The sequence below is a fragment of the Marmota monax genome, unplaced genomic scaffold (genome assembly GCF_021218885.2).
Source record: "Marmota monax isolate L192 unplaced genomic scaffold, Marmota_monax_Labrador192_F-V1.1 WCK01_AAM20220418_F8-fsc00035, whole genome shotgun sequence".
NCBI classification, from domain to species: Eukaryota; Metazoa; Chordata; class Mammalia; order Rodentia; family Sciuridae; genus Marmota; species Marmota monax.
In genome coordinates, this window is record NW_026691961.1 from 7,403,522 (window position 1) to 7,540,708 (window position 137,187).

A 137,187-nucleotide genomic window follows, 5' to 3' on the forward strand; every position below is an offset into this window, starting at 1 on the left:
CGTGGGAGGCTGCAGCAGCTGAAGACACAAGCCAGAGGAAGCAAGTCTAAGGCTACCCGGCTTTCAGCGCAAAGGTGTCTGAGAGAGAAGAATGGGAACCACGACAGTCCATCAAAGCAAGAGAATGGCTGGAAGTCGTTTCCCTGGGCTCTTGCTGAGTGGACAGATGCTATTGCTGATCTGAGGAGTCACGCCCTTGAGGCTGAGCTGGGCACGGAAACCAGCCCCAAACAAGGGGGGCAGAGAATGACAGCTGCAGGCAGGAGGATCTGCACTGTCAGCAAGACCCACTCAGCAGAACCTGCAATGTTCTACTAGCATGCACAAGGCCCTGGATTCAATCCCTGGTATGGCAAAAAAGGAAAACTAAAAAAAAGGTTTATAAACCTGGAAATCACCTGTTACCATCTCCATTGTACAGATGAGGAAGTACAATCCACCAAGCTAACTTCAAAGTGCATGATCTATACAACTGATCCTTATCACCTCCCAACAACAACCTTAAACACAAGAACTTGAGCCTAAGGAAATAACACTAACGGCACAGGCAGAAGACACTAAGGATATCTGCCAGGCACAGCAGCATGCATCTGCATCTGTAGTCCCAGCTATTCAGAAGGCCAAGGTGGAGACTGGCTGGAGCCCAGGAATTCTACCCCAGACAACATGGTGAGAACTAGTCTCAAAAAATAAACAAAGTCAAGTAGCACACACCTGTAATCTAGCAACTTGGGAGGCTGAGGCAGGAAGATGGCAATTTTGAGGCCAGCCTCAGCAACTTGGTGAGACCTTGTCTTAAAAATAAAAATAAAAAGTCTGTGTATATGGCTCAGTGGGAGAGCACCCCTGGTTCAATCCCCCCAGTACTAAAAAACAAAACAAAACAATTAGGTATAATGGGCTCAGGACCTGGTCAATGTGTTATTTTATTTTTTTAAAGAGAGAGAGAGAATTTTAATATTTATTTTTTAGTTCTCAGCGGATACAACATCTTTGTTTTGCATGTGGTGCTGAGGATCGAACCCGGGCCGCAGGCATGCCAGGCAAACGAGCTACTGCTTGAGCCACATCCCCAGCCCAATGTGTTATAATAATAGAAAATAATCACAGTTCCATGTAAAGATGACATCATTTCTGGAAAAGATACCAGTCTCAAAAAAGTATCAAAGGCAGAAATTTGAGTTTCATGATTTCATAAGAATTCGCTATTAAGAGATTTGGTTATATCCCATCTGATTCAAATGTATGATATGTCAAGGTCATTGTACTGTCATGTGTAATTAAAACAAATAATAAAAAAAAGAGATTTGGTAAGGGGTGAAGATTTAGAAATAATTTAAAGATAGGGCCCTGCGGGGATAGGAAGGGCAGCAGAATAAAATAGACATTATTATTGCTGTATGTATATAGGTGACTGTATGACCAATGTGATTCTGCAACCTGTACAATCAGAAAAATGAGAAATTATACCCCATTTGATTCAAATGTATGAATTGTCAAGATCATTGTACTGTCATGTGTAACTAATAAAATAAATAAATAAATAAATAAAAATAAAGACAGGGCCCTGAGCAAGACTCAATCTATCAACTAGACCTTGTTTCCAGCTAGTCTGAGGTGTCCTTTTTCTTTGAATAGAAAGATTAACATAGAAACTATAAAAGCGTGCTAACACATTTATTTATTTATTTATTGCAACCCCAGGAAGCTATTCAAGGAAAGTTTAAAAAATGAAATAAGAAGTCCAGTGTAGGGCTGGGGACATAGCTCAGTTGGTAGAGTGCTTGCCTCGCATGCACAAGGCCCTGGGTTCAATCCCAGCACCACAAAAAAAAAAAAAAAAAAAGGAAGCAGTAGCAACTAAGAAGACTGAGGCAGGAGGGCTGATGTGGAGAGATCAATGTGCTTTGGGGTTTGGTGTTTCTTAAAATATTTAAAACACTGAGAAAATAGTATTAAACTTCATTTTTATGAGACATTCAAAACAAGTTTTGGTTACAGTTAAATATTTAGGAAAATGTAAAGTACTAAGTTGTGCAAACAGTGGAGTATTCATTGGTGGTGAGAAAATGTCATCTGCCTAGTGTAAAAGGCGAATGAGCAGGACTTTAAACCCAGCACACTTCTCTATGGGTCTCCTCCCCACACACAGCAACTCCCTGACTGGCAGGCGGGCTCCATTTCCTGACACCCTGGTCTTCCATCCCAAGGGGCGAACTTTCCATTACACCAGCGAAGACCCTCAGAACACATGATTCGTATCCCGCTGGGCGTCCACTGTGTAACTGGGCCTAGTCCCTCCAGCGGTGTCCGCACTGAGCATTGCAGCACTTGTAGAAAGTGGTCATGGGCTCATCTGCAGAGCGGGTCTGGAGTTGCATGAAGTAAGCTCGAGGATGTTCGCATTTGGGACATGGCTCTGGCAAGGAGAAGAATCAAGCAACCCCGTTATACAAAAATGATGCTGGTGAAGAACATACCTCTTAAGAGGAAAAATTTACGTTAAAGGTGTGAAGCCTCCCTGCTCATCGGGCCTCCCTTCCAATAATATGTCTATAGACATCATTTCCACAACGTACTAAGAGTGAGGAGTCAGAGAGACCTTGAAAACACTCCTCCCAAAGGCACACACCTGCAACCCGAGTGACTTGAGAGGCTGAGGCCAGAGGATTGCAAGTTTGAAGCCAGCCTTGGTAACTCAGCAAAACCCTCAGCAACTTAGTGGGACCCTGTCCCCAAAGTAAAAAATAAAAAGGGCTGGAATTGTGGCTTATTGATAAAGGACCCCTGGGTTCAATCCCCAGTACCAAGAAAAAAACCTCCTTCCCACTCTCTGGATCCTACTTTTCTTCTCAATCTGGCTGAAGACTGGTTGGAGACTTAACTTGCACCATGACTATTTTGTGCTACTGTAACAACATACCTGAGACTGAGCAATGAATAGACGATGGAATGTGTTATGGTTTAGACTTGAGGTATCCCCCAAAAGCTCATGTGTGAGATCATGTAAGAAAGTTTAGAGGTTAAATAATTCAGCTATTAGAGTCTTAACTAATCAGTGCATTAATCCCCTGAAGGGATTAACCAGGTGGTAACTGTAGACAGGTAGGGTGTGACAGGAGGTGGGTCATTGGGTGTGTGCCTTTAGGGTTTATATTTTGTTGGCTCTGCTCTCACTCTCTCTGCTTCTGGTGGCCTGTCCTGACCTCTTTCCTCCACCACATTCTTCTGCCATCATTCCCTGCCTCACCTTGAGCCCAAAACAATAGCTGACCACCTATGGACTGAGAACTCTGAAATGATGACCTCCAAATAAACTTTTCCCACTCTAAAACTGTCATCAGTCTTTTGGTTGCAGCAGCAAAAAAGCTTACTAAAACAGAATAGTTTTATTTTTATTTTATTTATTTATTCATTTACAGCACAGGTCTCACTATGTTGCCCAGGTTGGCTTTGAACGCCTAGACTCAAGTGATCATCCTGTCTCAGCCTCCCAAGTAGCTGGAACTGGCTTGGTCTGGAGGCACATGCCTGTAATCTCAGTAACTGGGGAAGCTGAGGTAGGAGGATCTCAAGTTCAAAGCCAGCCTCGTTAACTGAGTGAGAGGCCCAAAATAACTCAATGAGATCTTGTCACAAAAAAAAAAAAAAAAGGGCTGGGGACATGAGATCAACCCCCAGTACCAAAGGAAAAAAAAAAAAGAAGACAAAACCAAGCACCAAGTAGCTGGCACTACAGGTGCAAGCCACCACACCCAGCTAAAGCTGGAAGTTTTTAAGTAAATGCTAGAAAAAGCCTGTGGGGCCTTGAATGGAGCATTAAGGGGATTCTATTAACCCTTCTATTAAGGGTTCAGGAGAAAACAAGAGCTGTAGGGAGGGGGCTTCTTCCTGGAGACTGCATACTTGTTGTGAACAGAATACTGGTTGTGGGCCAGGTGCAATGGCACACACCTTTGATCCCAGCAGCTCGGGAGGCTGAGACAGGAGGACTGCAAGTTCAAAGCCAGCCTCAGCAATAGGAAGGTGCTTAAGCAACTAAGTTAGACCCTAAGCTTGAGATGTGACTCAGTGGTCAAGTGCCCCTGAGTTCAATCCCTGGTACCAAAAAAAAAAAAAAGAATATTGGTTGTATAGTGGTACCACCTACGCCACAGAAAATGTTAATTAAGCTTCTCCAGAAATCTTCCCCATAACTGATCTTAGGAATATCAGCAAAAGAATCTCTAGAAAAGAGTTCAATATAGTTAAGTTTACTATTTCCTGTTGCTCCATTTTACCTGGCCCCACAAGATCAGAACTCCAGCTGCTAATCACCCCTTTACTAGTTTTTCACAAACCTTTATGACCTATCCAGTATAGTAAAAATATTCACAACAGTTTGTAGAAGTGTGTTTGCAAATGCAAAGTGTGATAAAAAAGACAGATCTTTTAACCAGGATGGTGCTTCACAGAGATGTTTACATTTCAAAGAGAAGAGAAGAGGTTACTAATTGGCCTCCTTGGTAACAGCTGGCAGGGGGAGGGAAGAAAGGGGAGAAGCTCTCCCCTCCTCAGGCACTGTCCTTAAAGGGTTAACCTGCCTAGCTAGAACAGTGAAAGAAAAAGCTGCTTTTGTGTGAACTTCTGCAGATTGTGAACTTCTGAGCCCCTTCCCTTACACACTGGGTATAAAGTTCTGAAACTGCCTGAATTTGGGGTTCAGGGGATTGATGATTGATCACTGCAAAAGCTTTGCCCTCTGAACCTGGCTGTAGCCAAATAAATCTATTTCCTGCTGTCTTCAGTGTCTTGCCTAGTCTGTCCCAACAACAGTTGAAATAGACTATTCTGACTGGATCTTACAAGGAATGAGCAGCATCTTGTTGGAACAGGGGTACATGTGGGTTGGGGTGGGGGGCATCTGTGTTACAAAGTAGCAAAGAACTTGGCAGAATTATATCCAAGCCCTAGGACTTCATGGAAAACAGAATTTAAGAGCTATGAGGCCCATAGTAAGGGGTTCACTGCCCAGGGCTGCCTTGGGTCTCTGCTTCCTGCATTCTTACTGCCAGACCTCCAGAGGACGCTGTACCTGCCAGCACCTTGATCTTGGACTTTCCAGCCTCCAGAATGGTAAGAGACAAATTTCTGTTTTCTATAAATTACCCAGTCTGTGGTATTCTTCTACAGCAACACCAAGGAACTAAGATAGTGGCTTAAGGCTGCTGTGCACTTTGGGGCTCATGCCACACAGATTCTCCTTGTTAAAAGAATTGCTTCCCCAGGACAGTGGAAAATGCTTTATCTTCCCATTGATGGCTATGTCCAGGGGACATTTTGGCAGGAGCTGTTCTTAGCCATATCTTACTACATCCCACACCTTTTCAAAATGCCCAGGGGCACAGATACCTTGGAATTGATTTAATTTGGAGAAAATGATCCTATTCTCTTGTTTATGTTTTCCAGTGCTGGGATGTGGACCCAGGGCCACACACATGCTAGCCAAGTGCTTATCACGGAGCCTCACCCCAACCACACGATCCTGCTCTCAGGAAAACACCCTTATACACTCTCTAAAATCAGGTCCAGGTCCATAATCCACCTTTTAATGATAAATTCTACCAATGCTAACATTTTTTTTTTTTTTTTTTTTTGCTATTGGGAATTGAATTCAGGGGCACTTGACCACTAAGCCACATCCCCAACCGTATTTTGTATTTTATTTAGAGACAGGGTCTCACTTAGTTGCTTAGTGCCTTGCCTCACCATTGCTAAGGCTGGCTTTCAACTCATGATTCTCCTATTTCAGCCTCCTGAGCCGCTAGGATTACAGGCGTGCACCACCGCGACTGGCCAATGCTAACTTTTTTTTTTTTTTAAATATTTATTTTTTAGTTGTAGTCAGACACAAATACCATTATTTTATTTATTTATTTTTATGTGGTACTGAGGATTGAACCCAGGGTCTCGCACATGCAAGGCGAGCACTCTACCGCTGAGCCACAACCCCAGCCCCCCAAGGCTAACTTTTACCATAACATACTTGTATGTTCTACGGGTGAAAAGACAGTACTGACCTTGAGTTAGCTGTTACCCCTCAAAACAGGCTTTATTGAGGGTCCTTCTCTCTGCTTCCCCAATCACATCTATGTCTACCCAACATGAATCAAGTCTTAAACTTCTAATTCTGTCCAATCTGCACTTGAATGCTCCCTGACATCACCTTCCTAAAAATCCCTATTAGAATAAGAAGACAATTTTTTGTAGACTCTTATTGCCATCATTTCTGCTGCCATCAGAGCCATCCCCTGAGCGCCTCCTATTTCCCAAGCACTGGACAACTCACTTCTTGCTCACAACCTACAAATATGAGTTGGCCACAGAGAGGTCAGGAGAAGCCTACGAGGTTCACCAATAACAAGAGGTTGCCCCAAGAATCCAACCCAGGCTTGTATCATGTCAAGGATTGTATCAATATTTTTGGTGGGGTGACAAAATTTTAATAATAACAAATTAATAAAGAAAGATACCTTTCCTATTATTTTTTTCAATTGTCAATGGACATTTATTTTATTTATTGATACATGGTACTGAGAATCCAACCCAGTGCCTCACACATGCTAGGCAAGCCCTCTGCCACTGAGCTACAACCCCAGCCCTATCTTTCCCGTTCTTAGACATGGACGTCATAGACTCAATATGGAGTGGAACAGTCCGCAACCTCACATCTATCCACAGCTCAGCAATGGAAAAGGTCTCTCACCTGCCGTAGAGTCAACATTCTCCCAGGCAGCTGCTCCCCCAAGCACATCATCTACTTCTTTCAGCTTTGGATACTTCCTGTTTGTTACCTAGAAAACAAACAAAAACAGCCTTCACACTCCCAGTAAGTGAACAATATAAACAAGGACCATCAAACCACAGCAGTCCTCAAGTGCCTCCGACTTCCTTCCCTGCACTCTGTGGATGCCAGATGAAACACAATTCTTGCCTGCACAGAGCAATACACTCCAGTGGAACAGGAGTTCCCATGGCTGGGTTGTCCTCCAGGCTGGGCTGTCAGAGACCTCTGCAAAGACTGCAGCTGAGGATGTGGAAGTAGGGACAACAACTTAAATGGAAGTCAACCAGTAGCATTTAGCTGGGTGACCCAGTCACTCCCCCAGGCAGCCAGCTTTTAAAGCAAGCTACACTTTGTTTCTTTGAATTGTATTACACATTACTGAAATGTCAGGATTAAGTTGAGGGATAAGAAAAATAAGTCCAAGGACATTTTCCCTAAGCTTTTGTGATTTGAAATCCCAGGCCTCAGCCAGTGCAAGGCCTCAGCCAGTGCAAGGAACACAAAAGGACATCACAAGTGACTGACACCCCAGGATAATGTTCATTTGATCCCAATAAGCCACAGAAAATTCCCTATTCACATTCCTGTCCCACCCTAAGGGATCAGCAGGACTCCTATATAATGAACCCCAGGAATTACCCTCCTGTCCCACCCTAAACTTAGTCTATATAATCCAGGCTGAAGCCCGCCCCAGAAGTGAGCCACTCCAGGTTTCCACCAGTTGACCCCGTCGCTAAATACTTTTTAAGCCTGTAGATCCGAAGTTTGCTTCCGGTCTCCCCCCTTCGTCCAGTGTGAGTCATTTGTTTTAAATAAGTAGACTCTGAACTCAACGAGCCCTACCCCCTAAAATTACTTTTTAGCTGGATTATCAAGGGAAAATAACAAGTCTTAAGACAGTATACACCATTCACTTGCGGAATGCTCAATTGTGCAGTAGTCTCCACTCCGGGCATTCGGATTAAAACATACACGGAACAAAGAAAAACCCCTGCCCTGCTGAGAGTGTGTCCCAGGATTAACAAATACAGCACATGAGCAAGCTACAAAATATATTTGACGGTTAATAAGTCTCATGGGGAAAATAAAGCAAGGCAACTGGAAGAGCCTCAGGCCTCTCCCTCAGGGACGCCAGGTAGCGGGCAGCCCGTGAGAGCGGGGAGGGGGGTGACTGCGCGGGCTCCCGGAACACCGGGACCTGCTCAGGCCGTTCTGGACACGGCTGTGAGCATCGCGCACGGAGCAAGTGGCAGGGAGGTCCCCGCGAGGATCCAGGCCGCAGCCCGGCCAGGGCGATACCACCGGGAAGCAATGGCTGGGCTATGGGAGCGACCAAGGGAGAGCCGGCCTCCAGGGCCCACCTTGCGGGTGACGTTGTGCACGTAGGGGCAAGTGTTGCAGGCGAAGCGGTGGCAGCGCTGGCCCTCCTCCACAATCAACCCGTTTCCGCATCCCGGACAGAAGAGCAGCATTGCTCCGACTCCGCCACCTGGGCTCCGCGACTGCGCGTTCCCGGAAGCAGGAGGCCTCGCATTTCCCATTGGTCACCGCAGCCGCCCCGCCCCTCAGCCCAACACTAGTCACGTGTCTGCGCGCTCCCGGTCCGCCCCGCAGCAGACGGCCTCGCACCCCTCATTGGTCACCGCAGCTGCCCGCCCCTCCGGCTTACCAATGGCTGAGTTGCCTTGCTTGCGCATGCGCGCTCCGCCTCTCCAGAGGTAACTGACGGGACCCTCTGAGCCCAGCGCGCTTGTGGCAACCCTGGAGGAAGCCGAGGCCCCGCGTCAGCCGGAGGAGCAGGAAGACGATGAGGACGAAGAGGAGCTGCTACCGCACTCCGAGGCCGTGGACGTGTTTCAGGAGGGTCTTGCCATGGTAGTGCAAGACCCGCTGCTCTGCGATCTCCCGATCCAGGTGCGCGCGGACAGCGCCCGGGGCGCGGGTGGGCGGCCGCGGGCGGCCGCGGGTGGGCGGCCGCGGGCGGCCCAGGACAGCACCTCTGGGTGTAAGTGAGCTTTGCCTGGCCAGGCCGAGGCAAAAGAACACTTCCTCACAAGGTAAAAGGTATTTTAACACAATATGTTTAAAAAGTCAAAGTTGAGGGCGGGGGATATAGCTCAGTTTGTAGAGTGCTTGCCTTGCAGGCACAGGGCCCTGGGTTCAGTATCACAGGAAAAAAAAAAAAAGTCAAAGTCCATGCAGGAACCTCTGTGGGAAACAAAGTAACGTGAAGACTAGGTCGGTGTTAGTTGATTTTTCCATTTGCCTCAAGCGTCAATATGCTTTAGCACAGACAGTAGTCTACCTAATTTAAAAAAAAAAAAATTGCCCATCATGGATCTTTAAAATTAACTTCTATCTCTATACACACACACACCCCACACCCCACGGTGCTGGAGACTGAATCACAGGCCATGTGCCTGCAGGGCACATACTGTGCCACCCAGCAGCATCCCCAACCCAGCTTGTACTTTCTTAAGTATTCTGTCAAAACACTTGTTATCATTATCATTTTTTGGTGCCTGCTAAGTTTTGCACACCTGTCTCACCCTAGTCCTGAGGCCCTAGCCTGGAACTTAATGCTCAGGGTTTCTGAGGGAGAAATATTGGGCCCAGTATTCTTCTGCCTACCAGGCCCCATCCCCATATGGATTCATTCTCCCTGCCTGTTTCTTCACTCCTCTAAAGATGTGAGTGAAACATGAGGTTGGTGTGCTGAACAACTAAGTAAATCCTAAAATATAGGCAAGAGCCCCTTCTTACCCTTCATAAAATGGGACACCACTTTCTGGCCACTATCAGCTTGTTTTTCTTTGTTGTTTTTTGGGGTGGTAGAGAGCCAGGATTCCCATGTTCACTTTTGGTCTCCTCTAGGTTACGTTGGAAGAGGTCAATTCCCAGATAGCACTAGAATATGGCCAAGCAATGACAGTTCGAGTGTGCAAGATGGATGGGGAAGTAATGCGTAAGTGCCGTCCTCCTCCCATTAGGCCTATACATGTGGACAAGATGTTAGCAAGACTGGTCAGTGAGAACCTTGGGGGCCATGCCCAAGGGCATTAGGGCAGCCACAAACCCAATCTGCAGAGTAGAGCCTGACAGTTCTGGGATCTCCTGTCATCTGAGGCTCTGTCCCTCATGGATCTTTTCACACTGTGTCCATGGCTACAGCTGTGGTTGTAGTGCAGAACGCTACTGTCCTGGACCTGAAGAAGGCCATCCAGAGGCATGTGCAGCTCAGGCAGGAGCGTGAAGGGGGCATTCAGCACATCAGCTGGTAAGTGGAACAGCAGCTTCTTCCTTGGGCTTCTGGGGGCTGGTATGGGCTCCACAAAGAAAGTAGTTCTCAGCCGCACATGTGCACACTCCCACCTCTTTGCTGCAAAGCTATTGCAAGCACATTCAGACAGGGAGCAATTCTGTGTCTCGGACTCTTGCCTCATCTGCTTCTTGACTCTCATCAATATCACCCCACCTAGATATCTTCACTTGTGGATACTTCTGGACCTCAGTGTTGGAAAGTGGTCTCCCTCGTTGAATGCTTCACTTTTCAGTGTCTCCTACCAGTCCTCACCTAGGTCCCGTCAGCCCTCATGCTCCTATGGATCAAGTGCCCTATAGATGTGTCTAGCACTGTCCCCAGTTTCATTAGTGAAGTGTTTGGCCAGTGCTCACACGTCACCTCCTCACATGTGCACTGCACAGGAAAAAGGCCTAGAGGGAGTGCAGCTGCCCTAGGTGCCCTAGAGCTGAGTGCTGGAGCCTGTCATATCTGCAGCTCACCTCATCCTGCTCAAGGCAGCAAACGGTTTACCTGAGTCCCCTCTTGTAGGTCTTATGTGTGGAGGACATACCATCTGACCTCTGCAGGAGAGAAGCTAACAGAGGACAGGAAGAAGCTCCGAGAGTAAGTTCAGACCACATCTTCAGCTGTGGGGCATCTTGCCTGGTGCCCTCTAGTACCCTATGTTCTGCCAGAGGGCTGTATCAGCAGGGTTCCTGGCTTCCTTGGGGCACTCCCCATTAGGAGAGTAGCTGGCAGAGGAGCAGTTCCAGGCAGCTCCACCCCTGCAGTGCAATGGGAGTGTCCGGGAAGGTGGCCACACAGCCTCTTGGGCTAAGTACCACATTTATCCTCTTCCTTTCTTGGTCCCTCACAGGCCTGGGGGGCAGAGTGGGGGGAATTACAAGTGAACCTTCTATAGGTCAGACACTGTCTGTTTCCTTGTCTTTCAGTTATGGTATCCGGAATCGGGATGAGGTTTCCTTCATCAAAAAGCTGAGGCAAAAGTGACCCTAGGACAGGGACAGCTCTGCTCACTGATGGTCAGTCCTTTCCCAACAGGATGGAGCCCTCCTTCCATCCTCTCATCAGAAAAGATTTGGGCTGGCTGCACTGTCAGCATGAGCCCTGGGGTTCTCAGGACCAGGACAGGGTAAACCTTTGTTCCTTGCTTTCCCATGAACTTGGCCTGGGCTCAAAGACCTTAAAACATGGCAGTTCTCACAGGGCTGTGGGCCTGGCCTTATGTGCAGAATAAATCTGTCTGTTTGCCTCATTTTTTGAATAGTCAAAAAGGCATAATAGAAAGATCTGTCCCATCACAGAGGGGTGTTTAGGGCAGAGAGTAACTGTAACTCCTGGCATCCAAGATGCCACACCTAAGCCCTGTGGCCACATCACATGCCTGTAACCATGGTCTTCATAGCTTTGTTTGCTTGTGGGGAAGCAAGAGCCCACATCCCAGAGCCTGCAGTAGCAGTCTGGCACAGATGTGGATGGGGCCTCTACCCACAGGGTCCCCTACAGCAATGCCTTCCCCATCCCATTGTGGGGAAATGTGGCAGCACATCCCTAGGGTCCTCCAAGGAAGTGCACCCTCCTGGCTGAGAGGCTTCCCTGGGAACTGGAACAGCCTATGGGTGTACTCAAAACTTAGTTCCCTGTGTGGCAGAACTGTGCTGTCAGAGGCCAGGTACCTGCAGGGTCTTACTCCACAGCACTTAGCCAGAAGCCAAGAAGAAGGACACAGCCCTGGTCAACTTAGTGGCAGCTAAAACGCTCCCGGTCCATTTATTGGCCACATGAGGTGGTCGTCAAGGGTCTAGTTAGAAGGTTATCGTGGGAGAGTGTGATAAATGCCCAACAAGATAAAGTCAACAGGAGTGAGCAAGGCACAGGAGGTCTGTCAGGGAAGGCAAGTCCCTGAAGAGCAGGCAGAGTCCACAGGCCCCCGAGTCTCAGGGTGGTTGTGGCCATCAGCACCCACAACTGGCTCAGTGGAGCTGAGCATCCAGTTCGTACTTCTCACAGAACTTGTCAGTGAAGGGGATACAGGTGAGGAACTCGCACCACTCACAGCGGACAGGATAGAAGTAGAAGAGGACCACCAGGCCGGCCAGCAGGCCTAGGAAGACCACCTGGAAGATGATGATCTGGCAGCGCTTGCGGTACAGGTCAAACTTGCCGAAGCTTATGTAGGGCAGGAAGGCAAAGGAGAGGAAGAGGCCGCTGATGAAGCCTGAGATGTGGGCGAAATTGTCGATCCAGGGCAGCAGCCCAAAGGCAAAGAGGAAGAGCACCACAGCCAGCAGCTTGAAGAAGGCACGCCAGGGCCGTGCCAGGATCTGCCAGCTCTGGAAGAGCTCCACAAAGAGGCAGGCCAGGATGCCAAACTGAGAGCCAGCAGGGCCTACCTGTGGGTAGTGGGGTGGCTGTAAGCTGCAGGAATAAGCAGCTCGGCCTCATCTTCCTGCCCCACTCCCAAAGGCAGGACACATCCAGTGCTCAACACAGGGCAAACCCACAGGCACACAGGGAGGGTCCCTACCCTGGAAGGCAGCTTTACCTCTGCCCTATATGGCAGGAAGATGGCACTGGCCAGGTTGCCAGTGACGCCACTCAGCAGGTAGATGATGGCTATGCGGTGCCAGCCAGCCAGCTTCTCCAGGTCTCGCAGCACAGTCATCTGGAAGCAGATGGACACTAGGCAGTGCAAGATCCTGTGGGTAGTAGGGAACACTCAGAGAAGGTGGCTTCTTGCCACCTTCAGCCAGCCATTCTGAAATCCCTGAGACTTCCCACCCAGCCCACAGATTCACTTGCCCAGCGTGCAGGAACAGGGACAGCCACAGGCGGTAGAACTGGTCAGGCACCTCAGGGTTGAGGAAAGGCAGGAGGCCACACACATCGTCCATGCAGTGCACCTGTGCAGAGTGGCCAGTCAGCACTCACAGTGGCTAGGGAGTAGGGGAGGGACATGCCCTGAGGCCTACCTGAGAGCAGAGTGTGGCCTCTTCGTGGAAATAACCCCTCATGAATTCACAATACTCCCGGGAGGTGATCTCGCACCTGGAAGGTCAGGGCCCAGATTTGGAGGGAGACTGCTAGGGTCCAGGGACAGAGGCACCACCACCCTCTCATTGGCCCTTTCTCCTTGTTGGAGCCTTGAGTTTTGGAACTTGGCGGGGGAGAAGGCACAGCCCTGGGCCCAAACTTGTGGCAACTGCATGCTCACCTGCCCTTGGTGCCGACGCAGCAGGGTCGGCCTGTTATGACACAGTCCATGTGAGGGTGGTTGGTGTGGTTCCCGGCACTGTTTTTAGTGCAGATCTGGGTCATAAACAGGGGAGAGCCAAGTCAGCTCCCACACCAACTCTTGCCCTACACCTCACAAGGTAGAAGACGGGACTCCCTTGACTTCAAACAGATCCTCACATCTGAGCCTCAGCAGGACCATCTGTCAAACTGGAATGTCATCAGGCCTTCCAAGTCTATCCAGCCCTGTTGCTCTGACTAGATGCTCAGAGAGGCAGCCTTAGGTGATGGACAGAGTGGGCAAAGGCCAGGGGCATGGTGTCTGAAAATGGGATGGTCCCACCCAGAGGGGCCTCTGGCATCACTGATGGGTGAGGTGTGACAAGCTGACTTCCCAGCAATTCCCCACCCCAGCTTACCGGCCACTTAGTGATGTCTTCTGGCCACTCATGGGGGTCCTCAGAGGAGGGCTCATCACACACCCTGCATGAGCCCAGTATGTGGTCAGAGCCTGCTTTGAGCCCCTGGCATTGGCACCCTCCCATCTGAGTCAATAAGGGGACACCTTCACCCTTCTGGAAAAAGCAAGGGCAGAAGAGGGGGCAGCCAGGAAGACTGACCTGGGGTCCTGGTGGCAGACAGAGCCAAACTGCCTCTTGTGGCCAGCAAGGTCTGGGGCGCTGGGATGGACAGGCCACTTCACCCACACTGCTAGGGTGGACTGTAAGAACACAGGGTCAGCCCTGGTCAGAGCCCATTCCTTGCCAAGTTTAGTCAGCAGTGAGGGCTCTAAGCCAGAGTCTCAGGCAAAGTCCCCACCACTCCACCCCTAATCATTCAGATGCCTGATTTAGTCATCGAGAGATTCTGGCACTAAGAGCATAATTGCCAGTTGCTTTTTATATATTTGTTTGTTTGTGAGGTAATGGGGATCGAATACAGAGGTGCTTTACCACTGAGCCACATCCTCAGCCCTTCTTGTTATTTTGAGACGGGTCTCACTAAATGGCCCAAGCTAGCCCTGAACTTGCCATGCTCCTGCATCCATTTTCTGCCTAGCTGGGGTTACAGGCATACACTATAGCACCTTGCTCCTATTAGCTTTTCAAAAACAGCCTCTGCATCCTTAATCAGGGGACTGGTATAAACTATGGTACGGCCACAAAAGATGCGGAAAAAAAAAAAAAAACATGAATGCCTTTTTTTTAAAAAACAATATCACTTAGTGGAGAAAATTACAGCACTGCCATTAAGGTCAACTTTAAGATACCTGCACACAGACTAGACAGGTGCTGAAAGAGTACAACCAAACCAAGGTCGAGTCAAAAGTCAAATGAACCTCCTGGTTGAGGAACCAGGGATGGAGGAGTGCAAGGTGAACAGACATCAAAGTGGCAGGAAGGGCCTCGTATGGGCAATGCTACATGCCAAGAGTGGGGGTCAAAGGGAACTCAGTGGGGCCTGAGTCTAAAGGTAACTGCGGACACAGCATAGACAAGGAGCTGTGCGGGACGCACCGAGCACTCCTCCTCTGAGGTCTGCACACAGCCAGATCGGTCATTTCGCACGCAACAGGCCGAGTGCTTCTCACGCTCACGAGCAGCACTGATGAAGCTGTGCACCTGTGGGTCCTGGCGCATGCAGGGCGAGAACTTGGCACCCAGGTGAATAAGGGCCTCCTACAGTAAGGGAGATGTGCAGTTGCAGCCCCAGGCCCCCTGCCCACCTCAGGAACTCCAGGCTTCGCCCCCAGCCACGTCCTCACCGAGCTGGGACCGATCCAGAAGTTTTCTTGCTGCACATACTTGACATTTTCGTAGACACCACGGTTCCGCAGCACCTGGAAAGTCAGGAAGTGGGATTAGACCAAGTCCATAGGGCTCTTTCTTCCTGGAGAGGAGCACAGGGGGTCCAGACCCTAGCCCCCAACCATCTGGATCCCGGGAGAGTGCCAGGGGCTCACCGAGTCCACTGTTTCATGCTGCGAGAAGCCCACGGGCGCGATGCCATAGATACACACTGCTAGAATGGTGACCAGCGAGTGCACGAAGGTAAGCCAGTAGGTGAAGAAGGGCCTGCAGGGCGGAGCATCAGCGGGCGCATCCCCAAGGCAGAGCCCAGGAATCTGTATCCCAACCCCAAGACTTGCTCACAGGGCTGCAATCCCCCGACCTACCTGTGGTCGTCCATGTCCTCGATCTGGCGCTTCACATAGCTGTCAATTCGCTTGCGGTAGGTGCGGTTAGTAAGCCGGCCCACCATGCCCAGCCCATATGGCCGCTTCTCCCTGGCAAAGAGCTTGCGCACTGGCACTGCAATGCGCTGGCCCCTCCTGGGCCCCACAGCGCTCACCACCTCCTGTCGAAGCCGTACCTTGGGCTGCGGAGCTGTGCCACCTTCCTTCTGCTTCCGCCAGCCTCGCTCCAGGGGCCTGCAGGGAGCCAGCTCACTCACCTCCTGGGCTAGACCACCACCCGCTGCCATCCCTCCTGACGCAACCAGAGTTAGTCTTTATCCTGCCCTGCACAGGCCTTGGCTTTGATGAAGGGGGTGGGTGTCAAGTCCCAGTTTTAGCCTCTTTCTTTCCAATAAAGGAGCAACCTCAGGCCCCTCCCAGTATGACAGGAAGGGACCCCAGATTCAGCAAAGGTTCTGTACCTCAGCCATAGGTCACACTCCTCCATGCTGGAATCACCCAGCCACCGGGTCTTGGGACTCCCCAAGTGGGCAGAAAATACTGGGGACATGTCTAGCCTTGGGACCCCCACCATAGTTGCCAAGCTAGGTTCCCACTGCACTAGGCAACTCACTCTAGGCAGTGAATGCTGGTGCACCATGCCCTAGGGTCCAGCTGCTCCTGATAGACAGAGGTCCCCCCCACCATGTACCCCACCCACCAGCTGCACTCACAGCATCAAGTGGCTGCGCTCAAGCTCACTGCGGTCCAGGGCCCCACCCGTGAGGTCGGCCTGCTCTGGGGCTTTCTCCCAGTCTTTGAGTGCTGCCTCCGATGGGGACTCAAACACCTCATCCGGGTATGTGGACAGCTCCTCATGGAGGACACCTTCCTGAGCAAATACTCAAGGTCAGGTTGGATACAGAGACAGAGGCCATGAGTGAGGCCCCGCGCTTTTCTTACCCGAGCAAAGAAGGATGTATCTAACTCCTCAGGGAAATCTGCTGTGTCCTCCTCCAGGAAACTGGCAGGAGTGAAGCTTCGTCGGTGTGCCCGGCGTAAGGTGCCATCCTTAGCAGAGCGGCCCTGAGGGCAAGGAGGTGACCTTGGGACCTAATGGCCACTCAGCTATCCCACCTCCACCCATGGCCCTGTGCCTACCTTCACCAGTGCTGCAGCCGCCCTGAAGCTCATCTTGGCCACAGATTCACGCTTGCGCCGCCGAGGAAGCCGGTTAAAACCTGAGCGGGAGCTGGAGAAGGAGCAGAGGGAGGCAGCACCTGGTGTGACCGGAGTGTGCGGGGCGCTCAGGCCATCAGCAGTGTCATCTGCCATGCGGAAGGCCCGGCCGCGGGCCAGAGGGTCTATGATCTGGCAGAGGCAAAGACACAGTGGAGTCAGGCTAGGTTGGTGCCAGGAGCTCTCAACACACCAGAGCCACGCAAGACCCACAGAGAGGGCGCCACTGCTACTGCTGTCACTCCTGCAGGCCCAGGGCAGCTGTATGGGTGTCACCTAGTGGGGCCTCCTTCTCTCCCCTTGCACTGCTGGTCCCCTGGTATGCTCGCCTATCCAGAGGCTGCCCCTGGTATAATGCCAGGGCCCTTCACCTCACCCAGGTGGCCCTTCCCAGAGCATCTTACCTGCTTCCATGGGATCACCTGACTGTTCTCCCAACCATGAGCTCAGGTAGACTGTGCCCCGGCCCCCACCAGGGAATCAGAATGAGGGGACAGGGGACAATAGCCATAGGCGTACCTTCTGCATGCCCAGCTGGCATGGCCCCACATACAGTGGGGGTGGCGTCTCCGTGCTGGTCAGCGACACATTGTCCTGGCTAGGCAGATCCAGCTCCCGAATGACCTGGGGTTTCAGCTTCCCATAGCGCTGGCTGCAGTGACGGATGCTTTTGCGCTGCCACTTCTGGGTGCTGTCACTGTCCTTGCTCACTCCAAACCAGTCAGCTGTCCCCCTAGCATGGAAGGGACTCAGCAAGGGGCAGCTACATCTCCCCCTCCTAGGCAAGGAGCCTCAGAGGCCATCCTCCTGGACAGCAAGCTCTGCCCCAGCCTTCAGGCCCTCCGGGGGCTAGATGGAAATAGTCGAATTAGGAGGACAAGTGGGTTCCATCCCCTGAGTCTAGAGAAGGAGGCTGGCCCCAGGCAGCAGCACGGGAGACCCCAGCAGGCTGTCCACAGCCCTCGAACATGCAAACAACGCATAGCTGGCACTGCCCTCAAGGGCCAGGAAATGCCAACACTGGCAGCTCTTAAGAAGCCACACTTAACATGCACACACCAGAAAACAGCAACACACCCATGACCTGCCTGAAGTACCTGAGCAGGGACCAAGAGAGGGACTGGCGCTGTGGGGGCGGCCTGCAGGCAGCCCGGGGACCTGAGAGGGGCAGAGTATGGACTCGCCCAAAGCGCACCTGTCGGCTGTGAGGGACCAGAGCATTAGGGTGCGGAGACAGAGAAAGCAGAGAAGGGTAGTGGGGTGACAGCAGTTCAGTCCCCAGGACAGGAGGACCACAGCAGAAGAGAAAGCTGAGACAAGACAGACCCTTGCTCCTTCCCAGCCTCAGTACCCAAAGGGGACCCTGTGTGCCTCCCTCTGGGGAGTGGCCAGGGCAGTACCTGCGGATGGTCTGTGTGATAGATGTCTGGCGCTGGAGCACAGGCCGCCGGGGCTCATGGTGGGGCGAAGGGACGTGGGCCGTCTCAGCTGGCATACTCACACTCCGCAGGAAAGTCTGGCACCTCAGGGGCTGAGCAACAGGGTCAGTGAGGAGTCTGGATGGGGCATAACCATAGCCCCGGACACTCAGCACCTACCTGCAGGAAGCTGGGCTCCTCTGCTGGTGGCGGCATCACAGCCGGTATGTCCAGCTTCAGCCAGGGTGGCTTCTTGCGCTGCAGACTGCTTGTGCTGTCCCTGCGGCCCTCACTCATGGTTCCAGGTGGAGTGTGGCAGGCCTGGAGAGGGGAAGGTACTCAGTAGTGAGGCTGGCAAGTCCCTGAAGATCCACTGGGCCCAGACCCGGAGAAGGCAGAAGCAGCGATATGCCAAATGGTGGTGCTCACAGCTCCGCTGCTGGAGCCCAGCTAGTGCTGAGCACTGGTATGTCCACACCTTCCTGGTTCCCCTCACAGTCCTCGGACAACCAGGTCCATAGGCAGCACTTCCAGCACCTCCAATGAGTGAGGCACTTGGAGGTGCTTGGCACATGCTGGGGGGGACACAAGACAAGACCTTCCCTCTCAGAGTTTACACTCTGGAAATTATCACCCTAAAGAAGTAAGTGTCAAAGGGATGCTATGTGTGATGGGCAGAAAACAGCAATGACAGCTGCTTGGAAGGGACAGTGAGGTTCCCTGTGGCTCAGAGCTTGAAGGGGATGAGGACTGAGCATGGCAGGGACAACCAGGTTCCCTGTGACCTGGAGCTAAGGCTTGAAAGGGGGTCAGTGTGCCCCTAGCCTGTCTTATCTACCCCTTGCCGCCTTTTAACAACTATGGCTTCCACTACAGAGTCAGAGGCACACTACACACAGAACAGAGAGTGAATCCCATCCATTGCACAGAGGCATCTCCACATTCAGAGAAAGTCACGGTTTCCCAGGTGGCAGAGCAGCAGCTGGGGCACTGGGTGTTTTGTACAAACCATATTCACGCATTAACCATGATGACCACCAGGTGGCGCCATGTGCCCCAAAACAACAGTGAGGCAGCCAGAGCAGGGACTTGTTGGGGGACTGCATGCCTGACAACCCTGAGTATCTGAGGCCCCTAACCCACCAACATAGGGAAAGACCCAGAGCATAGAGACCAGGGTTCAACTATAGGCAAGTCCTGGCCTCCTTGGGACTCTATTACCCACATCATTTGTACAAAGGACAATTGCTGCAGATCTGCACCCAGGAGGGTCTGGAAAGCAGGCCCTCCGTTATTAATACCTCCTTTATTAATCCCAAGTTCCTTAGCCTCTTCAAAGTGTGCAAACCTCAACAAGCTGCAAGTGGCTGGGTGTGTGAACCGCCCACTGCTGCCTCCAGGAATGGATTCCACTTGGGAGTCTCCCTCTCAACTGTTTGCAGGAGATCCAGGGCTTCCACAGGGCTATGTCCACCACATGACACTGCATATGGCCCTGGTGGGCCCTATACTGCCCAGTAAAAAAAAAAAAAGGCCTAGGGTGCCAGTTGCAGCTCCTGCTGGCCCTACACAGACCAGGAACAGAACAGATAGCAGAAGGGAGTCCTCCTGGCTCCATCCCTCACATTCCAACCCCTTCTCCAAGCTGATCATGCACTGCTGGGCCCAGGTGGTGGCTGGGGGGGGGGGGGCAAAGGTAGGGGGGCCCCCCTACCATCTACCCAGGGGTCCCTCCCTGTCTGACCTAAGCACCTCAAGCCAGGCAGCATTTGTCTCTGCATCCCTGGGCCTGCCCATGCTGAGCCCCTGTTGGTGGATGGAGGCCATGTGTGACACAGGCCATTCTGACCAAGAAATGGGTGTGGCAAGGTCCTTCTAGGAGCTAAAGCAAACCAGCCCTCAGCATCTGACCTGTACCACATGTCCAGCCCAGATCTGGGTGCCAGGCATCAACTGGTGCCAGGTCAGCATCCCGGGGGTGGATGTCTTCCTCTTCATCCCACAGCCATCTTTCATAGACAGCCTAGTAGGATCACCTGCTGGCTAAGGAGTGACTTAGGGACCACCTCTGAGTCTTGGGTACACTACTCGCAGAATCTGAGACACTTTCTGATGTGCTGGGAAAGCAAGCAGAGCACAGGGAGGGGCTCCTGAGCCTACAGAGGGGCCTCAGCACCCTCCCAGTCTGTCAGCCTGCTCCCAAGGCTGTGCTATGCCCATGGGGCCTAGGAGGTAAGGAGCCAGACACCAGACAGGACGGAGACACCTTTGGCATTCCTGCTTAGTTCACCCAAAGGACCACTCCAGCCCTGCCACACAAAGCAACATGCCTTCAATCTTCTTACTTGAACACTGATGCTGCTGGTGAGACTGTTATAGGGTCCAGAGAGGAGCAGGGCCAAGAGTACAAACAGAGCTACTGCTGCTGCTGGGAATCCATGGGTGAGCACCAGGGACTGGTCTCTCCAAGAACCTGCCCAGGTTTGCCCAGCACCTCAGGTGGCATCCAGCTGGCACCTACTCAGTAGTGCAGGCCCCCTTTGCCACTAGATGATCCACAGGCACAGTCCCCAGCAAAGTCTGTCATTGAGCTCAGTGCCTCCCATCTCAGGCGTGCACACATTCCAGGACCTGCATCCTCAGTCAGACTGCCATCCCCCAACAGGAGCCCCCTGGCCTGGTTCTCCCAGAGCTCATGCACATGAGAGCAGTCCTCTGTCCTGTCACTGCCCAGGACTGACTGTTCTAGAGCAACCACAGGGTATACACATTGACAACTGCAGAGCAAGGCTAGCATGAAGGGGCCAGTCACTGAGACCCAAAGAGCAGGGGGTTCCTGAAGGAGACGACCCTCAGCAGCCCTGGGAGGAGGAGCTGACTGTTGGGAGCAATTATGAGTGAGAAGGGCACAAGCTGTGAGGGGAGAAGAACTGGGACCACGCACAGGCAACTGGACCCACCAGCCCTTGCTCCAGATGGGCTCACATTTGGCCCCAGGAAGCACCAAAGACCTCAGCTCACAATGGAGGCTCCAGCCCCTATCTGAATATCCAGGACAACCCCTCTTGCGCTGAGGGGAGGCAGGAAGATGCAGGAGAATGCATATGGTCCAGCAGGCAGGGAGAGGACACCCACCCTGCCCCACAAATGCCGGGTACCCCATCTCGGCCTCAAGTGTGTGGGATTCACAAGGCTTGGGGGAGAAACAGGCCCAGACCAAACTGGCCAAGGAGCAACACACTGCCCTCCCACAGTGATCCACTATCCAGGCCTCCTCCAGGCACACAGTGGGCTCTTGTTCCCAGACAGCCTCAGGGGACTCTGCTCGGCTGGCCCCTCAGTGCAGGGGGGAACCCCAGCCAGAAGGGCATAACTTCCAGAAGTCACAGCATGAATCATTCAGCAACATCAGGAACTGGACACATGCACATGGGGGATGAAGTGGAAAGTGCCGGGGAGCAGCACCAGTGGTGAAAGAGAGCCAGGAAGGGTGGGGTGGGTGCCCCTTGGGCACACCAAGCAGCTTAAGACTAGAGATGAGCCTGAGAGACGAGGAAGGTCAGGTTCCACAGAGACTGGTGTGGAGGGATGAAGTGTGGCTGCAGCTGCCAGGGCAGAGGAGATAGGCAGGGGACATCAGAGTCCTGCTGACTGAGGTGCAAGAGTCAGGAGCCAGGTACAGTGGCACACGGGCACACGCCTATAATCCCAGCAACTTGGGAGGCTGAGGCAGAAGATTGAGAGTTCAAAGCCAGCTTCAGCAACTCAACGAGGTCCTAAGCAACTTAAAGAGATCCTATCTCAAAATAAAATATAAAAAGGGCTGGGGATGTGGCTCAGTGGTTAAGTGCCCCTGGATTTAATCTCTGATACCAAAAAAAGAAGAGACAGGAGGCAGGAAGGAAGTAGAAGGGCCGGAGCCAAGCTGCTGACCCATGCATCTGTCTCCATCACCAATATCCTTGAACAAATCCATTTTGCCATTTGAGAATATGGCCATGGCAGTACCCAGCACACAGTAGGTGCTCAATAAACAGCAGCTAGATCAGCAGCAGAAAGGCTGGTGCCGAGGGCTCTGAGGTGGAACAGGACAGCCAGGCAGCTGGCAGTTTGAGAGGCCCAGAGCATGTGCAATGGAGGAAGCCACTGGAGGACCAGACCCTTCAGAGGTGCTGCATTTAGCAAGGTATGGCTGAGAGGCACAAGGACACTGGGGCAGGTTTGCCAGAGCCAGCATGAAGCTCTAGCCTAAGGTGTAAGCTGCAGCCTTCTGTGCACTCAGGCCTGCCCTGGACACTCACAGGGCAACAGGAAGCAGAAAGCACAGCCAGCCCAAGAGATGGCCCACTACCAAGATCAGCTACAACAATAGGCCCCACCTAAGACACCCAACCAGTCATGTCCTTAGCTCACCCAAGCCTGGACCCAAAAGAAGTTGGCTCCTCCAAGATCCCCCTCAACCTCTCTCTGACCCCTAAACTGAGGCCCCTGATCCCCCTTTGAGAGAAGGGTCTCCAGCTATCTGCAGCCTAGATCCCACTCCTCCTCCACTGTCACTGTGTAGCAAAGGGAAAGTCACCTGGCCTCTCTGCCTCCTCTGTAAATGGCACCATGTGGAGAACACTTGCTAGGCTCTTTGCAAACCACAAAGTGCTCTTCAATCCTTCCAGTGATCCCTCCCTTTTCTGTGGAAGAAACAAGTTTCCATTTGGAGCAGGGCAGGCCTGAGATGGAGCCAGCAGCTTCCACCATACCCTTTTCCTGTCCCTAGGAAGACACACGAGCTCCCTGCCTACCCACATCACCTATCAGCCACCATCACCCCAGACAAGCAGCCAGACAGACAGTAACAGAACAAGGGGCTTCCTTCTATAAGCCATCTGTAGGGGCAGCCTGGTGGCACATAGGAGAAGAAGAGGACACCCAGGGAAGGGCACTGCACCAAGGCTAACCCAGCATATGTGGCCCAGGGGTCACAGTCCTGATCCACTGGAGCTGACAGGACAGACACACCTGGAGGTTAGGGTACCCGTCCACACCAACCAGTCAGAAAGTGGGGACAAGGACTTGGTTGTACCAGATTCCAAGTATGAACCGCCCCCTAAACTGGACATATCTAGTCCCCAATATGGGATTTGGCCAGATCCCAGGAGTTAAGTGAAAGCATAGCACACACTCCTGGCTGTTGGGGAAGGGGTCCAACACGCCTGGCTGGAAGGCAGATGAGCAGCCGGTCACCAGTCAGAGTTTCCCAGAAGTGCCCCTAACTGACCCTACACATGTGTTCCCTCATGCCCAGGAACCCTCAGGTCAGCAAACCCCTGCTGGACCCACTGGATGCAGGCTAAGCCTGGAGTGCTCCTGGAGGAAACAGGAGCCTGGCACACCTGCCTCAAGCATGATCTTAGCTGACCCCACCAACCTGTCACAGCAAGTCCATTTTACAGAAAAGAAAACTGAGCCTCAGAAGAGCCAGTCACTGCCTAAGGTCACAGAGCACCCAAAGAGAGTCCAGCACCTTGGCCAGGTCTACCCAGGAGCTAGGGTGGGGGTCCCTATCTGCTTGCCCAGCTACAGACAGCTGTGGTTTTCAGCCCTGAGATTTTGAGGGCTATCGGGCCCTGTATGCAACCTCCTACCACCCAGAGGCACCTGGGTGGAGGGAGGAGAGAGCCACCACTAAACACAGCCAATCCAGGAACCAAGAAATGGGATCCTAGGGCAGAAAGTCTATCCTGTCAGACACTGGGGAGAACAGGGATGGGCTGAGGCCCCCCACACACTGGAAGTGCCTGAGCAGCAGCTGGAGTCAGAAGGATGCTGAGGGAGATCCCTGGTGGTCCACAGAGGGTAGGAAGACGTACGGATCCTGGTGGCTAAGAGGTCCTGGAAAAGGTCAGCTCCCTAGGGTGAGGACTGGCTGGTTCCCTGATGCTGGCCTCAGTGGGCCAGTGCAATGGGAGTGTGTATGGCCAGCCTGGAGCCCAAGGGCCAGTGCCTTCAATCTAGGACCACAGATTCCCTTGCCCTTGCCCCATGCTCAGAATTACCCTGATGGCAAGGGGCTCAGCTTGGAAACCTAGTCTTCTCCCACCTCCCGGTAGGGGCAGGGGGCTGGGGCTGGCTCCATGGGGGTTGGGAGATCCGGGCCAGGGACAGCCCAGGCTTCTAAATGGGCTAAACCTGAAAAGCCAGTTTCATCCTTGAATCTCCCGGCTCCAACAGGAAGTGGGGGGGGGGGCTTTCCCTGAACCGAGTTAGGGCTTCCAAGCCCAGGCCCCGCCCACCCAGGCAGACACACAACCCAAGCTGCACACTAAGGAACGCCGGTCAGGACCATTCGGGCCCAGGACAGATCTGGGTGGGGAATCCCCTGCCCATTCTCCACCCAGACCCACAAACATGCCCCCAGCGGGGCATAGCCAGGCCCCCGCGCAGCGCCCAGAGCACCCGTCCGGCTATCACCCGGACGGGAGAAGGCCCACTTCCAGGAACTCGGCAGCGGTCTCGGCTCAGCCCCAGCCCGCCCCTCCTGGCCACCACGAGGGGGGTGGGGGGCTGTCTTTGGAAGTAGCTCCCCGCCGGCCCTAAAGCTCGCGTGTTTACAGACGGGAGACGGCGCTGGGAAGTAGCCCGGAGGGGTCGGGCCCTACCCCGAGCGCCGCAGTCCACAGCTGCTGCTGTTACTCCCTGCCCCGGGAGCGCGCCGGGACAGGGACGATCCCGAGACGTCCCGCCCTCCGAGCTGGAGTTTCGGACACCACCCGCCGGAGGTGGCGAGGAAGGGAGGCGCAGGCGGAGGCCCAGGGACTGAGTCCCCGGTCCGAACCCTTGGTACCGGAGGGGCTGGGGCCGAGTCATTTCAGCCACGGGCCATTTTTGCGGTGCGCCGGCGCAGGCGGCCGGCGGAAAACTCCGCGGAGAAAGTCGGCGGCCCAGGCGGGCACGCGTCCGAAAAAGTCCAGGCCCGGCTCGGGTCCCGCCGCCTGCCACTCACCGCCGCCGCTGGGCCGGGGTCCTCCGAGGGCGTCCGGAGGCGCCGGGAGGGCGCCCGCGCCGAGACCCCGCTGCGCCCGCCCGCGCGCCGCTCCGGCCGCCCGCCCGGGAATGCCAGGGAGCGAGGGGCGTGCGCGCCGGGGGCGGGCCGGGCCGGAGGGGCGGCCGCGCTGACTCAGGGCTCAGGAATGCGCGCCGCCCGCGGCCCGCCGGATACGCCTCCTCCGGGAAGGCCACTGGGCTGCGCTCTCCACAGAGTCCGCTTGCCGAGAGACACCTGTGGCCTGGGTTTGGCATCGCCTCCGCCAGTGTGGAAGAGTCTGAAGGATCCGGTGGTCAGCATCAGTCCTGGGCTCCGCGACCTCTCCCAGATTCCATTGAATCCTGAGTTTGTTCTGCCTCCACCCGTGCAGGGCGCGTGGGGGATGGAAGGGGTCCTAGGATCTCTTGAAAACGAACTGCAAACTCCCTCTAAGGCGGCACTGACAAGCCACTTATCCCAAGGTCAGAGTCCCATGTGAGCATTCACTCCCCTTGCACACATTCACTATGAAAAAACATTCCTGGCCCAGCGCGGTGGCACACGCCCATAATCCCAGCTACTCAGGCCGCTGAGGCAGGAGGATGGTGAGTTCCAAACCAGCTTTGGCAATTTACAGACACCCTGTCTCAAAAAACTAAGAGAGGGCTAGGGCTGTGACTCAGTGGTAGAGCGCTTGCCTCCCATGTGTGGGGCACTGGGTTCGATCCTCAACAGCACATAAATAAATAAAATAAAGGTCTTGTGTCCATCTGCAACTAAATTTTTTTTTAAAAAAAAGAAAAAAATAATAAGAGGACTGGGAATGTAGCTCAGTGGTAGAGTGCCCCTGAGTTAAATCTCTAGCATGGGAGGCAGGCTTCCTCGGATCACTGCCAGTCATAGGAGTGCTCTTTGCATTCATTTGCTTACAGACACACATATTCACACACACTGTTTACGCGCACAGACTCGGGCATACACCAACTCAGACACACACACACTTTCATAAGTACATACTCATACCACTCACACATTTGTACTTGTACATGCTCATGTTAACATGTTTACACACTGATGCACATGCAGTCCATCACAACCACACCAGGTCAGAGCAGTTAAACCTTCCCTTGGCCCTGGGATCCAAATCCTATTACCCCAGCAGGTGCTGAGCCTGGGCTGCAACCATCACCACTGAGATCATGCCTGCACTGTGAGACACAAAATGGCCCATCTACTTTTCTTGGAGGCCGCTGGTGGGGGTTTCCCAGCAAGCTCTCTCCTGACGCTGCAGACAGCTTGTGCCAACAGCAAGAATGGGAAGCATATTCCAGGGGTTTGGTCCAAGCTTCCCATGGGTAGTGGTTTGGAGGTCTCCCTTCTTCCCACAAGTTACTCAGACCCACAAATGTGTCTTCAGACCCTGTGATGATCACAAGGCTATTGCTGCCCCAGCCACATCCTTGGGGACCAGGTGGTATCAGGCCTCTGGGAACTGAGTTGCTGCCACCAAAAGTCAGCAAGCTGCATCTAGTGCCCAACTGCATGGATTGGTCTTGAACTTGTGATCCTCCTTCAGCTTCCAGAGTAAAGTTGACCACTTGAGAGCTGGGGATATAGCTCCTTTGGTAGAGTGCTTGCCTTGCATGCACAAGGCCCTGGGTTCTGTCCCCAGCATGAAAACACACACACACACAGAGTTGACCACTTGGACTAAAGGTGCTGGTGCACTTACTGGTGGACCCCAGAGCCAGAACCAGGAGCAGAATCCTGTCTGTATTCCCATTCATCAAAGGGCATAGTGGTATCCACTTAGTGAGCCCTCTACAAACACAGGTGGTGTCAAACAATTCTTGCACAGAGGGAGACAGTGGAAGTTTCAGGGTGTGGGAGATGGAGGAAGCTCCTTCACTGGGGAGAGACTGCTGGTGCATCACGGATAAGCAGTGCCTGCGCGTGCCACTCTTCCTCCTATGCCAGGCTCAGAGACAGGACAGTCTCCATTCCTAGCATTCTTGACCCCTGCCAGGGATAAGCAGGTCCTGCAAAGCCTGGATGCCCAGACTGGGCTGGCTGGGCCAGCAATGATATCTCTCTGGAAAGCCAGGGACTGGGCTTGCCTCCAACACATGCCACAGCTGAGCATCTGGTGTCTGTGGGTCCCCTCCTGTAGTGGGCACTGTAGGCACCATCCAGACCCATCTTGGAGACCCAAAGACTCCCTAGCTGCCAGGAGCACCAGTCACAACTGAGACACACCCCTAGCCAGAGTCACTTTAATGGAAGAGAGCACCAAAAGGCAATGTACATTCAGCAACAGGTAAAGAGCTTTCCTCTGTGTTCATTCCCAGGAGATGTCTCTGTTCCCAAGCTCCAGTGGATCTTTACCATTGAGCTACATCCTCAGCACTTTTTATTTTGAGACAGAGTGGTCTCTCATTAAGTTGCCTAGCCTGGTCTTGAACTTGTGGTCCTCCTTCAGCTTCCAGAGCCACTGGGATTACAGGTGTATACCAACACCCCTCATCTTCCCAACCCCAGCTGCAGCAGCCACTCTTGCAAACCTGTTCTCTTCTCACTCCATATCAGGAGCAGGCCCTGCAGGCATATCCCTATTTCAGCATCCATGTCCAGGAATCCCCTGGCTGACTGACCAACCTTGGCATCCTGAGTGAGGGCACCTGAAGGACAGCATGAGCAAAGTAAGGTGGACATATGTGTTCAAGCCACCTAGACATGTGTCTGAACACACATATGCTCTGCCTCATGTCAGCTCTACTGACCTATACTCTGGTGGAGAGGCTCCTTAAATGGAATCCCAGTCCTTGGCCCCTCTCTTTCCCCTTGATCCACCCTGGAGAAATGGAAATCAGCTGCAATTGCCTAACATACCCAAGGCTGTGGGACAGCCTTCTGGTGATGGGCCAGCCTTGTTGTCTACCCAGGTCTTATGGAGCTCACTCCAGGACATGAGCGAGCGGGTGGGGACACTGACCAGTAAGAGTAGTCCTGGCAGCCACACAGGAATCCTCAGTTCAGCCTCCAGGCCACAAGTAATCGCCCCAGGGGGCCAGCCCTTGGGCTTTGGAGGGCCCTTGAATAGATCAAAAGAAACTGCCCCTCCCTGGGAAGCAGAGATGCAGGAATGGGCTTAGGACCAGGGCCTGGCTATTTGGGGAGGAGGCGGAAGTGGGCCAGGCTAGCAGGAGGCCTGAAGTCATAAGCTATTTCTGAGGCAGTTGCCCCTTCCCCTTGACCCCTGGGCTTGGCAAGGGGGTCCTATAAGCTCAGGGCTCAGGGCTTTGCATCATTGGCAGTACTCCCTTCCTAGGAAGGGAGGATGCAGCCCACACAAACCCCATTTGACCTGCCCAGTGGCTGCCCTCTCTACCCAAGGAACTGCCCCTATCCCCAAGCCCACCAGACATAAGGCCACTTAAGGCAGTCACGGTGGCAGCCACTGTGCTGAAAAGGAACTCACTGGCTAGTCTCAGTTACAGAAGACTAAGCCAGTGTCCTGGGCTCCTGGAACTGTGAGGCTGGAACCCTCTTCTCTACAGCCTTTAGTGCCAACAGGAACTGACAGCCACATCCCCCACAGCTGGAGGCAGCTCCAACCCTTCCACAATCTTTGGGGGGAGGGGCAAGGGGGCAGAGCAGCTCATGCCAACACTGACCCCAGCCTTAACCCTTTCAGAGCATCAACACCCATGCATCCTCACTGATATCCTTGCCTTCCCCAACAAAGCAGCAGGGCACAGTGGGGACAGGAGGCCCCAAGCTCCTTTCTCTCTCTTGGTTCTCCCTCCTGGCCAGTTTGCCAGCCAGCCCGGCAAACCACAGTGGGAAAGCCCAGCCCACCACTTCCAGCCTTCAGAGGGAGCCTTACACCACAACCAGGAAGTAGGGGGCAGGGAGGGAGAGACTGCATACCCGCCCCCCCACTCAGGCCAGAACATCTGGAGAAGTGGGATGCTGGTGCAGGCCCCACCTCTTTCTGGGGCAGAGTCCAGGCTACCCACCAAATGGAATGAGCCTCTCTTTCATCCCAGATGAAAGGAGAATCCTCCAGAATGCCCATGATTTCTACAACACCCACATCCCCATGCTTTCATCAGGGAGAGAGGGGTCTAGCTGGGGCCTCAGTTTCCCTCATACATTGAAAGGGAAAGGGCTGTGGGTGTTGTTCTCACAGGAAGGGGGAGTCTTGGGCGGAATGGCTGCAGGGGATAAGGAGGAAAGGGGGTGGGAGTCACATCCAGGCTTGCCTCAATAGCAGGGATTTATAACACATTGCCCCCACCCCCACCCCCGGAAGCAGCTAGCAGTGCCACAAACAGCTGGGTGGCTTCCAGCAGGCAGCAGGCTGAGGCTGCCCCTCCTTCCACAGGAAGTCCCGGTTGGGGCCCTTGGGGGTGGGATGGGATGGCTGAGCCTTAGCCTGGGTCAGAGTTCAGCCCCTGAGCTGGTCAACAGAGAAGCAGCTGGATATCAAGTGCCTTGTTCACCTGAGGGTCACAAGAGACATGGTCTATCCCTTTGTCCTATCCAGTACCTTTCATACTGCACACAACTGCTCTGAGGCCTCTATGGTACCAAGGTCAGAGTCACAGAAATCAGAGCTCAGAACAGGCCCCTCAAGGATTTTTACAGGACAGAGGTGGGTTGTCGGGGCGGGGTGGTGTTGGTGGTGATATTGTCTGCATAAGGGCCCAGCAGACCCTGAGGATCCCTACAGGGGCAGAGTGGGCAGTGGTGGCTATGCTGGTGTAGGAGCTGCCCCTGAGGGTTCCCTCTCTGGGTCCAGCACTGCCCTTCCCAGAGGCAGGGTGGGGAGCAGGCGCTGGGTTATGCGGAGGGGAGAAGTGTATAGGGCAGCTGCCGCCCAGAAGGGCGGGTGTTCACGGGTCTCCACAGCCGTGGCCCTGGCCTCAGCCCCTTGAGGAGGCTGGCCACTCTCCAACCGGCCCGCCCAGGACGTGGGCGAGCTACTGTCCACATGCCTGGGCGCTAGGAGGGGTGAGAGCTCCGCTGCAGAGACAAAGATCCCGCTGCTCCCCCTTTTCTTCCTCTGACCGGCTGTAACGACCCCGGCCCTGGCGTCCATTTCCTGCCCACTACACTCAAATGCCCCGAGGTAGGGGTAGGCAAGTTCGGGTCGAGAACTGGGCCGCCGCCTCCCGGCGCGCTCTCCATAGTGCCGACCTAGCCCCAAAGCAGGGGCTCCGACCCGGTCCTCAAGGGCCCAGTCCAGCTGCCCGGCGTAATGACTATTGGTAGGGGCGGGCTCTTTGGAGGTAGGCGACCAGGGGCAGCCGAGATGCAGGGAGGTCCCAGCCGCCTCCGGGGACTGCGGGAAGCGAAGTCTTCACTGGGCCGGGCTCTGCCCCTCCGCAGGCGCCCCGCCAGGTTCCTACTGCGCAGGCGCGGCCCCGCCCAGCTGCTGGCGCTTCCGGGCGGCGGGAGGCGGGCAAGCTGCGGGTCCCAGGGATGTAGGCTCCCGGCCGCGGCGAGGCCGAACCCCATGGGAACTCCTGAGAGTGCGGCCGCGCTCGCGGGCCCTGATGAAGCCTCCAATTCCCGAACGAGCCCGCCGCCCATGAGCCCCCAAGTGACCGGATGCCGCGGGGCCCGCCTCGGGCCAAAGCGGGTGAGAGCAGGACCGCAGCGAAGCGGAGGCTGAGCCCACGGCGAGCTGGCACAGTGGGCCGGGCTGCAGAGACGGTCACGTCAGCGTCCATTCACGGCCGACTGGCGGCCTCGGCCCGACGTGGACGTCAGCACTGATGTTAAAAATAATGGATGTCTTGCGGGGCAGGGCGCCAAGGGTACCGCCGGAGACCAGCGGCCCAGGAAGGCGCGTCCAGGCCCCACGCTCACTTGCTGTCTTCCTCTCCAGCTTCCCGAGGCCCCAGACCCGCTGAGGATGCGTCTTCAGGTTTCCCGGCCATGTGATGGCGGAAGGGACCTCTCGCCCCACTTGCTCCTTATTTTGACACCCTGGGCAGTAACGCAGAGTGCAGTTAGGGACTGGCTGGGGTCATGCGCTGAGCATTTGAGGTGGGGTTAGGCAGATGATCAGCCCCATTTTCACCCAGCTGTGTGTTTCGGGCCTCCTGGGCCAGACAAGTCTGGGACAGTGTGAGTCTTGCCTCCATCAGCAGCCAGTGGGGAAAGAAGCTCTGTCTGAGTCTAGGCTGGTTTTTTGGTTTTGTTTTTTGGTCCCTAGGGTGCTCTACCCATGAGCTACATACATCCCCAGCCCTTTTTATTTTGAGACAAAGTCTCAGTTGCACAGGCTGACCCACAAATTGGAATCTTCCTGCCATACCTCCCTAATAGCTGAGATTGCATGCATAAATTCCTGCACATGCATATATACACTGTAAATTCCTGGTTAGGGTTGGGTACAAAGAGCAGGGTTCCAGAAGCAAACTCAGAAGGTTCCCTGGGGTCAACATGATAAATGGGATCAAGAGGGTCCTAGCTCCTTCTCTGCAGCCTCAGACATCCCCCCCCAGGCCTGCAGCCCTTGTCACCAGGCTGTGCATCTCCCATGTGTGAAGGGCCCAAAGGGCAGTGTCCACCTACCACCCAGCAGCCTGTCATCACTTGAGGTTGAATATGTCAGCCTTGGCATTGTTTGTGCCTCAGAGAAACCCATAAGGTCGGTACCACAGTTTGCAGACGAAAAAAACTGAGGCAGACAGAGCCCTTGAACTCCCAGGGCCTGTTTCACCACATAGTTTTCTGTTGCCTCCTACTCAGATACTTTTGTTTTCCCATTACAGCTTTCCCGAAGGATGGGGCAAAAAAAGCGAATGGCAGAGAAAGAGTTGCAGCAGAGCCCACTGGACACAGCCCAGTCGCCTTCCCCAAAGGAGCCCCACTTGAGACAAGCCTCTTCCCTGGGCCCCCAGCGCAGCATCTATTTCTCCAGCCCAAAGGGCCACCCTGCCCGGCTAGGAACAGAGTTTTTTGACCAGCCAGCCATCCCTCTGGCCCGCGCCTTTCTGGGACAGGTAATATCAACAGTGATATCGTCTCTAATGAGGTTGCCATCATGAGGCCCTCACCACTGTTCACAGCCTGACCTGGCCCTCATGGACCATCCTTGTGCTGGTGCAGTTAGCTGCTTTCCCACCCTGGTCCCTGAAGAGCCTTATCTTAGTTGTCTGGGGTCACTGGGAGAAGGAGGGCTGTTTGCCTCAGATGGAGGAGGGCTGTCACCATCAGTCTTCCTTTACTTGCAAGGAGAGTAGCAGTTCACTGCCAGCTTTCCCACCTGGGACATGGACGCTTAGTCCCTGTCTACTTGGGACCCCTTCAGGGTAGGTCACTTGGAGGTACTATAACACTGTTGGCCCTGTATCTTTGAGGGGCTGGCCACCTTGCCTGCCTTGTCTCCTGACAATCAACACTCGTCAGGATGACATTTCTGATAATTTTAGACTCACGGGAACTGTGCAGCCACTGTCAGATTACCAGCATCAAAATTGCCTTGGGACAGCTACCTTCCTACCACATGGCTCACAGGGGCAGCCCTGGCAGCCCAGTGGCCCCTATAGCTCAATGTAGATTCAGGATCTGGGCTCTGGTGGACATATTGGAGTGGGAGCAGGGACCATCCTGGGGTGGCCTGCCATGCACCCTGTCACCACACATGCACAGCCATGGAGTCTTGGCTAGGTCTGTCTTGAGTACCATCTGGGTATTCTTCCTGGGTATCAAAGTCCCAGAACTGGCTTACTGGCTCTCCCAGAGATTCCTTGGCCTACCCTTTGTCCTTTAACTTTTAGGTTGAAATGGCCAAGAGAGCCAGTTTCTGTGACTAATAGAAAAACCAGTGTGTTGAGGCTGGGGTTAGCTCAGCAGTACAGTTCTTGCCTCACACATGTGAGGCACTGGGTTTGATCCTCAGCACCACATAAAAATAAATACAATAAATAAAGATTTAAAAAAAATCTTGTAAAAAAAAAAGAAGAAAAACCAGAGTGCTCAAGGCCCTGGCTCAGTCTCCAGCACTGAAACAAAAGCTACTGAAATAAGTCACCCTCTGAGCTGAGAAGGGTGCTGCCTCCCCCAGGAACATGTACCAAGAGTCTGGTGCTAACTCAGGTGTGGTGGTACACACCTGTGATCCCAGACTCATGGACCATCCTTGTGCTGAGGCAGGAGGATCACAAGATTGAGGCCAGCCTCAGCAACTTACCAAGGCCCTAAGTAACTTAGCAAGATCCTGTCTCAAAAAATAAAGGGCTGGGGATGTGGCTTAGTGGTTAAGTACCCCAGGGTTCAATCCATGGTACCAAAAAACAAAACAAAAACAAACAAAACCCGGATGCTTAAAAAAAAAAAACCTAGCTTACTGGAGAAGGGATGAGATTCTGTTCCCATGAAGATGCTTTCAGCTGCAAGGGCCAGAGGATCTTTCTGAAAGTAACTTAGATATTGAACATTTATGACATGACAAACAATATGTGGGGCAGGTGCACCCCAGGATTGATGGTCAAGCATCAGAGTGCATCCACCTCTAGCCAGTGTCCTTGGCATGTCGTTTACTTTTAGGCCTGTATCATACCTACTGGAGTCTGTTGGTGGACAGGATGATGTCTAGCAGAGAAGAGGGTGCTCACTCTCTGTCCCTTTGGTTGGGGAGGACAGCCTTTTCGATAACCTCCCAGTGGGTGCCCTTGCAGACCCCTCAGCAAGGTCACACTCTTATCAAAAGGTTCATTTCAGGGCTGGAGATGTAGCTCAGGGGTAGAGTGCTTAAGAGTGCTCAAGGCCCTGGCTCAGTCTCTAGCACTGAAACAAAAGCTAATGAAATAAGTCACCCTCTGAGCTGAGAAGGGTGCTGCCTCCCCCAGGAACATGTACCAGAGAACTAAGGTGTGCTCCCTGCAGAAGGGTAGCTGGGCCCCAGGGTGCCAGGAGGCACGGGGGCAGGCCTCCTCAGAGTCCTGGAAAGCTCTCCTCTGGAGATGATCAGGCCAAACCCAAGGTACTCACTCCTGTCCCCAGTGCTTTGGATGCCTGTGGGCATTTCTAGGTTTCAGGACAGTCATCAATCCATCCTGTCCTGTGATACTGACCCTCAGGCACCACAGCTGACCCTAACCTGAGTTCAAGGTGGCTGGCCTTCCAACTGGTCCCTCTGACCTAAGGATGAGGCAGTTGCTGTAGATGTGGCTAGTCCCTGCAGTTCTGCTGTGAACCCTGGTTGAGTCCGGCCTAGGTCTGGGTCTTCAAGCACAGGGGCAGAACGGCTGGCCATTCCCAAGACAGTGGTCCAGGCTAGGGAACTGCAGGCAGCTGGTCCTGCTGTTCAGAAAAGCTTTACAGCTGGTTGGTGGGAGCTGAGTGTGAGGGTCTTTTGTGATTGCTTTGGAAGGTCACTCCACAGGCTCTGGAATACCCCAGGAGGCCATGTATGGATACCCTTGGGAACCTGTGCCTTCCACACTGGCCAGCCTCGTGCTGATATAGTCCTCTGAAGGGAAATGGGAGAGGAAGTAGGGAGGACTTGAAGGTCAGCCTACATGGTGGTCATCTAATAGGGCTTGTGGTCTCAATGGTGGCTTTTGGGATCTAATTAGGAGACACGGTGCAGGTGCCAGGTGAGAGGGCCTGGCTGAATCTGGCACATTCTGAGCTAGTGAGAGGTTGCACAGGCTGGAGACTGTCAGGGTGGGTATACCCCTATTCCTTCTGGCCCTGAGCAGACTACCCACACACAGGTCCTTGTCCGGCGACTTGCTGATGGCACAGAGCTCCGTGGCCGCATTGTGGAGACCGAGGCATACTTGGGACCAGAGGATGAAGCTGCCCACTCAAGGGGTGGCCGGCAGACCACCCGCAACCGCGGCATGTTCATGAAACCCGGGACCCTGTATGTGTACATTATCTATGGGATGTACTTCTGCATGAATGTCTCCAGCCAAGGTTAGTAATGTTGGCAATGAGGGAGCAGGACTGGCACAGCCCCCTTAGCTAGTAATTGGGGGACTCCCAGGAGGACTGGGTTGTCAGGCATTTGAGGAAGGTAGTGCCATTGCCAGGGCCAAGTCCAGGATTCAGGAGCTCTGGCTGCATTGATAGGGCATGGTTGGCTAATGGGACTGGGCCCCTGTGGGATAGAGGCTATGGGACACACCTGAATGCAGAGCAGACAGATTCCATGAGGTTACCACTGATCCCAGAGCTTGAAGCTGATGGCAAAGAGCACTGGGGTAGATGTGGAAAGAGCAAGTTGTAGGGAAGCAAAGGAGAGATCAATCTGGGCTGAGCTGAGCAATTGCAGGAGCCTATCAAGTGGCCTGTTGTGGGGTCTGATCAGTTGTTCTCAGCCAGGAGCAATTATGCCCCTTAGGGGACATTAGGCAATATCTGGAGACATTTTTGGTCATTTTATAGCTGGGGATGGTACTGCATCTACTGGTTGAAAACAGGAGTGCTGCCGAACCCCTATAAGGCACAGGACAGCCCTCACCACACAGGAGCCTCTGTCACAGTGGAGTTGTCACAGTGGAGTTGCTGGCTTGGTGCTCTGAGAGAAGCCCTCACTTGTGAGTATGGCTCTGGTGTAGACTCTGCCCTTGGTGAACTCAGAGCACCATCCTGTCAAAGCCACTGCTCACCAGACAACCAGACTGTTTGGGGAAAACAGTAGGGGGTCACAGTATGCCATGCTGCAGGCCATGTATGTTGGACAGTGCAATGACGTGGGGATTTTGGCTGCCCAGAGCCTACAGCTAAGGATGTCAAGTGCAAGAGCCTTGGAGACTGGGGGACACAAGGACTTCAGGACCAGCCCCATGTCTGACCCAGAGCAGACATGGAGGAAAGCTCTCAGTGATTAGTTATCCAGGAGGGTGGGAGCCCTTCCTGGAGAGCCATGATTACTCCTGAGAGCTGGTTGCAGAGCTCCTTGTTAGCAATAACTAAGCTCAGGAGGGGAGGGCCAGCCCCAGGAGAAAGGCTGAGCCTAGAAGTGCTTGGTGCTATGGCCAGTGGAATGGTGGCAGGGATGTGATATTCCTTTCTGAACATGTGATCAAGATGCCCCAGGAACGTGCAGGTTGTGGGGGCAGGACCCCACATGGGTGAAGACAGGGTTAGGATCATCCAGATAAGAGTGGTGGCTGAGGATATGGTTGTCACCTGTGTAGGTGGAGGCAGCACATGGAAGTTCAGAGGGGCCAGGTTCAGGAGGAGAATAGCCAGACTGCCAAGGCTGGAGCCACTGTGCAGCAGAGCAGGGTGAGGTGGTAGAGGCTGGGCAAGAAGAGAGTAAAGGTGTTTCTGTCATTATGTGAGACTCAAGTGCATTCTGTGTAAGAACCAGGAAAGAGGTGTGCCAGAGTGGAGGCTGAGATGCTTTTCCTTTATAGGTGGCTCTGGCTCAGCAAGGGGTCTGCCTACTTCCTGCAAAAGTGACTCAGGGTAGGGCTGGGAATATAGCTCGGTTAGAGTGCTTACCTTGCATGCACAAAGCTCTGGGTTCAATCTCTAGCGCTGCCAAAAAAATTAAAAAGTGAGGGTGGGCACAGAGGGTGAGCAAATAGCAAACTGGAAGTAGCATAAGACTCAGAGGGACTGGAACCTCCAGGCTTTGTTTTGAATCTCTTTGAAAACTGGCTGGTTATGGGGCTCACAAGAACCCAGCACTTGCTGGTTGCAGGCTTTGCTGCAGGGCATGGCTCCATTCACTTGGACTGGCCCTGAGTGCTGACGCAGAGCAGAGGCTGGGAGCAGACCCACCTGGCCAAGGCCCAAAAGTGGGTACTAGCTTGGCCACACTTGGGCCAAGCCTGACTCCCAGGAGACTGGGAGTCCAAGGTCCATAGGTGAGCAGCTTTACTGGAGGGTCAGAGCTGTCCTGGCCTGGATCCAGGTCATCATTGTCCAAGACCAGTAATAACAGGGGCCCTCCCAGACATTCAGGTCTAGAGGAATTTGGATATCTGTGCCTTCTTAGTGGGTCCCTGAAGTAGCCTGGACTGATAGGGCAGGGCTGGGCTGGAGAAGACCTCCAAGGGAGGTCTTGTGGACATCTCCCGACATGCGTACCGAGAGCTGGAGGACAGTCCCTCTACTGAATCATGAGCCACGGCCGTTCTAGCATCCTGTGCCCAGGCCAATTTCCAGGCTTGGCCAACAGGTTGCTGAGTGGCAGACAGATGGGGAGCCATAGTGCCTGACTAGGAATCTAGGCTTGTCCTGGGACTGCCCACTTCCTAGCAAGGTTATGCCAGTCCAGGAGCACCAGCTGCTGGGGCCTCACAGTTGCCACCAAATACAAGATGAAGGGAAAGGGGCTGTGGTTGTAGCTCAGTAATAGAGGGCTTGCCTAGCCTGCGTGAGGAACCGAGTTTGGTTCTCAGTACCACATAAGAAAATAAAGTTATTAAGAAGATGAAGGCAAAGCATGTGCTTTTGTGGTGGCAGCCAAGGGGTCCCTACAGAAGGAACAGCTGCCTTGTGGATGCAGGTATGCAGAGGAGTCTAGACACAGGGAGGGGCAGACCCAGAAGGCAGTGAGCAACCATGTCAGCACTGTGACACTGGAGGTGCACTGGAGCAGGAAGACAAGGGCCAGGGAGGCTCTGCTTCCAAACTGTCTATCTGTCCAACAGGGGATGGCGCTTGTGTCCTACTGCGAGCACTTGAGCCCCTTGGGGGTCTGGAAACTATGCGCCAGCTTCGCAACAACCTCCGGAAAGGCACGCTTAGCCGGACCCTCAAGGACCGTGAGCTTTGTAACGGTCCCTCTAAGCTGTGCCAGGCCTTGGCTATTGACAAGAGCTTTGATCAGCGGGACCTGGCCCAGGACGAGGCCATGTGGCTAGAGTATGGTCTGCTGGGCCCCAGTAGACCAGCCGTGGTGGCAGCAGCCCGTGTGGGCATTGGCAACGCAGGGGAGTGGACCCAAAAGCCCCTGCGCTTCTACTTCCAGGGCAGCCCATGGGTGAGTGTGGTGGACAAAGCAGCTGAGCAGAAGAACACACAGACCTGAGCAAAGAGCCCACTCAGGCTTTTTTTAATTGTTTAAAAACTAAATAAATGTTTTGCTTCTAGGGAACTGTTTTGTCTTTACAGAGCCCCTGGTTGATCATCACATGCCTAAAGTCAGTCCTTCCTCCAGGGTTAGGGTCAACAGGAGAGCCACACAGTACATGCACATTCTGGGGCAGGGTCCTGGCAGGAAGTTGAGCTGCCACCCACCACAACGGTGACCTATGTGGTGCTGTGGAGAGGCTGGGCCAGGAGAGGATCCTAGCAATCTGGGAGGGATGCAGTGCATGGTGAGCAGAGGTGGTGCTGGGTGAGGTGGCCACACATGCTGACGCCATCAGAAGGCAGGAAGGAATATATATCCCTCAGGATAGCACAAAAAGTGAGGCAAGGTCACCACAAATGTGGCCAGGGCTAGGATGAGGGTCAAAACAGCCTATGTGCACGTGTAAGGACACAGTCCTCACCAGATGTGAGTCTAGAAGGCACCCTTCAGCTTTTGGTGATGGTAAGGCTGTTGCGAGGACTAAGTGAGAGTTAAAAGAGCACAGAGGATGATGGCCTCACAGCTGCTGCTGAACCAAGGTGCCTGTGGTAAGGATAAGGACAAGGGCTCTGCAAGCCTTCAGTCAGGCCAGGGCTGGCCACCCATGCAGTGCCCACCCTCACACCCCATTCTCTGCCTGGCTCATGTGAGCAGTGCCTGGAAGACGGCAATGACAGGGTCCTCATGGGTGGTCACCACCAGCACACTGCGGAACTTGTCGAAGAGCATGAGCAGCTGGGAGCGCCGAGTGTTCTCGTTGTACATGATCTCCTCCAGGTGATGGTGGCCGCGGAAGTAGTGAAGGAGCCTGGAGGAGGGGTGGCATTAGCCAAGACAAGGCCTGCACCCTGAAATGCCTCTGACAAACACTGGTGGGGGTTAGCTCAGCATCCTGGACCCAATGCCCACTGGAGTCCCTGGTGACCAGCAGTGGGCATGAAGTGGTCCTAACAAGAAGCACAGCTGTCTACATCTAGAGCCACTGAAGACTGCACCCCAGAGCAGGAAAGAGGCTGCCAGAGGCTCCAGATGGTCCTTTCCAGGGTCTAGAGTGTGGTTCACACTTAATGCTGGCAGCCTTACCTCTCCCAGGAAACCACACACCTCCAGTCAGGGTTGGGGAACAGGCTGTCAGGCCTATAAGGTGCAGGGGTCCTGGGCAAATCCCTGCCAAGTCCTACTCGGGTAAGAACTTGCAGGGGATACTTCCAAAGACAGGCATATAGGCCCCAGACCTCAGTGACAGTGCTGAGATGCCATCTCACCCTGGCACATGTCATGTCAGGTATGCCCCTTCCAGTTTCTGTACAGCTCCACCCAGCCACCAGCCCCCACCTGGCAAACATGCGCAGATCCTCAGGGTTCTGGGCAGCGGGTACACTGAGGATGGCTGCCCGCTCATGCTCTGACAGGCTGGCCAACAGGCTCTCCGTCATCCGCTTGTTCAGTGGTGAATCCCCACTGGGGAGCAGCTCTGCACTGGAGTTATCCATGCTGGGGCTGGTGAGGGTCATGTCATCACTGCTGGCTGTGTGCAGTACAGGTCAGGGTGGATTCCAGGATGCCAAGAGAGCAGTGAGGGCAGAGCCAGCCCCCACCTAGGGACATACATAGGGCTCCTCCTGGTTCCCCAGCTGCCCTACCCAGAAATTTGGCTGACACCCATCCCCTAGGTGTGACATTCCCCCTTGTGGCTCTGACCTAGAACATGGGAGCAGCCCAAGGACCCTGAATAGGTCCATGGTATACCCCCTGTATCCCTAGGCATGTCTGGGTGAGATGCCACCTCACCCAGCTTGGAAGATGGAGCATCTGTACAGGCAAGGTCCTTGCATGAAGCCCACAGCCTGCCCCTAACCTGGGGCCCAGCACTTGGCAATGGATTTCCACCTTTAGGGATCTTCCTAGAAGTGACCATGACAGTCTCCTCATGGGCCCTCAGGCACAGGAGTTTCAACTATCCTGGTGAAGTGAAATCCTGCTCTGATCCCAGGCTGGGGCTGCTCCTGGCCAGCAAGATCCTGCTAGAGAGGCCCAGGATAGCCATGGTGGGCAGAGAAGACAGGAAGGGTCTCGACGGGAGACACAGAGGCAGACACACACGTGTGCAGCCATGTGGAGGCACCTGTCACACTTCCTAGCTGCCACCCCATGTCTCCCCCATCGCTAGACAGATGACCCAGGTGAGGGAACCTTACTTGGAGAGCCAAAGCTTAAGGCATTGGGTGTGCTGAGGCTGCGGCCGCCGACCCGGGCAGTGAAGGGGACATCCTCCTCCCGTAGGCGGGGCTCTTCCTCACTGGGGGAAGCCATCAGGCAGACATAAGTGTGCAGCTGGATGAGGAGCCGGTGCTGCAGCATCCACACCACCATCTGGATGAGCTGGGTCTGTGGGCAGGCAGTGGGTAAGGCCGGTTCCCCCATCCCAATGTCAACCTCCTATGGCCATGGCCCCAAACGGCTCGGCATACTCTGGTGCTCAGTCCTTGGAAGGAAAGCTCCTCACCTCAGAAAAAAGAGCCCACAGCTGCTGGGAAGCTCTGCAATGCCTACTTGCCCCAAGGGAGGTCCCTAATCACACCACACTGGCTCCTACCACACACCTGGGCTGTGCTAGTGTCTGGCGAAGGAGCAGGGCCTGGGATACAACCCTCCCTTTTCTGAGCTAGAACCATCTCTGTTTTGCCTCCCTCAGCCTCAGATAACTGGGAGCTGCTGCTGGTCCTAGTGAGCCAGTCCACCCCTGGGCAAACCTAGACACCATTTGGAAAGAGGTTGTTGGCAGAAAGTCCTCTTTCTGGATACACCTGAAGTCTGCACTGGACACACAAGTAGACTCAGAAGGAAGCCAGGAAAGGGTCCCCTGCTCAGGGTGGAGCCAGTGCCCCTCTCACCATACAACAGGTCCAGGCCAGGCCCTCTGTGGCTGGACCTAAAACAGAGCAATGTGCCTTGTGCAGGTCCCAGACCCAGAGCAAGGTGTATGTATGGACAGTCTCTTCCTTGAAGGCCTGCAAGGAACTGCTGACTAGGGTCACCTGGGCTAGGGTTGGGAGGGGAATGGGGGAATGTATGTGCTAATCCTTTAAAAAAACAAAACTCAAAAGGACTGCAAAATATATAAACTTAAAGTGAAATTAAGAAATAAAGGGGGGGGGGCGCTGGGATTGTGGCTCAGCGGTAGAGCACTCACCTAGCACGTGTGAGGCCTGGGTTCAATCCTCAGTACCACATAAAAATAAAGGTATTATGTCCAACTACAACTAGAAAATAAATATTAAAAAAAAAAAGAAAGAAATAAAGGGGGACTGGAGTTGTAGCTCAGTGGTGGATCATTTGCCTTGCATGTGTGGGGCACTGGGTTCCAATCTCAGCACCACATAAAAATAAATCTATAGGGCTGGGGATGTGGCTCAAGCGGTAGCGCGCTCGCCTGGCATGCGTGCGGCCCGGGTTCGATCCTCAGCACCACATACAAACAAAGATGTTGTGCCTGCCGAAAACTAAAATAAATAAATAAATAAATATTAAAAAAAAAATAAAATAAATCTATAAAGATATTGTGTCCATCTAGAACTAAGGAAATATTAAAAAAAAGAAATAAAGGGCCAGGTATGGTGGTGCAGACCCATAATACCAGCACCTCAGAAGCTGAGGTGGGAGGATCACAAGTTGGATGCCAGCCTGGGCAACTTAGCAAGACCCTGTATCAAAATAAAATATAAAAAGAGCTGCTGGTGGAGTACCAGTGCAATTCCCAGTATTGGGGGAAAAAAGAAAGAACAGCAAGGGGCTTGATAAGCACTAGAGCATGCATCCCAGGGACTTGAGGGAAACAAACCTGGCTCCGCCTGAGCCCCTACAGGGTCTGGGGCAGCCACTAGGGAATGACCTGCAAAACCCACCCCATCACACAATACTGGGAAGCTTCTGCTGGGTGGGAGCACTGCCAGCCCTTGCCCAGGACGGAGGAGGCAGGGTACAGATGCAGAGTGTCTTGTTCAGCTGGAAGAAGCTGGCAGGGCTCCTAGAAACCATGCTCCATGAAAGACGGTATTTAGAGCTCTGTCACGCTCAGCGTCTAAATGAGCTGAAAACACCAGGATCTTGCTCTCATTCACAATTTGAGAAGGAAAAGGGCTTGATTTTAAGCACGGGTTTTTGCCTGGTAGATCTGGATTTAACTAAAACAAATACTTGGCTTTTGGAAAGAAAGCCTTGAGAACACCCAGCCTATCTCAGACACCTGGTCCTATCCCATCTGACCAGTGAAGGGGCAAACCTGCCTGGCACCTATGAACAGTGACACCCTACAGTCCACACAGGAAGCCACATACCATCTGCCATGTCAGGAGGAAGCCTCCCCACACCCAACCCAGGACCCTTTGATAAGAAGATTCCAGGCCTAGTGGCCACAGGACCCCCTTGAACACCAAGGGAAGTGGGCAAGAGGCCAACTCACTTGGAGGGGGGGGACACCTTCCATCTGTGGGCACCCCAGACCCAGGGGCAGCACAACAGCCAGTGCTCACCTGCCACATGGCATCTGCAACAGCAAGCCCCCCAAAACAAGGCAGAACGGCAGCAGCACTGAGAGTCTACAGCTCCTGCAGCTGCCACGACTCACCTCCTGCGCAGGGGGTGCCAGGGGGTTCCTGAACTCGGACAAGGAGACAGGCAAAGAGAACTTGGCAAGGATGGACGGCAGGTCGCAGGATGGAAACTGGCGGGAGAACTGCTCAGCCAGTGGGGAATACCTGGGGATAGGCGAGTCCAGTGGTGGGCACAGCAGACCTGTGGGCAGCACCCTCAGCACAGGCCCTCAGTGGGCAATAGGGAATCTGTGCTGGGTGGGCCAGCCGCTGTGAGGACAGAATGAATGTAAGGTGACACGGCAGAGCTGGGCAAGCCTTCAGGTGGACAGAGTCCTGGCACTTTCTCTTAAGGGGTAGCAGAAGCCACAGGCACCAGCTACCCCAAACCCCTCTCTGATCTTGGTCAGGAGGAAGTGGTCCTGATGCAGGCAGGGCCAGCCAGACCAGAATCAGGATGGGCACAGTTGAAATCAGTCACTCAGTGGGAGTGGGAGCCTAGCCTCGAGGCCTCCAGTGCCTCTGAAGCCTGGCAGCCCAGGGAGCATCCCCAGAAGGGTTGGCGGGACTCGCCCTCCCCACCATGGGCACTGGTGGTACTCACAGACACACACTGGCATTGGGAGACAGCACGTAGACATTGTTCTCACACAGCGGGTAGATGATGACAGCTTTGCCCCAGTACACCAGGTGAGCCGCAAGCTGGAACACCTGCAGGCCACAGATGGCTGGGAGGACCAGGCCTAGGATACTATGGTCTTCCTGCTCTGGAGAAGCTGGTCCAAAGCTCATGCAGCACAGACCCTATGGCCATGGCCCCTGGAGTCCCTTCCCTGACTTGGGCAGCACCTCCCACCAGGTGGCAGGTCCCACAGTGTCTCCTGGGACCAGAGCCTTTTCATCACTGCTGCCTGCACTATCTACCGCTGCCACTTCCTGGCCAGACCCTGTGCTGCTGCACTCTTGCTGAGGAACAGTACTGTCAGGCCCAGGCTTCAAGCCCAAGAGCATGGGGACATTTGGAATGTAGAGTAGTGCAGGTGGACCCAGCGAGGCAGGGGGCTTGGCTGGGTGTCCCAGAAGAGGCACAGCCCTACCCACACCCACCAGGACCCCAGCTCAGCTCCCCAAGAAGGAGTAGATGTGGAGTTACTAGCCTAACACCCCTGCACACCCAAAGGCCCCAGATTTGTTCCTGTGGGCCCTACCTTCCCCTAGAGAACATCCTGCCACACTGTTCTTCTGGGCCCTCACACATCAGGAGTCCTTTCCAGGAACCTCAAGCACCCCAGCTTCTCATGGAGGAGAGGTCTGAGAGCAACAGTTGTGCTCCTGCCTGTGTCTCCCTGGATACATTCTGTCCTTGGGGCAGGTGGGCCTCCAGTGTGTTGAACCACCCCTACCTGGACAGAGGCCTGCTGTGCTGCAGAGGACACATCTACTCAGCTCAGCAAATGGGAGCCCCAGTGGTATCAACACGGAGGAAACAGCAGGTCCATCACTGCCCCTCTTCTCTCAACCCAAATGCAGAGCTGCCCATTTTCCTTGTCTCCACTCTTCTCTCTGCTGCAGCAGCTGGCCTGGTCTCTGCTTTTCCAGGCCATCTCCACAAGCAGAGCACCATGCTAGAGGCTAGAAGTCACAGGGCCAGAACCCAGCAATGCTCCCTCTGAACTCCAGGACAGAACCTGCCCTTGCCTCCTCCAGCTGCCAGTGTCTCTCAGCTGGTGGCTCCATGGTCACTCTGACTCTTGCTTAATGGGGCCCTTGTGATTACATTAAGGGCCCACCAGGAAAATCTCCCCATCTCAAGATCCTTAACATCCTAACATCTGTGAAGTCCCACAAAAGGCCACACCCACAGGTGCTGGGATTCGGATGTAGATCTGTGAGGGTCAATATTCAGTCAGTCATAAGGAACATACACTCAGAAGGCGGAGGCATGAGGACCACAAGTTTGAGGCCAGACTAGGAAAAACATAATGAATCTCTGTTTCAAAATTAAAAATAGGGCTAGGTTGTGGTTCAATGGTAGAGGGCTTGCCTAGCATGCATGAGGCACTGGGTTTGATCCTCAGCACCACATAAAAATTAATAAATAAAAAGGCATTGTGTCAATCTACAACTAAAAAATTTCTTAAAAATAAATAAATAAATAAAAGGGCTGGGGATTGGCTTAGTGGTAGGGTTCAACTCCCCATACTGGAAAGAAACAAATAATATACAATGTGACCATAACTTTATTTCAAAGTTATGTGCTTTTTTTTAGGGCACAGTGGCATGCACGTATAGTCCCAGCTACTCAGAAAGCCAAAACACGAGGACCTTTGAGCCCAGGAGTTCAAGACCTTGGGCAATATATACAGACCCCATCTCGGGTTGGGCTGGGGATATGGCTCAAGCAGTAACTCGCTCGCCTGGCATGCGCGGGGCGCTGGGTTCGATCCTCAGCACCACGTAAAATAAAGAAGTTGTGTCCACCGAAACTGAAAAATAAATATTAAAATAAATTCTCTCTCTCTTTCTCTCTGTCTTAAAAAAAAAAAAAACTAGATGGATCTACAGGTTCTGGAATATTAGATTAGATCTATAGGTTCTGGAATATTAGATTAGAGGGACTTCCTCTTTCTGTCTCTGTAATACCTGTAACATTTCAATTTTCAATAGAGAATATATTTATTTACTTATTTATTGGCTCTGGGGGTTGAACCCAGCAGTGCTTTACCACTGAGGAACATCCCCAGTCTTTTTTTATTTTTATTATTATTATTTTTAAATTTTTAGTTGTAGATGGACACAATACTTTTGTTTATTTATTTTTATGTGGTGCTAAGGAACAAATCCAATGCCTCACATGTGGAAGGCAAGCGCTCTACCTCTGAGCTACAACCCCAGCCCCTTTTTTATTTTTTATTTTGAGACAGAGTCATACTAAGTTGCCTAGGCTGGCCTAGAACTTGCAATCCTCCGGCCTCAGCTTCCCACATCTCTAGGGTTACAGGTGTGGCCACTGTGCCCAAATGAGTAAGAATATACTGATTTTACCATTAAACACTATTTGCACTAAGATGGAGCATGAGTGATGTTAAAACATCCTGTGACATTCACACCTGAGGAAGATGCTCCCCAAAGGACTAGCGCCACCTGGGGGCATGGCACCCTGCTTAAAGGCTGGCAGGGTGAGCCATTAGGGCTCATTCAGGGTTTCCACACAGCCTTGCTGCAGCAAGAAAGGGTGAGGCGCAGGCTCAGCACAGTGAAGACTGAGTGCCCGGCTCCTTTCGGCACTTACAACAGGGTATGCAAAGCCTCAGCCTTCCCCATACTGGCCCTGTCCTGCAAGTGTGGGAATGGTGAGACCACATGGGTGAACAGGATGCGGTCCTCACTGGGTCCTGTCCAGTCCAGGAGCCAGAGTGAAGCACAAAGCCAGACTCCAGTGCGTGCTCTAGCAGAGCAGATAAAGGTCAGGGCACACAGAGCACATCCAGACTCACACTGAAAGAGAATTTGAAATGCTGTTTTGGGGAAAAAAATAGGCAGAAATGTCACTGCAGGAGCTTCACAGGCCAAGCTGAGCTTAGGAACCTGGGCAAGCAGAGCCCAAGTGGCCTAGCCTTGGCATCTGCTGCCGCCTGGTGGCCATGTGGTGCATACCAACACCAGACACTCCTGGTCCTCTCCTTGGATGGTACCCACGGCCCTGGCCAATGTCACCCCATCAAAAGCTGGGTCCTTGCCTGCCAGCTTCTTCTTGTGCCCCGCCCGCACTCCAATCATATCCACCCTGGCCAAGGCTGAGGGTCCCTCCCTTAGAGTGCATGGCCCAGCAAGAGGGTGGCATCTCATACAAAGAAGAGGCAGCACAAATGTACACAGTGTAAAGGCCACAGCTCAGGCCCTGGCTCAGCACGTGGCGGGCCCATGTGCAAGCTTCTGCCCTCATGTCCCACATGCTTGTTCCTGTGCCTCTGGGAGACTTCATGCACTGGCCAAGTGCACTATGTGCCATCTCCCCCGCAAAGCCAGCCCTGGGTCCTGTCCTCCAGACCTTTGCCCAGTGCTGGGAGTTCCTCCCTCCTGCCTCCCATAGCTCACCTCCATTTCTCTGCATTCAAGACCAAAGAAGTCAACCCAAAACTTAGGTCAGACTCAGATGTCAGAACCTCAAGCACCCCAGGAACTGGCCTGGTCAGGGCATATAATGCAATAGCTCTCAGCTGAAGAGAGGGCCTGGGAGGCAGCATGGTGAGCAACCTGCTTTCCTGGTGCCTCCCACCACCACCCTGGGGCTGCCTGCTCTGCATGCAATCCAAGTACCCCAGGCCCTACCTGCAGCAAAGCCAGGTCAGCATCCTGGGCTAACTGCTGTAGGTTCTTCACAGCAGACGTGGTCTTGATCACCCGCACCAGAGCTGGGGAACAGTCGACGGGGAGCTCACTCAGCAGGGACTTCTCATCACTGAGCAGCAGCAAGGCATGGTAGGGGCTGAGAAGCAAAGTCATGTCAGTGGGCCTGTGAATCACAGGGCCCCTGCACCAGGCAGGTACCCGGAACTCACTGCACTGTGGAGAAGTGGGATGAGGGAGGAACCAAAGAGAAGGGCAGCAGTGTCCAGGAGCCTTCATAAAAAATTTGCAAGGCTCACTGCTGCCCTTGGGAGAAAACAAATTAGACCAAAACTGAGGTGGGCCATACTCTACCTCTGGGGTGCCTAGCACAGGTTTACTGATTGAATGAATCAAAGAATCTTTCCTAAGTAAATGGTCTCAAACATGGGAAAAGCAAAATCCTCTCCACAGACTACGAATAGAACTACCTAAAAATATATTTAGCAAGGGACTGGAGGGAAGGCGTCACTTGGGACACTGATGGGGGTGGGGAGGGTCCAGGCATGCTTTGCTTTCCCTGGTTTCCAAACATTCAAGAATGCGTCCAGATTTCCTTTCTTTTCCTCCTTTTTTTTTTTTTTTTGGTGGTGCTGGGATTGCCCTTAGCATACCAGGTTTCTTTCCTTCTCTTTCTTTTGTTTGGGGATCAAACTCAGAGTCTCGCATAGGCTAGGCTAGTGCTCCACCACAGAGCCACACCCCAGCCCCCAGGTTTCTTTTTACTATTTAGATAGTACTCAAGGAAATAGGGGACTTGGTGTAGGCGCATGTGTGCCTGTGCCGCAAGACTGGGTCTAGCTCACCCCTCAGAGAAAATCAATGTAGCCAAGAAGCTAGGATCTACGTCACCATGAGATGACATCTGCCCTGGCCCAGGACTGGCTCCTCCTCATGCTCAGCCACACAGCCCAGGCTGGCTGGGAGGCCCAGGGGAGAGGGGTTGGGTCATTTCTGAACCGAACTGGACACAAAATCATGGTTTACTAAGAGCAGAATTCTACCTGCCAACTTTTAGAGGAAAATATATTTTTTTCTTTTTTGGCGGTACTAGGGATTGAATTTAGGGGGTGCTCTACCATTAAGCTACACCCCCAGCCCCATTTATCTATCTATCTATCTATCTAAAATTTTTGAGATAGAGTCTCACTAAGCACCCAAGTAGCTGGGACTACCTGCATCAACACCACACCCAGAAAATAGTTTTAATGTTTTTTGTTGTTGTTGTTGTTTTTTGAGACAGGGACTTGCTAAATTACTTAGGGCCTCACTAAATTGTTGAGACTGATTTTGAACTTGCAATCCTCCTGCCTCAGTCTCCCAGTCCCTGGGATTACAGGTGTGTACCACTACACCCAGCTCAGAAAAGAGAATTTCTGGAACAAGTCTTAGGCAAAGCTTCAGGTGGTGACCACAGGGAAGGGCTCTCACCGGATGGCTTTCAGGCTCCGCTCGATGGCCTCAGGGGGAATCAGGCTGGAGGCAGCATAGTGGATCTTGTGGGGCAGACAGAAGCTTACTTCCAGCCAGCTGTTGATGTGGAGCCGCACCACACCAGATGTGCACAGGCTGCAGAGAGTGGAGCCAGGACTGTTCACACAGCAACACTCTAAGTGCATGCACAGATCACAGCACCAGACCCAGTGTGGCCCCAGCACACTGCTCTGCTGGGTGGAGGAAACTGCAGGGGGAAACTTCATGGACCAGAAAGCATCTTTTCAGTGCATGTAAGAAAGCTTGTTAGGAACACACACAAATGCACCTCTCACTAGAAAAGGGGTGTCTGTGGCCCACTCAGCCTACTAGGGTTTAACGGAAGCCTCTTCTACCTCTAGGGCATCTAACCTGGCCCCCTGCCTGCCTACCTGGCACACACAGCATGTCCATCCTGTGAAGGGGCCTGCCATGAATACCTGGTGCTGGCCCTCACAGGTTTGCCAGGCAGGGTGTATGCTGTGTCCCAAGAGGAGAAGTGAGTAGGAGAGGGAATGTCAAGGTTCCTAGAAAGTTATAGTGGTGGGATGTGTCAGCCTCTGGGGAAGATGCTCCCTGGGCTCCATCCTGACCTGGCTGAGGTGAAAGTCAATGGCCCTCCTGTGTCCCTCTATGGAACAACTCAGTTCTCAAATAGGAGCAAAGCTCAGGACAGTTCTCCAAACCACCCACTGAGACAGGGCCTCCCTCCTTCCTGTTTCCACTCAAGAGAGTAGCCAAGAAATGCTTTTCCCATCACCTCCAACCTGCTCTGCTGGTTCTAGCTCCCACTAGGGTTAAGCCAAGACATCTACATCGGGCTAAGTGTGGAGCTCAGCAATGCTACACACAGGTGACAATCATGTGAGAGGTGCTGAGGCTCCAGATCAGCAGCTCCAGGATGGGTAAGGAGCTCAGCCCGCCCCAGGTCAGAATGCACAAAGCCCCTCGGATCTCTGGAACACACTAGCATCTAGAGCTGAGATGGCCAGTGTGTAGGCAGCCCCTCAACCCCTCCTGGCACCTGTAGAACATTCTTACAGCCTTATCCCCAAATCCTCAAGAAACAGACCAATAGCTCAAGTTTCTCTCTCAAGTTCTCCACAGGTTTGGCATTCATGTCAAATACTGAGGAACAGCCTGGCCTCTTAAGGAATCAAAAATGACACTGTGTGAGACTTGCCAGGGGACCCAGGTTTGTTAGCTGCTTAATGTGAGTAAGCAACAGTTAGGATCTCAGTATCCACAGCAGCAGGAGAGAGGAGCGACAAGGAGGTCCAGTTGGCTGCTCAGTGGCCGGCTCCATGGGAACTACTGCCAGGCTCCTCCACTTCAATGGTGGTCAGATGGTAAAAGTAAAAAGTTCTTCTATTTCTTTTTTCTTTCTTTCCTTTTTAGTGGTACTAGGGATTGAACCTGGGGCACACTTCCACTGAGCTACATCCTCAGCCCTTTTTATTTTTCATTCTGAGACAGGGTCTCCCTAAGCTGCTCAGACTGGCTTTGAACATTGTCTCCTCCTGCCACAGTCACCAGAGTAGCTCATGGTTGCTTTTGGCCAAGAATCAAAACTGAACACCAAGATTCCTACCATTTCACTCACTGCTATTTCCTGCTCAAAGAGCTCAGCAATGCTGCACACAGGTGAAAACCACCTGAGAGATGCTGAGGCACCAAAAACTGTTTCCCACACTGTTCAGAGGACAGAATACTTACAGCCTTGCACTTTGGGGGCTCAAACTCAGCAGTACCGAGGAAGATGAACATGACCATAAACAAGTTGCACAGCTCTGAGAAACACTAGAGAGTTACAAGACAGGTGAAGGAGAAGAGGGTACAGATGCGTGCATGGAGCAGGGGCCTGGGGCGGGGAGAGCCGGACGAGTCCCCCCTGTGGGTGCAAGGAAATCTGGGACACAGGTTTGGCCACCTTACACTGCTGATGGCATGGGGCCTGCTTATGATGGGTGCCCTGCTTTCCACGTGGACTCAACTCTATTCTCCTGAGCATCTGCTTACCTGCAGCTGCCTTGCACCTCTGAGCACCAGGCACTGAAGCTGCTCATTTCAGACTAACAAGTTCCAAGCTCTGCAGTGTGGGGCACAGTGCCATGGCCAGAAGCACCCAAGGCAAAGCTCTGCAGCAGCCGGGGACAACAGTCCTAGGAAAGGGCCTGTGGACTGTAGCCTCCAACTCCAGGGAGTCAGGAGCCTCAGTGAAGTCTGCCAGGAGGAGGGAAGAGAAAGGTTTGTCCCTGGTTTGAAAGCCCAGTTTCAAGAACAGACCCATGGTTTAGGTCCTAAAAGGCTTGCTGCTTAGCTTGTACTTCTATCTTCAGGGTGTTTAATGGTCTGGCTGAAAACACAGTGCCCCAGGCTTATCCAGCTCTCACATTACCAGGAGGGCCCAGCCCAGTCTGCAAGGGGAGATAGATGATCCTGCCACAGCCCTGCATCCCACACAATGACTGTGCAAAGGCAACATGTTATCTTCCACACCCAAGTTGGGTGTGCCCAAGCCAACCTACCCCCTTCACGCTCAGCATCTGGAAGAGGATGCCAATTCCCAACCGTTAGCTAACAATTGAAAGGTCATTTTGTGGTCTCATTCTGGTCATGTTCCTACCCTAGGACAGAGACCTGTAATGCTATCCCAAGCACTGCATCCTCTGGCCCCATACTCAGGTTGGGCTATGCTCCACGTGGGAGGCACTGTGCAACCCAAGAAGCATAAGCGCACTGCGAGAGCCCAGCTGGTGACGTCATGCAGAAGTCCATGCACAGGAAATACACACTCCTGTGCAGGCCGGCCTTGCTGTGGAAACCAGCAGTGTGAGGCCCAATACCACGTGCCTCCTATCTGGACAGGCCCCCATAATGTCCCCAGGCTCTGCCCTCCCAGGTCCACCTCAGGCCCTTGTGCCTGAGAGAACTCCATAGGACACTTCCACATCACTGCCCTCCTGCTGTTCTAAGTTCCTTCCACCAACAGTGGAAGAGCAGTGTTCCTCCACATGCTGAGCACTAGAGCTGCTACTGAAGGGATGTCCCTGCCCTCCTGGGGGACACAATCCAGTGGTCACATGAACAAGGCAGACGCTCTCACTGAGGTCATAGCACTCCCCAGGGAAGCATGTGCTGGAACAGTCAGGGTGGCCTCCTGAGGGAGCCACACTCCCAGCCTAGATTCACAGGCATAGCAGGTCCCAGAGGTGACCAGGATGACCAGGCTATTCAGTTATAGCACAACCCTAGCTCTGGATGAAGACATCGACTCGGGACTAGTCTCTCTGAAATGCCCCAGTCAGATCCACAGTCTCATTAAGCCTCACAGCTTCTTGTCTTTCAATTCTGCTCTGAGAAATTCCCTGGGGATCTGGCAGAAGGCCACTGTCAGAAGAAAGGAGCTATGTTGTGTTCTCAGCTACCTGGTTGATTCTATATGCAGCCTCTCCTCTGGGCATGGTCTCAAGACCCACATGGACCAGGTAAGATGAGGATGGACGGCAGGCCACAGGCCAGAGGATGCTCAGGCAGTTCCAGAGCTATGCAGGCACCAAGTGGGGGTGGGAACTTCTCCCGTAAAACAGTGCAGCTCCCAGCATCTCTGGGGCAGGACTCAGGGCCAGAACTCCCAGTACACAGGGTGCCTGGTCAAGGGAAGGACACCAGGGCTGAGCATTCTCACCTGAACCTTGAATGTGTGTGCTCCTCAAAACTGTGTCCCCCAGGTGGCCCAGGCCGCCTGACGCTCTGAGCTATGGCACTACAGTCACACAAGCAGTTGGTGGACAAGTTCCAATCTCCCCACTCCAAACCTAAGAAACCACTTCCCTTCTTTCTCTAGAAACAGAAAGCCACAGGTTTTCCTGTGCTTCAGTCTCAAGCTGGAGGTGTTGCAGATTCCCACTCAGAACAAGCCACCAACTTCCAAGGAAGGGATCTCCAGCTCAGCCAACTCAAGACCAGAGGGCAGCCATTCTCTTGCCACAAAGAAAACACCTGTGCAACCTCAAAGGTCCTGCTCTAGTCAGGATGTGGCAGTGGCTGCTTGCAGATGCTTTGAAGTCCTCTGACACAGGGAAGCCATCACCCAGAGGTTACCAGGTGACATAAGTGCAAGTCCAACAGGTCACAGAGAGCACAGTTGCTTCCCCCTTGAAGAAACCTGCATTTACCAACCAGGTGAGGGATCCAAATAGCACTCAGAGAAATGAAAATGAGACAACTCAAACATGCAAGAAGACTCACCACCTCTCCATCATTTAAAATGAAAAATTTACCAAGCTCCCTGGCAAATCCAGGGAGAGGCGCCTGGCACGCTGCCACTGGTTCAAGTGCAAATCAAGCACACATCCCAGAGGAGACGCATCAACCATGTGTGATGCTTTCCAGGATCCACCTCAGGGACAATGAGGCACAAGCACAAAATGACATCCACAGATGACTGAGCAGCACGTGTCCCAGCAGCCATGTAAAGAATACAGGGAGCCGGGTGTGGTGGTGCACACCTGTAATCCCAGCAACTCAGAAGGCTGAGGCAGGAGGATTGCCAGCCTCAGCAACCTAGTGAGGCCCTAAGCAACTCAGTGAGACCCTGTCTCTAAATAAAATACAAAAAAAAAAAAAGGGCTGGGGATGTGGCCCAGTGATTAAGTGCCCCTTCTAAGTAGTTAAGAGGAAGGAAGGAAGCAAGGAAGGAAGGAAGGAAGGGAGGGAGGGAGGGAGGCAGGGAGGCAGGGAGGGAACGCAGGGCCCTACATCAACCACAGCTGCTCACCAGGAGGGGGAGATAAGAGGAGGCCATGCAGGGCAGGCAGAGGCACCAGACCCACCCGTGCTGCGCAGAAAGGTGTGCCAGGCAGCATCTGCCGGGCACTGTGCTGGCACTGTGTGGGCCCTGCAGTGACAAGGCAGCATGTGAATGGGTGCTGCAGGTGCAGGAGCAGGAAGGCAAAGCTCTAGGAGGGGCTGCAGCTTCAGAGCCAGGGAACATCTCGGGGCCACAGGAGCAGTGGTCAGACAGAGGACCTTGCAGAAGAAATGGACGTCATGCTGGTCCACATTTAATAGAGCTGGTGCTCAGCCACCAATGTAATCAGATGGTGCAGGGTTTCCCTGATGCCCCCCAGTGTTTGCTGCCCTCAGACACTCCCAGAGCAGGAAATAGCACAGCCAGCCCCACCCAGCTCTGTCCACTGAGCCAGTTTCTTCATGGGTGAAAAAAAGTGGAACCCACCAACTAAGGTGGGACCAGAATTCCACTGTCTCCCTCAGCAAGAGCACCTCCAGGCTCTCACCCACAGCTTCTAGCTGGTTTTCTGTGTTAAGGAGAGTCCAGAGGTGAATGTTCCAACTAGGTGCATGCAACCTAGCAAAGGGGCTATCATTTGAAAATGGCTACCAAGGTCACTTCTCATAAGAGTAGCCACAGTCTTCGTGCTCTTGCCCCATCTCAGTGGAGCGCCAGCATCCAAATACCAGAACAGTGTCCAGTATCAGGGACCCAGGTGCGGATAGCCCCAGGCTCCTGGAGAGCCAGAGAGCATGCCCACCTGCCTACCTGTCATATGCCTCCTTGAGGTCCCTTGCCAGCTTGCACTTGGGCAGGATGTGATGGAACGGGGACTGTGGGCCTTCATTTGCTGTAACAATCACAACACAGAAGATTTCAAAGCTTCCACAGCAAGGAACTATGCACAGGCCGTTCAGAAGCCGACACTCCAACTGAGTCACTTAAAACCACCCATTGGGAACTCCCTGCTTCTCACACAACCTGTGTCCTGTGAACTGAACACAGGCTGTTTGTCCTACCACTTCTCACGGAACACACTAGCCCAAAACCTTTGCCCTGTCCCAAAGGCCTGTGCCTTGCACTGTCAGGCCACTGCCCTGCTGGCTGGTGTGTTCCAGGCCCTCCTCTCACACATGTATGCTGATGCACCTTACTTACTTATTTTGGGTACCAGGAATTGAACCTAGGGGTGCTTAACCACTGAGCCATACCCCCAGCTTCTTATGTTTTATTCTGAGACAGACTCTAAGTTGCTGAGCCTGGCCTCAAACTTGCCATCTCCCAAGTCACTGGGATGATGGGTGTGCACCAGTGTGCCCCACCCTACATCACAAGTTTTGACAGCTAATTTTCTTTCTTTTGTATTTCTTCTTCTTTTTTTTTTTTTTTTGTTGGGGAGGGGGGTACTGGGGATTGAACCCAGGGTCTTGTGCATGTGAGGAAAGCACTCTATTAACTGAGCTATAGCCCCAGCCCTTGCCGGTGAATTTTCAAACAGAGTGAAATTACACCAAAGTCCAGGCCGCTCTTGCTGCCAGTCTGTGCATGACATTCACCAATTCTACTCAGAGCTACCAAGGCTGAGCCTGACTGCAACTCTGTTCCACCTGCATCTTCCAAATGAGCTGCTGACCTTAGGAAAGGAGTGGAGTTTATCATCATGTACCCCATGGCTTAGCACTATGGGTATACCAAAAGTTATATGGTGGCCTGCCAGCAAATACTATTTTTTTTAATATTTATTTTTTAGTTTTAGGTGGACACAATATCTTTAACTTATTTTTATGCAGTGCTGAGGATCAAATCCAATGCCTCATGCATGTCAGGCAAGCACTCTACCACTAAGCCAAAACCCAGCCTGCAAATACTATTTTTGATAACTGGTTAGTGCATAATTCAATTAAACCCACCTTCAGTTTGGCTAAAAGCAGGGAATGGAAACCACTCACCTTAAGACTGGACATTCCTGCCAGCCTCTCCCCAACTCGCACCCATGACCAAGGTTCTAACAGGGGCAGGGCCAGGCAGAGGTGTCAGTGCTAACTGAAGGGTGCTGCCGCATGTGGGGAAGGGAATCCTTCCAGTTGGGAAGTCAGTCTGCGCACATCCATTTGAGAAAGCAGACTTAATTTGAATGAGTCCCTTGGGAGTCTTCATGTGCCCTGGGCTCACCTGCCCAATGTTAAGCTCATACAGCCTCTCCACAAAAAGGGGACAGTCCCTGAGGCACAAGGCTGCTGTGAGCACTTCCTCAGCCATGCCCAGTGCACTGAAAGCCTGGAGACTACAAGCACCCAAGTGCTCTGACGATGCTAGTTGGGAAACCTGGAGCTGTCCACATCAGAAGATGCCATCAGCCAGCCCAGAACCACTCTCACTGCTGCTCACCGTCAGCCACAGCGGACACCTCGTCCTGCAGCGCCAGGATCAGCTTGGCCTCCCGAGTGAGGTACTGGCAGCGGCGCTCCTCATGCTGCAGCACTGTAGCAATGCGCCGGGACAGGGTATGCAGACAGTTGATCACAGAAGGGTCAGCGTTGGCCTGCAGGGGAGAAGCCACACAGATCTAAATGTGCCACAGGTGCAAAGGAAGTAACAGGCCAGGCACAGTAGCACTTGCCTGTCCTTCCAGCTCTGGAGGCTGAGGCAGAAGGATCCCAAGTTCAAAGCCAGCCTCAGCAACTCAGCAAGACCCTGTCTCAAAATAAAATAAAAAGGGATGGAGTGTAACTCAGTAGTTAAATGTCTCTGGGTTCCATCACCAGTGCCAAGAAAAACAAAAACATGCACAGCCAAAATTTAGACCATGAAAGAAACCTTCTCTCCTCCTCTCCTCCAGGTGCCTCTGGAAGCCATGATTGCCAGAAATTTCCTATGCCCCTCCAGAAGCACTGGCTGCCAGCCCCCATTCCCTGCTCCTGGGAGGGCTGCATGATGGCTGCACAGAGGGGGCTCCACACACACATTTTACCATGCTAGGTTGGTAAGCAAAAGCACGCTGTGGCTAAGGGCAGATTCCACCCATCCACCTGCTGTGTAACCCTGAGTGGTGGGACAACAAGGGCACCTCCCTCAATGAGGATCAGACACATTAAGCACTCAGACAGAGCCTGCCCTAAGAAAAGCCCTGCAAGTGTCCACACTCAGCACTGTCCTGATGAGCATGCTGGACACGCCTGGCTACGTTACAACAGGACACATGGTACTCTTCTATCCTCAAGCATGAGCAGCTCTCCCCAGCTAACAAGAGGACCAGCAGGCCCCAGGCCAAGGCCCCTGCCCAGGGCTCCTTCTGCACCCACACTGACTAGGTGGAGGGAGGGTGAGGAGGCTCTCAGGAACAGAAGTGGACCCCACCCCCTCTGGAAGCTATCAGGGGCCACAGCTGGCCAGGCAGATGTATCCACCCAGGACCAGGGTGGAGTGCACAGCTGTGGGATCTGTGGAGCAGCTCCAGAGGGCAGATAACTGGGCCAAGCATGACCTGGTGGTTCTGGAGACCAACAGAGGTGCTGAGTCAGCCTGGGGAAGTGGAGAGAGGGTGCAGGATAGGTGGTGCCACTGATTAGAAATCCCTGTTACCAGCAGGCAGGATCAGACCCCTGGGTTCAGAGCTGGGTGTGGGTGTAGGGACCTTACTTAGACATTAGCACTTGGTTCACCTGCAGAATTCTAGACTCCCAGCAGATCCATGTTCACACACAGCCTGCATCTGGGCAGACTCAGAGAGGTAGCACCGCCCTCTCTCTAGAGGCCTCTTAACAGCATCCCTGACCTGCAGTGCCAATTTACAGGGCATAGGCCATGACCTCAAAACAAAGACACACTCAGAATCTGTGTAAAAATACACCAGCAAAGCAGGGGGATAGAGAATGATCCTAGACATACGACACTCCCTCCCATCACCCCAAGAGTTCAACCCTCTGCTGCCAGTGCTGCCAGAGAAGGCACACTGGCCTCCTCCCCAGGATCCCTGATGTGCTGACCAGGTGCTGCCCTGGGTGAGGTCCTAGACTGCACTTCGGGAATCTGGTGTCCTGTCTGCTCAGTCTTGAGAGCACCTGAGGCGTATGTGGGTCCAGCCGTGCAGGGACACATGAGAAGCCCTCCACCTGGCACATGGCTCTCAGAGTAGTACCCAGCTCACGGCAGTACCATCAACAGGCTTCTCATCCCAAATGTACCCCAGCTCCCAAAACAAACTTCCAATTTACAGGAAACAGAGGCAGAGAGCAAGCCTGATGGTCTGCACAGGGAGCCAGCTCCAAATGTGGAACCTGTGCTGGACCAAGGGAGGAGCTGGCAGAGACGCTCGACCGGGCCATAGACCAAATGGAAAGCATGTCTGGCTTGGGAGCCCCAGCATGTCAAGTGCCAGTAGACACCAATGTGAAAAGTAGACACAGTAAAAAGACACTGTGGCACAAGGTGGGCGGACACGTTGTAGAGAGGCCTTCACAAGTGTGTAGGAATGAGCAATCATGAGGTCGGGCCTTTCTGTGAAACACAGGGGGAGGAAACAGATGGAGCCAAGTGCAAAGGCAGCAACTATGGGTTCCGGGACAGGTGCATGAAGCTGTCAGAATGTTAGAGGAGTGTTTTTAAAACTCCTCAAGGTGAACCAGTGTGCTCCCTGTGTGGAAGGAGGATCATAAGTCCCAGGCTAGCCTGGGCTCCTCAGGAAGACCTGTCTCAAAATAAAATGACAAGGGCTAGGGATATAGCTCAGTGCTAAAGCACCCTCGGGTTCAGTCCCCAGGACCAAACAATGAATAAAGAAGCCAATCCTTGCCTAGGGGTACATTTCTATTTATTTGGATCCCTTACTTTTTTTTTTTTGGTACCCTGGAGCATTCAACCACAGAGCCACATCACCAGCCCTATTTTTGTATTTCATTGAGAGACAGGTCTCTCTGAGTTGCTTAGCGTCTTGAACTCTCGATCCTCCTGCCTCATCCTCTGGAGCCACTGGGATTACAGGTGTGTGCCACCGCTCCCAGCTGAATCCCTTACATTTTGACAGGTTTAATACAAAGGTATTTCCTTAACTAGTGAAAACAAACTCAGAAAGAACTGGTAACTGCCTTAAGAAACAATCAGGCTTAGCCATGTGCAGTGGCCACACTTGTGATTCCAGCTACTCAGGAAGCTGAGGCAAGAGGATCACAAGTTCAAAGCCAGCCTCAGCAACTTAGCAAGACCCTGTCTCAAAATAAAAATAGGACAAGAATGGTAGTGCACGCCTGTAATCCCAGCAGCTCCAGAGGTTGAGGTAGGAGGATGGCAAGTTCAAAGCCAGTCTCAGCAACTTAGCGAGGCCCTAAGAAACTCAGTGAGGCCCTAAGCAAATCACTGAGACTCTATTGCTAAATAAAATATAAAAAAAAGGGCTGGTGATGTGGCTCAATGGTTAAGGGCTCTTGGGTTCAATCCCTGGTACCTAATGAATAAAAATAAAAAGGGCCAGAAGTGTATCTCAGTGTAGAACGCCCTGGGTTCAATACCCAGGAAAAAGGAAAAGAAAAAAACAATTAGTTTTAATTTAAAAAGGAAGGAAGGGAGAGAGAAAAAAAAGAAAAATAAAGAGTGCTGGTGAAAATGTGTAGAAGTGGGAACCCTTGTACCTTGCTAGTGAGAACGTAAAATGGTACAGCCGCCACAGCATACAGTTCAGAAGATCTTCAGTCTCAACAAGAACCAGAGGACCCAAACTTTCACTCCCGGGTGTGTATCCAAGAGGCATGAAAATATGAACAAGAACCAGGTGCAGTGCCGCACGCTTGTAATCCCAGCAGCTTGGGAGGCTGAGACAAGTTCAAAGCTAGCCTCAGCAAAAAGCGAGACGCTGGGGCTAGCTGAGACTGTACAGTTCAGTGGCAGAGCATTTGTCCAGCACATGTGAGGTACTGGGTTCGATCCTCAGCACCACATAAAAATGAACAAATAAGGGCTAGGGATATAGCTCAGTTGGTAGAGTGCTTACCTTGCATGTACAAGGCCCTGGGTTCAATCCCCAGCACCACAAAAAAAAAAAAAAGAACAAATGAAATAAATGTATGCTGTTCATCTACAACTACAAAAAAAAAAAAAATGCAAGGCACTAAGCAACTCAGTGAGACCCCTGTCTCCAAATAAAATACATAATAGGGCTGGGGAAATGGCTTAGTGGTCAAGTGACCCTGAGTTCAATCCCTGGTACCAAAAAAAAGGAAAAAAGAACACCCCCAGCAGTATCCTTCATTGCAGCCAAACACCCCCTCACCCTTTAGTGCCCAGCAATGGGTGAAGTATGGTACAGGCACAAGACACTTGTGATGGCCACAAAGAAACATGGCTCACACACCACAGAACCTGCCAAGTGAACCAAGGCCAAAGGCCAGGCCCCAGATGCACGAATCCCTCTGTACGCAATTCAGCAGTGAGTCCACAGAGGCAGACCGTAGCCTGCCAACCCTGGACAGAGCAGAGAAGGGGGCAACAGCTGGTAAGGACACAGGGGTCTCTCTCTGGAGAGTGAAAGCATATGGATCTGGACAGCGACCAGGAGCAGGCTGAGTGGCAGATAAGAATTCAGTACCTCTGATGCCACTAACCTGGACCCTTAGAAATGGTAAATATTCTCCTTTGTATTGGGAAAAAAGAGGACCACACAACAAGGCAGACTCTGCCTGCATGCCAGGGAAGGCGAGCGCAGTGCCCACCACAGTCTGAGCAGTCATGACACTCACCAGAAACGGGCTGCTTCCTGCTCTACCCTCCTCCCCACCCAGGTTGCCTACACCAACACTCACCCTCAGGGCGAACACCACATTAAAAAGAATCATGGTAGGCGCTTCCCTCTTCGGGGATGGATCTGTTTTGGAGACCTACAAAAGAGGCATGATTGCAATAAATTGAGAGCCATGCATGGGAAAGACCCCAGAGACTAGCAGAAGAGGAAAACAGCTCCCAGGTCTTTGAGAAGTGACTGATGCCTTCCTTTCTGAGGAGCACCTGCTGCACAAATAGCTGTGACAAGAGTGGGGCAGTCAACGGAAGGAAGCAGAGTGACAGGATGTAGAGGGACCTGGGAAGTAGGGGGCCCAGACCTTCTCTGATCCTCCACTTCCATTCCACTGCCAGCCCCAGGGTCCACCTGACCTTCCCAGCTACTTCTGCCAGGCATGACAAGTACTCAGGCCCACTTAGGTACAGGACAATGCTCAGGGCCAGCAGAGGCCTGAACAGGCTCAGAGGAGACAGGGCAGCTAGCCTCATACCAGAGCCCAGTCCTCATCTCTGTTCCCAGCTCTGTATCCACAAATGCAGAAGCACTCCTAGGGCATGAAGGAACTCTGCAAAGCCAACCACAAGTGACACCACAAGGGGGAGCCAAAGCCCCAGACTCCCTGCCAGTCACTCCCACAGGCTGGCTGCCAACTCTCCCACCCACCACCCACAGGCAGTACCTGGGTTCAACCTCCAGGACCATCAAAAACAAACAAATAAATAAATAAATGCTTGCACCATTTTTAGAAAGCTCAGGGGTTGGCAGATGCTAGTCAAATTACTCTCTTGGATTCCCTAGAAACAGGTAACCTGTAAACAAAGAAAGCCACGTCCACAGAGACCCAGAGTGCGAACAGCAGAAGCTGACCACAGAGGGGAGCTGGGGGCCGAGTGCAATGCTCTGGGTTTGATGCCAGCATGGGGCAGTGGAGACAGTGGCAGGGACAGAAGCACCAGGGTGCCTTGTGCCTGCTAGCCAAGCACAGACCACTGGCAAGGGCTCCTCACTTTTCTGCTGGACCCCCAGGATCTACAGAGGTGCACACTCACGGCAAGTGCCTGATCAGGTCTGCTGCCTAACAGTCACCCTCACTAGAGCCAGTGTCAGCACCATTCTGAGCCTCATGAGCCCAGGATGGGCCAGGCCTACCTAGGGAGAGCCCTACCTGCCTGACAAGGATCACAACTGACCAGGGAGGGACATACCTGCCCCAGAGCATGCTGCAGCAGTGTCGGGTGCCCAACAAACCGCACATTATCTATCTTCAGTTCAAATTTTTGGCCACACATTTCAGATTTGGTTGCCAAAATTGTTGCCAAAATAACATCTGAAAACCTTAAAGATGAAAAAAGGTAAAATAGAAAATAAGGTTAACCAAGGATCATGACACCATGCCCTATACCTCCAGAGGGGAGGTCTCTGTGAATGGCAGTCATGTGAGCTGCTCTGCCCCAGTGGCTTTCTTGTAGCAATCCCAAGGTTAGGGAGGCAAAATCACCAAAATCACAGATAAAAGGCATGAGAAGCAGAGGTTGGAGGCACATGCTATCATCTCTACATGCTCTATGAAATTAGGAGAGGAACAGCTGCAGTCTGCATTTAAGAGGAGGATTGGCTGGAGCTGGCACTGTCCTAAGGAACAGTTCAATAAGCCTCACAGGTATAGGGGACCCTCCCAGCAGCCACTGGGCTTGCTGGCCTGCACCCTTGATGCGGAGCAGGAACTGTGCTTTGTGGTGCAACTTCTCTGATCCTGAACTCAGACTTTCCCACTTCCATTCCGGAAGGACAGTGCAAACCCATCCTGTCACAGGAGCACCAGGATGCCACAGGGAGGTGAGAACAGCCAGGGCATGGGAGCTTAGCCATTGCAAGGCACACCTATACCCTTGTCTCCCTTCTGGCAAACTGGCCCCTCCCGGCTGGGGACTTGGATAAGGGAGATGGTCTGCAGGGAGGGGCACCTGGGGTGCATCATTGCCGCTTATCTCAGAGCCCAGGGCCTGGCCTCTGCTCTGGAATGGGTGTGCTAGACCATTGCTCCCACTGTATCCAAGAGTAGAGAGCACCTGCACTCTTCTATACGCCAAGGAAAGCACTTCTAACGTCTAAGAAAGAGGGCATGGTGTCTCAGGGAAGACTTCTCCTTCTTCCAGGGAACATGTTCTGCTCCTGGGCAAGGAACCCCACAGTCCTGACAGGCTACCGGACAGACTTGCAGTGTGTACCTCGTCATGCCCTCCCAGAGTGGGGACCATCGTTGTAAGCCCTCTGTTAGAAATGAAAAATGAAGGCCAGCTTCCAACAGTGATTATAGCCCCTCTCTGAAAGAGCAGATGGCTCCAGATAAAGGTCTGGGGGCCATGGATTCCAGGAGACCCTGGACCAAGGGCCTTGCTGTGGCCAACTGACCCAGGATGACATGTAAGACAAGTATCTGTGAGTTCTCCCAGTCTCCTGGGCCAGGGGCATTCCACTGCCAAGCCAAAGGGCTCATGATGTTTCCGGCCTTCCCTCCAGAACTGGCAAGACCCTGTGGCAGTCCTGGGTCGCCCTGAGCACACCAACACAGAACACGGGCCAAAGAGGCTGTCTCGCCTCTTGCAGTCAGGGATGGTTGAAGTTCCCAGACTGATCTTGTTAGAAACATCTGGGGCCCAGACGTGGTGACGCACACTGTAATCCCAGTGGCTGAGGCTGAGGCAGGAGGGTCATGAGTTCAAAACCAGTCTAAGCAATTTAGGAATACCCTGTCTCTGGGATGTGGCTCAGTGGTTAAGCACCCCTGGGTTTAATCCCAGGTTCAATAAAAGGAGAAAGAAAGAAAAGGAAGAAAGGAAGGAAGGAGAGAGAAAAAGAAGGAGGAAGGAAGGAAGGAAAGAAAAGAAGAGAAAAGAAACACCCTGGGACATGCAGGACCCGCACTGCCATGCTTGGTCTCTGCTTCATTGAAACATTATTCTCTGGAGCAACTAAAGCAGACACAGCAGATCCTATTGTCTCAGACCAGAGGCATCACAGGTTTTCCTTAAAGACTCACTCTGCCCTGTAGCTCCCTTCTGAGGGACAGTGATGTGGAAGGTGGTTCAGAGGATGAAATCCCTACACCACTCCTGCTTGAGTAGCTGACTCAGTGTCAGCACATCATGTCCCTTCTGAACAAACACCCTCCACTGGGTGGTAACCCAGGGACTAGGGACTAGCAGACAGAAAAGCAACCCCTGCCACTCCAGAAAGCTCACTTCTTCCTGTAATAGCCTAAAATATCCACTAAAAGTTGTTGCTCTGTTATTAAGAGCTACAGGCACACAGCCTGGGCCCTAGCCCTCAGGTACCAGTCCAGGGACGCAAGCTACATGGCTGAGTGATGATGGGTCCTGGGATCCTCAGGCAAATAGGAGTAGTTCAGCTCATGTCTATAAAACTCAAATCCCAAGTGCCCTGCAAGAGCCAAATCTGCAAGAGCCAAATCCTGGCTGCCAGGGTCCACAGATAGTGCCAACTGGAAAGTCCTGTGAAGCCTAAGTTAAAAGTCACACTCCCCTAAGTGGCTGTCTGGGGAGACCCCTCAGATGGCCCACAGGATGACAGCTGGCCACTCTGCTCATCTCAGCAAGTTTGCCCCCCACAGAAACCCACTTGCTACAGCTTAGCACCCATGTAGATGAGAATCTGTGTGGCTTCATACCTCAGATGGGGCCTGGTGCAAGGAGCACAGACACAGCAGTGTAATGAGATTGGGAGACAACTCACAGTTGCCACAAGCAAGTGGCAACAATTGCTTGTTGCTTCCAAAAGTTACAAAATTCTTTCCTGTAAAAGCTGGTAAATGTAATACATTAAAATTATTGTTAGGGGCTGGGGACATAGCTCAGTTCATAGAGTGCTTGCCTTGCATTCACAAGGACCTAGTTTCAATTCCCAGCACCACCCAACAAAAAAATAAATAAAAATTGTTACAAAAACTAAGGACCTCTGGACTAACTTGGAAACCCAAGAAAAGCAGGCTTAGGAAGCTCTACCAGCCCAGCCAGATGACAAGCCAGATTTTCTCTCCTTGCCAGACATTCTGGAGAAGGGCTTGCTCTCTGACTGGGCTAGAAAGGAGCAGGCAGCCTGGAAGGGATCTCAGCTCTGCTCCCTGCCTCCCTGCTGGGAGTTCACAGACACTAGAGTACCTCCAAGGCACAGGAGGGACGCACTGTCGGGGGCACAGGGCCATCCCATCTCATCCCTGCCCTCCTGCAGTAATTCAGGATCACTCCCAGGAACGTCTTTGCCTCTGTGGGGCTCAGCCAATAACATTGAAACCCAAGCATCACACCTGACACCCAGACTTTGGTAGAGACACTATTAAGGGCCCTGAAAACCATAGACTAGAAGCCAAAGCCACAGGTCTCAGTGTGGCAATGGGCAGGGAGGTGAGAAACCCCACTCCTGCTCACCCACCACCTCCACAGGACTACTGGCTCCTCCTTGAGGGAGGAAGAGGTTTGAAGGCACACCTGGTCCCAAAAGACTCTCTGGTGCCATCAACCATGCCTTGGCCTCTCAGACAATGTTAAAGAGCTAAATAACTCTGGGTGGAGAAAGGGCAGGGACAGTGAAGAAGCCTGGGCTCTTGTGGGAGGACAAGCTAGGGCCTGTGTGCCTCGTTAGTGACTTTTTTCAATGTTGAGTGAAAACAGGAATTAAGCACAATTACAAGAAGAGAGGGCAGCCAGAATCAAGACAGAAAGATGGTGGAGAGGTCTCAGTCTTACCCTGCAACCAACTGCTCATCGGTTGGAGGACATGGCTCGCTGAAATGGGAACAGGACCATCAAGACCAAACAAAAGCACTGCTTTACAAAACCATGAAAAGTTACAAGATTATTTTTACAAAAAAAGTATTAAAGTCTAGTAGAAGCACCACCATAAGCATTAACTGCTAATGTCAAGACCAGGCAGCTTACCAGACAAGAAAGGGGACACAGGCACTCCTACTTACCCCAGGGCATTCTCCCTGAAGTTCAAACTCTTACACGTGCGCAGGCTGTGGGGAACAGGAGTCTCTTCCTTTCTTTCTTTCTTTCTTTCTGTGTGTGTACAGTACTGGGGATTGAACCTAGGGGCACCCTACCACTGAGCTACACACCTAGCCACTTTTATGTTAACTTTGAGGCAGGGTCTTGCTAAGGTGCCCAGCCTGGCCTTGTATTTGTAGCCCTCCTGCCTCAGCTTCCCAAGCAGCTGGGTCACAGGTGCCCATTGCACCAGGCAAGAGTCACTAGCCTTTTTTTTTTTTTTTTTTGTGGTGCTGGGGGTTAAACCTAGGGCCTTATGCCTGCTGGGCAAGTACTTTACCAACTGAGCTACATCCCCAGCTCAAGAGTTGCTTTTTAAAAAGAAGCTCAACACTGGGAAACGTATATCAGACACCAGGGCCATAAGAATTAGCCAGACACCTGGGCACAGTATCTCATCTTTCCAAAAATGGACTTCTCCTCTGTATGACAAGAAATCATCTGTAGAGGACAAAATGGAATCACCTAGGTAAAGCCTTCTGAAAACTGAAGTACCAGGTGAACGTCGGCTCCCTGAGCTTCCACCTGGAGAGCCAGCCGGGCATGTTAGGTTCATTTGTGCAGAAAATATCTGGAGCTTCTGCACTACCCAACCTGAGCTTTCTAGAAAGAGTTTAAGAATTTATGTTCCTGGACAGAGATTTTTATTCTGGGGCATGCTGTTTTCCAAGTATCCTAAAGACAGAAGACACTCACACCTGGGAGTGGAAGGGCACCATGCCCACAGGGCTCCCTGCCACTCACCACACTGCCAGAGACCCACCCAAGAAACACAACAGTGAAGCCACACCTTAGCTCATTGGGCTGTGCAGTGCAAGAGGTTACGATACCTTCCAAAGGCTGACCAGAAAGCCAGGATCCTACCAGATCCAGTCTGACTCAGATGGACCTCCTGCAACCAGACAGGTCGCAATGCTACCTATACCTCCAAAGGCACAGCAGCAAGCACACAGGGCTTCGGGTGTGGGCAAGGTTCCACTTCCTGACAAAGGCAGGATGCTCCCATGCGATCCAGACTGGTGGGGGAGAACAGAGCCCAGCCACCCACAGGAAACTTACAGAAGACAGACAAAGGCTCAACCTAAGGAAGGTGCCCAAGTGTGCAAAGCTGGAATGGTACTTGGAGCCTGAACTTGTCCCCAGCAGGTGCCCTTTACTGTGAAACAAGTAGCCAGAACGGGGAGAACGTGGCCCTCTTCTAGCATCTCAGCACACTGTGGGGCAAAGTCACCAAGAGCCACCAAAAGCCTGGTGGAGCTTCAGGTGTGCCTGAGGTGAAAGCAGGTGTACCACAGGCCAGAGAGTACTGGAGCTGGGCTACCTGCTGACAGCCCAACAGCACCCAAGGCTGGACTTGCTGCTGTGGGGCCAGGCCCAAGGAGGGCAGAAGCACCAGCTGACTGCACCCCACCGAAGGCACCCGTGAGCTACAGGCACTGATGGAAGCCCACCACAGCTCTGGTGGGGGGGGTTCTTCTGGACAGTGTCTAAAGCACAACTTCCAGGAAAATTTCACACCAAGAGGCCCAGTCTCCTCCAAGTCCCTGACTCCCCAGGAGGGAGTGGCCAGAGGGCTGCCCGTAATCTCAGAGGGCCAGAAGACACTACCTACTACCTCAGGAGGGGACCTGCCCATACCAGGCTAGTGGCTTCCCCAACCAGTGTGGGGCCCCAGGGGACACAGCAGCATGAGCACCCCAGCCCCTGACACCCAGTCCACAGGAACATTGCCACTTTTATGATCTTTAACTGCAAGTCTCAAGACACAGGATGGTCCCCATTTTCTTCTGTTCCCACTGAATTCCAGAAGAGGGTTTTAAACAAAGGAGTAATAGTTAACTCCTACCCCTGAAGCCCATCCTGATGGTACACCTGAATAAACCAGCACCCGAAACAACACCAGTGCTTCTGAGGAGCTGGAGTTTTTACTCTATTCAATTTCAGCAAATCTCCATTTAATGGCTGTGCTGGTCATGCTGTGATAGTGAGCAGCACTTTCTGCACCCTCACTCCTCTAAGGCCACGATCTGGCAAACTGACAGGCAGGAGCATTCCAGGGTCCCAGAGAGAAAAGCAACTCCAAGTGACAGTTGACAAGGACAGGGGGTGGATTTGTGGAACTGCTACACCACCTCAGGAAGCTGCTGAGCTATGACAGGAAGGAAGAGCAGGGGCCTGGCAGGTTCTGGAGGAGACCACGCAGCAGGGACTGGGTGCCCAAAGGACTCACCCTAATGCTGAGAACAGGAGGTCAGCAGACCTGCATGTGCTACATCACCAAGCAAAGCCCTTCCTTTTTCTCTCCTGTAGTACTAGGGATGGAACCCCAGGTCCTAAGTGCACTAGGCAAGACCCAACCACTGAGCTACAGCCCTAGACCTAAATGAAGCAATTCTTAAACTAATAAAGAATCTTCTGAAAAGAAGCATTCCGCTCCAGGGGTTTCCCTCTTCACTATGTTAAACACTGAATGAACTCCCTAGAAAACATCTTTATAGTTATTATAAGTCTCTGAAAATTAACTGCAGGAATTAGGTGTACCGTCTTCTGAGGAAATCCCTCCACCCAGACTGTTCCAAGATCTCTGCACCTTCAAACCAACCCTTGTGCTCAGAGAAGTTTGTGAGGAGAACATGGGAGAAGTGTGCACAAGAAGCACCTATTGAGTGTGCAGGGGTGAGAGCTTCCCATGTGCCTGTAACACCTGAGTTTGTTCCAGGCCACCACCTTAAAGAGCAAGACAATCACAGGCCTCTACATGAAGGCTCCCTAGAGAGCCCACAGTCCACTACCCAGCAGCCCCTGCTGGCCAGTCCCTCTTCCAAAGCTCACGCTCAGGTCATGTCATAGGCCCCCGCACCCTCATGGAGGGTGAAAGACTCTCGGAACTGACCTCACCATGCCAGTGTGAGGCACTGTCAGAGAACCAGAGGGAGTGGTACTAACTCACCGCACAAGGTCTCGGAGGCCCAGCCCTGCACCCCACACAGGCCTGTCTGTGTCTAGGGAGCTCAGGGTAGGTACTTTACAACCTTGCCTCCTGCACCTGGGAGGTTAAAATGAACATGAGAAGGCAGAAGTGGTCATTTTTGAAGTTTCTACCCTAATACTGCCTCTCAGAAAGAGCAGCAAAGCAAACTTGGGAAGGAGCAGGACCCACCTTTCTGTGACCCTAAAGAAGTATTGAGGGTCAGGCCAGCCCCAGGTCTAGCACCAAGAGGGACCTGGCTGGCTGTGTTGTACCTGTGTGCCTACATCTGAACTCAAGCAAGCACTGGAGGAACCAGGTGTGCAGACAGCAAAGGGGTCTGCTTTCCTCTAATAGGAGAAAAACATCCTTCACAGACACAGCCCCACCCGTTCTCAGACCTACTTTACCAGCCACACAGCCCATGACTGGAGCGGGTGCCCAGAGTACCCAGCAAGCCAAAAAGATGGGCAAAGTAACCATCAGCTCTGCCCTACCTGGAAGCAACCACCAAGCAGAGAGGATACTAGATTTCTCAGGGGCCAACGTATGCACCAGAGGGAGGGCAGGGCTCTGCCCATGCCTAGGAGCAGGACTCCATTCTTGCCCTCAGCACCTTACCTGGAGTCACCGTCCTGGTCATCAGCATGGTCACTCGCGTTGTTAACAGCATATCTGCTACGGGGCTTATCTGAGTGAGCAAAAAAGGGAGAATGGCTAAGAAAGCAGGATCTTACCACACTCGAATGTGGATTCCCTAAGATCTACAGTTTCCAAAATACAGTACATCCATGCAACGGAACAGCATGCAGTCACGCAAAGGAATAAGCATATGTGAATCTTGCAAACATTATGGTGAATGAAATAATCCAGACACAGAAGGATGAATATTGTAATTACACAGAATATTGAGAATAAGTAAATCCCCAGACAGAGCAGAGGTCAGCAGGGGTTGGGAGCAGGAGGCAGTGAGTCACTGCTCAATGATTACTGTTTCCATGTAGAGGCTGACAAAGTTTTAGAAACAGAAAACAGGAGAAGGTGCACAATATAACAAATGTAATTAATGCCACTGAATTATACACTTAAAAATGGTTAAGTTTGGGCTGGGGCTGTAGCTCAGTGGTACAGCACTTGTCTCATATGTGTGAAGCACTGGGTTTGATTCTCAGCACCACATATAAATAAATGAATAAAATAAAGGTCCATCACAACTAAAAAAAAAACATAAAATAAAATAAATGGCTAAAGTAGCAACTTTCATGTTTTATATATATTATACCATAAATATTTTTTCAGAAAAAAATGATGGTTTCCAAGAAATTATAACAATATGGGGAGATATTTTTGCTATGATGTTAATTCTTTTTTTTTTGGGGGGGGGGTGGGGGGGCTACTGGGAATTGACCCAGGGTGCTTTACCATTGAGCCACATCCCCAGCCCTTTTCTTTTGAGACAGAGTCTGCTAAGTTGCTGAGGCTGGCCTCCAACTTGCAATCCTCCTGCCTCAGCCTCCTAAAGCACTGGGGATAGCCTATGTTCCCACCACACCCAGCTATATGTTAACTTTATAAGAAGGACGAATACATTGCATATGTGTGTACATATGCACACTCTCAGTGCAAGATGGCAATTGTGCTAGAAAAAAAAACAAAAGAATTTTTAAACTACATTCAATAACCTTCATATTCACAAACAATAATACTTTACTAGAATAATACAGTTTAAACATAGTAACAAGCAGAAGAGGAAAGATATTAGGACAGAGGCTATAGCAGGCACACCCTTTTCTGGAAGATAAATATGAAGATGCCTTTTCTTCCCAGTTAATCAACAGGCTAATGGCCACCTGCAGAGGCCAGGCCTGGCACACACCTGCCAGTCCAGCTACTCGAGAAGCAGAGGCTGGAGGATCTCAAATTCAACACCAGCCTGGCAAACTCAGGCTCTGTCTCAAAATAAAAACAAATGGGGGCAGTGGGGAGGCAGCTCATGACAGAGCACTTGGTTCAATCCCAAGCACTGAAAATAAATAAATAAATAAGCAAATAAATAAATAAATAAATAAAGCTTGGGAGTAGGGCCTAACACAGTCAATTCTTTCAGTGAAAAGTTTTCAATGAAAAAAAAAAAAAAATGACCAGGACAACAGTGAAAAGGAAAAACAACACATGACAAACCCTGAGAGTATAATATAGTGGAAAGTTACAGAAAGAAGCTAATCAGCCAGGCACAGCAGCCACGCCTCTGGTCCCAGCAGCTCCGGAGGCTGAAGCAGGAGGATTGCAAGTGGGAGGCCAACCTCAGCAACTTAGTGAAGCTATAAGTAACTTAGTGAGTCCCTGTCTCAAAACAAAAAATAAAAAGTGCTGGATACAGCTCAGTGGTGGAGCCTTTGTGTGAGGCCCTGGGTTCAATCCCCACTACCACACAAAATAAACAAACAATAAGAGACAATAAACATCCAAGGAAAACTCCGCAGACTTTTTTTTTTTTAAGTTCTTTTTGTAACTGTAGATAGACAGCATGCCTTTATTTTATTTGTTTATCTTTATTTGGTGTTAAGACTCACATGCTAGGCAAAGTCTCCATCACTGAGCTAAAGTCCCACCCCTCAGAAGACTTTGATTAACAATCTGAGTGAGCAGCAGTCCTCAAGCATAACAAAACTGAAAACCTGACTCTATAAAATCAACACTCTGTCAGAAGAGGAAAGATGTTAGGACAGAGGCTACAGCAGGCACACCCTTTTCTGGAAGATAAATATGAAGATGCCTTTTCTTCCCAGTTAATCAACAGGCTAATGGCCACCTGCCGAGGTCAGGCCTGGCACACACCTGCCAGTCCAGCTACTCAGGAAGCAGAGGCTGGAGGATCTCAAGTTCAACACAGAAGCAAACTGCGTACATATTTACAGGTTTGTCACAAAAGCCTACTTTTATTTTAAATATGTAAAAGCTCCTTCAATTTTCTACAACTTGAAAAAAAAAATCAAAATCAAACAATTCCAAGAGAAAATGAGGCAAAGGATACAAACAGTTCATTCACTAGAAAGGAAATGTAAATGGCTCTGAAAACAGAAAACACATTCACTCTATCAGATTCAATTCTTTACCTATTAGATCAACAAGAATTGAAATCTTAGTGTATTAAAACTAAATGTGGCCGGGCGCAGTGGTGCATGCCTGTAATTCCAGCGGTTCTGGAAGCTGAGACACGAGGATCAAGAGTTCAAAGTCAGCCTCAGCAATTTAACAGGGCTCTAAGCAACTCAGTGAGATCCTGTCTCTAAATAAAATACAAAATAGGGCTGGGGATGTGGCTCAGTGTGCCCCTGAGTTCAACTCCCAGTACCAAAAAAAAAAAAAAAAAAAAAAAACCCTAAATGTGGGGGCTGGGGTTGCAGCTCAGTGGTAGAGCGCTTACCTCATGTGTGAGACACTTGAGTTTGATTCCCAGCACCGCATATAAATAAAGGTCCATCGACAACTCAAAAAAAAAAAAAAATCCACATGTGCCAGGTGCAGTGGCACACATCTGTAAATCCTAGCAATTTGGGAGGCTGAGGAAGGAGGACCTCAAGTTGGAGGCTAGCCTCAGCAACTTAATGAGACCTTAACTCAAGTTAAAAAACAAAAGGGTGGGAGGGATGTGGATTAGCGGTTAAGCGTCCCTGGGTTCAATCCCCATTACCAAATAAATAATCTCTCTCTCCCTTAGGCTACTTCTGGAACTGGCTGCTACAGATATTCTACAAAATGATACATACAAAGAACTGTGTAGTGTGTATCAGCGAAAGACTGAAAACGTAAACGGCCCAGAGCAGAGGACCAGAGTAAACAGAACGTTCACCGGGCGGAACTGGCTCGGCCTTGTAAGGGCGAGGCCGCGCCAAGGGTCGTCCAGGGTGGAGCTCCGGGGCACTGTGACAGCGGGGCGGGACCTGTGTGTCCAGAGTGCTTGCACTTGTGCTTAGACAGGGCAGCGGGCCCGCGCTCGCCCTCACGCAAACAGTCGGGAAAGGCACTGCAACAGCAGTTGCCTCCGCGAGGGACCCTGGAGGCCCGGGTGCGTCCTCCAAAGTGTGTGGTTTTAAGGCTCGGTGCCACTCTGGCCGGCTGAACAGCGCGCCACACCTCGGCGCCGGGCGGGTCCCCGGGGCTCGGTTCCGGAGAGGCTGAGCCCGGGCCCCGGCGCGCACGGCCACCGCCGCCGCAGGAAGAGGCCGTCCGGGGTCAGGGACAGCAGCGGCGGGCCGTGCGGGCGCCGGGGTCCCCGCGGCCGGCCCACTTACTTGTCTGCGCCGCGGGGTGCTCCCGGCTTCTCTGGAAGGGGTACCTGAAGAGCAGCTTATTGCCCCTGCTGCCCGAGCTCACCAGAATCACGCTGATGGGGCTGGTGTTGTCCCCCATGCTGCCTGGGGCGGGGCGGCCCGACAGGACGCGCGGCCAGGACACGCCCCGCGCCCGCCGCCGCTGTCCCCGCGCCGCGCTCGCGAGACTTCCACCAAGTCCCGCGCGGGCGGCCGTGTGCGCAGGCGCGAGTGCCCCGCAGCGGGCGGCGCAGCCCGGCGTTTGAGCTCGTTCCCGCGGCGCCAGTTTCTGCGATGTAAAAGTAGCACACTCGCGGGGCGCGTTGTCCTAATCCTAGCGACTCAGGAGGATGGCAGGTTTGAGGCCAGCCTGAGCAATTTAGCGAGGCCCTGCCTCAAAAAAAAAAAAAAAAATTAAAAGGGCTGGGAATGTAGCTCAGTGGAATAGCGCCCCTGGTTCAGCCCCCAGACCGCCAAGAAAACTAACGCATCTGTTTGGCAGAAAGTTGAAACGTAGAACTATAAAATTACCCAGGAACAGTAGTGAACACCTTGTAGGCACAGTAGTGAACACCTGTAGCCCCAGCTCCTGGGGAGACCCACGCGGGACTGCTGGAGTCCGGGAGTTTGGGTCCAGTCTGGGCAGCATATCCAAACCCTGCCTCAAAAAATAACAATAAGCAGCCAGAGCGGTGGCACACACCTGTAATCCCAGTGGCTTGGGAGGCTGAGGCAGGAGGATTGCAAGCTCAAAGACAGCCTCAGCAACTTAGTGAGGCCCTAAGCAACTCAGTAAGACCCTATCTCTAAATAAAGTACAAAATAGGGATGGGGATGGTGGTTCAGTAGTTGAGCACTCCTGAGTTCAATCCCCTGTACCAAAAAATGCATTTTTAGTTTTTTTCTGAAATTTACAAAAAGGAAAATAGTGTCTTTTTTTGGTTATCACTGAGAGAGAGAGAAAATGGTACCAGCTGGTTATTTGCCATTGGGGAGCACTGCCTTCTTTTTTCCTTGGGGGTTTTGTCCTCTGATGGTGTGAATGAGTTCTTAGCACAGCCTTATCCCAATCTCAGGTTTTGATGTAAAAGAGACCTGAGGTTCTCCCATGCTTGTCCCCAAAGTCCCTGGAATTGAAAGGAGGGTGCAGGAGCAGGAGGCCTGTGCGTGGGATGATGGCCAGTTGTGGTCACAGGGGCTTTTTGCCAGCGATATGGCAAGACTATGGCTCAGGGCTCCCTCCTCTGATTTCCCTGGTGGTGCTTGCTGCTCATTGGACAGACCCTTGGGGCTCCAGCCCAGCAATCTCTGGACTAGGGGAAGGGCCAGACATGGAGGAGGCCATCATTCCCCCAGTTATCCTCTCAGGGCCTACTTCCTGCCACAACCTTCACAGCACTATGGATGGTTTACTTCAGACTAGTAAATGGCAAAGATACTGGCATTGGTGCCAAATGGAGGAAGATCATGAGCTCGCATCCCACAGAAGTCTAGGGTGCACCCTCCCAGGTTGCCTCCCAGGGCTCAGTACAGGACCCATGGTGCTTGTTGGAGGGTGCCAGCACCTCCCTGGCAGCCTCGCCAGCCCCATGCTCATGTACCTCATCAGCTGTTAGAGACGTCATGAGAAACTAATGTGACTCCATTTTTGAGAAACCAGCCTCTACCTCAGAGCAAAGCTTGTCCAAGGAAGGGAGCCTTGTCCTTGGAAAAACCCACAGAGCACTCCTAAGCATATACCCACCCTGCTGAATATAACAGGAGAGGTCTGAGGCGCCAGGTGTCCCTGACTCAGTTAGGCTAGTGAGGACCCATAGCAACCCCCCTAGCAACCTCTAATCAGCATGAGACAGGGAAAATACCTGGAATGCCAGATGACCCCCCAAGTAGTTTATGGTGGTTGATAACATGTTGGGAAACCATGTAGTTTAGCACGTACACCCCTTGTGGCCTAAACCAATCAGATCAAAGGAATTCCCCTCTTGTACTAACCAATCACCCCTATCAAACTTGTTCCCGCCAGTGAATGTGCTAATCAATGTTAAGAGTTGTTGTTTGACTTTCCAGAGGTATGGAATGATTTGCTGTGTGATGTTGTGACACATAGAGTATTCCCCAAAAACCTATAAATTCTCACTGAACAAAGAACTGGGACTCACTCCCTGGGACCGCTGCGTTGGAACAGTTGTGAGTCCAGGCTCGAGCTTGCAATAAAGACTCTTGTGTGCATCGAATTCGGCTCCTGGAGGTCTATTGGGGTCCCATGAATCTGGCATAACAGTCACAGCTCAGGACAGTGCCCTGGCTTGAGGGGCAGGGACCCCCACTTTGGACTGCAGCTCCTCAACCAGCAAAGGTTTGGAGTAAATGGTTTTGAAATGTAGTCCTTACTCTAAAGCTCTCACATTGTTTCCTGGATAAGAAACTGCAGGGCCGGTCTCTGCGTGCAGTAGGGTACACCCTCAGAGTCTTCTCTGCTAAGGACAGACACCTCTAGAAGTCTTCCTTATTTTAAATTTAAATAGTTTTGATAACCTGCTTCAATGAAAGAAACCAGAAAGAAGTGGACTTTTGGAAACTGAAACCCCCAACCTTCCTCCTAGCCTGGGTGCCCCTGGGGTGGGGTAGGAGGCCACTTGGAAGCTGAGCCTTATCAGTCTTCACACTTGGGTTGCCAGAGGGCTAGGTGGGGCAGACAGACATATCTGCTACAGTCTTTTCCACTGTGGTGTTCCTACCCCACCAGAGAAGAGCTCAACAGTGGCAAGAATAATGTTAAATTCTGTACCATTTCCTGAGCTCCTGCAGTGACAGATGGCCCTTCCTAATGCTGACTATAACCCCCACATGAAGGTTAAAACAGTGGAGCTGGGCTCAGGGTCCCGGGGTTGCATTCTCAGACACTAGTCTAGAGATCTCTATCCTGGGCTTTGACTGAGTGGCCAAATGCCCATCTGAGCTTGACCCCAGCTCAGAATGTGCCTGGAGCTTGGAATTCTGCCCTCAGACCTTAGGTCCCACCATCCTGGACTCACTGCAGAGACTCCAATTCCTCCCACCACAGGAAACCAAGGCTGGCCCAGCCCAGCCAACATCCTAGGCAAATCAAACTACTGGGCCGGTTCCCTCCTCTGTTGAAACCCTGCACACGTTTCATAGTTTCCCTGAGCCTCTAATTCCTTATCTTTAAAATTAAATGATAATAAAATAAAACCCTCCCTCACAGAGTGGTTGTGAAGGTCCAGGGCCCAATGTGAAGAAAGTTTGGTGACTCCACCATCCATCCAGAATGAACTATCACCTCAGACACAAGACCTCAAGAAAAGGCTCTGAGGGCTGGGGATGTGGCTCAAGCGGTAGCGCGCTCGCCTGGCATGCGTGCGGCCCGGGTTCGATCCTCAGCACCACATACAAAATAAAGATGTTGTATCCGCCGATAACTAAAAAATAAATATTAAAAAAAAAAAAAAAAAAAAAAAAAAAAGGCTCTGAGATTCAATATAGTCTACAAGTCCCTGTCTCCTGGGCATTTGGCATTTGTTCAACCATTTTAAAGCTGAGTAATTCAGTGGCACTTAGCATATTCACAGTATTATAAACCATCTTCTAGTTATAGTTGTAGTTTTCAGTGCCCAAAGGAAATCCCCTGCACAAAGCACTGGCTCTCTATCCCCTTCCCCTGCCCTAAGAAGTACTCATCTACTCTCCATGGATTTGCCTGTTCTGGGCTTCATATACAAAGAATCATATGATATGTAGTCGCATGTGTCTGGCTCAAGTTTCATCCATGTAGGATTTGCTTTTGTTTGTTTGTTTTTGTATGCATGTGGTTTATTTTGGGGCTGGGGATTTAAACCAGGAACACTTATTACTGAGCTATATCCCCAGCCCTTTTTATTTTTAATTTGTTTTGAGACAAAGTCTTGCTTAGAGCCTTGATAAGTTGCTGAGGCTGGCTTTGAACTCATGATCCTCCCGCCTCAGCCTCTTAAGCCACTGGGATTACAGGCATGCACCACCATACATGACAAGTTTCATCCATGTTGTAGCATCTTATCAATACTTCATTTTTATAGCTGAACAATATCTCATTTTATAGAAATATCATTACCATGATGCATTTATCTATTCGTCCATTGATAAACATTCGGGTTGTTTCCAACTTTGGGCTACTGCACATAGAAGAATATAACATCTTTAAACAGGATAAGAGAATCACTAATTTAATGGCACTAATATCACAAATGTGTTCAACCACAATCAGCATAAGAGAGCAGAGGTGGAGCTGTGTGTATTGTAAGGGTTCTATGTTTGGGATCAGGGTCTTTGATGAAGGTCCAGGGCCCAGTGTGAAGAGAGTTTGGTGATTCCACCATCCATCCAGAATGAACTGTCACCTCAGACACAAGACCTCAAGAAAAGGCTCTGAGATACAATGTGGTCTACAAGTCCCTGTCTCCATGCTAGAGTCTTATCAGTCTACACCTTTAATGGCACTAATTTAATTAGTGCCATTAAATTAGTGATTCTCTTATCCTGTTTAAAGATGTCATATTCTTCTACGTGCAGTAGCCCAAAGTTGGAAACAACCTGAATGTTCATCAACAGATAAATGCATCATGATTACTTCATGGCTGTGGCATGCTTAGCTGCTAAGAAAGTTTCTGGGCAAAGGTACAGAATGCTTAGCTGCTGTGGCAATGCCCTGCATGAGGAGGCTCCATGCTAGAGTCTTATCAGCCTACACCTTGATCTCAGGCACTCAGCTTCTGGGTATTAAAGAAACTCTCTCATTAGACAATCACAATGTTTCACCAAGCTCCATTGCACCTAACCTGTCCACATAACAGTAACTTGAACAATGGACTTTTTGAGGGGTACACAAAGCTCCTAACATTGCATGTTGCAACTATAGTATGTAACTGAGGAATAAACTGCACAATGTTGCTAACCTGTAACCTGCCAAAGTGACACAATGAACACTACTGTACTACTGATGCCAGTGACCTAATGTAATTATTGAGGGGCTGGGGATGTGGCTCAAGCAGTAGCGTGCTCGTCTGGCATGCGTTCGGCCCAGGTTTGATCCTCAGCACCACATACAAACAAAGATGTTGTGTCCGCCGAAACTAAAAAAATAAACAAATAAATAAATAATATTTAAAAATTAAAAAAATAAAACTTGCCACTTAGAAGCATGAAACCAAAACAAAAAGCTGCAATAAAAAAGATTTAGAGACTTGATTTTAAAAAAAAGTAACTATTGATATAAATAAGGGTGGCAGCTTGGGCAAGAGGCCATTCTGCCCTTCTGCCTTTCTGACCATTCTGCCACCCTGCCATTCTGCCACTTTGCCATTCTGCCACTTTGCCTCTGCCTCCTTTTTGTTGTTGTTGTTGATTTGTTTGTTTTTCTGTGGTGCTGGGATGGAACCCAGGGCCTTGTGCATGCAAGGCAAGCACTCTACCAACTGAACTATATCCCCAGCCTGTCTCCTTTTGATTTCTTTACAGTGTATCTCAGTGATACAGCATTTGTTTAGCATGTGTGAGGACCTGGGCTCAATCCCAAGTAGCACAAAAAAATAAAAAAAGAGAGAGTCAGAGACAGAGAGGAGGCAAAGTACAGAGTCGGAGAAGAATAACAAGTAAAACTGACAAATTATATCCAGAACATTTTTTTTTTGTGTGTGTGTGTGTGTGTGTGGTGTGCTGGGGATGGAACCCAGGGCCTTGTGCATGCAAGGAAAGCACTCTACCAACTGAGCTATATCCCTAGCCCTATCCAGAACATCTTAAAAATTCCTGAGGAATAGTAAGACCAGCAACACAGTAGAGAAATGGGCATCTCTGAGACCTGTCAGGAAAGAAGAAAGACAACAATAGGAGACACAGGAGCAAGGCACAGTCTCACAGATCGTTGGGAAATTGTGCACCGAAATCACAGGCCAAGCCCTGCACCCCACTAGAAAGGCGAAGATCAAGGGCATGGCAGGTGCTCAAGAACGCAGAGCCCGGGCTGGGGATGTGGCTCAAGCGGTAGCGTGCAGCCCGGGTTCGATCCTCAGCACCACATACAAACAAAGATGTTGTGTCCGCCGATAACTAAAAAATAAATATTTTTTTTTTTTAAAGAGAGAGTGAGAGAGATAGAGGTAGAGAGAGAGAGAATTTTTTAATATTTATTTTTTAGTATTTGGCGGACACAACATCTTTGTTTGTATGTGGTGCTGAGGATCGAACCCGGGCCGCACGCATGCCAGGCGAGCGCGCTACCGCTTGAGCCACATCCCAGCCCCTAAAAATTAAATATTAAAAAATAAAAAAAAATGTTTATTAAAAAAAAAAGAACGCAGAGCCAAGGGAACTCCAGCTACTATGAACGTCTCCTCGTCAGCTGCTCTGAAGACACCTGGCCCTGTCTGCTGAAGTTGAAAAGACATGAGGTACAACCAAGCAACTCCACTCCTACGCACAAACCCCAGAGAACTCAGGCGCCTGGGTACCAGGCCACATATGCAAGAATGAAGAAAGCAACCCAAAGACACATTCACAATACAATGGAGTGAAGACAGACCACTACCCTGTGGCTGGTAAATATCACAGACGCTAGTAGGTAAGAAAGGACAGACACAAAAGGGGACATAGCCAGGTGCGATGGCACACACCTGCAATCCCAGCAAGTTGGAGGCTGAGGCAGGAGGATTGGGAGTTCATTGCCAGCCTCCACAACTTAGCAAGGCCCTAAGCAACTTAGCGAAACCTTGTCTCTAAATAAAATATTAAAAAGGGCTGGGAATGTGGCTCAGTGGTTAAGCACCCCTGGGTTCAACCCCCAGTACCAAAAAGGTGGGAGCACAATGTATCATTTCATTTATGATGGCCAAAGCATCGAGCACACACATGCATGCACACACACAAACACACACACACACTGGAACGGCTGAAGGATTTAGATGCATATATGGGTGGCTAAAAAGCTATTCAAGCCTGGCATAGTGGAGTACACCTATAATATCAGCAGCTCGAGAGCCTGAGGCAGGAGGATTGCAAGTTTGTAGCCAGCCTGGGCAACTTGGTGAGACCCTGTCACAAAACAAAATAAAAAATGTCTGGGAATATAACTCAACAGTGGAGCCCCCTGGTTCATTTTCCAGAGAAAGGAAAGCAGAAGGTAGAGATCATTCTTGGGGAGTGCTGGGGTTGAAGGTGAGCTTCATTAAACTTAAACTGTCATGTGCTGTATTCATAATGAAAAGAAAAGGAAAAGGAAACCTGCCCATGATGCTTTGCAGAATTTGGAAGTTTCAGAAACAAATAGCCTCCTGGGGAGTCCTGTCCTTGTGAGAACTCAGGATGGGAAGGGGCACATGCTCCCAGGAGGGTGAGAGGAGGTCGAGGGGTCAGTGTAGTTGGCAGCCATCATCCGCAGGACAGAGGGCTGCCTTGGAAGCAGGATCCTGGAATCCACCATCATTATCCTCTGTGAGGGAGAAGAGGAACCCTGCAGTGCTTCTGGCCACAAGTCCTCAGACACTGAAGTGGAGAGGCCCTCCCAGAGAGTCACTGAGCACTCTCTGTGACTGTCCCTCATGTAGCCAATTCCCCCCTACCCCCCAGACTTGTCTCCCCTGCTCCATGAATCTCCATCAGCTGACCTGAAGCTCCCTGCATAGTTTATTCATTCTGTCCTCTCCGCCCATCTATCCATCAGACTCTATATCAAACCTTGGCATCTTCCTCCTCTCTAGGAGTAAAGACTTACATAGGCCCACGTGCCCATGGGGGTCCAGCTGCCAGGCTGAGACACTCCAGGTGAGCATCCTGGGCCAGCTGTGGTCAGCAGCACTTGCCAGGACAGTTAACAAGCAAATGTAAGAGAATGCATGGTTGGGTACACCCCTGGTGGGTAGGACCCTCCAAGGAGATGGTGGGACAGTATGAAATGTAAGAAAGACCAGGAAGAATTCCGATTTCTTCACATCCTCCCCAGAACTTTTTTCATTTTTAAAATTTTTAAGTATTTATCTTCTGCTTGCTGCAGATGGAACCCAGGGCCCTGCACATACAATGCAGGTGCTCTCCCACTGAGCTGACCCCAACATTTGCCTTTTCAATTATGATCATCCTAGTAGGTGTGATGTGGTCTCTGTGATTTTGATTTACATTTTCCTAATAACTAATGATGTTGAGCATCTTTTCCATGTGCTTATTGGCCATCTGTCTTTAGAGTTTCTGAGCTGGGAATTGAACCCAGGATCTTGCTAAATATGTGCTACCCACTGAACTTCACCCCAGCCCTGTCTCTACATTTTAAAGACAGCCAGAGAATGGGTTTTGTTTGCTACCTGAGACAGACACGCTCCACCTGAGACAGACCCAGAACAGCTTCCCTCATTGCTGGGTTAACAGGATCCTTGTTTTCTTAGAGGAAACAGAAATTAGAGACAAAGGGGGAAGAGGCTAGTACAGGCATCATGGTGGTGCATTCTGGCCCCCAGTTTGCAATTCTGAAGTGGATAAGGACAGTACAGGACTGAACTTCAAATGCAGGATGACCTCCTGGGATGGCTGGGCCCCTATCTCTCCTAGATTCTGAGTCAGACTATGGCCACCGCCCCCTCTAAGGTCAGCAGGGGGTAGGAGTTGATAGCCCCTCACCCCCAATAGTCCCAGACTGCCCATTGTCACTCCGATAACAGACTCCACTCCCAGAACCCCTTTCCCACTCCCAACCAATAGCCCAGCCAGACTGGGCTCCTGACTCTGTACATATAAGGGGACCCTGGGGAGTAAGCATCACTAGGCTACTCCTAAGTGCACCAGCTCCAGCACAGCCACTGACCCTCATTGCCATGTCTCTGACCAAGAGCGAAAGGGCCATCATCATGTCCATTTGGGACAAGATCTCCATGCAATCTGAGATCATCGGCACTGAGACTCTGGAGAGGTGAGCACCATACAGGGTGACCTGAGTGACCAGGTCAGAGGCCAGGGAGAGATGGTAAGGAGAGGTCAGTGAGAAAGGGTGGGTAGCACAAGTTCCTGAGGAAGGGTCACCAGGAGTGTCAACAGGAGACAGTGTGAACTGTGATGTGACTCAGTGGTAAAGTGCTTGTCTAGCATGCAAAAGGCCCTAGGTTCAACCCCCAGCACTGAAAAGAAAGAAAGAAGGGAAGGGGGGAGGGAGGGAGGGAGGACAAAGATGAAAATGAGTGGCAGTGAGGAGGGGGTTAGGGCCAGCCAGTTGAAGAGGAGGTGGGAGCTGAAGGCAGAGCTGTCTCAGTCCTCAGTAGCTCAAACATCTGTTGAACGAATGAATGAATGAATGATGGACACTGAGGGAGAGGCAGTGTCTTGCCACACTGGAGCCTGGGCAATGGGAAAAATCAGCAACACCGACCCTTTGTTTTATTTTATTATTGGCACAGGGGATTGAACCCAGGGACACTAAATCACTGAGCCACATCCCCAGCCCTTTTCATGTAAAATTTTGAGACAGGGTCTCATAAAATTGCTTAGGGCTTCGCTAAATTGCTGAGGCTGGCTTTGAACTCGTGATCCTCCTGCCTCAGCCTCCTGAGCCGCTGGGATTACAGGCGAGGGCCTCCGTGTCAGCAACTGGATGGTTTTGTATTAATATCTCAAAACACTGCGTTAAAATGTGATTTTCCTAAGTTTTGATTTTGGGGGCACCCCTGATTTGATCCACTGCAAGTACTGGTCAGTCTCTGGTCTTTTCAACCCCCGCGCAACAGAAGCCTCCCCAGCTCACTCCCCCGACCTTTCGGCAGGCTGTTCTCAAGCTTCCCGCAGACCAAGACCTACTTCCCGCACTTCGACCTGCACCCAGGGTCGCCACAGCTGCGCACGCACGGCTCCAAGGTGGTGGCCGCCATCGGCGATGCAGTCAAGAACATCGACAACATCGCCAGCGCCCTGACCAAGCTGAGCGAGCTGCATGCCTACATCCTGCGCGTGGACCCGGTCAACTTCAAGGTGGGCAAGTGGTCTGGGGTTCCGGTTGGGCGGGCCACCGGGGTGGGAGCAAGCGCGGGCGGGGCCTGGACGGGGCACGCCCCGCCTACATCTAGCAGAGCTTTACTTGCCCACGCAGCTCCTGTCCCACTGTCTGCTGGTTACCCTGGCTGCGCACTTCCCTGCCGAATTTACTGCTGAGACCCACGCCGCCTGGGACAAGTACCTGTCTATCTTGTCCTCCGTCCTCACTGAGAAATACCGTTGAGCGCCGCCGTCGGGACCCCTCCCTTGCCCCAGAGCCCTCCCGCAACCCCCAATAAATTAGATGAGAATGGAACCACCTGGGTCCTGCGTTCTTAGTACTGGAGGGGAGGAGGGGAGACGCTGGGGGATGCGTTGGGGCATCGTAGGAATGCGGTCGACACTGGGGTCATCCTTGCCTAGAGGATACTCCGAGGGTGGTTTGGGGAGGGTCTTGGCCCAGAGCACCCCAGCACTGGGAGCATAGCATCCCGTGTGGTCTCCTCAGGTCGCACATGCATTTGCGACTCTCCCTGCCCTCCCAAACAGCCAAGAGTTTATGGTTTTGCTTCGCATAGTGGGTGCGGGTCTGCACTCCTGAGGTCCCAACTCCGGATACCCTGGTTGCGGTGGACCTGAAGCTGTTCCCTCTCCCAACCAGGGATCCGCATCTCTGTTCCTTTATGTCTCCTCTTCTCCCTACTGGAGGCTCCCTCTGCTGCAGACATTGCTGGGCGCCAGTTTAGTCCCTCCCTCCGAGAATCTCATGGCATGGGGGTAGGAGTGGAAATGGCCACAATTTGGCAGTGCAGGTTTGAACCTGGTTCACACTGACAAGCTGTGTGATCTGCACTTGCCTGAGCTCTCTGAGCCTCATGCATAAGATGGATTCACTAGATCTTTGATACAATTTTTGAGATCATAATGCAGGGTCTATGCCCAGCAGGCTCATGAACACCCTACACCCCAGCACTACATTTCAGACTCTGCAGCTTGCCTTTCCAAGGTGTGTGCTCATCCAAGACTGGTCTCCACACTCCCTGGCCAACTTAGGGAGGGCAAGAATCTTGGGGTCCAGCCTTTGCAGTGTTTCCCAAGCTGAGGATCCCTCTGTGAAGCAGCACAGTGCCAGGCCTGAAGAGGGATGCTGGAAGATGAACCCTGGCTTTGGCTCTGTTTAGGCCCCCAAGAAGTCAGTGCCGAGGATCAGGGAGAGAAGGGAATTTGGAGGACTCTAGGTCCCGGGGGAAGTCTAGTGTGAAAGCAGCTGGTATTCCATTCTGGAAAGGATTGCTTTCTCCTCCCCATCCCAGCAAACAGGTACATCAAATGTGCCCTGGGTCTGGGCCACACCTGGGTGCATTATGAGATTAGGCGGGGGGGGGGGGTCTCAGAAACTCATGCTAAGAATCACAGGATGGGTGAAGTTGCAATACAGAAAGCCAGGTCTCTAAGGTAGCATGGAAATACAGCTAGGACCCACCCACCCCTATGCCCCTCCCATATGGGCACCTCCTAGTGGGGTTGCCAGCCAGTGAACTCAGCCCTGGGACATGACCCTTCACTAGGCTATAAAAGCTCTGAATTCTAGCAGAGCATAGAAGGGCACACCTATAATCCACATGGCTTGGGAGGCTCAGGCAAGAGGATCGCAAGTGCAAAACCTACTCAGCAACTGAGCAAAGTCCTAAGCAACTTAGCAAGACCCTGTATCTAAATAAAAATACAAAATAGGGCTGGGGATGTAGCTCAGTGGTTGAGTGCCCCTGAGTGATATCCTCAGTACCAAAAAAAAGAGAGAGAACCCAACGTTGCACTGTCTCCTGCTGACAAAGCCAACTCAGAGCTGTCTGGGACAAGGTTGGCAGCCATGGTACAAGCATGGTGTACATACCCTAGAGAACTGAGGACCCTTCTCCCATCGAGCCTCAGGTCCAACGCCTGCCCCATCGCCAACTCCTAACTGGCTGGCTGCACTTCTCTGATCCCAACTCACATGCCGCTTCAACCCACAGGTTGCTAAGGATCCTCCCACCACCAAGACCTGCTTCCTCCAATTTGATCTATTCTCTGGCTCTGCCCAGGTCAAGGCCTAGGTGAGACGGTGGCCAGCATGCTGACTAACACACAGGCCACATAGATGACCTGGAGTTGGCCCTAAGTGACCTGAGGGATGTGCATGCCCACCAGCTGTGTGTGGATCTGGTCAATCTTAATGTGACCACTAGGACGTGATCTGGCAGCCACAGCCAGCCTTGTCACAGGACAGAGAACTCATGGTTCACAGGATGTAGATGTCTGTGGCCTTCAGTCTCTACCACTGCCACAGTCTCTACCACCACTAATGGCACTTTCTCCACAGCTCCTGAACCACTGCCTGCTGGTGACCATGGCAACTCACCACCTGGAAGAATTCACCCCTGTGTGGATGCTGCTCAGATGATGGACATTCAGCCTGTGAAAAGCCTAGGATCAGGGGAGGTGGTGTGGGCTGGCCTTTGCCATTGCTCACGGGAGCCCAGCCCATGGCTAGGATGCTTGGACATCTGAGATGGCATTGAGCTCATGCACAGCAAATGCCAGCAACCACCCACCCCAATTGGCAGGCTGCTGCCAAGGAGATGGCGGAGAGTGGGGAAAAGAACCTCTGACCCGCAGAGTGTGGGTGAGGCGCGGCTGGCCAGGCCTGGCTGCTTATTAACCCGGTGCCAGCCAATAAGTGTAGCTAGGCTGGGCAGGTCCCAAACACCCGGGCCATAAAAAGCATTGCATTCTGTTGGTCCAGCACGCTTCTGGTTCTGACACGGACTCAGAAAGAAATCACCATGGTGCTGTCTCCTGCTGACAAGACCAACGTCAAGGCTGTTTGGAACAAGATTGGCAGGCTTGACACGTACGGTTGGGAAGCACTGGACAGGTGAGTGTTCTCTTCTGCCCTGCTAGGTCCCCAGGTACAACACCCAGTGACTAGCTGGCACCCTACCTGTTATGCCCCCAACCTCCTTGACTTCCCCCACCCACCACTTTCTCACTGCAGGATGTTCATGTCCTTCCCCACCACCAAGATCTACTTCGCCCACTTTGATCTGAGCCCTGGCTCTGCCCAGATCCAGCAGCAAGGCAAAAAGGTGGCTGATGCTCTGGCCCTTGCTGCAGCCAACATGGACGACCTGCCTGGTGCCCTGTCCTCCCTGAGCGATCTGCATGCGCGTGTGGACCCGGTCAACTTCAAGGTGAGTGCTGGCACTGGGCCAGGACAGGTGGGACAGGTGGAGGGCGCAGGTGGCAGGGCAGAGAACATCACCGTTAGGTGAAGCACAGATGCCAGTGGCCTTTACCACCACGGACAGCCCTTCCTCTCTCCACAGCTCCTGACCCACTCCCTGCTGGTGAGCCTCGCCACTAACTACCCAGAGGAATTCAACCCTGCGGTGCATGCCTCCCTGGACAAGTTCTTGGCCTCTGTGAGCACCGTGCTGACCTCCAAATACCGTTAAGCTAGAAACTTGATGGCCACACCCATCCATGCCAGCCTTGCCTCCCGGCCAGGCCTCCTCCACTCCTGGCACCTGCACCTCTTGGCCTTTGAATAAAGTCTGAGCGGGTTTGCAGCCTGTGTGCCCTGGTTCTCTGTGTCTGCTGCATGCCATGATTGGGGTGGTTCTACTTATCTTGGACCAAGGACCCTTATGGGGAGGGGAGGGGTGCTGAGTTGGACCTACTCCAGAGAAGGCTCTGAACCACACCCCAGTCCTGAAAAGCGCCAGACCTCCCAGGGTCCCTCAGAGGGGACAGGGGAGGAGACTCCAATGTCAACACCCTTTTCCGGACTGACCGATCCCCGTTAAACATACAACCTAGGCCAAAACCAAAGGAGCTGGCCTCAATGGCACATGCCTGTAATCTGGAAGTTACTCTGGAGGCTGAGGCAGGAGGAGTATTGCAAGTTTGAGGCCAGTGTGAGCAACATGGCAGGACCTTGTCTCAAAACACACATGCAAACTAAAATAGGCTGCTCCAGATGCAAAAGCAGGTGCCAGAAAATCTGACTCCCACCAGAGGGTAGGTGTGCTAAAGTGAGTGTGCTGTTCCCAGCTGTCCTACCTCTGTCACAGTGACCCTCAGAGAGCAGGTCCACAGTCAGGCAAGGAGAGGGTGGGCTGGCTGGAGCAGACAGGGTGCCCTCGGGAGCTTACGGGCAGAGCAGAGTGTTGCTCCCTCCCTGCAAATCCTGAGGCACAGTGACAGATCAGATGTCCCCAGCCCAGTTCCCCCCTATACCCTGGCTCACTGTCACACATTCTCTGGCCCTGAGGCACTGAGCCATCCTGGGGATCTCCCTGAGGATCTGCCCCTCCTGTTGTTGGCTGCGGTCAGGTATGCCCCTGGCCCAGATGCGGCATCTCAGGCTCCACCCTGGGATCCTGAACACCATGCCTGGCTTCACTGCCCCAGGGCCTTCAGGCCAACCGCCAAAGTGAGCCTGCTCACACTGCACTGGGCGGAACTCGGAGGAGAGCAAGGGCCCCATTCACCACTTTCTGGTCATGGGCCTCTCGGAACTGCTAGGGTGTCCCCTTTTTCCTCTCTCCCATTCACTCCTCTGCCTCTTAGCCAACCCATTTTTATTCAAACCTTGAAAATGCTTAAGGAATAAACTGACATCCATCAATGCTTCCTCTCTCTCTCTCTCTCTCTCACCCTCCCCCCGCGGCCACACACACAACATACACACACACTTTTTTTCCATTATTCAAAGCAGGGAAACAGACCCTGTACCCTGTCTCCCTACCTCACAGAAATCAAAGTGAACATCTAGGGACTGAGTTATGTGGCTTCCATCTGTACCAAGAGGACACTGGTATGGCTGATCCCTCATGTTTGTTTGTTTGTATGTTTGTTTGTTTCTTTCTTTCTTTCAATTGGGTCTCCTAGTTTGCCCAGAATGGCCTTGAATTCCTGGGCTCAAGAGATGCTCCTGACTGAGCCTCCCAAGTATCTGGGAATATAGACATTCGTCATAAAGCCCAGCTTCATTCCAGTTTGCTGATCATTTCTCTTAACTTTCTGTAAAGATTTTTTATCACCTGTTCTCATAAGTTGTTTTTATTTTATTTTGGGTTTTTAAAAAAATTTTTTTTAGTTGTATATGGACAAGACATTTATTTTATTCATTTATTATTATTTTTTTAATGTGGTGCTGAGGACAGAACCCAGTGCCTCACACATGCTAGGTAAGCACTCTACCACTGAGCCACAACCCCAGTCGCTAGTTTTTTCTTTCACTGCAGTACTGGGAATTGAACTCAGGAGTGCTCTGCCATGGTGCTACATCCTCAGCCTTTTTAAAAAATTTGAGACAGGGTCTCACTCAGTGACCCAGGCTGGCCTGTAACTTGTGATCTCCCTACTTCAGTCTCCAAGGTAACTAGGATTATAGACATATCCCATGGTGCCTGGTATCCTTTTTTCTGTCACAGGACTGGGAATCAGACCCAGGGGCTCACCCATTCTGAGCACAAACTACCACAGAGCTCTATCCCAGCCCTTTTACTTTCTGCTTGGCGGGGCTTTTGTTGTTGGTTTGTTTCGGTTATGAGATGGGGTCTCACTGTGTTTCTGAGGCTGCTCTCAAATTCCTGGGATCGAGTGATCTTCCCATCTCTGTTCCATCCCCCTGAGTAGCTGAGACTACAAGCATGTGCCACCACAACTGGCTCCCAGCCCTCTTTCTTATTTACACACGAGGGTTCTTTTCACATGAAGGATGCAAGTCAGGTCCGATGCGGTGGCACACACCTGTAAATCCCAGCTGCTTGGGAGGATGAGGTAGGAGGATCACAGTTTGAGGCCAGCCTGGGCAACTTCATGAGACCCTTTCTCAAAGGAACAGATAAAATGGGATGTAGCTCAGTGGTAGAGCACCTGGTTTCAATCCCCCATCCTGCCAAATAAATAAATAAAAATAAAACATGCAAAAGGTGCAAAAGAATGCAAATCTGACAGCTACTCTGATGCCTCAAGTCAGAGGATTACTTGAGCTGGGGATTTGTGACCATCCTGGGCAACATAGAAAGACCTTGTCTCAAAGAGAGAGGGACAGAGAGAATACATTAAGTGTTTGGTTGAAATATGTTCCACAGACTAAGATTTGTCTTAAAGGGCTCATGTAGGGCCAGGCTTGGTGGCACCCATCTATAATCTCAGCTACTTAGGAGGCCGAGGGAGGAGAATCCCAAGTTTGAATCCAGCATCAGCAAGTTAGGGGGACCCTGTCTCAAAATAACAACTAAAAAGGGCTAGAGATGTAGCTCAATGGTAGAACACCCCTGAGTTCAACCCCAGTATGAGGTGGGTGAAGGCCCAGGTGGTGAAGAGATTGGAGCAAGATGCAGAGAGAAGGTGGTCCCAGGTCTGGAGCAGGTGTCTTGGGTGCCTCTGAGTCCCCAGCATCTTATCCTTCTCATCCTTCAGAGTCAGGACTAAGCATGGGGCTGTGAGCAGAGTCAGGAAAGGTTGCAGGGTCGGAAAGGGAAGGTGGGAAGAGCAGGGTCCTGGGGAACTGCTAAGGCAGGCCTAGCTCTGCCCTCTCTGGCCAAGGCAGTTTAGCCCTCACTAATCCCCAGACAACCAGGGCGGGCTTCTCTCCAGTAAGGGTCCTGGGGAAGGGACTGGCACAGCAGTGGGTGGAAGGGTGCCACCCAGGCCACTTCAGAACTAGTTCTTCCTCCGGGCCCAGGGCAAGACACATGGGTGAACTCTCATCCCCTCTGCTCCTCAGTACCCTCCACCCACCACAAGCCCAAGGGACCATCACTTGTCACCAGCAAAGGGACCAGGGCAGGACCTGCTGGCACTCCGGTCCCTCTCACTGCTTCAGGGAGGTCCCTCTGTCTTCAGTCTAAAGCCTCTAGCCAGTCTCCCCACAGGCTCCCCAACCTCTGCTCCATAGCCACAGGGACCTCCTCTCCCTGCCCCTGGAGGCAAGCCTCTGCCTTCTCCTCCCAAGCCCCACCTCCAGTCTAGCCTCCACCAGGAAGCCCACCCTGACCCTCAGGCTAAACTAGGTTTCCTCAGTGCCCTTCCCAAGGTGTGAAAGTGGACGTGTACTTCTGTGACGCCCAGGTGACAGTACAGGTTCCTAAAGGGCCGGATGCTCAGGTCTTGCTCAGCCTGCACCTGTGCTTATCACTGTAACCCCACTTAAAGCAAGTCTGGCACCATCTGGATAGCTGGGCTGTCACTGTGAACAAGAACCACTAGTCCAGTGGGGCAGAGGCTATCATTTGCCCAGCTGCACAGGGGCTGAGCAGAGGAGAGCCCCCACTGAGAGTCCATGACCTCGGGCCGCAACAACCCCACCAGCTAAGGGAGCTGGAGCCTGGTGCGCCCTATTCAAGCGCTGCCAGTTTCGTGCATGGGTGCATCTTCCTTCCTTGTGCCTGTCAGTCAGACGCAATGGCTATCTGTGGAAAGAAATGGGGCTGCTGAGGGCTGTTGCGGGGATGGTGGGCAGGGCACCATTGTGGGGGCACCTCTCTCTGTCCCGACTGGGAAAAGCTTCTCTTGCTTCCCGCATGCTTCCAAATTCACCCGTTATCCTGCTCAGGTGAGGCACATCTGTTGTGTGCTAAGCCTAGGATCAGGGGAGGTGGTGTGGGCTGGCCCTTGCCGGTGCTCACAGGAGTCCAGCCCATGGCTGGGATCATCGGACATCCGAAATGGCACTGAACTCGTGCGCTGCAAGAACCCCAACGGGCAGCTAGTGCCTAGCATGCCCCTTCCAAGAGGGCGGCGGGGAGTGAGGAAGGAACCCCCGTTGGTCCCAGTGCGGGTGAGGCCCAGCTGGCTGGACGCGCCAGTCTGCCCCCTGCTGGCCAGGCCTGGCTGCTCAGTCACTCGGTGCCAGCCAATAAGCGAGGCTGGGCTGGGCGGGTCCCAAATACCTGGGCCATAAAAGCGAAGCGCTCTGTTGGTCCAGCACGCTTCTGGTTCTGACACGGACTCAGAAAGAAATCACCATGGTGCTGTCTCCCGCTGACAAGACCAACGTCAAGGCTGCCTGGGAGAAGATTGGCGGCCACGGTGCTGCATATGGTGCGGAGGCCCTGGAGAGGTGAGCGCCTTCCTCTGCCCTGCTCGGTCCCGGGGTTCAACACCCGCCCCAGTGACCAGCTGGCACCCTACCTGTTATGCCCCCATCCTCCTCGACTTCGCCCACACGCTGCTTTCTCCTTGCAGGATGTTCCTGTCCTTCCCCACCACCAAGACCTACTTCCCCCACTTTGACCTGAGCCACGGCTCCGCCCAGATCCAGGGCCATGGCAAGAAGGTAGCCGATGCCCTGGCCAACGCAGCGGCCCACGTTGACGACTTGCCTGGCGCCCTGTCCGCTCTGAGCGATCTGCACGCGCACAAGCTGCGTGTGGACCCGGTCAACTTCAAGGTGAGCGCTGGGGCCGGGAAAGTCTGGGAGGGACGGGCTGAGGGCGCAGGTGGCAATGTGGCAGGGCAGAACGTTAGGTGGAACACAGATGGCAGTGCCTCTATTGCCACTGACGGCCCTTCCTCTCTCCACAGCTCCTGAGCCACTGCCTGCTGGTGACCCTGGCTGCTCACCACCCGGCCGAATTCACCCCTGCTGTGCATGCCTCCCTGGACAAGTTTTTGGCCTCTGTGAGCACCGTGCTGACCTCCAAATACCGTTAAATTGGAGCCCCCGCGGGCCTTGCCCATCCATGCCCGTCAGGCCTCCTAGCCAGTTCCTCCTCCCCTCCTTGCACCTGCACCTCTTGGTCTTTGAATAAAGTCTGAGTGTGCGGCAGCCTGTGTGCCCTGGGTTCTTTGTGTCCGCCTAGATCCCAAGATTGGGGGTTGGTGGCTTCTTGGGAACACATCAAAGACCTCTATGTATCTGGAGAGGACAAGAAAAGTTAAGGGAGGGAGGGACAGAAAGAAGCCGGGTTTGGAACCAGTTCTGGTGGCTGCCCAGGATTCGCTGGACACCCCTCCACCCAGCAGAGCTGTGCTGTAGTTCCTCCCAGCATTTCATTCCAGGGCCTTGAAGATTTAACACAAGTTGGCGGCAATACTTACTGCCTTTGCTCCTCCTGTTCATATTTTATCACACATGCACACACAATTACACTCAAATGGCCCAGCAAGCTGGGCAATGTGGTACATGCTGATAATTCCAGCTATCCAGTAGGCAGATGCAGGAGGACTCTAAGTTGGAGGACAGACTGAGCAATTTAGCAAGAATCTGCCTCAAAACAAATAAACAAAAATGGCTGGGAGTTAGGCTTAGAGCACTTGTCTTACATGGGGTTGAGGGAAATTGGCCCAGCTCTCCCAGGGACCTTCCCAGAGAAGGATGGTGGTGAGGAAGCCACACTTCCTCAGAGTAACACTGAATCCTCTCCCTTCAGAGATCAGTCTCCCTAAAACCCCCAAATTCTCTCACAGTTCTGATAAGTTTAAGGGTGAGCAGGAATTGCAGATGCCATACCATTTTCTGGAGCTACCAACCCAGGATGTCCATTCTATGAATACTGTAGTCCTGGGGCCATGAAAGTCAGGAGACTCATCCTCTGGGCCCAGCCCCATGTCCACTCAGCTGCCCCATGTCATTGGGTGCTCCTGTCCCAGTGGAGCAGTAGAAAGAAGATCCAGAGCTAGGGAGACCTGGCTGACCTACCCCACATACTTCCTCCTAGCAGAGCAGGCCCAGGGCATGGGTATCAGAGGGAAGACTTGAGGGCCATCCGGCCCCAGCCCTCCACTTAAAAACACGGTTCATGGGGCTCAGTGGTAGAGCCCTTGTCTAGTATGTATGAGGCACTGGGTTTGATCTTCAGCACCACATAAAAATAAATAAAATTGAGGTATTGTGTCCATCTACAACTAAAATATTAAGAAACAACAAAACCCTCTTTCTGCCCTAAGCCCAAGACTCATCCTTACTATACTCTTTGACTCAGTAGAGTTCCAGGTAGGAGCCATCTTTGTTTTTGTTTTCGTACTGGGGATTGAACTCAGGAGTGCTCAACCACTGAGCCACATCTCCAGCCCTATTTTGTATTTTATTTAGAGGCAGGGTCTGAGTTGCTTATCACCTTGCTTTTGCTGAGGCTGGCTTTTAACTTGTGATCTTCCTGCCTTGGCCTTCCGAGCCACTGGGATTACAGGCATGCCCCACTGCGCTGGATGATGGATGGGCCCAGGCACAGCTCCATCTTTGATATTTTGTTTTATCATGGAGGCCTCAGCTACGGTGGAAACACATCAAATGTACATCAGTGGACACATGTGCACACAAAATGTGGCTTAAAATTTAGGCATAAAAAGAAATAAAATTTGCAGGATGTGGACAAATCGTGAAAACATTATGCTGAGTGAAAGAAGCCAGACCCTGAAGACTACATATCATATAATCTCATTTATATGATATGTAAATCATATGATATATAAAATATGATATATAAATCCCAGTTATTTGGGAGGCTGAGGAAGAAGGATCACAAGTTTTAAGCCAACCTGGGCAACTTAGCAAGATCCTGTTTCAAAATAAAAAATATAAGGGCTGGGAATGTAGTTCAGTGGTAAAGCACCATTGTATTGAATAAGGAGGAGGAGGAGAATAAGGAGAGGAAGGGGAGGGAGAAGGCCAGCTAGCCTATAAGCAGAATAAGCAGGTCTGTGGGGGAAAGAAGCAGATTGGAGGTAACCAGGAGCTAAAAGAAGGGGATTGGGCAGTTACTGCTAATGGCTGAGTTTCTGTTTAGCATGATGAAAAAGCTCTGAAACTAGACATTAGTGATGGCTGCACAATTCGGTGAATGTTCTAAATGTCACTGAATTATATACTGTTAAGATGGATTTAATGGTAAATTATGTGGAGTCTAATTTGGGGGGGAGGGGAGAGACTTCAGATTGAATCTAGGAGTGCTCTCTACCATTGAGCTACATTCCCTGTCTTTTTTACTCTTTGTTTTGAGACAGAGACTTGCTAAGTTGCTCAGGCTAGCCTCAATTCAACTCAATTCCCAGTAATGCATTAAAAATATTTTAAAAGATGTTATGTGTGTTAGGGCTGGGGTTGTAGCTCAGTGGCAGAGTACTTGTCTAGTCTAGTATGTGTGAGGCACTGGATTCGATCCTCAGCACCACATATAAATAAAAAATAAAGGTACATCAACAAATAAAAAATATTTAGGGGGGGAAAAGGTGTGATATGGAATCTGGCAGAATATGCTGAATAGGTATTTACTATTATTATTTGGACACAAACCAGGCACCTAATAAATGTTCATTGTTCTGAAAGTAACATCTACTATGAGCCAGGCACCTGGCATTTGCTATCCATTTAATTCTCATTTCATACAATAAATTAGTAGACAGACTGAGGAAGGTGTCCCAATAGATACCGGAGGTAGGGGACACGCCAAAACACAGGCTGAAACTCAGTGTTATCTGGGCATTACCTTCCACATAGCAAACTCGTTAACGTATGGGGCCTCGGGGTTCAGGGAGACTGAGGGTAGCAGCCTGAGCACAGTGGAGACCCTCTGAGACCCGGGACCACAGGTCAGCGCGAACGCTCAAGGCGCCCCCTGGAAGCCACGCAGAAGTCCTCCAAAGGCGCCGGCTGGGTGCAGGCTGGGCGCGAAGTGCTCGGCGGGAGAGCCGGCATGGCGCTGTCTGCCAGGGACCGGGCGATGGTGCGGGCGCTGTGGAAGAAGCTGGGCGACAACGTTGGCGTCTACACGACCGAAGCCCTGGAGAGGTACGAACCGGGCGGAGGGACCCCACTCCTACCCGCTGCTCGGCCCGCTTCGGAGACGCGCACTCACACTCCGTTCCCCGCAGGACCTTCCTGGCCTTCCCTGGCACCAAAACGTACTTCCCTCATTTGGACCTGAGTCCCGGCTCCGCCCAAGTTAAAGCTCACGGCCAAAAGGTGGCTGACGCGCTGACCCTTGCCGTAGATCAGCTGGACGACCTGCCGGGCGCCTTGGCCTCTCTGAGCGACCTGCACGCACACAAGCTGCGTGTGGACCCAGCCAACTTCCAGGTGAGCGTGCAGGCCAGGCCGGACCCAGCGTCGCCGGGGGAGGGGTCCCACCAGGGAAGGGTGTTGATGATGGATGGGCTCAGGCACAGCTCCATCTGCCCGCAGCTCCTGTGCCACTGTCTGCTGGTGACCCTCGCCCGACACTATCCCGGGGACTTCAGCCCCACCATGCAGGCCTCGCTAGACAAGTTTCTGAGCCATGTGACCTCCACGCTGGTCTCCAAGTATCGCTGAAATCCGGTGGGTCATCTGGGGGCCTCCAGGAGTTCCCTTTCCGGAGGACCCCGCCTTGAATAAAGTCCCCCAGAACGTGTCCTGGAACGTATGTCCTTTAGACACAGGGATGGATGAGAAAGACTCCGTCCTCTTAAAGTGGGGGCGAGAGTCTGAGGCATAGGGTCTCACAGCCCTCAGGTGGTAAGGGCTGCAGAGGCGGCAGCAGCTCCTCACGTTGCTGGCTCCCTCCTGACACTCCTCGGATCCACGGGCGCTGGGATAGTGCCCACTGCATGGCCCCTCACTCACCAACCCAGCCTAGGAGAAAACCAGGCACAGCCCCCACCCCTACCTCCAACAGAGGCAGAAGCGGTGCAGGGGTGGTGTCAGTTCCTGAGGGGAGGCTTGTGAAAGTCAGGAGTTACCTGACTTTGGACCAGGTGGAAGGAGGCAAGTCCAGCCCCAGCACCCAGTCAGGTGTGTGTGGGGGTCCACACTGGAATCATGCCTTCATCTAGTCTCCAAAGAGAGGAAAGGTAGGGTATTTTTTTCCATATAAAATCGACCATGGTAACTGCAGAGACTTTGGGAAGTAATTACCCTATTTACTGCCCCTTTCTGCTACCCAAGTCAGGAACGGACCTGGCAGAAGACAAAGGTACATTCCAGAGCACCAGCATGGCAAAGACCTACCACCAATGGGCACAAACAGGTCTGCAGCCATGCATGTTGCCAGTGGACAGCCTTTCAGATCCTTCTAGGCACTTAAAAAGGGCTGAGGATGTGGTTCAGTGAGTTCAATCCTCAGTGCCAAAATAAAATATCAGTGGACAGAGCAGACCACACAGGAAGAGTGTGTTGTTGGTCATCAACCTTCCTGGGCTGGCAGTACACAGGCACTTCTAGGGGACTGTGGGGTTCCCAGAAGAGACTGGCATTGGAACCAGGAAACTGCAGATCCCCCTGTTCAATGCCACTGGGCCATTGTCCACCCACTAAGTGCCTGAACAGAACAAAACAATGAAGGGAGGCGAAATGCTCTCTGCTTCGGCAGTGATATCCATCTTCTGCCCTTGATGTAGAGCTTATAGTTCTCAGGCCTTCCAAGCAGGACTGACTTCCTGTCCTGGGACAGCAGGTACCAATACCGCATAACTATGCATCTGCATGTCCTACTCCCTTTGTTTCTCTAAAGAATCCTAATATAGGAAGGAAAGGGAAAAAAAAAAAAAAAAAAAAACAAGGACAGTAAAATCAGCCAGGTGTGGTCTAGTCCTGGCATTTAGGAGGCTGAGAAGATGGGTGGCTTGAGTTCAAGTCCAGACAGGCAACACAGTGAGACACAGTTTCAAAAAAAAAAAAAAAAAAATTAATTAAGGGCTGGGCTCAGTGGTAGAATGTTTGCCTAGCATGTGTGAGACACTTGGTTCGATTCTCAGCACTTCATATAAATAAAAAACTTAAAAAAGGTTCATATATATATATATAAAAATATTGAACACAATACCTTTATTTATTTTTATGTGGTGCTGAGGATAGAACCCAGAGCCTCACAATTGCTAGGCGAGCGCTTTACTGCTGAGCCCCAGCCCCCTAAAAAATAATTTTAAAAAATTAATTAAAATGTATTTAGCTGGGCACAGTGGTGCACATCTATAATCCCAGAGTATCCGGAGACTGAGGCAGGATTCCAAATTCAAAGCCAGCCTCATCAATTTAGTGAGGCCCAACCCAAGGTAATTTGGTGAGATCCTGTCTCACCCAGGGCTTTTCACCAACTCCCGCCTATGCGCTACACCCAAGGGGACCCTACACAGGAGGCAGATATGGCAGTCAACAACAATGAAGTAGAGCCATTCTGCCTCGCTTCTCTAAAATCGCTACCCATGCTGTGTTGATGTATTCCCATGGTATGAGGGGTGTGTATACTGGGGAGACCCCTTTTGTTCCAACTCAGCCTGGGTTCCCTTGGGTATGATCATCACTCTACCTGGGAGGCCTTTCTGATGGGCAGGCTCCCCCACAGGACAGGGACATGCCTCCCAGGCCCAGACACTACCCACAGTATGTCTGAAATGTATAGGCATTGCTGTGGAAAGCAAGGTCCATACTGGGTGAAAAGGTGCTTAAGTAGGTTGGCTACAGCAGACCAGAGACTCGGGCAGGGAAGCAAAGCTGCTGGGGGTATCAAGGCTGCTCTGGTGCATGGGTTCCCTTTGTCCTGGACCACTGTAAAGGGGCACAAAGGACCACAGGGCTTCCCCAGCAAAGGGAGGTGACAAGGTATCTACCCAGGGAGCTACGCTAGTTCAGGCCACCACAGGAGGACTGGAGACACTGAATGTGGAAGCCTAAGGGGGCCTTGCTCCTCAGCTGCAATCAGAGGAGCTAGGGTGTGGGTACTACAGATCATTTGTTGGCATAACCTATTCCCTGGCAAAACAACAAAGGAAAACACAGCTATTTGTCCACACAGAGAAATTTATGTCTAGATGTAGAAAAGGAAAAACCCGTCACAGTGGTAATGGTGGGGGACAGGAGGTGGACAGACTGGCTGTCATAGCCCCAGGAGAACACAGGCTGTGAGATCCTGTCTCATCCTGTCTCAGCCTGGACACCTGTGACCTGCCTACAGGCCAGTTGCTGGTTTCGGCTGGTGCAGAAACCTACATAGGGCACATACATAGAACAAAGTACCAAGCCCAAGTGGATTCCATAGATTTCTTTCCCACCAGTCTTTTCTGTGGAGACAGGAAAGAACTGTCTCTGACCAGCAGCCACATCAGGATGTTGGTGGCCTTTTGGGTGCTATTTTGCCACATGTGCACCTCTACAGAGTAGAGATGAGTAACTGTGTTAACAATGAGGCAACAGAAGCTCCCTCTAAAACAAATGTAAACGGTCCCCAGAAATATTAAAAGGGCCACAAGTCAATCAGCAGTTACCCTTCACTTTGGTCTTAAGGCAACCATCCTGACAGCAGCAGCAAAGAGCTGAAAGGGTAACACAAAAACCCATCCAGGCAGGAACCACAAAGCAGCACCCTGGAATGTGACCCAAAGAACACCCCTCTCTTCTCTGAAGATTGCCAGGTGGGTGCCACCCAGGGGCTTTTCTTTGCCCTGCATAACTTCAAATAGGGAATGGCAGGACAGCTTGCCTGAGCTAGGATCTGACAGGCCAGCTCCGGAAGAGATGGATGGGGAATGTGCCTTCTGCTCCCTGCCTGCCTTCCAGTCTGTAACAGGAGCTAGAGATGACCAGCAAAGATGGGTGTAAGTACAAGGACGGGGAGTCACATATACCTGGCTCAGCTGGAGACAGACACCAAAAGCCAAAAGGTGACTGGACTGCAAGTTGCAGTCTTCTGAAGAGGGGAAAGCAGCAGGCCTGTCTCTCCTGGAGTGGAGGAGGGTCCCAGCAAAGGACCTCAGCAGAGGACGGTAAGGAGGCAGCTGGTCAGGTTTATTTATTCCTACACAACATAACCCAGAACACAGGAGCAACTCTGCACGACCTAGAAACTCACAGCTAGCTCCATACAATAGAAATTCAAACTACAAAAGATGAGTTGTGTTCAGCAAATATAAAGAGCAATCTTAGGCTGTGCTGAATGTTTTCATTGAGAACATCAGAGCTCGGGTTCAGATCTCGCCGGCCTCCTTCTCCTCTGACCTCCGTGAAGCAGTCTTCCCGTTGGAGCTCTCCAGCCTCCAGTCCACAGCCCCACGCTCACTCCGCCCATACTCCCAGGGCTCTTCTCTTGATGCACGCTCTCTGGAGAACCTAGGGAAGGGGAATCAGGGGCTCAGTGGAGGCTGCCACCCTGCTTCTGAGTGGCTGTTCAGAAACCAACAATGTGGGCTCTCCTCAATGGACAGGAAGGTCATGGTCCCGGGAGGCCAGAGGGCAGCAAGGGCTGCCATCTCATGCCTAACCGTCCATACAGGGAACATTAGGTACTCACTAAAAACTGACATTCACAAAGAGTTTTAATAAGGAAGTACAACAAAATTATACATATGAAATACAATCCACTACATAAAAATAGAAAGGGAAAAAGGCCAAAATTTAAAACCACTTCAGAAGTTAAGGAGGGTTTAGTATCAAGTGACAGTGCCTACAGTCCAGGATGACTATTTCACTGTAGCTCCACCTAGAAGTCCACAAGGGACATGCTCCACAGTCCTTCCCGGTTCAAACCCTGAGTCTCACCATTGGCCAGGCTCCCCACAAGCTGAGTCTAGCCCTACCAGCTATGGAAGGGCCCACTGACAGACCCCAGCAAACCGTGGGAACACAAAGAGAAGGGGCTCACTCCTGGTTGCAGCTACTGAAGGAGTCAGAGTAGTTACTTGTATTTCGCACTCCGGTCCCTGGAAGCCCGGCGATGTCCCCGGCTGCAGCTCCGGGAACGGCTGCGATGGCGCCGGTGTCTGTCTCGGGACCGGGACCGGGAAGACTTCCTTCGCTCTCGGGAAGTAGATCTTGACCGCCTCCGACGACGATCTCGGGAGCGTGACCTGAAAAAAACCGAAGGCTCTGATGGTTGAGATTGCTCAGAAAGCAAGCAGCCCAGGACTACCCCACTTCTGGGCTCAGGTTCTGACTGTGGCCTTACTTATATTTCCTTCTGTCATCTTGCAAATGTGCAATTCAAGTTTGAAATATTCCCAAGAGCTACTCTGATGCCAGACCCACCCCGAGTGGCACTTCCTGAACACTCCTGGTTGGCCACAGGCCTCACCATCCCCGGGGCCCTTCACAAGCCACCCTGCCCACCAGATAAACATGTGGAATTGCAAACATCAATTATTTTTAAAAAATCTTGTGGAAGAGGCATGCGGCTGAAAGAACACTATTAGGCATCTAGAAGCCTACCTCCTACGATCTCTGGTTCTGGATCCAGACCTGAAAAGGGAAAAGATGATGAACAATGTTCCAGAAGCATCCTCATTCTCCACTGACTGGGAAGGTGCCCACAACTTGAGGTGGAAGACTTTTCCCAAAGACCTATTCTCTCCTGGCTGCTCAACTACTTGGGCTGCAGTGGGAGGTGCAGAAATTCACAGGATGAGGCCCTACCCACTCTGTGGCTCACTGGCAGCACCCATGTCCATCAGTGCAGGCTATAGAGTTACAAAGCTTTACAATGGACACTGGCACAGGTATACAGTCAGAAGACAAAGGGCTGCATGCACCTCCACAGCCACCAAAGTTCCAGACACAGGCTTAGTGCCAGGTGAGCATCAATGGGCTCCTCTGGTTAGACAACCAGCAAGGTCTCATGTGACACCCATTCTGAGAGCACTGTGCAGTCATCATGGAAAAGGGGCCTACATGTGACTGTATCTAGACATGCCCAACCACAACAGATGCATCTGTGTGCAAAAGGGATGGCAGGTCTTCTGAGGATGTTCTCATATAATACAAAGCTCTAACAATCAACCACCATGAAAACAACAAAGGAAACAAGAGAACAGCAAGCATTGGCTCTTTCTGAGTCAGGCACTCAGGAATTCCTTTGGGAAAGCAGTTTTTGGAACTTTCAGGGGAAATAAGCTACCCTCAAAGCAAAGCGAGATTATTTCTAGCTCAGAACTCTTCTCTGAACTCCAATCAGAAGGCTATGTCTTGGGCATTAAAATTGAACATGGCGAGTCAAGCTCTACCCCATCCCTTCTCACACTACCTTTCTCACCCCAGCAAATGCAAACTCGAGGTCAAAAAACTTCCAAGTCATTTCCTATCAATTCTGTCCCCAGATCACACCCAGACTCCAACCACTTGACTCTTCAGACCGCCAACTCCTTCATCAGGAATCCTCCCAACCAGCAACTCACTGATCTTGCTGCTCCACCCAACACCCTCACTCAGCTCTCCAAAGGGAAGCAACACCTCCTGACATCAGACTCCATCACTCCTGTGAGTTTTTTAATGATCCCACACCATGCAATAAATGTATGCCAGGGTACATATATGACCTCCAACCACTCACTCAGCCCAAAGCTCTTCCCTGATGCACTTTCCCTAGAGCAAAGTGTTGCCACAAGACAGCACACTCCTCTCCCAGAGGATCAGGTCTAACCCTTCCCATCTGCTGATGGCTGCATGCCCAGCAGTCAGTGGATCAGCTCATGTGGTGAAGGAGGAACCTTTCCTAACTGTTCTTCTTCCTTCTCTTATGATTAGCACATGCAGGTGCTAGGCCAGCCTGCACTCTGCAGGACTGGATATGCTGCACGTTGGCTTTCTTTTAGCCTATGGCAGACCTTGACTGTTCCAAGCAACACCTCAGTACATGAAGCAGCATCTTCTGAAGCACAAGGGCTCCGTGAGCCTACTACCCTGGTCCTTGCTCACCTTCTACTCAGCCGCTCCTCCCGCTCTCGCTCCTCCCGCCTCCTCAAGCGATCCTGATTTCTCTTCTCCTGCTTTTCAGCCACAGTTTTCTAAATAGATGAAAAATGGGAAAAAGAAAAAAAGCAAGAAAAACTCTAAGAAACACTAACACATTTGTTTTAAAACCTTCTTAATCAAACCAGATGGAGTGGCAGAGGCCTGTAATCTTAATGACTCAAGAGGCTAAGGCAGGAGGATCACAAGTTTGAGGTCTGTGTAGGAAACTGGATGAGACTCTATCTTAAAATAAAAAATAAAGGCATTGGGCTAGGGATATAGCTCAGTTGGTAGAGTGCTTGCCTTCCATGCACAAGACCCTGGGTTCAATCCCCAGCACAAGAAGGACAGAAAGTGGGGCTGGGGATGTGGCTCAAGTGGTAGTGCGCTTGCCTGGCATGCGTGCAGCCCGGGTTCCATCCTCAGCACCACATACAAACAAAGATGCTGTGTCTGCGAAAACTAAGAAATAAATATTAAAAAAAAAAAAAAAAAAGACAGAAAGAAAGGCAGGCAGGGTGTGGTGGCACACCTGTAATCCCAGTGGATCAGGAGACTGAGACCCTAAGCAACTCAATGAAACTCTCTCTCTAAACAAAATACAAAATAGGACTGAGGATGTGGCTCAGTGGCAGAGTGCCCTGGGGATTGATTCCCAGCACCATCAATCAATCAATTTAAAAACAAAACAAAACAAAAAAACCCAAAACAACAACAACAACAAAAAAAAAAAACCAACAAACCAACTCCAAAACAAAGAACACTTTAAAATACATTTGAATGTTGCTACTTTAACAACTGTCAAAATCTTTAATGTGTTTGAGCTGTTTTGGTCAACCATACACCACTCATAGCAGCAATGGTTAAGATACTTCCTAGACCAAGTTTTTTGGCCTGTTGGAAAAAAGTTTTAACATATACCCATTTTTCTTTTTATGTACTGGGGATTGAACCCAGGGGTGCTTTAACTCTGAGTTACATCCTTAGTCTTTTTTTTTTGCAGGGGAAGGGTGGTTGGGCCTCAGTAAGCTGCTGAGGCTGGCCTCCAACTTGTGATGCTCTGCCTCAGCTTTCTGTATCACGTGCCCAGCTAATATTGAGGGTTTTTTTTTTTGTACCATGGATTGAATTCACAGGTGTTTAACCTAACCACTGAGGCACAATCACAGCTGTTTTTTAATATTTATTTTAGAAACAAGGATCTCACTGAAGTGCTTAAAGTCTTGCTAACTTGCTGAAGCTGGCTTTGAACTCACAACCCTCCTACCTAAGTCTCCCGAGCCACTGGGATTATAGGCTTTGCACCAACCCATCAAGCTTATATTTAGTTTTGATGCAGATATACACTAAGAAAACTGAAAACTTTCAGGTACAAAAAATACTGCACTAAGAAAAAACTCTAGGACAACATGGAATTAACGTATGATTTAAAGGACAAACGGGAATATATCATTCCCAACTAATTATATATTTTTTGGTACCAAGGATTGAACCCAAGGGTGCTTAATCACCGAACAGTACAGACTGACCCAGCACCTGCATGTGCTAATCATAAGAGAAGGAAGAGGAACAGTTAGTTAACTTTTGAGACAGTTTCTCACTAAGTTGCTTAGGGCCTGGCTAAATTGCTGATGCTGGCTTTGAACTCTCGATCCTCCTGCTTTAGCATCCTCAGCTGCTGGGAATACAGGCATATACCATTGCACCTGGCCATTCCCAACTTCTAAGGAGAAAATTTTGACAGTAAAAACCAAATAATTATTTATATTGTATTGAACACATATAACATACAACCTTTTATATCTACCAACTTATAAGAAACAATTTCAACTTGAAAATGTGACTGAGTACATTGAAAATATCAGAGATGTAGCTCTAAGTTGAAGTGACCCTAGGTTCAATCCCCAGAACCAAATGTTCTACTGAACAGAAGTAAAATATTTTAAGAATACCCTAAGTGCCACTGTACTCCAATCCTGCTTCTAGTTCCAAATTCAATTCACCTAAAGACCTTTCCTTGGGTACAGAACCTTGCTGTCTTCTGCCTAAAGGACCAGCTTTTTCCTGGAGTCAAACAAGACCCCAGCCCTAAATGAGGCCTTGGTTACTGTAGCACTCTAAATTCCATTCAGGTACTTTAGGTCTGTTCTTCCACATTTCAAGTGCATGGAGGAGAGAAGGCTACATGGCCATATCCCCCCAAACTCCCCATCCTGCCTTTTTTTTTTTTGGTACCAGGAATTGAACTCAGGGTACTTGACCACTGAGCCACACCCCACCCCTATTTTGTATTTTATTTAGAGACAAGTTCTCACTGAGTTGCTTAGTGCCTCATTAAGTTGCTGAGGCTGGCTCTGAACTTAAAATTCTCCTGTCTCAGCCTCCCAAATTGCTGGGATTACAGATGTGTGCCACCGCACCCTCTGGCCTGCCCCTTTTTTGAGAAATAAGACAGTCTAAGTTGCCCAGGCTGGCCTTAAACTTGAGGTCCTACTACCTCAGCCTCTTGAGATGCAGGGATTGTAGGGCTGTGCACCACCACATTCAGCTTCATACTTAAAGTTTAGACTCTTCAGGAAGGAACAGGTTGTGTGTGCACTGCTATCAGAAGAAAACCCACAGCTTCCTTACCTTTCTGAGGCAGCGTAAAGGCAAAGATAACTGAACCACACAAAAGCTATTTCAGAACTGTCCATACCCTGGGACTGGACTCTGTTATTTACCACAACGAAGGGGTACAAACTAAATACATTTTCAGGATTCTTTTTTTTTTTTTTAAATTGTAGTTGTAGATGGACAGAATGCCTTTATTTTATTTATTTTTATGTGGTAGATCAAACCCAGTGCCTTACACATGCTAGGCAAGCACTCTGCTACTGAGCTACAGTCCCAGTTCCATTTTCAGGATTCTTTGGATTATATTTTATGTCTCTTATGTGAAATCAAGTGATAAAATTCGAGTATTTCACTATAAAACTCAAGTTCTTAGAGTGAATCAGAACAAAGGGTTTTTAAATTTTTTTTTAAAGTTGTCAATGGACCCTTCATTTCATTTCATTTATTTATTTATATGTGGTGCTAAAAATTGAACCCACTGCTGAGCCACAACCCCAGTCCCAATTTTTTTTTTTTTCTTCTTTGGTAACGGTGACTGAATCCAGGGACACTCAAGCACTGAACCACACCCCCAGTCTTATTTTGTATTTTTGTTTACATGCAGGGTGTCACTGAGTTGCTTAGTGCCTCACCAAGTTGCTTAGTGCTTCATCATTGCTGAGGCTGGCTTTGAACTTGTGACCCTCCTGTCTTAGCCTCCCAAGCTGCTGGGATTACAGGCATGCACCACCGTGCCTGGCTCCCAAAAGGTTTTTGAAAATATAGAAATGTGAAGGTGGAGCTGGGTTATAGTTCAGTGGTAGAGCACTTGCCTGGTATGTGTCAGGCACTGGGTTCAATCCTCAGCACCACATAAAAACAAATACATAAAATAAAGGTACTGTGTCCACCTACAACTAAAATAAACCAACAATGACGACCAAAAAAAAAAAAAGTCAGAAATGGGAATTCTCCAGAAACACAGCTCACTATCATACCCTCAACTGATCAAGCTTCTCTCGGATCTGAATGAAACCCAGGTGTAACTTGCCCCCGAAGTGGTCTGCGAGGCGACGGTCATTATCATGAAGACCCAGGTAGGCGGAACAGACCTCGCACACACGAAGCTTTTGCTGCTGAAAACTGGATGCAGGCATGGAATTCCTGTACTCTTCCTAGAGAAAGGGGGAGAGATGCACATGAGTCAACAGAAATGCCACCACAGATGGACCTCCGAGACAGAGCCACCTTTTAAATAGCCTTAGCAATTCAGAGATGCTGTCTCAGAATAGATCTGGGGATGTATCTCAGTGGTTAAGCGCCTCTGAGTTGAATCCCCAGTACTGCCCCCCACCCAAATAAATAAATAAAATATTCACAATGTCAAAAAACATTCAAAAGTTCTCAGACACGCAGAACTATTCTGAGACCAGTGGGGAAGGTTAAGTCTCTGCTCTGCATGAGAAATTACAAACCAGAGAAGCAAGAAGAATCTTCTACAAATACACAAAAAATATAAACCATGAGGACTGTGTCCCAACATCCAGGAAACAACCCCAGTGCAGCTGCAAAAGTGACAGTTTGCAGGCAGACATGGTGGCACACACCTGTAATCTCAGGTACTCAGAAGGCTGGCAAGTTTAAGACCAGACTAGGCAACATGGCTACACACTGTCTCAAAATGAAAAATAAAAAGGGCTGAGGATGTAGCTCAGTCGTAGAGCACTATAATGCGTGCTGGAGGCCAAAATTTCAATCCCCAACTATAAGGAAAAAAAAAAAAAAAAAAAAACCCACAACGAAATCCATGATATTGAGCCTGGCATGAGGACTCACACCTGTAATTCCAAGCTACTCAGGAGGCTAAGGAAGGAGGATCAAAAGTTTGAGGCCAGCCCAAGCAATTTAGCTTAGGTCCTTGCTAAAATCTCAAAAAATAAAAGAGTTGGGGATAAGAGCCCCTGGGTTCAATCCCCAGAACAACCACAAATCCATTGTTTTATATAATTAATATGCAGTAATAATTATAATAAAAAGGGATTGTGTAATTTACGACAGGGGGCATCTGTAGGTTTTTTTCGATTGTGTTCTATAATCCAAAAAGCAGAGAAATGAAAAAAAATCAGAGAACTGCTAGGGAAATGCAAATCTCCAGTAGCTCAACAGCCTCTCCTCGAATTCTTCAAGAGATTTAGTTTAACATCCCGTCCTACCTCTCCCCATCCTTCAAAACTTCTCTTCGTAAATCCCACCCTGATCCAAGAATCTACTCAGCTGACCACATCTCCTATTATCTCCATCTTAGAATACTAATGACCACCATCTGTGCACTGGGGGAAGTTGAGCATGGTTTGAAGCTGACCTAAGTATAACCACTCCATGTGTACCTTTGGCTGGACTCTCCTCTTTCTCAAAGTCCCCACACTTTCCTTTTTGGCACTGGGAACTGAACCCAGAGGTGCTCTACCACTCAGCTACATCCCCAGTCTTTTTTTTTTTTTTTGGTACCAGGGATTGAACTCAGGGGCACTCAACCACTGAACCACATCCCCAGCCCTATTTTGTATTTTATTCAGAGACAGGGTCTCACTGAGTTACTTAGTGCCTTGCTTTTGCTGAGGCTGGCTTTGAACTCACGATCCTCCTGTCTCAGCCTCAAGAGCCACTGGGATTACAGGTGTGTGTGCCACTGCGTCCAGCCATCCCCAATCTTTTAAAAAAAATTTTATCTATGTATCTATCTTGGTACCAGGGACTGAACCATGAGCCACATCCCTAGCCCTTTATTTTTTGAGAGTTGCCTAAGCTGGTCTTGAACCCCTTGATTCTCCTGCATCCATCTCCTGAGTAGCTGGGATTAAAGGCAAGTGCCAATGCACCTGGCTGAAGAAATACAATGTTAGTTATCTGTCCTTTTTGAGAAAGAGATCTGAATACACTTCAAGTAAAGATTAAAATTATACAACATGGCAGTCACACTAAACTAGCAAAAAACATTAAAAAAAAAAAAGACACTCCCACAATACTGGCTACAGTCTGAGTTGACAAAACTAACAGAGTGCAGTGTAGTAAGCTATCTGTTTAAAATGGATCACACATGTACCACTTCCAATGAACTCTTGTAGTGTGTCCTACAACTCTAACATCAGCACCAGGAGACAGGTATACGAACAAGGTGCCTCACTGAATAACTGTTTGAAATGGTGACAAACCATCAATAACCTAGAAAACTGCCAACAAACATCCTTTGTCCATAAGAGTCCCTCATCAACTGTCAATGTGGGAAGAACTCATAAACAAGCTGAGTCAACAATATGAGTTTTAGAATAACACACACACTGCTGAAGCGCTAGCATAGCTTTTAAAATGCACAGCACAGGGCTGGGGTTGTGGCTCAGTGGTAGAGCATTGCCTAGCATGTATGAGGCCATGGGTTCAATTCTCAGCACCACATGAAAATAAATAAAGTCCATCAACAACTAAAAAAAAATTTTTTTAAATAAAATAAAATGCACAGCATAGAACACACTATTTATGGGCCATATGAGCAACACAGCATAAAGACAACTGAAGGACTCATGCTGAAATGTAGTCTAGTATTTGCATCTAGAAGGGAGGGAACTAGGACAGAGGACACAGCAGGAACTTAAGTTTTCATTATAACGTGCCATCTTTTATGCCTTTGTTTTTTTATGTGGTGCTAAGGATTGAACACAGTCCCTCACACATGCTAGCCAAGTGCTCTGACACTGAACTATAGCCCCAGCCCAGGCATTTTATTTTATTTTTTTAATTGCTGGAAAATTATTGTGGTGGTGAGGATCGAACCCAGCGCCCCACGCATGCCAGGGGAGCGCTGTGCCTCTAAGACACAGCCCCAGCCCCCACCCATCTTTTATTAAGGAAAAAAACTTCATGCAAAAACGATAATTATTTGATCCTTCTGTTCCCTTTGTAGGTCTGAAACTTTACTAAGGTGTTTTGAGATGGGATCTTGCTATGATTCCCAGCCTAGTCATGAGTTCGTGGTCTCAGGTGAGCCTTCTGAGAAGGGGCCTATGCTCACTTTTGTAGTTGAGAAAATTTTTTTTACTATTATTTTTTAGTTGTACTGGACGCAATATCTTTATTTTATTTATTTATTTTTATGTGGTGCTGAGGATTGAACCCAGGGCCTCGCACGTGCTAGGCAAGTGCTCTACCACTGAGCCACAATCCTAGCCCCTGTAGTTGAGAAAATTTAAATGCTATCCTAAACTCTGCTTATGCTGAGTGAAAATAGCCAATTTCAAACAGTTACATACTATATGAATCCATTTATTAGTTTTGTGCCCAGGCTAGCCTCAAACTTGGGATCCTGCTGCCTCACTCTCACAAGTTGTTGGTGTTTATAGGTATGTGCCGCCATACTTGTTAGTATGACTCCATTTACAATAACCTTTGTTTTTGGTACTGGGGATTGAACCCAGGAGTATTTTACCACCAAGCTACATCCCCAGTCCTTTATATTATGTATTTTGAGACAAAAGTCTCTCTTTGGCACTTAAGACCTTGCTAAATTGCTGAGGCCCGACTAAAAATTGTGATTCTTCTGCCCTGGTCTCCTGAGTCACTGGGATCACAGGTGTGCGCGACTGTGCACAGCAAAACCCTTGGTTTCTAAACTACCAGAAGACAACCCAAAAAGCAGGAAAACAGCCTTGAGACTACTGAACATCTTGCCTGCTACCCTTAGAACTTAGAAGGGTGGGCTGGGGTTGTGGTTCAGAGGCAGAGTGCTCCCCTAGCATGTGTGAGGCACTGGGTTCAATCCTCAGTACCACATAATAATAAAATAAAGGTATTATGTCAACCTATAATTAAAAATTAAAATGCTAAAAAAAAAAAAAAAAAAGGAATTCCAAGGGTGCAGTGCTGGGCCCCACATGTCCACCCAACAGCCTCACCCTTAATCATCCTAATCTTGTCCCCCAGGGTGTTGCAATAGTACTGTCTCTTAGGGGTAGCTCTCACAATGAGGGGTGAGAATACCACAGTCCTGGGCTTGGGCAGCCACAATCCTGCACACTGCTTCTTTTTTTGCAACCTGACATCCATGTGGGTAAAAACACCAAGCTATAGTTATTTAGTCAAAGTATAAATTTTCCTGAGCCATTGGTGAACAGTTAGCATCTGTTCCCTGTCAGCAGGGCTCAGGATGCACTGAAACCCATGGCTTCCCTCCTGACTGATAGAGGCAACAGAAGCCCAACATTCCAAACATAGAACTCTTAGCAAAGTTTAAATATGCACTCCATTTCCCAGAAACCGAACTACCCTACAAACTAGGGGAAGGCTGGTAAAGGTTTGGGAAGTCATGCCACCATGCCAACGACACACAAAGCATGTGAGTCACCGCATCATTGAAACTGTCACACTCACAGTGCTTCTGTGTGATGTGGTGTAAGAGTGGGTGCCACCGGCATTCAGCCCTCATGTGAGCTTTTTTATTTATTTATTTAATATTGCTTGTCAATGGACCTTTTAATTTATTTATAATGCAGTGCTGAGAATCAAACCCAGTGCCTCACACATGCCAGGCAAGTGCTCTACCACTGAGCTACAACCCCAGCTCCCATGGAAGCATTCATATACAAAAGCACTGTATTTGTGGTATATATCTATTCATCATCCTTTATGGAAAAGAATTACAAGAATAAGGGTGTGGGCTGGGGATGTGGCTCAAGCGGTAGCACGCATGCCAGGCTTGCGGCCCGGATATATATATATATATATATACACACACACAGAGAGAGAGAGGGAGGGAGGAAGAGAAAGAGAGAGAGAGAGATAGATAGATAGAGGCTGAGGATATGACTCAGCAGTACAGTGTACCTGAGTTCAATACCCAGTAACACTCCCGTAACACCAAAAAAAAAAAAAAAAAAAAAAAAGTAAACCCGAGAAAGAGTATGTCATCTAGGATGACACTGAGGGCACCGATTAACCAGGGGTCAGCACTTCCAGAACCAGCCTGCTCTGCCAACTTCGATGCCACCCATTGCTTGTGAATGGCTGAATGCAGTATTCTGAAGGTCCCAGCCTGAGTTACCCTACTGCCTGCTTCCCTTAAGTGACTGGTCTCGGAAGGCATGGCTCCAAAACCCACAAACCCTTGGCACAACTTAGTTAATATAACTAGGCATCTACCCAGTGTTAGGCTCCAACTGCAACCAGAAGCATAATAATAACCCAAACCAGACCTATACCAGGGCATTTACACACCATCTCTGCCCTTACCATTATTAATTAGCTCTGAGTCTGTGGGGTTCAGCCAGGGGGTCTCCAGAGTCACTCTACCCTAGAGTCTGCCCCCAATCCAAAGTTGTTCTCACACTCAAGACCACATTTCTTTGGTGCATTATCTTCATCAGAAAAAACAGGTAGATTAAAGACGATTTCTAGGATAGTGAAACTACTCTGTAGGATAAGCCCAGTGTAAACTCCGGACTTTAGGGTGATAATGATGTAGGTCATCCATCAATGGTAACAAACATATATTTCTGGTGGTAGGGAGCTGACAAGAGGACAGGCTGTGTAGGAGATGCAGGGGATAGATGGGGAAATCTCCGCACCTGCCTCTCAAATTTTCTGTGAACTCAAAACCACTCTAATAAAAGTTTACTAATTAACTTTCATTTCTCTTCCCAAGACATTTCACTCACTGACCTCAGCTTCTTTTTTCTTTGCACGAACTTTCTCCACTTCCATGAGAATCTTTTGGGATTCGTCCACATTTCCTTCAGCTCCGAGCTGCTCAGCTTTAGCCAGAAGTTTTCCTATTTCTTCATTCAACTCGTGTACTTTTTCTGCCTGAGGGGAGAAATAATCAAGTAAGCAGACACCTAAAATCAAGATTCTGAATGCAAAAGAGACAATTATTGTTGCATTCAGGCAACAATGGAAAAAAATGGAGTAGCTTAGGGCTGGAATAGTGGCTCGGTGGCATGGCACTTACCAGCACGTGCGAGGCCCTGGGTTTGATCCCAAGTACCACAAAGATAGATAGATAGATAGACAGACAGACAGACAGATAAAAAACAATGAGTAAAATAAATAAATGAAACGGCCAAGATCTATACCAAGGTACATGTACATTTTAGGCGTCCTTATTGCCACCACCCGAAGTCGAAGCATTAATCTGTTTGTGGCGTTCCAACAAAAGCAGTGGCACAGCCAGGCGCCGTGGCCACTCCTATAACCCTAGGTGCTGAGAGCCATAGCCAAGTAGGAATGACGCATGGCAATTTCTTTCTCAGCCTACCCAATGTTGCTTAGAGGGAGGACTCTCCATTGTGGAAATGGGCTTGCCTTGGACCCAGGTCATTTGCAGTGACACTGCAAGAATGTTTGAGAAAGGTGACCCTGCTCAAGGACCAGGGAGAGGATCCTGCTGGATTAGGGTGGGTCCAGGTTTAGGGTGTATCCTGCTGGGATTAGGGAGTATCCTGCTGCCTCAGGAGCCAGCTCCTTGGGTTTAGGGTGGTTCCAGGTTTAAGGTGGACTCTGATGGGAATAGGGCGTATCCTGCCGCCTCCCGCTCCTTGAGTTCCCCCAGGATTCAGAGAGTATTTTGGGATGCAGAGCCCGGTGGAGGTGTGGATTTTCCTAGAACGTGCATGTAGAGTGCCGGTGACAGTTCGGGAATAAAGAGTTGCTGTTTGAATCTACAAGGCTGTGAGGTGGCTCGGTTATTTTGTGCCCAGCTAGACTGCGGCACCTAGGTACTCTGAAGGCTGGGGCAGAAGGGTCCTAAGTTTCAGGACAATCTGGGCAACTTAGCAAGGCCCCGTCTCAAAATAAAAAAAGACTGGGGATGGGGTCATGGCTCAGTGGTAGAGTGCTAATCTAACATATGAGGCACAGGGTTTGATTCTCAGCATGACATATAAATAAATAAAGATCCATTGACAACTTAAAAAAAAAAAAACATAGGACTGAGGATGTAGTTCATTACTGGTTCAATCTCCAGGGCCACAAAAACAAAACATTTCAAAGAATCCTGTCATGTTGGTTATTTTCTGGTGTGTCTCTTTTCATGTCTTCTACCACAGTTCTGGAAGGTAATAAAATGTCTGGGTTTAAGTGCAGAAGCTTATGCTGCAAATATTAATCAATACAATTTAGCTTCAGAGGGGGCTGGGGTTGTGGCTCAAGGGTAAAGCGCTTGCCTCACAGGTATGAGGCACTGGGTTTGATCCTCAGTATCACATACAAATAAATAAAGGTTTTGTATTCATCTACAACTAAAAAATAATAATTAAAAAAAATAAATTTACCTTCAGAAACAAAATAGCACCTTTGTTCCAATTAGCGAATATATATTCTCTAAGAAATGCTTCTTCAGCACTGAGAAGGAAAACAAAGGAGACCTGGTTCCACTGAAGAGGGGACAGGAGAGGAAAGCAACTGCTCCAACACTGGGGTCAGTCACCCACAGAGCTACCTCCTTTCCCCCAGGTGGATGTGGATAGATCACAGTTTGATCATCTTCCTCGAATTTTTCTTGTTTCCGCTTTCATATGGAGATGTTTAAAAAAAAAAAAAATAAGCTGAGTGAGATGGTTGCATGCCTGTTAGTCCCAGAAATTGGGAGGCTAATGCAGGAGGATCATAAGTTTGAGGTTAGTCTGGGCAACTTGGCAAGGTCCTATATCAAAAATGAAATTTAAAGAGGGTTGGGGCTAGGCACCATAGAGCAAGCCTATAACCCCAATGACTCCAGAGGCTAAGGCAAAAGGACTGCAAATTCAAACTCAGCCTCAGCAATTTAGCGAGATTTTGTCTCAAATAAAAAATAAAAGGTTGGGGCTGGGGCTCAGAGGCAGAGTGCTTGCCTAGCATGTGTGAGGCACTGGGTTCAGACCGCAGCACCACATAAAAATAAAACAAAGATATTGTGTCCACCTGTACCTAAAAAATAAATAGAAAAAATAAATAAACAGAAAATTAAAAAGGGCTGGGGATGTGGCTCAGTGGCTAAGCAATCTGGTTCAATGTCTACTACCAAAAAAAAAATAAATAATAAAAAGGATTCATTCGGGTGTAGCTCAGTGGCAGAGTGTTGCCCAGTGTGAGCAAGGTCCTGGGCTCAATGCCTAGTGTCCTAAACAAACAAATAAGCAAAGTTAAAGAAATTATGTATAGAGGGGGGAAACAGATAAGGAAAAAAGGCAAGGCAGCAGCTCTAGGGGTGAGACCCTCTGGCATGGGCATGCTTAGTCACTCACTCATTGATGCTGAGGCACAGCGCCACCCACCAGTAATTCAATTAAAGACAGCGATCTGTACCAAGGACCCCTGGTATACCTTTGCTGAAACTTCTGCACTGATCTCCTCTTGTGTTTCTGCCAACCGTTTCTTGGCAAGCTCAGTCCTCCGATCACACTCTGCAATAAAGGACTCCAAGTGATCCATTGCCTAGCTCAGGAAAAGCAAAGAAAGATGATCAATGATGATGCATGCCATAAACTCAAGGCACCCCTTGGTGTACTAGGAATGCACTATTCAGTTAGTTTCTGAAAGCCTGTAGTTTCAGCTATAGCTAACCAATCTGTAATTCCAATAAATCAAAGGTTTTGTTAAATCAAATGAATGCTAGGAAGCACGGTGTTCTCATGTGACTTTCTTGTGCATTTTCAAAATTTGACAACATTGTCAAGAACACATCTCTCTGGGATAGAAATGGCTACATAGAAGCCAGATGCAATGGCACACGCCTGTAATCCCAGCGTCTAGAGAAGCTGAGGCAGAAGGATTGAGTTCAAAGCCAGCCTCAGCATTCAGCAAGACTCTGTCTCAAAAATAAAAAAAGGGCAGGGAATGTGGCTCAGTGGTAAAGAACCCCTAGATTCAATCCAATAAATAAATAAAGATATTACTGAGAGTTGTGAATAAATTTAGTTATTGCCTACTATCTACAGAAGGAATACCAGTTCACAAAGAAGGAAAAGAAATTCTACAAAATCTGCTTACTCTGAAAAGCATTGGTGTGAAACATGAAGAATGAATAAGCTGTCATAGGCACTAAGGTTAATTTGTTTCAGCCTGGAAAAGGCCAACATAACTACAGGTAAACACAAACAGGACATCAACTTCCAACCATCAGTCTATACTAGCAATGAAAGAGAAATATCTCCTTCATTAGTCAGCTAGCTAATGATGGCATCATGTTCAGTATGTTCAATCAAGAACATTTAGTAGGGCTGGGGATGTGGCTCAAGCAGTAGTGCGCTCGCCTGGCATGCGTGCGGCCCGGGTTTGATCCTCAGCACCACATACAAACAAAGATGTTGTGTTCGCCGAGAAAAATAAATATTAAAGCTCTCTCTCTCTCTCTCTTAAAAAAAAAAAAAAAAGATCTAAGTGAAAAAAAAAAAAAAAAGAACATTTAGTGGTGATGACAGATTTATACAAAGTAACAAATTACCAAAACAGAAAGGAAAAGGTGGGTTGGAGATGAGAAAGCAGCTGAAAGAACAACAGGTTAAGAAGTTATGATCTGGATTCCTCCTCCAAAGGCGGACAGCAGGGTGGTTATCAGAAGGTGCTCCAGAGATCAGTGTTACTTCATGACCAGAGGGACACTAGAAAGGAGTCTCTAACATTTCTCCAAATTATCACAAACAGGAATGAGGCTCCAGGAGGCTGCCAAGTCTCCCAGGGACTGAAAAGGGCAAATCATCCCCCACTCACTATGTCTGACTCCAGTTCCAACTCCGTAACTGAGAAAAATCATAGTTCCTGTTACTGGTAGTATAAACATTGTGTTCAAGTCAAACCATGAGGAAATTAAATGATTTAGTCTTTGTGTGTGCCAACACAGTTGCATGCTAATTCCCAGGAAGATGAAGAACTGGTCACCTGCACTCACCTGGGATCAAAGCTGCCAATAAGAACCTAAGATGCCCAAGGCTTGCCTAGGAAGTGCCCCTACTGTCCACTCAATGACAGCACTGTGCACCTGACAGACCCAGGGTTCTATGGGGCGTAGGGGGAATGGAGGATGGAGACCTGACAATTCTGCCAGTGCCTTCACTGAGCAAAGCAATTACTTATACCACCAGCAGAACCCAAACTGATTATGGCTTTGGATGTTTGAAAACCTAACAAATAAGTGGTAAAAACAGCATAGAAAAAGCAGACCCCAGAGAAGTCTTCTAACCCAGCATGTTCTTTAAAATGTGGCTTTCCTTAGTGCCCATCTTAGAGGTTAGTGTCATGAAACAGGAATTCTTAAAAGTACCTGGCACACCTCTTCTTCCCAAGAGTGGGGCCCATAAACTCAAGGCCTCAGAACAGTAAATATAAACTACTGGGCTGGGGATGTGGCTCAAGCGGTAGCGCGCTCGCCTGGCATGCGTGCGGCCCGGGTTCGATCCTCAGCACCACATACAAAGATGTTGTGTCTGCCGACAACTAAAAAATAAATAAATATTAAAAAAAATTCTCTCTAAAAAAAAAATTATCTCTCTCCCTTTAAAAATAAATAAATAAATAAACTACTGATAAATTCATATTTTTAGTCCTTTTGGTAGAAATATATCTACTTAATCATACCTTTAACCTCTTTTAAAAAATTTATAGCAAAAAGGACTTGTATGCAGTGTCTAAAAGAGTCTGCCTATGCCACCACTCTACCAAAGTTCCATGAATAGGACATCCTCCTCCTTTTTTTTTCTTGCCAGCAAAGCCTCAGATTACTGACAGAATCCTTGAACAGGAAATATGGGCTTCCAGCAACTACTCTGAAACAGTTTGTTAAAAAGTTGACCAAACACGATCAGTCTGTGGCATTTAAGAATTAACCTGTGAGGGCTGGGGCTATAGCTCAGTGGTAAAGCTCTTGCCTTGCATACGTGAGGCACTGGGTTCGATCCTCAGCACCACATAAAAATAGATACTGTGTATTTATCTACAACTAAATAAATACTTAAGAAAGAGAGAGAGAGAGAGAGAGAGAGAAAGAATTAATTAATTAACCTGTGAGAGCTAGGGCTGTAGCTCAATGGTAGAGCACTTGTCTCGCAGGTGTGGGACCCTGGGTTCAATCCTCAATGAAAAAAAGAAAGAGAGAGAGAGAGAAAGAGAGAAAGAGATAGAAAGAAAGAAAGGAAGAAATAAAGAAAAAAGAGAAAGAAAGAAATTGTGTCCATCTACAACTAAAAAAATTTTAACAACAACAACAAAAAAGAGAATTAACTTGTGAAAGCTGGGGATATAGCTCAGTTGGTAGAGTGCTTGCCTCAGATGCACAAGGCCGAGGGTTCAATCCCCAGCACCACAGCAAAAAAAAAAAAAAAAAAAAAAAGAAAGAAAGAAAAAGAATTAACCTGTGGGAAGCCAAGTATGATGGCCACAACTGTAATCCCAGTGACAGGGGCCGAGGCAAAGGATTACAAATTAGAGGCCACCCTGGGCAACGTACTAGGGTTCTGTCTCAAAATTAAGCGCTGGGGATACAGTACAGCGCCCTGGGGCACATCCCCCAAAGCACCCCACCCACCCACACACACAGACATACACAAGAATTAATCTACTCTGAAGTTGGTGTCACAGCACACAACTAACCCAGCTCCTCTGGAGACTGGGGCAGGCCATCAGAAGCTCAAGGCCAATGGGAAACTTGGTGAGACCCTGTGCCAAAATAAAAATAAAAAGCTGGGGTACAGCTTAGCACTTAACTAGCAGGCAAGAGGCCCTGGGTTATACACCAGCAATGCAACAAACAACACCACCACCCACAAACCCTCATCTGTTGCTTCCAGCTGCCTGCAGGGTGCATGACAGGCAGAGAAAGGCCAGTAAATGCTTATTGCCTCGCCTTTTTTTTTTTTTTTTGGTACTAGACCCTGAACCCAAAGGTGCTTTTATAAACTGAGCCACATCACCAACCTTTTTATTTTTTCATCTTGAGGCATGGCCTCACTAAGTTCCTGAGGCTGGCCTCAAACTCACAATCCTCCTGCCTCAGCCTCCAGTCACTGGAATCACTGGCATGTGCCACAGCCACCATACCTGGCCAACCTTATTTATTTATTTGTGTATGGTGCCGAGAATCAAACCCAGTGAGCCTCACACATGCTAGGCAAGGCTTTACCACTGAGCCACAATCCCAGCTCCAACCTCCGTATTTTTAAAGCTCAACTATGAATTCTCTGAATAAGCAATACATGGTCACTGAGAACATACAAAAACAAAAAAAAAAGCTTTTGGTTTTTTTGCTACTGATAACAAACTTTATTTGTGGCATCCAATTTTTAAATCTTACAAATAACCCTGCCACAAATTCTGCATGTATTATGCGCCAATCTGTGTATATATCCAATGGATTTTTTTTTTTTTAAGCAGGGATGGGGATTGGGGATAAAATTTCTAAGACAAGCCTGCCCTCAAACGTGTGATCCTCCTGTGAGCTTCCAAGCTGCTAGAAACAGAGGCAAGCACTGGTAGCACCCAGCTTCTAATCACATTCTTAGCACAGATTTGCAGAAATAAATTACAAGGTAGAAACTTTTAAATTTTTTTTGCTTTTGCCTACTATATTAGCAATCTGATAAACTTAAGCTGACTATATTAGCAACCTAATAAATCTAATAGCTTTATCTGATGTAGAAAACATAATTCTTCAGTAATCCCAACACCTTGGGAAGCTGAGGCAGAAGGCTCACAGGTTCTAGGCAAGCCTCAGCAACTCAGTAATGCCCTAAGCATTTGAGACAGAGACCCTGTCTCAAAATAAAAAATAAAAATGGCTGGGGATGTGGCTTAGTGATAAAAGTGCCTCTGGGTTCAATCCTCAGTACCCACCCACCCCCCCAAAAATAATTCTTTCCCCTTCCCTTTTCCAAGAAATTATAAGAGTGTAATGTGTATCCTTTAAAACTGCATTAAATTTTCATACTTAAGCATACAATTTCTGGTCCAACCACCAGTTTTTCAAGTTATTCTTTTCATATCACATCTATTTTCTATGATCTAAAGCTGTGTAATAAAGCTGGTTTTAACATAAGTACGTTAATCCCTCCTGTATATTTTAGTTTTCTTGACTACTTCAATGATTCAAAATGATCCAATAAATATTTTATGGGTTTTCTTCCATAGCAAGCATACCTGATGAACAATTAGAGATGACTCATCTATTTAATATTTTAAATTTATATAAAGGATTGGCAAGACCTCTAAATTATATACAATATCATATTAAACGTCAAATGCCATTTAAACCATGTATAATAAACCTCAGGCTGGGGATATAGCTCAGTTGGCAGAGTGTTTGCCTTGCATGCACAAGGCCCTGGGTTCAATCTCCAGCACCACAAAAAAAAATAAAAATAAAAAAATAAACCTCAATAATAAAGCCTTCTATAGGACAGAATCTTTTTAACCAATGTACCAAGACTCAGCACTATAGCCTGATACAATGCAACACACCTGTAGTAACAGCTACTCTGGAAGCTGAGTCAGGAGAATCACTGGACACAGAAGCTCTAGGCCAGCCTGGACAATACAGTAAAACCTTGTCTCAAAAATAAAACTTTAAGGGGCTGGGGATGTGGCTCAAGCGGTAGCGCGCTCGCCTGGCAGGCGTGCGGCCCGGGTTCAATCCTCAGCACCACATACAAACAAAGATGTTGTGTCCGCCGAAAACTAAAAAATAAATCTCTCTCTCTCTCAATCTCTCTTTAAAAAAAAAAATAAAATAAAAAAAAAATTAAACTTTAAGCCTGGCATGTGGTATAGGCCTGTAATCCCAATAGCCCAAGAGGCTGAGGCAGAAGATCGCAAGTTCAAAGACAACCTCAGCAACTTAGTGAGGCCCTAACCAACTTGGTGAGACCCTGTCTCAAAATCAGAAATAAAAAGAGCTGGGGGCTGGGTTTGTAGCTCACTGGTAGAACACTTGCCTCACATATATGAGCCACAAGGTTCAATCCTCAGCACCACATAAAAATAAAGATATCATGTCCATCTACAACTAAAAAAATATTTAAAAGGGATAGGGAGATTGGAGATTTAGATCAATTGGTAGAGTGCTTGCCTCACATGCACAAGGCCATGGGTTCAATCCTCAGTGACACACACACACACACACACACACACAAAAAGGAGCAGGCTGGGGATGTAGCTCAGTAGTAAGAGCACTGCAGGGTTCAATTTCCAGTTTACACCCTCCCGCCCCCACCAAAAGGAACAGGAGTCTTAACAGTAGCGTCAGTGTAAAAGCGTTCTTGTTGATCTGACCACAACAACTTGGTTTATTTTATTTATTTATCATTAATAGTGTATTTCTTGGGGCTGGGGTTGTGGCTCAGTGATAGAGTGCTCGCCTAGCATGCATGAGGCACTGGGTTCAATCCTCAGCACCACGTAAATGTAAAATAAAGATATTGTGTTCACCTAAAACTTAAGAATAAATATTTTTTAAAAAATAGTGTATTTCTTGGTTGTCCTGGGGACTAAACCCAGGGCCTTGAACACACTAACCAAGCACTCTAATGCTCAGCTACATCCTGATTCCTAACAAAAAAAAATGTTTAAACACACAAATCAAAATGATGGTTGCATTTAATATATTTGTTCATTAGTAAATGTCACCATTTTGGTGTCAATTATCTGTTTATTATGACTGATAAAAACGGATCCTATACATGAGTGACCCACAGAACTGAATCTGATTCCTTCCCAAGGGTTGTACCATGCTGCTTTCATGAATTATGGCAGAAAGAAATTCAACACTTTCAGATACACTGCAGATCAATGTGTATCTCACAGAATTATTTCAATAATGGAAAAAATAATACTCAAATATCTGACAAGCTACACAAATATGTCCCATATGGCTTCAAACTTCTTTAGAAAAATCTAAATTAGCTAGGTATGGGGGCACATGCCTATAATCCCAGCTATTTGGGAGACTAAAGCGGAGGATCCTAAATTCAAGGCCATATTCTACAACTTAGCAAAATTCTATCTCAAAAATCAGAAGTGGAGAGTGGAGATTGTAGCTCAGTGGTAGAGCACTCATCTAACACGTGTACCACATAAAAATAAATAAAATAAAGGTATTTTGTCCAACTTCACTAAAAGAAAGAAAAAAAAAAAAAAAGTCTGGGCACAGTGACAGTGGTGCATACCATGTAATCCCAGTGGCTCAGAAGGCAGGAGAATTGCAATTTCAAAGCCAGCCTCAGCAAAAGCAAGGTGCTAAGCAACTCAGACCCTAAATAAAATACAAAATAGGGCTGGGGACATGGCTCAGTGGTCGAGTGCCTCTGAGTTCAATCCCCAATTTGCTATCCCCACAAAAAAATCAGAAGAACTAGGGGAGTAACTCAATGGTAAAGCACCCTGGGTTCGGTCCTAGTACCTCCTACCCAAATACACTCAATCTGAACAAATCATGGATTACTGACAGCCCATAACTTGATAACATGAGAATTACACCTGTGTCCTTTTCCCAGAAGCAATGACCACAAAACAATGGTTCAACAAATCAACCTGTCAACCTGGACATGAGGGAGCTGCTGGTACTAAGCCTGGGACTCAGATCATGTTCCTCCACGGGCCATAGGGAAGGCTGGGAATGTTGTGCCAACACCAGGTATCAGAACACAGTAGCAGCAGAGTGCAAGGGCAAGAATCAGGCCATTCACTCTACCTAGCCAGGGTTCCTGAGGCATTCTGCTTCCTGCAATTACAACTTTTACAGCAATCACTAGACTTTCTGATTAACTTATTTATACATGAGAATGAAACTGACAATCTCACTTATACAAAAAGCAACTCCACTGCTGGGATGCCTGGAGGCAGATTAGAACCACTTAACTCTCCATTCTAAGAAATGTCCAATTGAGCTACTGATGCTGTTCTTATCCAAAAAATTTTACATATGAAGAAAACATACTGAAAATAATTTGTTCTAGTTTACCGACCTTCATCTTATAACAGAAAGTTTGTACCCTTTGAGTGACATCTCACCATCTGTCCCAACATAAAGGAATTTCATTCATTCATTCATTCATTCATTTTCTCGTGGGACTGGGGGGTTGAACTTAAGGGTGCTTTACCACTGCATTACAGCCACCACCACTCACCCCCGCCCGCCCCCTTTTTTCATTTTGAGACAGGGTCTCATTAAGTTGCTGAGTTGGCTGTGAACTTCTCCTGCTTGAGCCCCCTCAGTCACTGGGAGTGTTTGGGAATTTTTGGTATGTCAGTATTTTGAGTTTCTAAATAGACAGTGGTGCCTAGCTTTCTCTTTTAACTTTCTGAGATATTATTATTATTATTATTTTAATTGTAGTTGGACACAATATCTTTATTCTATTTATTTATTTGTTTGTTTTGTTTATTTATATGTGGTGCTGAGGAGTGAACCCAGGGCCTCACATGTGCTAGGTGAGCGCTCTACCACTGAGCCACAACCCCAACCCCACTTTCTGGGTTTTGTAACATTTTAAGATAACAGAAATCACATCATCAAACCTGTTATTTATCCAAATGGATAATCCAGAGTTTTCAACATTGTTTACTGAACAACCTTTGTATTCCACACTGGTGGAAAACACAAGCTTCATAATAAACCAAATTATTATACATTTCAGTTATTTTCTGTAATCTCAGTTTCTTCCATAAATGTATTTCTTTTTTAGCATTAATTTCATCAGCACTTAAAAACTGCATTGACATTTTAGTTCAATTAAAATGCTAATAAAATCTATGATCCAAAGAGATTCCTTACTAAAATAAGGACTTCAACCTATAAACCTATAGAAGTTATCAGTTTCTGAAACCCTAAGTCTCAAGACAATGGTCACCGTTTTACAACTGCTTATTCGCAAAAATTTAGCAATCTGATTATACCTAAGTATTGGCAGGGGTATATGCACTGATATTAGGGGTACAAACAAGAAGAAAATCATCTGCTAGGAATATACCCTATCTAAATCCCCATACATGCAACCAAGAAGCTATTTTAAAAATTCCTATTATTATTTGTAATAGGAAATCTAGAATCAATCCAAATGTTTATGAATAAAAACAGTTTTTAGAGCAGCAATGAAAAAATAAACCATGCCCAACAACAGAGGTAAGCAGAAATGTAATGCTGAATGGGGAAAAAAAAATTCAGATCAAGATAGGGCTTCATTCACACCAGAGTTACATTTCCAGCACTGCCCGCCTCACCTTTTTTTGCAGTACTGGGATTGAACCCAGGGCTGTTCTACCACTGAGCTATAGCCCTTTTCTTATTTTGAGACAGGTTCTCGCTAAGTTGGTCCAAGTCGGCCTTCAATTTGGGATCCTCCCGCCTCAGCCTCCCAAGTAGTTGGGGGTTTTTTTATATTTATTTTTTAGCTGTAATTGGACACAATATCTTTATTTTATTTATTTTTATTTGGTGCTGTGGATTGAACCAGGGCCTCGCATGTGCTAGGCGAACGCTCTAACACTGAGCCACAATCCCACCCCCAAGTAGTTGGTTTATAAGCATGCTTGAAACCATATTTATAAAGCTCAAAACAAACAAGAATCATAAAAATATGTAATGTTTTTGAAAGAAAATCATACATACAAAATCCTGGATAGTTAATAAGATAATAGGGGGCTGGTGATGTGGCTCAAGCGGTAATGCACTCGCCTGGCATGCTTGCAGCCCGGGTTCGATCCTCAGCACCACATACAAACAAAGATGTTGTGTCCGCCGAAAAGTAAAATAAATAAAAATATTAAAAAAAAAAAAAAAGGATAATACACAGATGTAGAATAATACTCTAGTACTCTGCTAAAGAAAAGTGATAACAAGTGCCTATTTCATTATTTTGCTTACTAATTTAGGAATACTACATTATTCTTATTCTACATTTGGTTCTTTATAGTAGGGATGAAGACCAAATAACACTTACATCCAATTCAAAGAACAGATCTCTTTCTTTACTTGCAATCTCATAATCTGCTCGGAGGGCCAAGTCGTGGATCTTGGTACATTCTCCTAAATCCATGCGCTGTGGGAAAACAAAACATTCACATATGAATATTTTGCAGAAAGTTGCAGAACATATAACAGGCCTTGAATTACTTTTTATGTTTTGGAATCAGAGATTGAACCCAGGAGTGCTTAACCATGGAGCAACATCCCCAGCCCTTTTTATATTTTATTCAGAGATAGGGTCTCACTAAATTGCTTAGAACCTTGATAAGTTGCGGAGGCTGGCTTTGAACTTACAATATTCCTATCTCAGCATTAGAGGCATGCACCACTGTGCCCAACTATGACTTGGTATTTCAACAGATAAGATAAACTATATTTTTTTGAGTACTAAAACTTGACAAGAAAATTAAGAAATCAAATACGGCTGAGAAGTTTCTTTTACCACCATGATTACGAGATACCTGGAAATGAAGCACAACAGTGTAAAGGTGCATCTCTAATTCAGATAAGTGAACTGCAATCAAGAAAACCTATCATATTAGCTCTCACCACCTTTATGCACTTACTCTTTATTTGCAGTACTGGCATTGAACACACGTCCTTGCACATGTTAGCCAAGTGCTCTACCACTGAACTACGTTCCCAGCCCTTTTTTACTTTACTTTGAGGGTCTTGGGAATACAGAGGTGTGCCACCATTCCTGGCACCACCAGTCTTATTTCTGCTGCAGGTGAAGCATTCAGTAATGAATGTTTTAAGTGGTGCAACTGGCAAGGGCCAGAACACAGTATCATCGTAACAGCTTTCTAGAATTCCTCCTTGTGATCTTGGCTACTCAAACTATTCCATGTTGGCTGAGAGAAGGCAGACCATGCAAGGAGGCTGAGCGTGGGGCTGGGGCTGTAGCTCAGTGGTAGAGTGCCTCCCTTGCATGTGTGAGGCCCTGGGTTCGATCCTCAGCACCACATAAAAATAAGTTCTGTCCAACTACAACTAAAAAAAATTTTTTTTTAAAAAACTCTATTAAAAAAAAAAAGAGGCTGAGCGTGGAGAATCCCAAGTTCCAGGCCAATATGGACAAAAGAGATATTGTCTCAAAATTTAAAAACAGGGCTGGGGATGCAGCTTAGAGGTGAAACGGATGCTTAGCATGTACAAGGTTATGAATTTGATCCCTATTATGAAGAAAATGAAATCAAAAAATAAATAAATAAAAAGGAAAAAAGATGCTCTATGCTTAAGATGAAGAAACAAGAAAGCAAAAAGGAAAGATGAATCAGAAATTGAGTTCTGGCAATTACAACACAACCTAACAAGAGGCTTTGTGTGGCTCTTGATATAATTAAAGCAGAAAGGGCTGATTCAGAGTCCAAAGAATCATCCCAAAATTCTTCTAACCTGGTAAATGACCCTAGACACATAACTGGATCACTCAGTTGCCAAACTTGAGAAATAATAAGCCCTCTTACTAAAACAAAATGATCTGTGTTGTAAGATTAGCTTGATGTACTACTATGCGTTCTAACCAGATGTAGACTAAATAGGTAACAACGAATGCTTTTTATCTAAACCCTAAGACCACAACTCTGTGTAGGCACCTCCACTCTGGCCATTTGGATAACACAGATGGTATTAAATTAACAAAAATTTACCTGATCAGAAAAAAAGCACATGTCTACATAATTAGTAAAAAAAAAAAAAAAATAACATTGAACTCCAGTAACTCCTTTAAGCTCAAACTATAACTATGGGGCTGGAATTGTGGCTTAGTGATACAGCGCTTCCCTAGCATGTGTCAGGCATTGGGTTCAATTCTCAGCACCACATACAAATAAGTAAAAAATAAAGATCCACCGATAACTAAAAATATTAAAAAAAAAAAAAAAAACCTGTAACTGTGATCAAAACTATTTTTTAAAGTTCCTGGATTATAAAATCCTCACATCCTATGCAAATTAAAGGACAGGCCTAATCTTGTAGAAAATGTATGCCAGGCTTAGTAACAAAATACCATTCCATTTTACCAGCAACAGAGCCAGAATGGGGTTGGGCAAACAAGTAGTGGAATTTATCTTCATTTTGTGACTTTTCTCCATTATTTTTATTCTGAAGTCAGATGTAGCTCACGTTATGCTGATTATATAGGGGGTCTAGAAGAAGGGTAAACAGTGGTTCTAAAAGCCAAAGTTTCAAGTAAGATCACTGACCCTGTAAACCTGATAATTTCTGCTTCATAAGCTTTTCTAAGTACCATTATTTTTTTTTTTTTTTTGATACTAGAGATTAAACCCAAGGGCACTTTATCACTGAGTTACACACCCAGTTCTTTTTTTTTTTTTTTTTTGAGACAGGATTTGCTAAATTGTCAAGGTTGGCCTCAAACTTGTGATCTTCTTGTGTTAGCCTCCTGAATAGCTGAGATTATAGGTGTGTGCCACTGCACCTGGCCTGGGTACTTACTATTCAGCCAGGTGTGGTGGGCCAGGCCTGTAATCCCAGCTATTAAGAAGGCTGAAGCAGAAGGACTGCAAGTTTGAGCCAGCCTGAGGAATTTAGCAAGACCTTGTCTCAAACATAAAGAGGGAGATGGATGTAGCTCAGTGGTAGAGTACCCCAGGGCCAATCCCTAGTACAGCCAAAAATAAATAGACAGATAGATACATAATTTCCACAAATGGAACTAAGTGCTTACAGCTGAAAAATGAGTGGAATATCAGAAAGAAACGCTTTAAACTAACAAAGGCTCTGTTGTTGAAAGAAAAAACCATCACCAAAGGAAGTTAAGAACTAAAATCTTTTAACTCAAGTACAAAAAGTCTTAAGTGCACACTGGCTTCTATTTTAAACACTCAACTATCAAGCAAGTTTTGACATTAGAAAATCTCACCTTAAGCAAAGCTCAACACTTTATTTATTGACGTGAGGGCTCTCAAAATTCACTGTTAAAGCCGGGTGCAGTGGTGCACATCTGTAATCCCAGCGACTCATGAGGCTGAGGCAGGAGTTCAAAGCCAACCTCAGCAACCACGAGGAGCTAATAAGCAACTCAGTGAGACCCTTCTCTAAATAAAATACAAAACAGGGCTGAGGATGTAGCTCAGTGGTTGAGTGCCCTTGAGTTCAATCTCTGGTACAAAAAAAAAAAAAAAAAAAAAAAAAGTCACTGCTAAAACAGAGTACAAGTACAGGATTGGGATCCATGACTTCCTTTTTTGGTATACCTTTCCAGCTATGTCAGGAAGCAAGGAGACACTGGCCATTCCACAAGTAGCTGAAACACCAAGCTGAATTGATATATCACATTAAATTCTTCCAAAATACTCCAATTTGGCTATGAAGTCCAATGTGTCAGACCATTTTTAACTATGAGATGTAGTACCAACACCTATGTTTTCCACTCTATGCTCTGGTGGTCTAACATGGCTGACAGAAACCCAAACATAATGGTATACATTCCAACTAGTAGTGAGTACTGAGGCAGGAGAATTACACAAGTTCAAGATCAGCCTGGGCAACTTAGCAAGAACAGTCTCAAAAGTAAAATAAAAAGGGTTGGGGATCTGTTCAGTGGTTGAGTACCACAAAAAAGAAAGTCAGGTGATGGTGCATACCTTGTAACCCCAGCAACTTGGGAGGCTGGGACAGAAAGATCCCAAGTTGAAGGCCAGCCTGGGCAATTTAGTGAGACAGCTAGGAAGATAGCTCAATGGTAAAGCACCACCATGTTCAATCCCAATGAGGAAAAAACAAACAAACAACAAACAAAAAAATCCACTGTTGACAAGGAAGGCAACTAGAGGTGCCTGAATCTTCAGAAAATGGAAGTTCTACCAAGACCTAGTACACCACCTTACCTCCAATTGCTACTTTCATCTTCCAAACTCACTACATTTTCCCATAGGCCTCATAATTATTTCCATTACTTCCTGACCCACCCCATTAAAACCTGGTCCAGGAGCAGCCCTCAGCAGGCTGAAGATTACAAACACTTTCTCTCTGCTGCTAAAGAACTATGTTCATTCCTCTTCAGTGTACTGCAAAAAGAACTGCACAGAAGAGTGATCTGGTTCCACTATACCTCACCTCCAAAAAGCCCATAGCAAAGCTCAACACTCACAACCTCCTTTAGAATTCCCAATCCTCACCCTATTTTCAGCAGCCTCTAACCTTTGCAAAGCACTGTCTTCATGTGCATCTATACTTCCTGGGTTTCTTCCTCCTCCTCCTCCTCCTCCTCCTCCTCAGCCTGCTCTAATTAAACATCTCTGTTGAGCTATCTTGCCCAATTCAAGCACTACAATGATCCACCAAGCCCATTACTTTTTTCCACTCACCTAACTCCACAGCTCTGCTTCCCTCATAACAGATCAGACACGCTCCCTCTGATCTTGCCTCCACTCAGAACATGATATCCCTGTAACCACACTCATGTGTTCTTTCACCTTTCAGGTCTCTGCTCAAATGTCCCTCAGAAGCCTTTCCATATCATCCTAGCCTAAAACAGCTAATTATCTACTTGCTGTCCACCCTCTTTCCCACTAAATAAGAGTGTGGATTTTACCACTGGCTTGGTATCTCTAGCACCTGGCACACAGCAGTGGTCTAATAATAAGTATTAAGCAAATAACTTTTAACCTAACAAAAAGCACCTAAGGGAAACCCTTATTCTAATTATTTTTCTTGCCAGTGTTCCAGAGCAATGCCAAAGGGCTCTGACCAATGAAAATATGACTGAAATCCTCAGTAGGGTTCATGTCCATCTGCTTTACTGCTTTTTTCTGGTATGGATTTGTCAATGTTTCCAAGTTGTGATTCCTACACAAGAACGTATCCTACTGCTATACTGCTCATCACTAATGGAGATTACTAATCTGCACACATTACTCACAATTTGCTACAGAAAATAACAGTATGATGTTTTTCTACCCTGGGTTAGACTGCAAGCAGGTCCCAAGTAACCCAGGCATAAGTTTGGTGTTCATTTCATGTCTACGGCCAGAAATGCCAGTCTTGAAGACGTAGTATAGCTGAGCAGTTCCTCAGCAGATATGTTCCCAACATGGTAATAACAGAAGCCATGATTCACCATGAAGAAATGTTTTCTGGAACACAAGTGGGCAGTTTTTACATTCCACAAGGCAGCCGTAAAGACTTAAAAGGGGTATCCTTCGTAGAACACTTTTGCTTTAAGTGAATGAATAGATGATCCTCCACCACTTATTCTTCTTAAATTGTATTTAATTTTGAATAAATGTAAATTCCACAAAACTAACAACCATTTTGTTCACCTGAAATAGATTCTACAGTCACTGGATAATGTATGGATTTCACAAAAAGGTGTTCCACAAAACTAACATCCATTTTGCTCACCTGAAATAGATTCTACAGTCACTGGATAATGTATGGATTTCACAAAAAAGTGACATAATAAAAACTAAAAAATTAATGCTATCCCCAACTGTTAAAAAAAAAAAAAAAAAAAAAACTATATAAGAAGAAAATGTACCTTGCTTGGTAAAGAGCCTAGAATATAGTCAACCAGTAATCATACAAACAAATCCATCCAGAATTTTCAAAGAACTACAGGCTGACATAAAGTGCATATTGTGCTACATTAGAACGTTTGTACTACTTAGTTGTATGTATTTCATTGTGAATGATTTTACAAAAACTTGATAAATTCTTACAAACAGAATTTCACACCACTGAAATATGTTCCATAACATAAAACTTGAAAATTAGCAAGTAATTTCTGCCTGTTGGAGGAAAATAAAATTTAACCTGAAAACCCTTCACTGTCTACACAACACCCAGGGTGAGTATTTCATGAGGTCCCCAAAAATGTACCTACCGTCCCAGCCAGGATGTCATGGGGGCAGCAGTCCAGAAGGTGACTCTTGCAGACTCGATCATCTGTAAACTTGACCCTCTGTCTGGTTTCGTCTCCTGAAATTCATTTGTGGTTTTAAATAAGACAATATTATCAGGCTAATCACAAAAGGATATCTGGTACAACAATTCACCTGGATGATTTGCAGACTATCATTTCTGTGTTTTCCCCATCACATATACTGAAAAGCTGATCTAGAGACATTTACAACTGGAGTAGAATACAGAATTTTTTTTGGAGGCCAAATTTACCATGAAGAATCACAATGATATCTGACTCCATCTTTGTGCCAAAAGAAGTCAAGGAGTCAGAAGTAAAAGACTGAGCACCAAAAGGCCATTGTCTAATACATACATGTGGGCAGTGAGATACCAATGAGTGCCATCAATCAACTGTGTGACTTATAGTTGATAATTTCTACAAACAAAATCTACTTATTAGCTTAATCTTTTTGTTATGGAGAAACACAAAAGCGGTGGTTTGCCCAAATTTACATAAAGAAGAAAGGTTTCAAACTCTTATCACTGTTAAATAATCTAGATCTATTTTTCTCATTCCCCTTTCATCCCCACCCTTAAAAAAGAAAGTTGGCACCTGGGAGTCACTTTTAACAAGACAATACCAAAAAAAGCAAAAAGGAACTAGGTTAGTCAATACACACTGTGAGCTCCAACACATACTGTACCCATCTGCATTCTTCAAGACCTCAGCTGCAGAATTTTATGCCCGCTGTTGAAAAGTTTTAAAGGAAAAGTTTTCTTGCCCACACCTGCAGTAAGGAAGTCAGGGGGAATGATACATAAAAGTAAAGGCAAAGTGGTATGTGACAAATTTTAAAGCTAATCTGTGTATAGGACACAGAGCTGTGTAATAGGCAAGGAGGAATATATTTTAGGACTTGCAAGCATCCAGGATTAATGTAGTGTCTTTTTATTGAAAATGTTTTCTTTCTAAACTACACTTTTAAAGTTACTTGTGAAAAAAAGCAAACACTTTTTTGTTATAACAGCTTAGAAATTGGTTGTGACTCACGGCTCGATGAACATGAGGCTTTTCTGCAACTCCCTTGCAGATTGATGTAGGCAGGCAAAGATACACTGAACCTTTATAAATAAAATAGAGGGGCCACAATTGTTCAGTTTGTATGAAATAAAAATATGGGAAGCAATTCAAAAGCAACTCAATAAACAAAGAAAGCTAAAAAGCACTTATTCACCTATGAAGTAAAGTGCAAAGAATCTGCACAGCCCTGAGAATGTGCCAGTGTGAACTTACAACTTCATTACTTCAGTAGAAAAGGAAACAAACCACAGCAGGTATTTGTTTTGCAAGGATGCAACCGCTTTATCCTGAGACAACCATGATCTTTCGCTCCTCCCTACAGTACAACCTACCTAACGACCGCCAAGCGCTGCCTAAGCAGAGGCTCTCCTGTGTGGTTGGGGGAAAGAGGGGCTGGAGAAGTACTGGACAGAAACCCACATTAGAAAAGCTCAATTTATGGCTACCCTTCAATGGTACAGGACAGAACGCCCCAGGGTTTCGAGGCCCATTCTTCTGCCCTGAGGAGCCACAGAGAATTCCGCCGCCTGGCTGCCAGCGACCCAGAGCCCGTGCTGGTTCCAGCCCTTCGCCGACTCTCCGGTTCGCGCGGGGGCGCAGGGCCGCTGCGCCGACGGGAAGCCGCAGGAGCCCCTCGCGCGGACTCCGAGGAAAAAGCCTGCCCCAGACCCACGGCCGGCCCACTGGGAGCCCGGCCGCGGGCTCGGTGGAGGCGAACGGGCTCAGACAAAGGCCCGACGCCGGCTGTCCGCGAGCGGGGGAGGGGCGCTGAGCCCCGCGCAGACGCAGACGGCCATGGCCCCCGCCTCGGGCCGCCCGGCGGCCTCGCCTCACTCTCGCCCCAGCCCCTCGCCTGGTCGGCCGCCCAGACTCACCGTCCCGAGCCGTGCCCATGAGCTGGTCCAGCAGAGCCCGCATCTGCGCCTGGGCGGACATGGTGGCCAAGCGGGCGAACGCGACAGCTCCTACCGAGGTGGCGGCGGCTACGAAGGACGGCCGCGTCGGTCTAGAGCCCGCTCGGCTCTTGCCCGCCGCGGGGGATGCCGGGAGGAAATGCGTGGCGCCAGTGCTTGGCCTACTGGGAAGTATAGTTTCCGGGGCAGGGCAGGCGTAGGCCTGGGGGCGGAGCCAAAAGCCCCGGACTAGGCACCGCCCACCTTTTACCGCAGTCCCCGCGCTGGCTGGGGACCTGCACTCTTGAACTTCCACAGTATGGAAAGCGAAGTCTTCTACCAGCGGTGAAGGCGTGCGTTTAACACTTAAGTGCCTGGGCTGTCTTACTTCTATAGAATTGGCGTGCTAAACGTGCTCTCTTAGGGATTCCGCCACCCCGCACTGAAGACTGAGCCGCTCTGCTGCTGAGCCAAATTCCTAGCTTTTTTTTCTTTCTTTCTTTTGTTTTGTTTTGTTTTGGACACACAAGATCTCCCTAAATTAAGTTGGCCTGGAACTTGCAATTGTTACCGCTGTTGACCATTGATGAGTCCTTGCTTCCCCAATGTTGAAGAATAACACCAAAGAAGCACGCCGAGGCAAGGTCAGAGTAGAAATTAGAAGTTTATTAAAGGACAGCAGGAATGGGCTGGGGATGTGGCTCAAGCAGTAGCGCGCTCACCTGGCATGCGTGCGGCCTGGGTTCGATCCTCAGCACCACATACAAACAAAGATGTTGCGTTCTCTGAAAACTAAAAAAAAATAAATAAATATTAAAAAATTCTCTCTCTCTCTTAAAAAAAAATAATAGTTAAAAAAAAAAGGACAGGAGGAAGAAGGGGACCCAAGAGGTGGAATCCTTGGAAGTGCGGTTGTCTCCCCTTTTTATAGTTTTGGTGATGGAATGTAGGTTGGAAGGCCTGAGGGGTGGGACACAGGTGGGCCAAACAAGTAATCTGGGCAGGAAGGACTTCATTATCACTTCTTGGGATGGGCTATCTCCAAATCTGTTGGGTTCCATTAACATTTCTTTGGGGTGGACTTTGGCCTAGGGCCTTCCGGGACTTCATTAACATTCCATGAGTTGTCCTGCGTTTCCAGGAATCATTATCAGCATGGCCTCCATTTTAGATTTCACTCGATATGATATTAGACCCAATTTACCTAACTACACTGACTACCTAATTTTAAATCCGGCTTCACAATTTGCAGTTCTCCTGCCTCAGGCTCGGGAATCACTGGACTTGTAGGCATGTGCCACTGCACCTGGCTCATAGGAGACTTTTTCTTTTTTTCCTTTCCTTTTTTTTTTTTTTAATTTATTTTTTAGGTGTAGACGGACACAACACAATGCCTTTATTTTTATGTGGTGCTGAGGATCGAACCCAGTCCACCCGCGCTAGGCAAGCGCTCTACCGCTGAGCCAACAATCCCAGCCTCTCAAACTACTTTTCATAGCTCATTATGCCCTGTGAGGTCTGGACCCTCTGGAACCATATCTTACCTGGGTTCCACTCCCCAGATTTCCTCAGAATACTGCAGTCATCAATGCTCTTTCTGGCATGGATATTGTTAACTTAAAAGAAAATGGCATTCCAGGACTTCCCCATTTCTTCATCCTCCACAAAGACCTCTAATAACACCTGATATTTGGATTATGATATAAACACTTATTATGCAAATACATACAGATAAAGGCAAAGATTTAAAAAGAAGGACCACAAAGTTCTTTTTTAAAGCATCAAAGGCTTTAGGACAGGAATCTCCTGTGTTTCTCCTTTGCTAGCAAAGCAATAAAACTTAGTTTTCCTTTTTCTCAAAACGGTGTCCTCTTTATTGGATTGGAACAAGGACCGAGCTTTCATGAACAAATTTGGCACTCCATATTGGGACCCAAGAGCAGCCTCCACACCAGCTTTCTTGGTCAGGCCTGGCTGTCCAAGGAACCCCGCTTCCATGTTGAGGAATCATGGTATTGGTGAGTTTGTTGAGAGCCAACTGCTAAAGAAATTGGGAGTGTGAGTTTGCCTTGGACCAAACCAGAGGAGCTGTTTCTGTGATTAAAGGGAGGGGCTGAGGGACTGGCCCAGCAAGTGCTGAAGCTTCCTTTTTCTTTGGGGAACTCCCACCTTCTCTCCTTGAACTGCACAATTTGCTCCATCAGTTGCTCTACTTTGAGAAAAAGGACACTGAACTCAGGAAAGTTGCTACAACTTTGGCCATTTGCATGATCCCTAACCTATGTATGCCTTGTCTAATCACCTGCTATCTGCAGACCTCTGGATTGCTCTGATGCTGAATGCCCTTAACTGTCCATGACTCATCTGATAGAGAGCAAGGACTTTGGGTTACTTCTCTCAACTTCACCATCTTTTAGCAGGAAGTACTTGGAGATGTCCTCGCCCACTTTCCATAGAAATGGGATGTAGAAATTGACAGTGGGAAATTATAACAGGGGTTCACTTGATGCTTGGACTGTATCCCTTGGGGCTTTGAAGCTTCATGTTTTTTTCTTCTTTTTCCCAATCTTCATTTCCCTAAACTTCTCCTCCCTGATCTTCTTTTCCCTAAACTTCTCCTTCCTGATCTCTCCTCCCTAATCTCATTTTCTCTGAATCACCTTTATAAAACCCCTATTCCTACTAATGGGCAGAATCACAGCCTTTGGGATAGCAGTCCCCTCTGTTTCTCCTTTGCTTCTTTTTCCTTAAAAAAAAAAAAACTCTTTTTCCCTAAAAAAAAAAAGTGGGGGCTGGGGATGTGGCTCAAGTGGTAGCGCACTGCCTACCATGCGTGAGGCACTGGGTTCAATTCTCAGCACCACATAAAAACAAAATAAAGATTGTTTCCACCTAAAGCTAAAAAATAAAAAAAAAAAAATTAAAAAGTGCTTTTTACCTGTTGTCTCATTTTTTATTATTCCCCTGAAATAACCCTTTGAGGAGAGGTGGGGTAGGTCTTATTTAATATCCTTTCTTTATGGATGAAGATACTGAGAAAGGAATAGGTAACTAGATAAAGGTCACTGAGCTGGTCTTTGGCAGAGGCAAGGATAGAACCCAGGTACTGCCTCCATGGAACTATCTCAAGCTGCTCAAGGCAGCTCACCTACAGAATATTTCTAGTTCCTACAGCTCTTGATGCAAATGTAGGAAATTCATATTATCCAGAAATGTGTGCTGCCAAGACCAAGCAATGAAAATGTCCTGGCCAAAGGAAAGGTGGTCAACATGAATATGCTTCATAGAGCTGAGTGACACCTGTTTTTAATTCCAAACAAAAACAAATTGCAACATCTGTGGGTAAAAACCAGAAGCAAGGGAGTTGACTTTTTATTTTTTTAAGTACAGTTTGTATTTATTTTTTAACAGACAGAGAGAGAGAGAATTTTAATATTTATTTTTTAATTTTCGGCGGACACAACATCTTTGTTTGTACGTGGTGCTGAGAATCGAACCCAGGCCACACGCATGCCAGGCGAGCACGCTACCGCTTGAGCCACATCCCCAGCCCAGGGAGTTGACTTTTTAAAGTTGTAGATATAACACCTTAGGACTGCTTATAATTTCTTCTTTCAAAACCTTTCACAAATGATAATTTAACATTACTGATGCTCTGAGAGAAGAAGAAAAGACTGAGTATAGTCATACTCTAAAGCATGACTATTTAAAAATATTCTAATGCATGACTTTTCTTCCGAATGGTGATTTGAACAAAACAATTTAATCATCTTAATTCTGAGCCTCCTTTCACTGCCAAAATTATTAAAAATCAACTAGGTATTGGTGAGAGTATAAGGAAAACTCTGATTGATCGCTGGATAAACTGTATAATGTTGGGTAATTTGTGCATATTCTTTCTTTTTTGGAGGGGGTACCAAGGATTGAACCCAGTTGTGCTGTACCACTTAACTGCATCCCTATTCCAATTCATTTTGTTTTTTACTTTGAGACAGGGTTTGCTAAGTTGCAGTGTCTGACCTCTGACTTTGATCCTCCATGCTTGACTTCCCTAGTCTTTGGGATTATAGGTGTGAGCCACTGCACCTAGCTTCTTTTCTGTTCTTCATGTTGGATAATTTCTATTCATCTATGTTCAACTTTGCTGATCCTTCCCTTTGCTAGCTCAGATCTGTTGAGCCCCTCTTAGTAATTGTTTTCCATTTTGGTTATTGTATTTTGAACTCCAGAATTTCCATTAGGTTGGACTTTTAAGATAATTTCTAACTTATATACCTTTATTGGAATTCTCTGACAAATAACTGTTGTATTTCCATGTAATTCTTTAACATGATTTATGTAAGTTCGATGAACATGTATGTGTGTGTATATATATATATATATATATAGATATGTGTGCATGTGTATAATAGATAGATAGATAATTGCTTTGAAGCTTTTATCTGCTAAATCCAACATCTGAACTACTGGGAGTTTCCACTGACAGCTTTCTTTCAAAAGACCATACTATTTTATATGAACAACTTGAGCATCTGTGGATTTTGGTAACCTCAAGGATCTCAGAACCAATTCCCCATGGATCAGAAGGAGAGATTCCTAGATGTATTTCTTTTATATATATATATATATATATATATATATATATATATATATATATATATTTATTTATTTATTTATTTATTTATTTTTTAGTTTTTCGGCGGACACAACATCTTTGTTTGTACATGGTGCTGAGGATCGAACCTGGGCTGCACACATGCCAGGCAAGCACGCTACCGCTTGAGCCACATCCCCAGCCCCTCCTAGATTTATTTCTATAAACCATCAACTACAAAAAACAAAACTTATTGTTGGCAGCAGGTCCACCCTGGCCCCTGGAGCCCTACCTCCACTAGTTTGTTCTGCATGCCAGTGTGGCCAGCTCACAAGGCCATGGCGAACTTGCGGTTTTTCTGTTCCTGCTTGTCCGTCTGAGACATATGTATCCCACGGGAATGCCTTGACCTTTTCTGGTCTGATGGACTTATTGTTAAGGGAGGTTTCGGTACCTGACAATAATAGATGTTGAAACTAAATTTCTCCCCCCTCCCTCCTGCTTTTGGGTAGTTTTCCACTTCTGCTGCTTGGGGTATAAAAAAAGGCGTGTTAGCAATAAAGATTATTATTGACTCCTGGATGAAGAACCTTGGTGTCCTGTGTGTCTTTTAACCTCGCCGTCCCTCGCCGGACTCGGCTCCTTTGGCTGGACGCGGCAATTGGAGGTTCCCACTGAGATCCGGAAAGCAGGGGTAAGCGGACGGGGCTCACCTTCTAAGAAAGAAGGGGGAGGATTGGTTTAAAGATAATTTAAAGAGACAGGGTACGTACCATGGGTAACTCAACAGCGAAGGTTCGTCTGGCCAACGAACTGAAAGAGCTGTTAAATACACAAGGAACAGGAATAAAAACTAAGACTGCAACCGAATTCGTTGAAATTATTGCCCAGGCTTGTCCTTGGTTTCTGACAGGAGGATTTCTTAATAATAGTGACTGGGACCTGGTGAGGCATGACCTTCAGAAATTATTGAGGGACCGGGGCTTGGACAGTGTCCCAGTTGCCACCTTTTCCTTATGGAGGTTGGTAAAGGATGCTTTATTAACAGATAAAGTAAAGATCAAGGATCAGCTTGCTGAATGTGAACAGGCCCTTAATCAGGTGCAGGAAGAGCAAATGGCAGAATCCTTAAAGGATGAGGGTCCCCTTGAGGACTCAGGCTCGGAGGGTAGGAAACACCTCCAGATTTCTAAGCCCGAAAAGGATCCTGAGGACCTCAGTTCTCTCTCTGAGGAAGAGGAGGGATTAGAAAGGGAGATAGAGGAACTAGAACATCGCCTTAAAAGGGCAAATGTGAGGGTGCCTAGGGCCCCCTCAATTGCCGCACCTCCTCCCTATAATCCTGATTGGAATGAGGACGCCCCTACTAGACGGGCGGGGGTCCACTGGGGTTCTAGAGCGGCTCAGGTTTTTCCAATGATTGAAAACGCCGATGCTGATGGACAGCCGGCCAGAGCCCATGTCCCCCTAGCCTTCAAGGATATAAAACAGCTTAAGGAGGCGGTCATTAATTATGGACCTCATGCCCCTTTCACATTGACCCTCTTCGAGTCCTTCTCAGCCAGTCAACTGATACCCAATGATTGGCAGCAACTTTCCAGGGCTGTGTTATCTGGAGGGGATTTCTTATTGTGGAAAAGTGAATATCATGAAAGGTGCCGCGAGCTGGCTCAGATTAACCTGAATGCGGGCCATCAACAGCGAAATGCCGAAATGTTGACAGGAACTGGGCAGTATGCCACCATAGGCCAACAAATTAATTACGACCCAGGTGTTTATGCTCAAATAGCCTCAGCTGCAGTCCATGCCTGGAAAACCCTGCCCGTTTCTAAGACTGAAGCAAAAATTTC

At 49.3% G+C, this 137,187-nt stretch overlaps 11 protein-coding genes across 26 annotated transcripts in view; 7 read left to right on the plus strand and 4 right to left on the minus strand.

The window, feature by feature from the left end:
* Window positions 1-1,660: 1,660 nt before the first annotated feature.
* Polr3k (RNA polymerase III subunit K) lies at window positions 1,661-8,352 on the minus strand. Its single transcript, XM_046440712.2, has 3 exons — window positions 8,188-8,352; window positions 6,746-6,833; window positions 1,661-2,419 (listed from the first exon to the last, which is right to left on the minus strand). The coding sequence occupies exons 1-3, from the start codon at window positions 8,296-8,298 to the stop codon at window positions 2,292-2,294; spliced, it is 327 nt and encodes a 108-aa protein (XP_046296668.1). The 5' UTR covers window positions 8,299-8,352; the 3' UTR covers window positions 1,661-2,291.
* Window positions 8,353-8,524: 172 nt separating this feature from the next.
* Snrnp25 (small nuclear ribonucleoprotein U11/U12 subunit 25) lies at window positions 8,525-11,385 on the plus strand. The gene is made up of 5 exons (XM_046440740.2): window positions 8,525-8,740; window positions 9,701-9,791; window positions 9,998-10,103; window positions 10,659-10,733; window positions 11,063-11,385. The coding sequence occupies exons 1-5, from the start codon at window positions 8,699-8,701 to the stop codon at window positions 11,118-11,120; spliced, it is 372 nt and encodes a 123-aa protein (XP_046296696.1). The 5' UTR covers window positions 8,525-8,698; the 3' UTR covers window positions 11,121-11,385.
* A 480-nt stretch (window positions 11,386-11,865) lies between these two features.
* Window positions 11,866-25,290, minus strand: Rhbdf1 (rhomboid 5 homolog 1). Of its 3 annotated transcripts, none has more exons than XM_058578359.1 (19): window positions 25,195-25,290; window positions 18,378-18,518; window positions 18,180-18,310; window positions 17,877-17,981; window positions 17,299-17,512; window positions 16,702-16,911; window positions 16,504-16,626; window positions 16,275-16,432; window positions 15,541-15,795; window positions 15,328-15,439; window positions 15,130-15,204; window positions 14,882-15,043; window positions 13,985-14,085; window positions 13,784-13,847; window positions 13,345-13,439; window positions 13,103-13,178; window positions 12,933-13,033; window positions 12,676-12,829; window positions 11,866-12,523 (listed from the first exon to the last, which is right to left on the minus strand). In XM_058578359.1, the coding sequence occupies exons 2-19, from the start codon at window positions 18,492-18,494 to the stop codon at window positions 12,104-12,106; spliced, it is 2,673 nt and encodes an 890-aa protein (XP_058434342.1). In that variant the 5' UTR covers window positions 18,495-18,518; window positions 25,195-25,290; the 3' UTR covers window positions 11,866-12,103. The 3 variants fall into 3 exon arrangements, with proteins under 3 accessions (XP_058434342.1, XP_058434343.1, XP_058434346.1); XM_058578360.1 differs by lacking the exon at window positions 25,195-25,290 and adding an exon at window positions 24,851-25,120; XM_058578363.1 differs by lacking the exons at window positions 17,877-17,981; window positions 25,195-25,290 and having other exon boundaries at window positions 18,378-19,800.
* Window positions 25,291-30,652: 5,362 nt separating this feature from the next.
* On the plus strand, window positions 30,653-38,296 carry Mpg (N-methylpurine DNA glycosylase). Of its 4 annotated transcripts, none has more exons than XM_046440804.2 (4): window positions 30,653-30,862; window positions 32,004-32,234; window positions 34,953-35,157; window positions 37,851-38,296. In XM_046440804.2, exons 1-4 carry the CDS (start codon window positions 30,737-30,739, stop codon window positions 38,228-38,230), a joined length of 942 nt encoding a protein of 313 aa, XP_046296760.1. In that variant the 5' UTR covers window positions 30,653-30,736; the 3' UTR covers window positions 38,231-38,296. The 4 variants fall into 4 exon arrangements, with proteins under 4 accessions (XP_046296760.1, XP_046296772.1, XP_046296783.1 ...); XM_046440816.2 differs by having other exon boundaries at window positions 30,720-31,150; XM_046440827.2 differs by having other exon boundaries at window positions 30,720-31,069.
* Nprl3 (NPR3 like, GATOR1 complex subunit) lies at window positions 38,228-72,789 on the minus strand. 6 transcript variants are annotated; one of them, XM_046440751.2, is made up of 14 exons: window positions 72,623-72,789; window positions 68,949-69,018; window positions 65,057-65,095; window positions 61,499-61,628; window positions 60,316-60,390; window positions 55,913-56,066; window positions 54,293-54,374; window positions 48,688-48,825; window positions 47,200-47,356; window positions 43,472-43,578; window positions 42,903-43,032; window positions 40,474-40,663; window positions 39,611-39,803; window positions 38,228-39,083 (listed from the first exon to the last, which is right to left on the minus strand). In XM_046440751.2, the coding sequence occupies exons 1-14, from the start codon at window positions 72,738-72,740 to the stop codon at window positions 38,918-38,920; spliced, it is 1,749 nt and encodes a 582-aa protein (XP_046296707.1). In that variant the 5' UTR covers window positions 72,741-72,789; the 3' UTR covers window positions 38,228-38,917. The 6 variants fall into 6 exon arrangements, with proteins under 6 accessions (XP_046296707.1, XP_046296730.1, XP_046296715.1 ...); XM_046440774.2 differs by having other exon boundaries at window positions 72,705-72,734; XM_046440759.2 differs by lacking the exon at window positions 65,057-65,095 and having other exon boundaries at window positions 72,623-72,788.
* An 8,706-nt stretch (window positions 72,790-81,495) lies between these two features.
* Window positions 81,496-82,951, plus strand: LOC124090293 (hemoglobin subunit zeta-like). The gene is made up of 3 exons (XM_046440868.2): window positions 81,496-81,590; window positions 82,435-82,639; window positions 82,758-82,951. Exons 1-3 carry the CDS (start codon window positions 81,496-81,498, stop codon window positions 82,884-82,886), a joined length of 429 nt encoding a protein of 142 aa, XP_046296824.1. The 3' UTR covers window positions 82,887-82,951.
* Window positions 82,952-85,389: 2,438 nt separating this feature from the next.
* Window positions 85,390-86,253, plus strand: LOC124090283 (hemoglobin subunit alpha-like). 2 transcript variants are annotated; one of them, XM_046440844.2, is made up of 3 exons: window positions 85,390-85,559; window positions 85,680-85,875; window positions 85,993-86,253. In XM_046440844.2, exons 1-3 carry the CDS (start codon window positions 85,468-85,470, stop codon window positions 86,137-86,139), a joined length of 435 nt encoding a protein of 144 aa, XP_046296800.1. In that variant the 5' UTR covers window positions 85,390-85,467; the 3' UTR covers window positions 86,140-86,253. The 2 variants fall into 2 exon arrangements, with proteins under 2 accessions (XP_046296800.1, XP_046296810.1); XM_046440854.2 differs by having other exon boundaries at window positions 85,394-85,559; window positions 86,011-86,253.
* Window positions 86,254-90,601: 4,348 nt separating this feature from the next.
* Window positions 90,602-91,466, plus strand: Hba1 (hemoglobin subunit alpha 1). Its single transcript, XM_046440878.2, has 3 exons — window positions 90,602-90,758; window positions 90,884-91,088; window positions 91,223-91,466. The coding sequence occupies exons 1-3, from the start codon at window positions 90,664-90,666 to the stop codon at window positions 91,349-91,351; spliced, it is 429 nt and encodes a 142-aa protein (XP_046296834.1). The 5' UTR covers window positions 90,602-90,663; the 3' UTR covers window positions 91,352-91,466.
* Window positions 91,467-94,125: 2,659 nt separating this feature from the next.
* On the plus strand, window positions 94,126-95,028 carry Hbq1 (hemoglobin subunit theta 1). The gene is made up of 3 exons (XM_046422366.2): window positions 94,126-94,427; window positions 94,511-94,715; window positions 94,821-95,028. Exons 1-3 carry the CDS (start codon window positions 94,333-94,335, stop codon window positions 94,947-94,949), a joined length of 429 nt encoding a protein of 142 aa, XP_046278322.1. The 5' UTR covers window positions 94,126-94,332; the 3' UTR covers window positions 94,950-95,028.
* A 3,347-nt stretch (window positions 95,029-98,375) lies between these two features.
* On the minus strand, window positions 98,376-130,905 carry Luc7l (LUC7 like). 5 transcript variants are annotated; one of them, XM_046440927.2, is made up of 11 exons: window positions 130,726-130,856; window positions 129,821-129,891; window positions 128,750-128,844; window positions 122,873-122,971; window positions 113,274-113,384; window positions 110,634-110,777; window positions 104,924-105,100; window positions 101,295-101,383; window positions 99,813-99,842; window positions 99,287-99,454; window positions 98,376-98,717 (listed from the first exon to the last, which is right to left on the minus strand). In XM_046440927.2, exons 4-11 carry the CDS (start codon window positions 122,966-122,968, stop codon window positions 98,576-98,578), a joined length of 957 nt encoding a protein of 318 aa, XP_046296883.1. In that variant the 5' UTR covers window positions 122,969-122,971; window positions 128,750-128,844; window positions 129,821-129,891; window positions 130,726-130,856; the 3' UTR covers window positions 98,376-98,575. The 5 variants fall into 5 exon arrangements, with proteins under 5 accessions (XP_046296883.1, XP_046296848.1, XP_046296858.1 ...); XM_046440892.2 differs by having other exon boundaries at window positions 129,474-129,891; window positions 130,726-130,803; XM_046440902.2 differs by lacking the exon at window positions 130,726-130,856 and adding an exon at window positions 129,474-129,557.
* Window positions 130,906-135,920: 5,015 nt separating this feature from the next.
* LOC131424076 (syncytin-1-like) overlaps window positions 135,921-137,187 on the plus strand; it is a 7,809-nt gene continuing 6,542 nt past the window's right edge. Inside the window, exon 1 of the mRNA XM_058578408.1 lies at window positions 135,921-136,031. The gene's annotated coding sequence lies outside the window, so the exon portion shown is untranslated. The remainder of the gene's footprint in view (window positions 136,032-137,187) is intronic.

What these genes read in the sequence shown, in the direction of transcription:
- Hbq1 (XM_046422366.2), top strand. Translation starts at nt 94,333, where the DNA reads ATGGCGCTGTCTGCCAGGGACCGGGCGATGGTGCGGGCGCTGTGGAAG. An exon ending in ACGACCGAAGCCCTGGAGAG is followed by an intron (nt 94,428 to 94,510) that starts GTACGAACCGGG and finishes CGTTCCCCGCAG; the next exon opens with GACCTTCCTGGCCTTCCCTG. An exon ending in TGGACCCAGCCAACTTCCAG is followed by an intron (nt 94,716 to 94,820) that starts GTGAGCGTGCAG and finishes ATCTGCCCGCAG; the next exon opens with CTCCTGTGCCACTGTCTGCT.
- LOC124090283 (XM_046440844.2), top strand. Translation starts at nt 85,468, where the DNA reads ATGGTGCTGTCTCCTGCTGACAAGACCAACGTCAAGGCTGTTTGGAAC. An exon ending in GGTTGGGAAGCACTGGACAG is followed by an intron (nt 85,560 to 85,679) that starts GTGAGTGTTCTC and finishes TTCTCACTGCAG; the next exon opens with GATGTTCATGTCCTTCCCCA. An exon ending in TGGACCCGGTCAACTTCAAG is followed by an intron (nt 85,876 to 85,992) that starts GTGAGTGCTGGC and finishes CACCACGGACAG; the next exon opens with CCCTTCCTCTCTCCACAGCT.
- Luc7l (XM_046440920.2), bottom strand. Translation starts at nt 130,786, where the DNA reads ATGTCCGCCCAGGCGCAGATGCGGGCTCTGCTGGACCAGCTCATGGGC. An exon ending in ATGACATCCTGGCTGGGACG is followed by an intron (nt 122,972 to 128,749) that starts GTAGGTACATTT and finishes GTTTTCCCACAG; the next exon opens with CGCATGGATTTAGGAGAATG. An exon ending in AGAACCAGAGATCGTAGGAG is followed by an intron (nt 99,455 to 99,812) that starts GTAGGCTTCTAG and finishes GGTTTTTTTCAG; the next exon opens with GTCACGCTCCCGAGATCGTC.
- Rhbdf1 (XM_058578359.1), bottom strand. Translation starts at nt 18,494, where the DNA reads ATGAGTGAGGGCCGCAGGGACAGCACAAGCAGTCTGCAGCGCAAGAAG. An exon ending in CCTCAGAGGAGGAGTGCTCG is followed by an intron (nt 14,086 to 14,881) that starts GTGCGTCCCGCA and finishes GTGTTCTTACAG; the next exon opens with TCCACCCTAGCAGTGTGGGT. An exon ending in GTCTGCCACCAGGACCCCAG is followed by an intron (nt 13,848 to 13,984) that starts GTCAGTCTTCCT and finishes GGGCTCATGCAG; the next exon opens with GGTGTGTGATGAGCCCTCCT.
- Polr3k (XM_046440712.2), bottom strand. Translation starts at nt 8,298, where the DNA reads ATGCTGCTCTTCTGTCCGGGATGCGGAAACGGGTTGATTGTGGAGGAG. An exon ending in TGCACAACGTCACCCGCAAG is followed by an intron (nt 6,834 to 8,187) that starts GTGGGCCCTGGA and finishes TTTGTTTTCTAG; the next exon opens with GTAACAAACAGGAAGTATCC. An exon ending in GAATGTTGACTCTACGGCAG is followed by an intron (nt 2,420 to 6,745) that starts GTGAGAGACCTT and finishes TCTCCTTGCCAG; the next exon opens with AGCCATGTCCCAAATGCGAA.
- Hba1 (XM_046440878.2), top strand. Translation starts at nt 90,664, where the DNA reads ATGGTGCTGTCTCCCGCTGACAAGACCAACGTCAAGGCTGCCTGGGAG. An exon ending in GGTGCGGAGGCCCTGGAGAG is followed by an intron (nt 90,759 to 90,883) that starts GTGAGCGCCTTC and finishes TTCTCCTTGCAG; the next exon opens with GATGTTCCTGTCCTTCCCCA. An exon ending in TGGACCCGGTCAACTTCAAG is followed by an intron (nt 91,089 to 91,222) that starts GTGAGCGCTGGG and finishes CTCTCTCCACAG; the next exon opens with CTCCTGAGCCACTGCCTGCT.
- Snrnp25 (XM_046440740.2), top strand. Translation starts at nt 8,699, where the DNA reads ATGGTAGTGCAAGACCCGCTGCTCTGCGATCTCCCGATCCAG. An exon ending in TCTGCGATCTCCCGATCCAG is followed by an intron (nt 8,741 to 9,700) that starts GTGCGCGCGGAC and finishes GGTCTCCTCTAG; the next exon opens with GTTACGTTGGAAGAGGTCAA. An exon ending in GGCATTCAGCACATCAGCTG is followed by an intron (nt 10,104 to 10,658) that starts GTAAGTGGAACA and finishes CCCCTCTTGTAG; the next exon opens with GTCTTATGTGTGGAGGACAT.
- Mpg (XM_046440804.2), top strand. Translation starts at nt 30,737, where the DNA reads ATGGGAACTCCTGAGAGTGCGGCCGCGCTCGCGGGCCCTGATGAAGCC. An exon ending in CCCGCGCCTTTCTGGGACAG is followed by an intron (nt 32,235 to 34,952) that starts GTAATATCAACA and finishes ACCCACACACAG; the next exon opens with GTCCTTGTCCGGCGACTTGC. An exon ending in CATGAATGTCTCCAGCCAAG is followed by an intron (nt 35,158 to 37,850) that starts GTTAGTAATGTT and finishes TCTGTCCAACAG; the next exon opens with GGGATGGCGCTTGTGTCCTA.
- LOC124090293 (XM_046440868.2), top strand. Translation starts at nt 81,496, where the DNA reads ATGTCTCTGACCAAGAGCGAAAGGGCCATCATCATGTCCATTTGGGAC. An exon ending in GGCACTGAGACTCTGGAGAG is followed by an intron (nt 81,591 to 82,434) that starts GTGAGCACCATA and finishes ACCTTTCGGCAG; the next exon opens with GCTGTTCTCAAGCTTCCCGC. An exon ending in TGGACCCGGTCAACTTCAAG is followed by an intron (nt 82,640 to 82,757) that starts GTGGGCAAGTGG and finishes TTGCCCACGCAG; the next exon opens with CTCCTGTCCCACTGTCTGCT.
- Nprl3 (XM_046440751.2), bottom strand. Translation starts at nt 72,740, where the DNA reads ATGGGGGACAACACCAGCCCCATCAGCGTGATTCTGGTGAGCTCGGGC. An exon ending in GATGAGCAGTTGGTTGCAGG is followed by an intron (nt 61,629 to 65,056) that starts GTAAGACTGAGA and finishes TTCATCTTTAAG; the next exon opens with GTTTTCAGATGTTATTTTGG. An exon ending in GGTGTCCGCTGTGGCTGACG is followed by an intron (nt 54,375 to 55,912) that starts GTGAGCAGCAGT and finishes TGATTGTTACAG; the next exon opens with CAAATGAAGGCCCACAGTCC.